Source organism: Schistocerca serialis, chromosome 4 (genome assembly GCF_023864345.2).
Source record: "Schistocerca serialis cubense isolate TAMUIC-IGC-003099 chromosome 4, iqSchSeri2.2, whole genome shotgun sequence".
Taxonomy (NCBI): Eukaryota; Metazoa; Arthropoda; class Insecta; order Orthoptera; family Acrididae; genus Schistocerca; species Schistocerca serialis.
Window position 1 is genome coordinate 59,139,381 of NC_064641.1, and position 109,467 is coordinate 59,248,847.

The 109,467-nt window shown below is 39.7% G+C and overlaps 1 protein-coding gene across 1 annotated transcript; it reads left to right on the forward strand.

The window, feature by feature from the left end:
- Positions 1-28,623: 28,623 nt before the first annotated feature.
- Positions 28,624-104,297, forward strand: LOC126473650 (lipase maturation factor 2-like). Its single transcript, XM_050100873.1, has 12 exons — positions 28,624-28,868; positions 47,897-48,077; positions 48,365-48,466; positions 48,990-49,198; positions 58,479-58,657; positions 72,021-72,141; positions 72,312-72,443; positions 72,526-72,731; positions 80,726-80,966; positions 88,512-88,728; positions 94,410-94,684; positions 102,621-104,297. Exons 1-11 carry the CDS (start codon positions 28,775-28,777, stop codon positions 94,678-94,680), a joined length of 1,953 nt encoding a protein of 650 aa, XP_049956830.1. The 5' UTR covers positions 28,624-28,774; the 3' UTR covers positions 94,681-94,684; positions 102,621-104,297.
- The last annotated feature ends 5,170 nt before the right edge of the window (positions 104,298-109,467 follow it).

A 109,467-nucleotide genomic window follows, 5' to 3' on the forward strand; every position in this document is an offset into this window, starting at 1 on the left:
CCAGTCCCAAACATGCTCAATGGGGGACAGATCCGGAGATCTTGCTGGCCAGGGTAGTTGACTTACACCTTCTAGAGCACGTTGGGTGGCACGGGATACATGCGGACGTGCATTGTCCTGTTGGAACAGCAAGTTCCCTTGCCGGTCTAGGAATGGTAGAACGATGGGTTCGATGACGGTTTGGATGTACCGTGCACTATTCAGTGTCCCCTCGACGATCACCAGTGGTGTACGGCCAGTGTAGGAGATCGCTCCCCACACCATGATGCCGGGTGTTGGCCCTGTGTGCCTCGGTCGTATGCAGTCCTGATTGTGGCGCTCACCTGCACGGCGCCAAACACGCATACGACCATCATTGGCACCAAGGCAGAAGCGACTCTCATCGCTGAAGACGACACGTCTCCATTCGTCCCTCCATTCACGCCTGTCGCGACACCACTGGAGGCGGGCTGCACGATGTTGGGGCGTGAGCGGAAGACGGCCTAACGGTGTGCGGGACCGTAGCCCAGCTTCATGGAGACGGTTGCGAATGGTCCTCGCCGATACCCCAGGAGCAACAGTGTCCCTAATTTGCTGGGAAGTGGCGGTGCGGTCCCCTACGGCACTGCGTAGGATCCTACGGTCTTGGCGTGCATCCGTGCGTCGCTGCGGTCCGGTCCCAGGTCGACGGGCACGTGCACCTTCCGCCGACCACTGGCGACAACATCGTTGTACTGTGGAGACCTCACGCCCCACGTGTTGAGCAATTCGGCGGTACGTCCACCCGGCCTCCCGCATGCCCACTATACGCCCTCGCTCAAAGTCCGTCAACTGCACATACGGTTCACGTCCACGCTGTCGCGGCATGCTACCAGTGTTAAAGACTGCGATGGAGCTCCGTATGCCACGGCAAACTGGCTGACACTGACGGCGGCGGTGCACAAATGCTGCGCAGCTAGCGCCATTCGACGGCCAACACCGCGGTTCCTGGTGTGTCCGCTGTGCCGTGCGTGTGATCATTGCTTGTACAGCCCTCTCGCAGTGTCCGGAGCAAGTATGGTGGGTCTGACACACCGGTGTCAATGTGTTCTTTTTTCCATTTCCAGGAGTGTATATATTAATTGGGTAAAAAGGATCCAAACTGTAATAATTGTATTTAGTATATAGGTTTAGATAGTACTAAGTGTTGGTTAAGATTATCCCCTATGGATGCACATGGCCTTTCCAATGAAAATTTACATGTATTGACTTTAGGTTTGCTAGCCTGCCACGCTAAGTGTTTTAGCGTGACAGTCGAGGGGGCGATGTAGCGGGGCTTTGAATTTCGCCGCGCTACACTCGTTCCCTCAGATAAAAAATATCCCGTCGCAGCGGTATGAGCGCTCGACGGCAGAGAAAATACTAAAATGGTAACACTTTTTTTTGTTTTCTATCCGTTTTTTGTTTTGTCTCTTGTTAGCCGAAGCTTAAGGCAGGCGTGATCGGATGCTGAAGTAAAAACTTAATGGCTAATCTTGATCTGATTGTAATGTGTAGACATTGTGGAAGTTATTAAGAAATTCGGTGGATGGAAGTAGCAAAGTGAATTAAATTGCATACAGTATCAAGATGATTTTAATTGGTATAAATTAGTGATCCCTGGACTATTGCAAGCTTCCAGAGCAGATTTTTTCACGCTGAAATGAAGGAGATTTTTGAAGACGTGGACGCCGCCCGAAAGAAGATAAGTTAATCTGGTGAAGGATGATCTCTCGTCTACGCCACTTCCCCTTGTCAGTTACATTCTGTTATTCTCTGTTTCTTTTCAATAACTTTTGTAGTGAAAATTGGTTTAACTTTTGCTCAAAAACGCCACAAGGACCACCCCAACAATAGCTTTTCCGAATAACGAAGTCCGATAGCTTTTCTGTAATACAAAGTCCGATTTGCTTTTCATTCTTTCCCTTTTTCACGGTCTCTCTTCTCCCATTTTTTTTAATAACCACTACAATAGTTCCTGTGAATTAATATGGGTGGAGGTTACACTCAACAACCGAGCTAGGTTAATAATTGGCTCCTTTTACCGACCTCCCGACTCAGCAGCATTAGTGGCAGAACAACTGAGAGAAAATTTGGAATACATTTCACATAAATTTTCTCAGCATGTTATAGTCTTAGGTGGAGATTTCAATTTACCAGATATAGACTGGGACACTCAGATGTTTAGGACGGGTGGCAGGGACAGAGCATCGAGTGACATTATACTGAGTGCACTATCCGAAAATTACCTCGAGCAATTAAACAGAGAACCGACTCGTGGAGATAAAATCTTGGACCTACTGATAACAAACAGACCCGAACTTTTCGACTCTGTATGTGCAGAACAGGGAATCAGTGATCATAAGGCCGTTGCAGCATCCCTGAATATGGAAGTTATCAGGAATATAAAAAAAGGGAGGAAGGTTTATCCGTTTAGCAAGAGTAATAGAAGGCAGATTTCAGACAACCTAACCGATCAAAACGAAAATTTCTGTTCCGACACTGACAATGTTGAGTGTTTATGGAAAAAGTTCAAGGCAATCGTAAAATGCGTTTTAGACAGGTACGTGCCGAGTAAAACTGTGAGGGACGGGAAAAACCCACCGTGGTACAACAACAAAGTTAGGAAACTACTGCGAAAGCAAAGAGAGCTTCACTCCAAGTTTAAACACAGCCAAAACCTCTCAGACAAACAGAAGCTAAACGATGTCAAAGTTAGCGTAAGGAGGGCTATGCGTGAAGCGTTCAGTGAATTCGAAAGTAAAATTCTATGTACCGACTTGACAGAAAATCCTCGGAAGTTCTGGTCTTACGTTAAATCAGTAAGTGGCTCGCAACAGCATATCCACACACTCCGGGATGATGATGGCATTGAAACAGAGGATGACACGCGTAAAGCTGAAATACTAAACACCTTTTTCCAAAGCTGTTTCACAGAGGAACACCGCACTGCAGTTCCTTCTCTAAATCCTCGCACAAACGAAAAAATGGCTGAGATCGAAATAAGTGTCCAAGGAATAGAAAAGCAACTGGAATCACTCAACAGAGGAAAGTCCACTGGACCTGACGGGATACCAATTCGATTCTACACAGAGTACGCGAAATAACTTGCCCCCTTCTAACAGCCGTGTACCGCAAGTCTCTAGAGGAACGGAAGGTTCCAAATGATTGGAAAAGAGCACAGGTAGTCCCCGTCTTCAAGAAGGGTCGTCGAGCAGATGCGCAAAACTATAGACCTGTATCTCTGACGTCGATCTGTTGTAGAATTTTAGAACATGTTTTTTGCTCGAGTATCATGTCGTTTTTGGAAACCCGGAATCTACTATGTAGGAATCAACATGGATTCCGGAAACAGCGATCGTGTGAGACCCAACTCGCTTTATTTGTTCATGAGACCCAGAAAATATTAGATACAGCTCCCAGGTAGATGCTATTTTTCTTGACTTCCGGAAGGCGTTCGATACAGTTCCGCACTGTCACCTGATAAACAAAGTAAGAGCCTACGGAATATCAGACCAGCTGTGTGGCTGGATTGAAGAGTTTTTAGCAAACGGAACACAGCATGTTGTTATCAATGGAGAGACGTCTACAGACGTTAAAGTAACCTCTGGCGTGCCACAGGGGCAAACACAACACAGAATGTTGTTATCAATGGCGAGACGTCTACAGACGTTAAAGTAACCTCTGGCGTGCCACAGGGGAGTGTTATGGGACCATTGCTTTTCACAATATATATAAATGACCTAGTAGATAGTGTCGGAAGTTCCACGCGGCTTTTCGCGGATGATGCTGTAGTATACAGAAAGTTGCAGCATTAGAAAATTATAGCGAAATGCAGGAAGATCTGCAGCGGATAGGCACTTGGTACAGGGAGTGGCAACTGACCCTCAACATAGACAAATGTAATGTATTGCGAATACATAGAAAGAAGGATCCTTTATTGTATGATCATATGATAGCGGAACAAACACTGGTAGCAGTTACTTCTGTAAAATATCTGGGAGTATGCGTGCGGAACGATTTGAAGTGGAATGATCCTATAAAATTAATTGTTGGTAAGGCAGGTACCAGGTTGAGATTCATTGGGAGAGTCCTTAGAAAATGTAGTCCATCAACAAAGGAAGTGGCTTACAAAACACTCGTTCGACCTATACTTGAGTATTGCTCATCAGTGTGGGATCCGTACCAGATCGGGTTGACGGAGGAGATAGAGAAGATCCAAAGAAGAGCGGCGCGTTTCGTCACAGGGTTATTTGGTAACCGTGATAGCGTTACAGAGATGTTTAGCAAACTCATGTGGCAGACTCTGCAAGAGAGGCGCTCTGCATCGCGATGTAGCTTGCTGTCCAGGTTTCGAGAAGGTGCGTTTCTGGTTGAGGTATCGAATATATTGCTTCCCCCTACTTATACCTCCCGAGGAGATCACGAATGTAAAATTAGAGAGATTCGAGCGCGCACGGAGGCTTTCAGACAGTCGTTCTTCCCGCGAACCATACGCGACTGGAACAGGAAAGGGAGGTAATGACAGTGGCACGTAAAGTGCCATCCGCCACACACCGTTGGGTGGCTTGCGAAGTATAAATGTAAATATAGAAGTTCTTTTGTTACGCCCAAGCCGTACCACACCCTCGGAAATCGCGATATGGAAATCTTGATATAGTCGGAATAAGAGAGCCATACATTTCTCGGAAACAAGAGTAGAAATGTCATTGCTTCATTCCCATCAGTCTAAGATGTCTTACATCCCAACCTGTCCACATCTCTGACGAAAAAAGTAGAACCAAAATTATATCTGAAGCCATACTCTACTTATTTCTTTACCATAAGTATATTAATTTGTGAGTGCGCGAGATGAAATAGTCACATTGCCATTGGCTAAATAGATTGTCTGTTACGCTAGCTGCAAGTGACTAACTAGATCCCATGTCCTTGCGCAGATTGAGTAACAAAAGAACATCGTACAGTGAAATCTCGATTTCACAGTTTCCGAAGCTGTCGCGCTGTATTTGGTGGATTTCGTATTAATACTTACTAATTGTGTAAATATGTAGTGTCTGTGCTACAGTGCATTAGAGATCTAACCAAGAGACGTTCTATTCTTCTTGGTTTGTTGTGCTACAGTGCCTGAAAGTCTGACACCTATATATAAATTTTACCTGTTCACCCATAATGGAGTTGCCCCTTCATATTAGAGCTGAACCGATTTGTTAATTGTTCATTCGTCTCGAGTAATGATCTGTGATAACTGAGTTGACATAAGTCTTTAAAGCCAGCGTTGTGTGTTGTAAAGTACAGCGTGTTTATACTTTTTGTTTGGCCTATGTTTTCCTTCCTTGCAAGAAACAGTGTATTGTCATTAAGAGAGTAGGATTCTGTAGCAGGGTTTTACTTTTCCAACTTTCATTAAGAAACTATTAGGACTCCCAACAATCCTGGACTCCAATGTAAAAAGTGAGGTGTAACGATTTACGAAACCGACCATTTTAATCACTGTACATACGTCTGGTATGCTAGAGGGTAGATATAGGGAGTAGTAGCGCGAGAGGAACTAGTCTGTGTGACATCTTGTACAGTCGTTCACTGTGTTGGAACATCTTAAACGTAGATAGGACTCTGGTTTACATGCAGACACAGTACACCATCTGCAATCGCATCACACGCGGCTTGTCGCTTATCTGATGAGCGTTCCTTACCTGGCATGTAAGTGAAACATTAAAATGTTATTCCTAGTGAGCTTTTTGATATGGTCTTATGATTACCTGACTTGATCTCAGGTGATGTGGAGAAACTTCTGCTCTCGACCTGCCGTGAAGAAAAAGCAGCATTATTGGCCTCAGGGGATGTGAATGTGAGCTGCCCTCAGGCTGCTGTGGAGAAAATTATCCTAGCAGCAAATCCGGCTAATATGTTGTCGGCCCGTGGTGTTGTTGATGACCAGTTCCAGGATGGGCCGATTGCGGGATTGAACCGCCTTCCCATCTAATGGGATCTGTCCCTTAACAGTGGGATGTATGTCCCTTCGTGAAGCAGCCGAACTGAATATAGCTCGAGGAGGCGCAGAACGAACTTAAGGTCCGATTCTTCACACTCGGTAGCGGCACGATGTGAGTTTCGGCAGCTTTTTTGTTTTATACCCTGCATTAAGTAACGCAGCGGTGAATGTTTCTCTGGCAATCATTTGATAGACTTAGCTGACACTGTCCTAATTACAAGTGTTTAATACTGAAATTCATGTTTCTTGACTGCATATTTGTAGCCTCTGGTTAGCTGTTTTCCATGCTTTGAAAATACAGGGTGTGCATTTTGAAGAGAAACTCTGAAAGTTTTTTTTTCTTTTTTTTTACGAACATTTGATATGCGAACCATGAGTGACCTGGTAGACGTCAATACGGTAATCGAATTCTTGCCATACCCGTCCCAGCATGGCATCGTCAACTGTGGCAGTCGCTTCCCATATTCTCTCCCGGAGCTCTGCTACATCACGTGGTAGAGGCGTTACATACACCAGATCTTTAATGTGTCCCCACAGAAAAAGTCACAAGGAGTGAGATCTGGTGATCGGGGAGGCCAGTGTTGAACTCCAACACACAGAAAGTGCGTTCCGCATCTGAACTCGCCATGTTTGCGACTAGCGCTGACTATAGGCAAGTTACCAAACTAGACTGTAGCAGTATACAAGAAAAAAAAACTTTCAGGATTTCTATTCAAAATGACATGTATGATATCTGTGCAGTGTTTGGTTTTTGTGCGATAAATAATAGAGTGTTCCCAGACTTTATGTACACCCTGTATATTGCCACACCTTTATCTGTGCATTGAAAGATTGCCACTTCAGTATAATTCTATGAAAATCTAGAACGCATGTGACTGCATGTTATCATATAAAAAACAATTTCCATCACTATAGCTTGTGAATATGACTGTCTTTGTGTTCTACGTGCATGAATAGACAGCTCGCAGCTCCCCATCATTGCACATGAAGTAATCTTCGATATTTCAGATACAAACTTGTGGCTTTTGTGACAAATCGTTTCTTATTCCTTTCTTTAAGTTAAGTGTTTCATCATTTTATTATTTAGTAGCATTATTATTGTAAGGTACCACATAAAGCACTCCTGAAATGTATGTTCATCTTGCAGTTATTAAACTACAGTGTTTATCGATCTCCCAGTTTCTCAATATGGGTCAGAGATAAGTCTCATCTTAGCTTCGCACATTATGAAATCATTTGCAGAAAGTTGTCGGTCATGGAAAGTGCTGCCTCCAGAGGAAGTTCCACATCTTTCCATTATCATACGTATTTCACATTTAACAATATTCATTAGGAAAAATCTAGGAACACGCCGATGATCTTGTATCTACAAACCATAATATTCATTCTTATGAAACATGTAGAATATAGGAAGTACATCATTAGTATGCACACACAGTACTAAAACAAAAGAACCATTGCATACAGTAAAACTGTAAAGTAAACTGATAACATCAAAAAATATTCAAAGATCCTTCAGCATATGAAACAGCTGTCCATGATTACTTGCTACAAAATCTTTGTAGTATATTATCATGTAACATAAAAAAATGAAAACTACTTTGTAATAATGAGAATGAAATGCAGAATTTTTTTCAGTATAAGGACTGATTAAATATATTGTTAAGTTGTGATACTGGCATTTTATGTCGTTTATATTTTTCAATTATTTATACATATTTCCTGTATTTTGTGGATATTTTGTTACTATTTGCATTTATTTCTGATTTTGTACTGACTATACGTGAAATGTAATTGTGAAAATACTGCAGAGTTTACTGATCCATGTTATGGTCAATAGAATTGTTACAATTAGATAAGAACAGCTGAAGGGAAGGCCATCTATGTTAAGGAGGCAAAAATGCACCAATCAAATAGTCGGAAGGGCAAATGGAACCACATCAATTGAAGACAGTCTGTAGTCAGACATGTAACGAATATATTTCGGATCAGGTGGAAGGCTAAAGTCTATACATGGATTTATTGCCTCAGACAGTCATCAGCTCCATTGATAAAGATATGGAATGTTTAGACAGTATCGAAGAAGAGGCATATGTGAACCATGTACATGTTGAAGCTAAAACCACATAGTACTAGATGACACTGACGCAGCACTTCCAATTAGCACCTTCAGGCGGTATACTGTTTTCTGTAGTACTGTAAATCACATGGTCCATTGTTTGTGGGTACTATCAAAATAGTTCCATCTGCATACACATACAGACTGTTATTCACACACACTACCTGTGATATATTCCTGGCACAAAGCCTAAAATTTACTTTAGTGGAGTAATTATAAAGCAAAAACTGTTTTTCTTTTCACAACAGTCTGTCAGAAATTTATATTATGTTGAAAAACAGTTACAACTTGTAATCACAGTTTTGTGTGAACCCTCAAAAGCAATTTGGAATCCACATTGTTTTGCATAGTGATTATGGTATGTTTCAGAGAAGAATAAACTTTTAGTCAAATTGCTAAAACTAACCACTAGTAGAATTATAAGCCAAAAAATTTAATAAATTAACAGCATACAAAATATACTGAATATTTTTAGGGGTGATATTAGGAGCAGATTCTATTAAGACTTTCAGTTTCTATGATTGTGCATTTTATACATACAGTGTGTGGCTCAGATGTATGTATAGAATTTAATATTATTCAGGAAAATTTTATCTTTAAATGTATGTATATTTTATCAAAGTATCCTATAACAAGTCTCTCCATCAGTTTACAATACTCATCTTGTAATTGTATATAATAATGCAGACTGGTTTTCCCAGAATCACACTACACATTTTATACAACATATAATGAATGTGGTGAAAAATACAACACAAGAGATGAACTCTCCCATTAGAGATAACATGTGGCTCCCCACCCTGGCACAAGTTCCCATTTATCTGTACTGCTTGTGTGTATAGTGTGCTTTTTGAACTTTCCTGTATTAACAGAACCTGTCATTGAAATAACATGCATGATATTTTAACACTTCCAGACCCTCTGGCTACGACTGTGTGCATTGACTTTTACTGTGTCTTAGCTGCAACGTAAATATTTTTTCCTGGTGGAAACCTGAGGTACACATTTGTGAATGTTCAGCTTTTCATCAAGCAAAATTGCTGCCAACTGTTGGGCATCACTTTGAAAATATCAGCAAGTCAATGTAGCAGTGTGCAGTAGTTCGTGACAACCAGAATACACAGATGTGGTTGGTTTGCTATATACCACTGTATAATTGAATATTGTTATTATTTAGCATGGTAAATGTTGAATGTTCATTTTACTATTTATTATGATAAAGAATATTTCATGATTAGTTATTTTAATCCACAAAATAAAGTCAAGTGTACAAAGTATATTTTGAAAATGGGTACATATTTTTGTACAAAACTTTTATCTAAAATCATTAGTCACCTAAGAGCATTACCACAGGAAGAAAAAAATTTCCTTCCTGCAAAAAAGATTCAGGTATGAAGGGGTTAATGTGATGCAGAGTGATCGATTTGTTATATTGGTACCAGCCAATATCCTGGTGGTTTCCAGTTACCCAGTCTTCTATCACACAGAAAAATGAACAAATCATCTAGAGCACAATTCCAAAACGATGTTATTCATATTTTGGAAAGTATTTGAAAACCACAAAATAATAAAGTAAAATCTTTACTAGATTCAAAATCATAATTTAACACAAATTCAGGAAAATGTTCACTAGTAAGTGTAGTAACACCAAATACGTGATTTGGCCCAATGTGAATCTTTCCAATTATTTTTTGTATAACCCCCTTTCCTACTTCATATTCACCTCTAGGAAGCAAGAATTTTCCTCCACATAGAAAGCAATATGTGTAACAAGTTTTGTTAAAATTGATACAGATGTTAGTTATGCTGTGTTAGTAACTATCTAAACTACGATTGTCCAGACACAGTCAAGCACATTATAAGTTTTCAAAAATATTTGTACATATATCTCCAAAACTTCTAGTGATTAACAAGTAATAAGATTTGTTTTAGCCACGCTTTCTGTGTCAGTTTTAAAATTGTTATTGTTATTTACTCAATTTGCATGCTGCCAGATGAGCATCTCAAAAATTAATAAATCTCAATTTACTTTGAATGATGTATGGAAGAAAAGTTACGTGTTGTTTCATAGTAAAACAATGGCCAATCCATTTCATATTACTCTTGCCCTTAATATACATAAATAATCTGATAACAATTGTAAAGGGTAGTGAGAAACTTATGTTTGCTGATGACACAAATGCGCTGATTTTGGAAAGTATTTGAAAACCACAAAATAATAAAATAAAATCTTTACTAGATTCAAAATCATAATTTAACACAAATTCAGGAAAATGTTCACTAGTAACTAGTAACTCAACCTTAGTAGACACAGCTGATACAAGTAAACAAGTCTACAAATGGTTAACAGCTAACAGTTTAAGCCTTAATCTCACAAAGAATTGTATTACACAGTTTTAAACATCAAAAATCATGTTACCACTGGAATCAATGGTCATACACTAAATGAACTCCTTGGGTTATAGTTGGAGAATGAATTAAAATGGAATCAACATATAGAAAAACTAATAAAGATCTTGTTCAATGTGTTATGCTCTTAGAAGCAACTCCCAAAGAGCTGACATAAGGACAAGATAGGTGACTTGTTTAACATATTTTCATTCCTTGTTGTCTTATGGAATTATATTCTGGGGTAGTGGAACTAAAGCAGATAGTGTTTATTCAGTAGAAATTACATTTAAAACATCTCGCAGAAGCCTTTTTATGAGTCTCAGATTTCTTACGTCCCTATACATTTATTTCTCCATGGTTTTTGTTGCTTATTGTAAAAATCGGTTTCAACTGAACTACGGTTAGTCCTAATATAATGTACAAGAATAATTTTCATTTGGACATCGCCTCCTTCTGGTTGCAGAGGGGAGCTACACATTATAGCGGTAGTATATTCAGTAAGCTCCCTTCTAACATAAAGAATTTGGGAATCCTAACCAGTTCAGATGAAAATTATAAACACTCCTCATTAGACACTCTGTGTACAAATTATTGAAATACATAGATTCTTAAATTGAAAATTTCTGTTAACTATGACAGAAGTAGCAGTGTTCATTGTAAACCTGCATGAAAAAGTAACATGTTGTAAATAAAATACCATTGTAATGAAGTAAATATTAAGGTGTAGTATTAATGGCAGATAAGCACCAACTATATAATGTAACTGAGTCAGGAGCTGTCTTCAAGGTGGCAGATCTCCTAATTTCCTTGATTAAATTTAGCTGACATAAATATGAATAGCATTAATCAGTACAGTGATGGTTTGTCACCATAGTAAACAAATTAAGTCTCTAATTTCTTTGTCTTTTATGTATACCCTGACTAGTTCCACGTCCAGAAAGTTGGATGGAGTCTATGGAAAGGTGGAGTCCATGGAACATGGTCAATGGATCAATGAATGGATGATTGACTGAGACAAGTCATACCGCTAAGTAGCAAATGGACCATGTAATGAAAACAAAAGAAAACTGGAGTTCATCTTACAAGTGTGTGTTACAGAAGGCAGCACTTCATTAGAGGTCACAAGTGTATTCATGTAATTTTAATCTTCCAATTGGAGTTAAACAACTATTTAATTTAATATACCTGAGGAAATAGCCCTTTTTCTCACAGTAGTGGCATTCTGCAAATTTAGTAGGTTAAATTTAGTTGGCATAAACAAAAACGGTAGTAAGTAATGCAGTAACAGTCTTGTTTATGCAGTGTACAGGTAAGTCTAAAACTGGTCGTCTAATATTAAATTATGTGTGGATCAGCAAAGTACTATAACATGACTCATCCCAACCGAGAAATGATCTCCTTTATAGGATCTATTGTACATGGTGAATAACGGATCAACTGAGTTATTGGATCACACAGTACAGAAAACTTGCTGTCTGGCCAGCTGATTCATGGTAGGTGTTGTTTACACTTAATAGCTGTAGTGTCACATAAGACTACAAAATTTTTAGCTGTGTGGGCTGTTTTTTAACACTGTAGTGCAGTAGACACTTTCTCACAGGGTTGATGGATCTGTTTATTATTATTTCACACATTTATCGATAATGACTCGAATGAAAATGAACATGGAATAATTTGCACATCTTTAACCCTTTCGCTACGGTGAACTTCTGCAGAAATCGGGAGCGAATGTGCCGCTCAGCCGGTAGACTGCTGCAGCAGTGGAGTGCCGCCCTTGCCGCCCAGCTGGTGGACTGCTGTAGCAGTTCCGCCTCGCAGCATATTTCTGCCCTTCACTACGCTCGACTTGTGTGGAAGTCTGACCTATGCACCATCTAGCGGCTTTGTCCAAAGTCTGTAGTTAACAAAAGTCACTGAAGTGACGTGTTGTCCACCTCAGTTTCTACCTGAAGTGATATACTGTAGAGGAAGCTCTTTCCCTCGTACTGGGTAGTGACTTTGAAGATGAAAGCAACTCATCGTCCCAATTCGACGATGAACATGAAACACCTATTGTAGCTGCTCCTGCATCAGGTAATCGTGCTACTCCAGGTGTTACATTGACATCCCCAGACTTGGATTTCTGCACAGATACGATACACAATATCAAAAACATGTGTGATTTGTATAAATATTTTCCAGAATAAATATATAGTATAAAGTCCAATAATTGCGATAACACTAAGAGTGTGAAAGCAGGACAGTAGCACCACAGGGAGCGCGAAAAAAAAAAAAATAATTCACTGTACAACGGGCATGCCAGGGTGGGACTGGCGATCGTCCACAGCACAAGACGCAACAGTCACGGCGCCGACGTGAAAGGTTAATCTGTCTGTTATTGTTATTGTTTCCCCCTGGTCAACTGTCTTTCCCTATAGCTGACTTCTATTTCTCTCAGAATTTCGAATATCTTGAACCATTTTACATCATCAATCACTTTTCCACGTTCGACAAGTCCTTAGACAGTGTTACCAAACACAGGGCTATTATCCCCAGAAGGATAAAACGAAAATTTCTGAGGGGGTAAATACAAAGTGCATTCGATGAAAATTTAGTTATCACTCTAAATTAATTTTTTAAAAATAATTATTACTATCAAAATTTCACTAGGCTTTCATACGCAGGGTGAATCACCTTAAACTTGCACTGCAAACATTGCAGAAATGGAAAGTGCTGTTGATGTCCAGTTTTCACAGAAAGGATTGGTAGTCATGGGCTCATATTGTTAGCCAACAAACAGAGTGTAATAATACTTAGAAAGTGATTTTTTGTGCAAACAACACTTTTTAAATGGAATGATACATACTGACATTAAAAAAAAAAACTAAAAGAGGGCAAATTAGAATTTTCGTGGTGGCTGCTGCAGGATCGTCAGCAGACCAATGTGCATGTTATGGTGGTTTATCTGGGCATGATTGGTAAATGTGGCTTCATCACTAACACAAGATTCATAATACATCTTGAGTATCCTATCATAATGCCAATATAGAGAAGTTAGCATGATTCTCATAACCATTTCCATGAAGCTATTGATGTAGAGAATTGTGGTGGGATGGAATCAATGTCGATGAAGAATGTGTAGGACACTTGCCTGACTCATGCCACTTACTCCTGTGATTGTGGGAAGCTGCGATCAACTGCAACTGCAACAGCAACAAGAACATTAACTTCCTCCTCTTCTGGTGTCACTTGTTTCCTTCGGCTGCATTTTCTAGGTGTCACACAACCACTTTCGCATAACTGCTTGAAAAGGTTGATAAATAATTGCCGAGATGGTTGACATCTGATGGGATATCTTGCAATATAGACCATACAAGAATGAACTGCATTCTTCCTACGCTCTGCATACACCCTGAGCATGTCGGCTTTTTCTGCATTGGTAAATCCCATTGTCCACCCACGACCTACCCCTTGGATTGTCATATATTAACTGACTAGAAAGTCGCAATGCACTCAAGAAACACATAAGCACACTGTAAGCAAGTATAACATCTTACCTAGCAATTACACAAGTTGAATGGCACAAACACATGTCGGTGTGCAACTTTTCAAAATAAAATATCTCGTAAATGTCTCGCTCTGGGATCGTGCAACAAACACCACTGATATTCTAATTTACCCTAATTTTAGTTTCTTAATGTCAATAGGTATTGTTCTATTTAAAAAGTGTATATTTACACTAAAAATTTCTAAATATTATTACTGTCTGTTTATTGGCTGAAAATACGAGCCCCTGACTATCAATCCATTCTGCGAAAACCGCATGTCATTAGTGCTTTTCATTTATGCAGTATCTGTGATGCAAGTTTTAGGTGAATCACCCTCTATAACACAGCATCATCATCATCATCATCATCACCATCACCACTACCACTACCACCACCACCACCAGCAGCAGCAGCAGCCATTCAATATCAACTGCTGGATAAAAGACTCCTCTAGATAATTACATGATATACATTCTTCGGTAATAGAAATCAGTGTTGCTGTCACACATCTTCTGCCTACCCTCTGTAAGTTTGTGTTCCCAGTCTCTTCTTATTTCTTGGAATCCACGAAAGAGATTCCTTTAGCCATCTACCATCCATTTTCCCTGACATGGTTCAGCCCACTTCCAGTTTCATGTCATCAGTCTCATAGTTTTCTCCCATCCTAATATGTTCCCTAACCCATTCATTCGATTTCTTGTCTTTCCTAGTAATTTAAAACACGCATGTCTTTTCTGTGATTGCCTTGTCTCTTGGTGCAAGACTTTTTAGTTGATGCCATTTAGGTGACTAGTGTGTCAATGAAAAAGAAATGCTAGGTTAACACGGTACCCATTCCCCTAGCAGAGAAAATCCCTGACACCACCTGGAATCGAACCCAGGCATTTCAGTTGGCATCTAGCCATGATGACACACAGCTACCTAAGCGAACATTACCCTTGTTACTGTGGTATTCATTACTGCAGTATCTGCAGCCTTAGAGAATTTCAGACACATCTCATCATCCCTCACTTTCCACACTGTTTCTTCTGGATGTTTATCTTAAACTTAATTTTATTCTTCCTCACTGCTAAATTGTGGTCTGTGTGTGTTTGTTCCCAGGTACACCTTAAATCCAATACCAGTATCTGATTTCAGAACCTCTCTCACTATGATGTAATCCACCTGGAATCTTCGTGTTTCTCCAGACTGTTCCAAAATATACTTCCTCCTCTTGAGATTCTTAGAAAGTATAGTCGCTATTACCATATGAAATTTATTGCGCAGTGCAGTTGGTGTCTCTCACCTCTCATTCCTATTACCAAGCCTGTATTATCCCATAACTCTTTCCTCTATTCCTTCCCATATAACTGTGTTCTAGTCTTCCATGATTATTAGATTTACATCTTCATTTACATACTGAACTGCCTGTTCAGTATCCTCATATTCTTTCTCTACATTATCTTCTGCTTGTGATGTCAGCACATATCCCTGAAGTATAGTAGTAGCCATGGTTTGCTGTCGATTCTCATGATTATATTGCTATCACTGAATTTTCACAGTAACTCGCTCTCTGCGCTACCTTCCTTTTCATAACGAATCCTACTCCTGTTTCACCATTTTTGCTGCTGTTGATCCCTACATTCGTCTGACCAGAAATCATTATCTTCTCCCCTACATTTGCATCTGCAGCAATACATTGCAAGCCACCAGACAGTGTGTGGCGTAAGGTTCTGATGATACCATTTACACACCCTTGATGTAGACCATGTTCCATTCACAAATGGCAAATGGGAAGAATGATTGTTGGTAAGCCACTCTACTTTCTCGTTGTGGTCATTTCCTGAGACATATGTGGAAGAACGTAACGTGTTGTCAGACTCTGCCCAGAAAATACCCTCTCTAAATTTCAATAGTAATTCCTCTGCGACATACGATACCTCTCTTGTAATGGCTGCCTCTGGAGTTAGTTGAGCACCACTGTAATGCTCTCACGCCAGCTAAATGATCCCGTGACAAAACGTGCCACTCTTCATTTGATCTTCTTTTCTGTAAGTCCTACTGGTTAAGGGTCCCAGACTGATTAACAATACTCAAGAATCGGTCAAACAAGTGCCTTCTATAATGGATGAATTACATTTTCTTAAGATTCTTCATCTTACTCTCAATCTCACATCTGATTTTCCTACTACTTGTGTTATGTGGTCATTCCATCTAAGATCGCTCTGGATGGTTACTCTATGTATTTTACAGTGGTTACTGTTTCCAGTACTTCGTCATCAATAGGGCAATTGTACAGTGGTGGATTATTTTTCCTACATATGCACAATATGTTACGTTTATTTACATTCAGGGTCAATTGCCAGTACCTGCACTATTCGCTTCACTTCACTTCACTGATTTCCACTATATCTAGCCTTTGCATTTCTATTTTCAGATTTTCTAGCTTCCCTTCAAATTCAAACTTCTGAAATTCCACACTCTGACTTGTTAAAAGCTATCTTTTCGTTGGTTACTCAATATTTTTATCATGATTACCTCACCCCTTGGAAGTTGTCTCTTGGATATTCGAAAGGGGGACTAATCCAGAATCTTTTGACAAAGGAGAAAATTTAATGACTTTTTTTAAATTCTAGGCCACATATCCTGAGGATACACATTAGGTGTCTTTAATGTAGTAGTTTAATTGCTTTCTGCATCCCCATGTCATTGATAATTATTTGGGTAATTCCTCACCCCAAGAGAAAGAGGTTGCCCTGAAATTCTGTCTACTCCTCTGCCCTCTTTGATAAGGCTGTTGGTAGAATGAGGATGACTCCTTGTAGTGAAAGTCTTTGGTTGCCACCGCTGTTTCACTGCTGACATTTTGCTAAATTTTTTGATAAGTTGATGCATTCTAGAATAGTATCTCATCTTAGCAGTAATAATATCCTCAGCAAATCACAGTTCGCACTTCAGAAGCATTGCTCTACTGCAAATATCATTTGCATATTCACTCACCAAATTTTACAACCATTAAATAACAAAATAGTGCTGGTTGGTATTTACACTGATCTTTCTAAAGCATCTGACTGTGGAATTACAGTATCCTCCTAGATAAACCGAAGCTTTATGGGATTGATGGTATAGTCAACAAGTGGGTAATGTCACATCTAACCAAAAGAATGCAGAAATTGTACTTAGTAATTTAACCAATGTAGTCCAGGGACATAAGTTTGACTGGGGAGATAGCATGTATGGGGTTTCCCAAGCTTCAGTCTTAAGTTACTGTTGTTCCTCAGATATGTAAATGATCTTCTGTGTAATGTACAACAAGCATAATTACTGTTTTTTGCAGCTGACACTATTACTGTAATCAATCCAAGTGTACATACAGTCACAGAAGAAAAGGTAAACAGTGCTGGTTTTCTTTAAATGGTCCCACCCTCAGTTTTTTTAAAAAAAAGTAACATATTCAGCTCTGCATGTCTAGGTACCACACCTAGTGCAACACATGCAGAGGAAACGATAAAGAGGTGCAAACTTCAAATTCTTAGGTGTCCGTAGTAATGAGAATTTAAATTGAAAAAAAAGCATATTTTGGAACTGCTGAAACACCTTAGATCAGCCACATTTGCACTTAGAATCATTTCAAACCTTAGGGAGATACAAATCAGTATTTTGATATATATTTCATGTTTTCATTCAATAATGTCATATGGAATAATTTTATTGGGTTACTCATCTTTAAGAAAGAAAGTCTTTGTTGCTCAAAAACGTGCTGCAATAATAATATGTGGTGTTCACCTGCGATCATCTTGCAGATATCTCTTTAAAGAGTTAGGCATTATGACTGCTACTTCACAGCGTCTTTATTCCCTCATGAAGTTAATTGCAAATAATCCTCTACAGTTCAAAAGAAACAATGATGTACTTAATTATAATACCAGAAGGAAAAATGGCATTCTCTACTTCACATTAAGGTTGTCTTTAGCACAAAAAGGGGTGCACAATATTGCAGCAAAAAAATTTCGATCACTTTCCCAGTGATATAAAATATCTGACAAAGACCAAAGTAAAATTCGAAAACAAACTGAAAAAGTTTCTCCTAGGTAATTCCTTCTATTCTATAGAGGAATTTCCATTATTGTTATGTGTTAAAGGTGGTGGGTAGAAATTACTAACTCACTTCTGCATATTTAAAAAAAAAGCTTGAAAATGTTCAGCATGTAGGTGTATTTGCACATTTATTAAGAACATTTTCTGTACAACATGAGCTGCACTAGAAATATTTTATTCACTAAATTGGTTTTTAGGCTTATAACCCATCATCAGTGGCATATTATGCACTTTTATCGCAATGAGATGCTTGTCAGTCAACACAACAGAATCTGAAATGTGTCCTATAACACAGTATACAGTTTTTCATGTATGTTATTCCTGTCAAATTCCATAAAATTACAATTTATCATGCAAAATGATCCATGAAACCAACTATTCAAAATTTAAGTTCTGGATGAGATTGAATTTGAGACAGAAGACGTTCTGATTACTAGTTAAAGATGATACAGCTAAATCCATGAACCCCTTTTAATGTAATTTATTAATCTAAAAGTAATGTAATGTAAACAATAAGAAACAGTACACTGATGTTTACTGAATAATATACTATTGTATCATACTATGTAGATTGATGTAAAGCAATCACTGTTGTAAGTTAAATATTATAAAATGGCTTCATGAGATAGCAGAAAACAGTGAAACATTGACATCTTGGGTTGTCGGGTGTTCTGCCGGATATCAGCGTCGTACTTGCACGATATTTCGGTCACGTGGCTCGTAACCTTCATCAGGTGCGACCTGAGCCTGCTCCTCGAGTGGACCTGGTCAAGTATTTATGCCTATGGCCTTCCCCCTCCACCAACGGCTGCAGGCGCTTCCTCTGTGGTCCGCGCCCATTCCCTGCGACCTGCTGGAGCGTTGCTGCTCCATTTTCCGTCCGCTGCGGTTCTAGGTGTTCCCTCTGCGGTCCGCGCCCACCAAACCCGCTCCTGGGGGTTTCATCTACGGTCTGGGGTACCAAGCGTTCCCCCTGCGGTCCGCGCCCGCTCACCACGACCTGTTGGAGCGTTGCCGCTCTGTTTTTCGTCCGCTGCGGCACTGGATGTTCCCTCTGCGGTCCGCGCCCACCAGTTCCACTTATGTGTGTTCCATCTTCGGTCTGGTGCGCCTGGCAGTCCGTCAGGGGCTCGTTTTCCATCTCCATGTCTCTGGTTCTTCTGTTTGTGTAGTGTTGCAGCTGGCCCCACTGCTCCTTTAACAATTCCAGAGCCGGATCCCAGGGTCTGCTTAGCTGGTACCCTGTGTCACGGTTCATAAGATCGTCAGCCATTTTAATTTCTATAGATTCTCTTATAACACTGTCCCAAAATCTGGGTGTTTGTGCTAGAATCTTGGTATCCTCATACTTCATGGCATGATCTAGTTCTAGACAGTGTTCAGCAATGGCTGACTTAGTCACCTGTCTTAATCTAGTGTGCCTCTGATGTTCTTTGCACCTGATCTCCACAGTTCTCGTCGTCTGGCCAATGTAGGACATGCCACATTGACAAGGTATATTGTAAATCCCTGGTTTTCGTAACCCCAGATCGTCTTTGACACTCCCCAACAGTCTCCCCCCCCCCCCCCCCCCAGAGCCGCAGCGGACGAAAAACAGAGCGGCAACGCTCCAACAGGTCGTGGTGAGCGGGCGCGGACCGCAGGGGGAACGCTTGGTACCCCAGACCGTAGATGAAACCCCCAGGAGCCGGTTTGGTGGGCGTGGACCGCAGAGGGAACACCTAGAACCGCAGCGGACGGAAAACGGAGAAGCAACGCTCCAGCAGGTCGCAGGGAATGGGTGCGGACCACAGAGGAAGCGCCTGCAGCCGTTGGTGGAGGGGGAAGGCCATAGGCATAAATACTGGACCAAGTCCACTCAAGGAGCAGTCTCAGGTCGCACCTGATGAAGGTTACGAGCTACGTGACCGAAATATCGTGCAAGTACGACGCTGATATCTGGTAGAACACCTGATAACCAAGATGTCATCAGATCGCCGGGAAAGCCTGAAGAGTTACAGTGAAACACTGTTATTATAAGTTTCTTTGTTTCAGCACATTGCTGCGTTTTGTTGAGTGGGAAAGTGTGACTATCACGATATCTGTTTCATGCATTCTGTAGTGTGAATGCATTTCTGCTCATAATTCTACGTCATATGAATGAAGAGTCAAATTGCAACCTCTTTGTTTAGTAGTTGGTCTAGATTTTTGACATATTCCATGGATCCCATAGTGATTGGTATCTGAGATTTGGAAACAAGTCAAGGATGCATATTTAATTTAATTTAAGTGCAAACAATGAAGTTTCATTAATTAGAGTATTACAGTACTAATTCTAAGTATATATTAACATAAAATACAAAATTTAAGAGTTTATGTGAAGATGTTCTCCAATGAGTAGAAAGAATTGCCAAATTAGAAGTTCTTTAATGTATTCTTACATTCCACTACATTACTTGCATGACTTTTAAGGTACTCTGCTGGGTTACAGTAAAAATCTGTACCCATATAACTTACTCGTTTTTGTACTAATGTTTACCCCTTGAAATGTTTGTAGAGGTTTTTTTGGTTCTAGTGTTATATTCATCTTTTCACAATAAGGAGTGAAGAGATAAATACTGATAATGATAAAGGGCATTAATATGTATATAAACTATAGTATTTGTCAAAATACTCATTCTTTTGAAGAGGTCTGCATGGGATGTTCTTGAATTAGCACCAACTAAAATACTTAATCAGCAACCTGTTGCATTATTTATGTATCCAGTCTATGAAAAATGGGGTATTTCCTAATAGATTAAAATATGCTGCAGTGATGCCAATACACAAAGGTGGTGAGAGCCATATAATAGCTATCAACCTATTTCTTTGCTGCTAGTTCTTTCAAAAATATTTGAAAATGTAGTGCATAACCTCACTAACACTAGTTTGGCTTTCATAAAAGAGCCATCCACAGGAAGGACAATATTCAGTCTCATGAAAGAAGTTCTAGATGAACTGTATTACATGAAGTGTAGAAGGAACCCTGTAGGGATTTTCTATGATCTAACTAAAGCTTTTGACTGTGTAAAACATAACATATTAGTACAAAAATACTCAAACTATGGCATCAAAGACCAATCACTAGCTTGGCTAGAATCCTACATGACAGGCGCAGGGGAAACAATAAAATCAGAGTGAGGAACTAGTAACTATGGTGTTCCCCAAGCCTCAATTCTTGGACCACTGATCTTCTTAGTGTGTATTAGTGACCTACAAGCGTTAGTAAATAACAGTGCAAATATGGTAATGTTTGCTAATGATACTAGTATCTTGATGAACATGAAATCTTAAATGTAGAGTACAGCTGTAACAATAACACAACAAGTACACGAATGCCAGAATGAAATTTTCTCTTGACAGTGTAGTGCGCACTGATATGAAACCTCCCAGTAGTTTAAAACTGTGTGCCGGACCAAGACTCGAACTGAAGACCTGTGCCTTTCATGGGCAAGTGCTCTACTGACTAATCTACCCAAGCACAAATCACAACCTATCCTCACACCTTTACTTCCGCTCATTTGATAGCACATTTGCCCGTGAAAGTCAAATTTCTCAAGTTTTAGTCCCAGTCTGGCACACAGTTTTAATCTGCTAGGAAGTTTTAAGTGTACAAATGGCTTGCAGCAAATAGTCTATCATTAAATCCGGAAAACAAATTTAATGCATTTTCAGACAGCAAATAACAAGCTTCAAGTCCCTGAAACAGATATCAATGGACAGAAAATAAATGAAAGTTCACATATAAGATTTCTGGTAATACAAATGGATAATAAATTGGGATGGAATGAACGTATTGATTAGCTGCTCAAGAAACTAAGCTCAGCATGTTTTGCATTAAGAACTATTTTGCCCTATGTTGACAGGGAACCAGTAATTTTATCATGTTTCACATATTTCGAACTTCTGATCTCACATGTTATAATATTGTTGGGAGATGCTGCATTAGTACGAAAAGTTTTCAACATACAGAAACAAGTTGTGCTCTCAATGGCCCTTTTAACAATATTCCAGATTATTTTAATATTATTATCAGAGATGTTAATCTCAGACATAATGCACAGACTTCTGGACTTCTTAACAACTTTTCTTAATACAGTATGTGGTATTTCCAATCGGACATCCTGGGGACACCTATTCAACACATCTGAGATATTGACACTCACAAGTCAGTACATCTACTTTTTGATGATATTTGTATTCAACAAAAAACATCTTTTCCAAACTAACTATGATATTCACAATCATAACACAAGACAGAGGAAAAGCCTTCACAAAGATGCAGCTAATCTCAATATAGCACGAAAAGAAGTTATCCAGGCTTGAATAAGAATTTACAATAAGCTTCCAAACAAGGACATTGACAACCTTCTTGTATTCAAGAGGAAACCGAAACAGCTCCTCATAAAACAGACTACATATGTTTTGAATGAATTTCTAGAGCTATAAGATTTGTATAAGATGTATTTATGTTATAAATGATGTAATGTGTATGGCAATGTATGTAATATTACACAAAACATTATAAAAGCTACGACACTGTATTAAGAAAAGTTATTAAAAAGTCCATAAGCATATGCATTATGTCTGAGTTTAGCACCTTTGATAATACCGGGTGATCAAAAAGTCAGTATAAATTTGAAAACTGAATAAATCACGGAATAATGTAGATAGAGAGGTGTAAATTGATACACATGCTTGGAATGACATGGGGTTTTATTAGAACCAAAATAATACAAAAGTTCAAAAAATGTCCGACAGATGGCGCTTCATGTCATCAGAATAGCAATAATTAGCATAACAAACTAAGACAAATCAAAGATGATGTTCTTTGCAGGAAATGCTCAATATGTTCACCATCATTAGTCAACAATGGCTGTAGTCAAGGAATAAGGTTGTGAACAGCACTGTAAAGCATGTCTGGAGTTATGGTGGGGCATTGGCGTCGGATATTGTCTTGTCCCTGGAGATGACGGTCGATCACGATACACTTGCGACTTCAGGTAACCCCAAAGCCAATAATCGAACGGACTGAGGACTGGGCACCTGGGAGGCCAAGCATGACGAAAGTGGCGGCTGAGCACACAGTCACCACCAAACGATGCGCACAAGAGATCTTTCACGCGTCTAGCAATATGGGGTGAAGCGCCACCCTGCATAAACATTGTACGTTACAACAGGTGTTTATCAGCCAGGCTGGGGATGATGCGATTCTGTAACATATCGGCGTACCTCTCACCCACGGTAGCAGTTACAAAACCAGAATCACGCATTTCCTCGAAGAAAAAAGGCCCGATAATGGTAGATGTGGTAAATCCAACCCATACCGTGACTTTCTCGTCGTGCAATGGAGTTTCCACAACAGTTCTAGGATTTTCGGTAGCCCAAATTCTGCAGTTGTGAGCGTTGACAGACACTCTGAGCGTGAAATGAGCTTCGTCGATCCGCAACACGTTACTCAACCAATCGTCATCTTCCGCCATCTTTTGAAACGCCCACACCACAAATGCCCTCCGCTTCACTAAATCGCCAGGTAACAGTTCATGATGCCGATGGATTTTGTACGGATAGCATCGGAGGGTATGACTCAGTGCCAACCAAACAGTAGTGTGTGGAATGCTGATACGACGTGCGACTGCATGAGCGCTGATTTCCCCGTGCATAGACGAACCCGCTACAGTCTCCATTTCTTCCTGAACTGTCTCAGCAGCATTGCGCCTTGTGCTAGGTCGGCCACTACAGGGTCTATCGTCTAAACAAACTGTGGCTTCGAACTTTGAAATCATTCTCGCCACAGCTGCATTTGTCAACGGACCTTTACCCGTTCGACCCCCCTTCCTATGGCGATAGGATCGTAACGCTGAACTAGCACATTCCCCATTCTGATAATACAGCTTCACTAAAAGGGCCTTTTCAGGTAACGTCAACATGCTGCGACTGCTGGCGCATCTGATTCTCTCTCTCTCATTAGAGCTCCTTTTATACACAATTGTCATGTGCAGTCACCGACGTTTTGCTGTCCTGTGCCATCTGTCGGACGTTTTGTGACCTCTGTTTTTTTTTCTAATAAAACCCCATGTCATTCCAAGCATGTGTGTCAATTTGTACCTCTCTGTCTACATTATTCCGCGATTTATTCAGTTTTCAAATTTATGCTGACTTTTTGATCACCCAGTAATATTAAAATAATTTGAAATATTGTTGAAAGAGCAACTGAGAGCATAGGAAGACTGTATTTCCATCAAATTCTATGTAAGGTTCGTTAACAAAAATTTAGAAGTAGAAAACATTTTTAATAATCATGTTTAAGTGTTGTAGAGGAATTATAATACAGCTGTTCATTATAATATGCAAGGTAGTAAATGGAAAGGCAATACCTATCCAAATTGATAAAATTGAAATCCAACCCACCTTCTCTACCGAAATTAGGAAAATAATAAATTCACTCAAAAGTATAAGCTCACATGGAATTGATGGCACTTCCAACAGAGTACTAATAGCTTGTTCCTAACAGATAAGTAGAATTCTGCTATTGTTAAACCATTACATAAAAAAAGGATAGGTCTGATGCTAACAATTACTGCTCAATCTCACTTTTGACAGCTTTATCCAAAATTCTTGAAAAAGTAATATATTCAAGAGTGGCATCGCATTATTTTGTAAAAATGAAGTACTAACAAAACGTCAAGTTGGTTTTCAGAATGGCTTTTCAACAGAAAATGCTATATATGCTTTCACTGTTCAAATATTAAACGCTCTGAACAATTAGAGATCATCCATTGGGATATTTTGTGATCTCTCAAAGGCTTTTGACTGTGCGAATCATGAAATTCTTCTAGATGAGCTTAAGTGTTATGGTGTGAGTGGAACAGTGTACAAATTGTTTGACTCATATTTGACTCAAAGAATGCAAAAGGTTGAAATAAACAGTAAAGATAGCGTACATAAATCAGCAGAGTCCTCTAACTGGGGAGGCATAAAGAATGGTGTTCCACAGGGCTCAGTCTTGGGTCCCTTATTATTCTTAATATATACTAATGACTTGCCACTTTATATTCATGAAGAGGCAAACCTAATTCTCCTTTCTGACGATACAAGTATAGGAATCACACCTAACAAACACGAATCAGTTGAGGAAATTGCAAATAATGACTTTCAGAAAATTATGAAGCGGTTCTCTGCAATTGGAGTGTTGAGATATCGACAGTCACAAGTCAGTATATCTACTCATTGATGATATTTGTAATCTACAAATTCACTAAATTTTGAGAAAACACAGTACATACAATTCTGTACAGTAAATGGTATAACACCATTGATAACTATAGATCTTGAACAGAAGTCTGTTGCTAAGGCAGAATCTTCAGAGTTTTTGGGGATGTGCATTGGAGAGAAATTGAAATGGAAGAAACATTTGATGATATGCTGAAGTGGTCAGATTCAGCTACTTATACTATTTTTGCAAATTTTGATGATAAATGTATCAGTAAACTAGACTACTATGCCTGTTTTCATTCGCTGTTTTCTTATGGCATTATATTTTGGGGTAATTCATTACTGAGAGAAAAAGTATTCATTGTACAAAAGCATGTATTCAGAATAATTGCTAGAGCCCACCCAAGATGGCCTTGCAGACATTTATTTAAGGAACTCAGAACATTCACAGTACCTTCGAAATAAGTATACTCACTTAACGAAATTTGTTATTAATAACCCATCCCAATTAACAAATAATAACAAAGTGCATAGTTACAATTCTAGAAGAAGGAGTGACCTTCGCTACTGACAACGCCCGAGATTTAAAAACAAATTAAAAGAATTTCTGAATGACATTTCTACTCAATAGATGAATTTTTAGATATGAAGAGGTAACTGTAAAAAAAATTATATGTGTAAAGAAAACATGTTAAATTGACATGTACCACATCTTTACAAAATGTCGTATCCTGATCTGTGGAACGAGTGTTAAGGTAATGTACTGTAATGTTAACTCTTTTCTTTTTTTAAACCTTGAATGTAATAACATATACCTTGCATTTTCATTGTTTGTGCTATTGTTTGTTTTTCTTCTATTTTTACCCACTTAATACTGTTTTCATTGATTTGTCCTATATTACAGTACAATCTTTGTACAAAATGTAATATTATGGGACCAAATACAAATCAGTCAATTAGACTTATGACATGCTTCTAGATTCTGAAAATACTATCCTTGTAACTTGAATTTTCCCAGGAAATGGTTCCATAACCTTTAATGACTGGAAATATTCAGAATAAATTAGTTTCATTTTAAAATCTCCTACAGAAGGAATCATGGACACTGAAGGCAAAGTTGAATCAGGATACTTCATAATTCTAGGTAGTGATTTTTTCCAATTTTTCAGTCTATAGTTCAAAAAACTTAACTCTTTCTACTTCTTGTATTTCAGTGCTCAAGAAACTAATTTTGAAGGTAATGTAGTTCTGTTAGAAGTACTAAACCGTTTACCCAGAGTCTTCTCAAAATTAAATGATTATCAATTAACCTTCAACCATCTGTTAATGGTCTCAAATACTTCAGTAGCTGCCATTTCAGGGAGGGTAATGGTACTATTTTTCATTCCTACTATTGCACCATCTACAAAATGAACAGAATTTGTGTCATCTGAAGCTGTAACTGGGAGATCATTTATGTATATCAGAAAAAACACAGTACCCAAAATCGGATCTTGTGGTACTTATTTCTGATTGCTTCAAATCCTAAGTACCGTACCTATAGTTATGTGATTGACATGGAACTGAAGCACATTGCTTTCTGTCTTTATGGTAAGATAAAAACAATGAATCTTCTGTCCCTGACATGGAACCAAAATACATTGCTTTCTGTCAATATGATAAGATAAAAGCAATGAGTACTCTGTGACTAATATTCTGTATAATATTTTTGTTAATATTTGCACTAAATGAAATTTGTAATATAATACATCTTATGCAAATCCTATAGCTCTATAAGCTCTTTTAAATTACATGCAATATGATTTATGAGGAACTGTTTTAGTTTCCTCTTAAATACATAATGGTTGCCCTTGTTTTGCATTTGGATATCGTGCTTCACATAGTCAAATTCTTTACCCAAGTCACAAAATATTCCCAGTGGTAGTAATTTCTGATTTATTGATTAGAATATATCATCTGCCAAGGTAAATGTAGCCTGTCCAATTGAGAATCATTTTTTAAATCCAAACAGTTTGCTACTGAGAATATTTTTCTGTGCTAAGTGTGCTTAAAGACAAGATTACATTATCTGCTCCAAAAGTTTTGAAAATACTTGTAGTAATGAAGCTGGTAAGTAATCCTTTACTAAAATTTTAAATCAATTTTTGTTAAGTTGCTTGATAACAGCATGTTTTAGCATCTGTTAAGCGCTGTTGTGAAAAGTTTCATTGCACAAGTAATTCAACAATTTATTAGGTTCATTATTTTACTGGTACTGATGTCTTGATAGTCACTTGAACATTTATTTTCAAGAGAGTTGATAACGTCAAAAATTTATTTTATAGTTGTACAATGAAGCTGAAATTTGTCAGACTAGCATTGAAAGATTTTATTAGGAAGTGTAAACTCTCTGCTAAGGAAGGTTTCAAACCTGAATTATCTCCTACTGATAGAAGAAAGGTTCTGCCATTTTAGGGCCATCTCTGATCAGTTCATTATCTACCTCTACGAAACTTTCTTAATTTTCATTAATAAAGGATCTGTCGAGAAGTAGCATTAGTCTAATATTGTCAGACATGAAGTAAATATGCATTACATGTTCATCATAGCATCCAATGAAGGTGACAAAGGCCTTTGTAAATGGCTTATTCGGTCGCGCACCTAGCCGAGTTTTTCGATGCTACGATAAATCTCCTCCTCATAGAGATGTCTGCTGTTTCTAGTTTCTCCTGTTTGGAGTCAATAAATGCATGACCGAAGTGATGGGGTATTGGATCATGCTAAGCATTGTAGTTCCACATGGAAAAAAAAATTGTCTCTGTGAAATATCTATCCAGACTTCTGTATCGAACTGGCAACTGCACCATTCCTGAGCATTAGTGGCTTTGTCATTCGTTTTTTGATGCGGAATTTGAAATCAAATGAGACCTGCCTATCAAGTGATTTTGTAGGCTGTCTAAGGCAAGATGAAAGTAGTTAACATTTGCACTAAATCAAGTATCCTGTTGTTTCATGCATGGCGTTCCGTGAATACAGCTTATGAAATACACAATATTTCCGTTTTCTGTCCACCACGACTGACTACCGGCGATTGAATAGTCGCTAGTATAATGTATTTTGTACACGTCACAGTACAGTTGCTTTCAAATCACTTATTGCTGACCAAAACACTTACCAACTTAATGCAGGTTCATTTTAAGTAATGCTGCTGGCCTTTTCATCGTCTTATTTGCGTGTGGTTTGTGTTTGCGCATTTGGTCAGAAGACAGGCAGTCACCCGCAAGACGAGAAAAGGTTGGTGTCACTGCTTACTCTTAGCGTGGGTCAGCTAGAGGCGGGTGCAAGGCGGGCGTGGGTACTGGGTAGTGAGTGTAGAATGTGAATAGTGCTTTGGCGCAGGTGACGTTTTAAGGACTGTTGTGCGTGTGTTTGTGTTTATAGTAAATTCCAGTTAGAACCATGGCGAATATTCGCTATACAAGAAATCTTTTTCTGCGTGGAATGAGTGTCGTGTATTTATTCGCATTCGCTTCATTGTATGTTCAGATTCCAGGTAAGAATCAGCATATTATGTTTCATGTTTTGGCAGTATTTGATATCAACAGTGTATTAGCTTTTAACTTATACAACATGCATATTACATTCGTGTCTGATACAGTTGGAAGTTGTCACGTCTACCTTAGGCAAAATATTTTGAGTGAATAAATTGTTATTCGTGTTAATTTCCGTTGCATTTATTACCCTAAAAAGTTTAAAGCCGCTTGAGTTGATAGAGGTTCGTTGTAGCATATTTATGAAAAATCTGAATCGTTGTTATTGCGGAGCGGTGTTTGTAGGGGGGGGGTTACATTTTTTTTTTATTTTTTTTATTTTTCTGGGCAGACTGTAAACTGTACCGAAGTCTATGAAAACTTCACGGGTTCCGATACGTCTTCCTCGCTAACTACTTAACCAAGAAACATCTTCGTTGTGCAGATTAACAACGTGTAATTGCAGTGACATGTTTCTTCGACGCTTATTTAATTTGGAAGATAGACACGCTAAAATGAGTGAGCAGAGGCAGCGTTTGTTTAGAAATGGGTATGCTTATTACGTATAGCCTAGTCATGGGTGGGTTTTTAAGGAAAATTGAGCTGCAGCTTGCCCATTTACCTTCATAAGGCACTTGTGCCATTGAACGACAGCCGACTTGGATTGAATATGTTACATTCCATTGCAACCGCTTCAGTCGGAATATCTGTTTAGTACTGTGACGGAGTATCGACATTAGGTAATGATATGGGCCTTTTGTACTATATTCCTATCGATGCCTCTTGTAGGCACTTGTTAAATCTACAGGCTCACACTTTTCTGCTAGACTGTCAAGAAACTGGAAGACGTGAGGGAAATAAAATTGGAAACGTTTGTCTACTAATGAGGTCTTGACAACTTTACGTCCCTCCCTCCCCCCCCCCCCCCCCCCCCGGTCCTCTCGCTCTGTCATTAAAAACTAAAAAACTGGTGATGTAATTCATTACTGTGACTTGGAATTTTGTCTTGATAATAGCAGCCCCATTTGGTTTATAAAGTGCTGAATACTGAAATAATTAAAATATGCGTTGTGGGGGGGGGGGGTGTGGTAATAGTGCCAAACTTATAGCGATAGCTGTTAACTAAGAATTTAGAGATCATATTTCAACACACTCTTAGTTGTCTTTCCATGTGAAGTCTTCATTGCACAGTATGTCAGTCTATAGCTTTACTCTCATTGTCATATTTTCTATTTACAGCTGTTTAGATACATAACATTAAGGTGTGAAAGCTGTTGTGTGTTTAAAATATTCTTCTGTCTGATAGCTGGTAGCGGGGATGAGTTATTTTGACACTCAGTATGTTGACATTCTCTCTTGTTGCTTTTCCTTGTCAATAAAAAAGAAAGTTCAGTGAGTAGCTGAAAAGTTGTTGTAATTGAACAATATATGGCAACAGTATTGTGATTCTTCCTTATGTTTTGGTTTTCAGCTTGGTTTAAACTGACACGTTTGATCTGTTAAATATGAATTTACTCAAGTTAGATTGAACCTGGTACTCCCTGATTACGAAAGCGATATATAATAGTTGATTGATCTGAAGGCATAAAATGTGGTTTCATTTGTCCATATCGTTGCCAGCCACTTGTCTGAAAAGTCCAACTCTACTTAAGTTAGGTCATTTGCTCACAGAGAATGAAGTGTAGTTCCATGGCAGAGTAACTCTTTCTTTTATACATGTTTTATTATGTTTTTTAGTTTTTATGCAACAATTAGATGACATAACATTTACAATTTTAGAGACTTGCAGCATTGTGATTTTATATTGATCCAGAGTCTCTTATTTGTAAACAAGTTTTTCATGTGACAGGATAAAGGCATCTGGTTAATGGCTGTTTAGTAAGTTTAGGATTAAATAAATTGTTGAATACTTTGCAAATACAAGGGTTGGAACTTAAATAGTGGGAACTGTTCATTCACAACTGTTACAAAAGAATTACATGTTTGCACCTGTTACTGTAAGCTAATTCAAAGTAGTCACCAGCGTTGTATAGAACCTGTTGCCAGCTATGTGGAAGGTGTAGTACACCGTTAGCAGAGCCTGTTCTGTTGATGGCGCGAATGGAGTGGTCTACTGTGTGTCGAATCTCCGGAACAGTTCTGAAGCGAATGCCACGGAGTGGCTCCTTTTTCTTCAGAATCAAATCAAAGTCACAAGGACTTAAGACTGGGGAGTATGGTGAATGGTACAGTACTTCCCAGTCCCATTGACCGAACAGAACCCCAGCTTGCTCTGTATGCGCCCGTGCATTGTCATGCAAAATATGGGTGGGTTGCACAGAAACTGTCGCTGTTTCTTTCGCAAAGCTAGTAGCAGGTGATGCTCCAAAAATGAGCAGTAATACTGTGCATTGACAGTCTGCTGTGCCCAACGTGCCACTGTTCAGTATGGCAATGCCAATTTCCCAAATGCCTCTTGAAGACCTTGAGGACACTGTCGTGCTGTACAACCTCTGGCACATTCAATCTCGATCCAACTCCATTGTTCCTGTTTCGAAAACAGTGACACCGTTACATTAGACCGCTCGCTCACAAGTGACTCTGTTTCCCTCGATTGTGATCACGCTGGTGACATGGGACGGGTGAGTCCATTTGCTCTGAGCTATAAGGTAGGTATGTCAGCAACGTGTGCTGTCAGTGACAGTAGTTGATTCAAATGCATAGTGTCTCCACAGCAGTGTTGCTACTATTTAAGTTCCAACCTACATAGGCCTATCTGATTTCTGAAAGAAGCTTGAATTTAACCAGTAGTTGGCCTAGGAATAGTGCTGTGCAGAAATTTAGTGCCAAAATCATCCGAGCAGCCTGCCAACACACACCTGTTGAAAAAGATATTGTGTATCCTTAATGTACCTATTAAGCAGAAATACTGATTGCATGTTTCAAAACAGTTTCCCTTTTGGGGAAAAAATACATATAATCAGTGTATGACAACTATGGAAATAGAAATTGACAATCGAAACATGAGATTGTAAAAAAATTACTTCGTGCTGTAGAAGTTTCTATTCTTACTGTGTGTGTGTTGAATATCTATTGTGTCCTCTGCAATAACATAGCTATTCTTGGTAATCATTTAATAGCAAAGTCTTTTCAGCTGTTTTATTTTAGAATTTTATTGCCTGTATACTCAGATCATCTTGCTGTCTTTTCCTGAAGTATGGCCTTCAGTAATACAACAACTATTTGGTATAATGTTTTCTGTGTCTAAGCCTTGATGTTAGCATTGGAAACAAAATAATAAATTTTCAGAACCCAGTAGGAATAATGCTAGAGTAATTGGATCATAGAACTCCTTGTCCTGTTCCAGCTGAAAGCAGCGCATACACAGTGGACCAATTCCAATGTAGTTATCCATTTGTTATTAAGGCATTGACGTTAATAAATTTTTTCTTTGGTCCACATTCAGAACACCGCACATGCCTCTCCCCGACCCACCCCCATCTCCCGCTACCCCAGATGCCCCCACCACCACCCCCAATCTAAGTAGGGGCTGTAATGTTGATAATTTAAGGCGTGCTTCATGACCCTAAGTGACTTTTCCCCCATCACTACAGTGTATCTGGCAAATCCATGGAACATATAACTAAGTAACCGTGAATAATGTATGAGGAATACTAAAGGGTCCCAATTCTGAGTTTCATAATACATAGGCCTAGTCTTTTTTTTATTATCTTTAATTGGTTAGCTATCACTTGTCCCTTGGCTGTCCAGAAGAAATGCTGTACCAACCAATGTTTTGTACAGATAAAGTGCCCAGCATGACAGTGCACCCCTTATAGACTCTAACCCTTTTGCAGTGCACATGCTTAAGAAGAGCTCTGCAAGAGACTTATTTCAGTTACACAGTCAGATGTAAGAAATGCCTATCAAGAGAGAGACTCCAGAACATTCTAATCTTATGTAAAATTACCTGATTAATTGAAAACTTCCATTTGATCACCTATTGGTCAGTATCATGATAAAAATGAGAAACAAAAGCTGGTTCAGAATTCTGAATTACGCTTTTAAAAATACATTTATACTGGATGATTATGCTGTGCTTTGATGTTTCACCGCTGAACTTTCAGGATGTGATTTTGAATTAACAGCAGGGAGGTAACAACAATAATAATAGTAATAACAACAATGTTCACCCTAATATGGAATGATTTGTAAAATTAACCCCTTTCCTAATAAGTGCGAGTCAAGGATTTCTAATTCATCTACTAGTTCAGTGTAAAGGTGCCTTACCAGAGCCCAAGAGGTCGGACAACCAGCTAGCCGACCCATTCGACAGTTTGTGGACGCTGGTGACTGCTTGATGAACCCTAACTGCCTGCACTGAAGGAGTGTAGGCAGGTATCAGTCGTGGCAAGCAGGTAGAAGTTCGCTGGTCGAACTGAAAGGTCTGGACCATGGACCTGAAAGTGAGTAAACTGCCCATACACAAGCAAGCAGGTCAGGGCGGATGCACTCCGTGAGCAGCCCAGCAGATCAGTCTGGCTGTGTTTGGGACTCGTAGGTCAATGACCACAGGTACTTTCCCTTGCAGGCAAGGTCAAAGGGCAGGCATACAAAATAATAGATAAATGTGCCAAATGTATGCCTGTAGGCTAATGAATATATTCTGAACTTGCGTGTGATATTTGCAAAAAAAGAGAGAGAGAGAGAGAGAGAGAGAGAGAGAGAGAGAGAGATGAGAAGGGGGGGGGGGGAGGGGGGGGGAGAGCGAGAGCGCATTTCCTCAAAACTTAGTATTTGAGGATGAACTGTTGATGGTACAGATATTACTGCAAGATTAATTCTCATAACCGCTATCTTTATTGTAATGGGTGTGGGTATTGATCTGTATTAGGACCTGATTTTGTGTAACACCATTTGAGTATTAGTAAAGATATTCTTGATTCAAAAAAGTTAGGTAGTTTCATGTTTCACAGATCATATGTATGATAAATTGTAATGATGTAGAATGAGTCATTTTATATTTAATTTTAAAAATACTTTTTAAATATGGCCACATGCTGATCACTTACTAGTGTGTTGATTATTTACAACAATCCTCTTGAGGGAATAAATACACGATGAAGCAGTAGTCAGAATGCCCAACGTCTTAAACAAGTTTCTACAAGGTGATCTTGGGTGAGCACACACACACTTTTTTTATTTTTTTATATATAAAGCAATGAAGACTTTATTTCTTGGAGAACTTGGAGATGAGTTACCACAGAACAGTATGCCGTATGATAGTACTTTACGGATACCTGAGAATTGTGAAGTTTCCACCCTGTTTACTCTTCGTCACTATGTGTTAACCATATCATTAGTGTAGTGTGTAGATGTACAGAACTGAATATGTTGTGTGGTTTTTATTATTATTTTAACTTGATGAGACCATCCATAGAAAACCAGTCAATGGCACTCTAAGAACATTGTTTGCCATTGCTTTATTTGTGCTTGGATTGATTACAATACTAGGTTCACTTGCAAAAAGCTTGTTGTATGCGGACCATAAATTGAGACTTTGGGTAATGCGTATGTGATTTTTTTCCCATGGCAGAAAAATCTCCTCTGATTATGCTTGTTGAATTACTAAGTATAATTTTATAAATACTTTTGGTTAGATATGATATTATAATTTTGTTGGCTATGACATCAGTTCCACGAAACCTCAGTTTATCTAGGTGAATATTGTGATTCGCTAAGTACAGTGCCTTAGTTAGGTGACAGAAAACACCAACCAGTGCTACTCAGTTTGTTTCTACACCATGAGTAACTTAAAGTGCATATTCTGCTGTGTGTCTTAAACCGAAGCATGTGGTGATACTATAGTGCATCTAGGTCTGTTTATTGCCTTTGTAATATCCTCTTTTAGTCAGTCCCAAATATCTTAATCCCAATTTCCCCCCCCCCCCCCCCCCCCCAAATCAGAATCCAGAAACTATCATGTTACTTTATGTCAGCAGTGAATTACAAACTTTCAAGCATCAGCCATCCATGCTAGTGACAAAGTATCATCAAATTGGGTACAGACATCGCGACAGCTCAATAGCTGTACCAACTCACTCGCTTTGGTTTCCCTGGAAAAATGTTTCATACTCGCTAACATTACAAATGTCAGCAATGCAAACTTTCTCACAAATAAGCATAACCAACTTGGTTGTAGATGTACATGGTCTCTCTACATTTAGTCTGTCAGAAAGTGCACAGAAACCAGCATGCAGAGCATCATCTGGGTTAAAACTACTAGCCCCAGACAGCATTCATTTGTAACTCTGCTCGATTATTCAAACACGTGTTATGAAAACATCATGGAACCTCTGACTTCTTGTAGGTGAAGCAGTATCCATTATGATGTACTGTTTTTTTTAAATGGAAATATACTGTCAGATCTTGTTAAGATTTCAAAGTGGTACATAAATTAGCAACTTTTCTAATTGTTTAGAAGTGTAAATTTGTGCCCTTCTCAGAATAAAAAATGGTGGTATTATGTGACTACAATTGATGACTGTCAGTGATTACATTTACTCAATCACCATACATAGGTAAAGCAGGTTGCAGACCTAGGTTCATTGTAAGAAAATGGGAAAAGGCAACCAGTGGAGGCAGTTCACAAAACACTTGCGTGACACATCTTAGAATATAGCTCAGGCGTGTGGGAGAGACATACCTAATAACTCTTAGCAGAGGATTTTGAACTTACACAGCAATATGTTCACAAGGTGTTTCATCCCCCCCCCCCCCCCCCCCCCCATGGAGGAGAGTCATTGAGATCCTGAAAAATAAGAACTGGCACATGCTTGATGAATTGATGAATATCTAAAACTATTCCTGAAAAGCCAAGTTTCAAGAATCAGTATAAAGTGAGAACCGAAGGATATATGACAATTCCCTAAGTATCGCTCCTGTGGTACTGCAAGACAATGTACTCTGCAATTCACACACAATTAAGTGCCTGGGGGGGGGGGGTCATCAAACTGCCTTTTATCTGCTTCTCGACCATTCCTCTCTCAAACTGTATAGGGGGGGGGGGGGGGGGGACTTAAATATTTCCATTTGAGCTCTGATTTGTCTTATTTTATTATGATGATTATTTCTTCTTGTGTTCCAGAAGAGGACAGACAAGTGTAATGTAGGCGGTCTATTATATTTTCTTGTAAGTGTTCTGTCAATAAATCACAGTCTTTGGTTTGCTTTCCCCACAACAATATCTAAATGATCGTTGGAATTTAAGTTATTCGTAGTTGTAATCCCTAAGTATGTGGGTGAGTTTACAGCCTTTAGATTTGTGTGATTTATCGTGTAACTGAAATTTAGCAGATTCGTCTTGGTGCTCATGTGGATGACTTGACACTTTTCATGATTTAGAGTCAGTTGCCACTTTTTGTACCATACGGATATCTTGTCTACATCATTTTACAATTTGTTTTGATCATCTGATGACTTTACATGATGGTAAATGACAGCGTTACCTGCAAACAATCGAGACGACTACTCATATTGTCTCCTAAATGTGCTTGTTGAACAGGAACAACAGGGGGCCTATACCCTTTCCTTGGGGAACAGCAGGCATTACTTCCATTTTACTTGATGAATTTCCATCAATTATTACAGACAGTGACGTTTCCGACAGGAAATCGTGAATCCAGTCTGACAACTGAGACAATACTCCAGAGGCATGCAATTTAATTAGAAGTCACATGTGAGGATTAATGTCAAAAGCCGGCTGGAAATCCAAAAACATGGAATCAGTTTGACGTCCCCTGTCAATAGGACTCATTGCGTCATGAGATTAAAGAGCTAGTTGTGTTTCACAAGAACAATATTTTCTGAATGCGCATTGGCTGTTTATCAGTAAATCATTTTCTCCAAGGTGATTCATAACCTTTATTGTGAGTATGTTCAATCTCTATTGTGAGTATTCTGAGTTCTGAACACAGGGTAACAGAGCCTTTGCAGTGCTACTTCCATTTCTGTGCTGCGAGTCTAACTTTTGACTGTCGTAGTCCTCCCCTCAGGGACTTGGCCTTTAATGGTTGGGTACAGGTTTGGTGAAACAGGCATGCCCATACTGTAGGCCAGAGAGCACCACTACCCTCCATTACTGTAAATTCTGGGCATGCTTCAGTGACCATCCTTGGGAATGATAATGGAGTGTTGTATCTTGGAGATGGGATCTTAGCTCAATTGTGTGGCTTATAAAGATGGTTTAACTCTCTGCAAAAGAAATCCCCTCAGTCTCAAGGTATGCTACACGCTGACAGGGTAGGTGACTGTAGAGACAAAAATGTTGCAAGCTGAATTTGAGGAAACTGCCACACTCTTGTTTAAGGAACTTACTAAGACAAGTAAGGCTCTGCCTGGGTAAATATTTATTTCTCTCATGCATTGTGGGAACAAAATGATTCTTACATTTCAAACTCAGACTCCCTATGGAAAATATGGACTGTTGTGGAGTAGTAACAGCCAACCAAGGCCAGACCTGAGATAATACACTATTAGATTTATGGTGAAGTAACAGGGTACAAGTGTGCTAATATTCATTTATAATAGTTTAGGGAGAGTAGGGATTCTTTGAAAAAAATCTCTCCTTTCTACATTCATAAAGCTTTGGAAACAGGGAGTCAACAACTTTGAAATACCACTCTAATGGTCAAAACAGCTACGACGCAACGAGATCCAATAATTTTTAGGATCCAAAAAATTAGGTGAATATCCCAATGTAGTCCAAACACACAATGCCTTTAATATAGCAAGGGATTAGTCCCCTGCCATGATATATTGGAAATTAATCTGAAACAATGAAAGAATGTTATTATGTTGGCATCGCAGAGATAAAGAACATTGAGTAAAGTAAGTCAGTAACTAGGAAAAAAAAAAAAAAAAACTGGCATTCATTTAAATGCAGAGTATCTTCATGTACCAGAATATATCCAAAGTTGCAGTTATTTTCCTCAAAAGTTAGAACCTATCTACCAGACTGTATGACATGTTGTAAGTCCCAAACGTTTGGACATACAACTCCTGATTGTAACAGTGACTTCATGTGTGGGAGGTGTATATCAAAGGCACAAGAGATGCAGAACCCTGTACATCTCCTCCAAAGTGCGGTAATTGTTCAGTGAATCATCCCATGTGAAACAGACTGTTGCAATTTCCAGAATTTGTTGTTAAAAAACCATTCATCAAAAGTAACACCTCAATCCAAACTCAAACATCAGAGTTGTACACAAATAGATGTTCTTGCAGCTGCACTTGCAAAAGGGCAGTTTCCTCTGAACCCCCAAATGCTCTGAAACAAACAGGTCTTCCAAACACAGACATTCACCATCAGGAAGCTGACAAGTCAATATGTATATCACAGAATTCAAGTCCCCCTGCGGGTCTGGGGTCTAGAATAGGCCCAAGGCCTGCCTGTCATAAGAGGCGACTAAAAGGAGTTTCCGCCTTTGTGTGATGGTCACTTGTAGGGTTTGACTTCCATTTTTCAAAATTTTCCCGAAGAGCGAGCCAATTGGGGAAGGGCGCCTTACATGGTGCATCGTGTCCATTGTGCATTGAGATTTTTAGGCCACTTTCTCATCATCGCATTGCAGTCCCATTCATTCTCCATCTCTTTGGCGAGGACACCTTCCTCGGTGCATTTTCCACTATGCAGTGTGATTTTCTGTGCCGACAATGACCATGGACTTCTTTGCACCTCATATCCAGGACAGTAGCTAGTCCGTTGTGGGGTGCCGCCATGTACCCTGTTGGTTGTAACCCCCTGACAACACAGGGATCACTCTGCTGATTCCTGCACCATTAACTCACCACGTATGCCAAGGAGTAGATGCCTGTCACCCTGGGGCATCGAGACTCCCGTCAATGGCCATCCTGCCAGGTGGCCTTTGCTGCAGCTAGGTGACACCCATGGGGTAGGCCCCTGGTCTGAGTGGGTGCCATGAGGGCGGATGACACGCTATGAAGTGTAGTACGTCATCTCCTGCTGGTGATCTGCCGCCAGAAGTCTCTAAGCGGGAAAAGTCTAACTTTAATGCTAAGAAATATGACCCCAAGTCGTTCCCATCCCTGACCACATCATGGGAGAAATGCCAGGCTAAGGATGGCACTAAAGCTTATTTGCCCCAGTACCTATTATGTACGAGAGTTGATGGGGAATCTTTCATGTCCAGGATGCCTCAGTTTTTTGTGGAGCATTTGGAGGACAAGTTTGGGGAGGTGGAGGACTTGTCCAAAATGTACTCTGGGTCAGTTTTGATATAAAAAGCATCCTCTGCCTAGTCATGGGCATTACTCACTTGCGGCAATTTGGGCGATGTTTCTGTTACCATCACACCTCATAAAAGCTTAAATATGGTCCAGGGTATTGCCTTCCACAGGGACCTTCTTTTGCAGTCTGACGTCGAGCTGCACGCCAACTTAGAGCGACGAAGAGTTCATTTCATCCGGCGTGTCCATCGTGGTCCAAGGGATTACCAGGTTGCCACCAGTGCATTCATCTTGCCTTCGAGGGTGACACATTGCCCGAGACAGTCAAGGTGATGGCCTACTGCTGTGACGTCAAGCCATATATCCCTTCCCCGATGTGGTGCTTTAAGTGCTAGAAGTTCGGCCATATGTCTTCCAGCTGTACTTCCAGCCCCACCTGTCGAGATTGTGGACGTCCATCACATCCCAATACTCCATGTGCCCCGCCTCCCATCTGTGTCAGTTGCGGAGAGCATCATTCACTTTGCTCGCCAGACTGCAGTATTTTACAGAAAGAGAGGAAAATTGTGGAATATAAGACCCTGGACCAACTGACCTACACTGAGGCTAAGAGGACATTTGAGCGCCTACATCCTGTGGCTATGACCTCCTCATATGCCGCCGCTATGAGAACAATTGTCGCCTCATCAGTTCCTCGAATTCCTGTCGCCTCTCAGAACTGGGAGACTACATCTGCCCCCTTGATGGTAGGGGGCACTTCCCTCCCTGCTGCTCCCGCACCACCTACTTCGGGAGCAACACCTCCAACCATTAGGGATTTCAGCCCCCACTTCTGAGCTAAAGGAGCATAAGGCTTCTTCGGCTCCTTTCTAGGAAGGGGTCCCTTGGGTCACTCCCTTCCCAGGTTTCTGCTAATGGGAAAGATGACACCCGCCAGTGGCTGAAGAGCCCAAAAGCTGCTGGTTGTAGGGCTTCACGCACAACCTCAGTCCTGGAGACTGATTCAGTGAAGTCCCCCCAGCCAGAAAAACCCAAGGAACAGCGCGAGAAATCAAAAAAGAAGACCCCTAAGAACAAGGAAATTGCGGTGGCACCCACTCCGCTGCTACCTACAAGATCTGCGTCTGAGGATGAGGTGGAGATTTTGGCGTCCGCTGAGGTCCTGGATCTTGCCGGACCCTCAGACACCATGGAAATAGACTGCTCAGGCAAAAAGTCGGTGGCAGCAGGTGACTTGGCACTGCGGACCCGTGCCCTCCATGGCTATAAGGGATATTACAGGAACCATAGCGACTATAATCGAGTGTTTATGTCCTAATGTCCTAAACTCAGTGTGTAGTGAAACTGTGTCTCTTCTTGAAGCTGTGGATGTCAGAATAAGGACGACATAGGAAATAGCTGTCTGCAATGTTTATCTTCCTCCGGATGGTGCAGTACCCCTAAATATTTTAGCTGCACTGGTTGATCAACTCCCTAAACCTTTCCTACTTATGGGAGATTTTAACACCCATAACCCCTTGTGGGGTGGCAGAGGTGTCGAAACTTTACTGTCTCAGTTCGACCTCTGCCTCTTAAATACTGGGACCGCCACACATTTCATTGTGACTCATGGTAGACACTTGGCCATTGATTTATCAATTTGCAGCCCAGGACTTCTCCCATCTATCCACTGGAGAGCACATGATGATCTGTGTGGTAGTGACCACTTCCCCATCTTCCTGTCACTACCCATGCGTCAGGCTCGCGTACACCTGCCCAGATGGGTTTTAAACAAGGCGGACTGGGGAACTTTCACCTCTGATGTCATTGTTGACTCTCCCTCACATACCATCGAAGTGATGGTTGAGCAGATGACTACCACAATCGTTTCTGTGGCAGAAAACGCGGTCCATCGCTCTTTAGGGTATGCCCAGTGAAAGACAGTCCCTTGGTGGTCACCAGAAGTCGCTGAAGCAATTACAGAGAATCGGCAAGCTTTAAGGTGTCATAAGCGACACCCTTCCCTAGAACATCTGATAGCCTTTATGCGGCTCCGTGCCCGTGTACGTCAGCTTATAAAATGATGGAAACAGGGAGCGTTGGGAGATGTTACGTGTCAACCATTGAGTGCCATACATCACCTTCCCAAGTCTGGATGAAGATCAGACGTCTTTTAGGGTACCAGACCCCAACAGGTGTCCCTGGTGTTACCATCAGTGGCGTGCTATGTACCGATGCAAAGGCAATTGCCGAGCACTTTGCTGAGCACTGTGCTTGAGCCTCTGTATCAGAGAACTACCCTCCCAGCCTTTTTCACCCTCAAATGGCAGATGGAAAGAAAAGTCCTCTTGTCCACTACACACCACAGTGAACCCTATAAGCCCCATTTACGGAGTGGGAGCTCCTCAGCGCACTTGCACATTGCCCTGACACAGTTCCTGGGCCGGATCGGATCCACAGTCAGATGATTAAGCATCTCTTGTCTGACTACAAGCGCCATCTCCACGTCATCTTCAACCGGAACTGGTGCGATGGCATTTTTACATCACAATGGCAGGAGAGTACCATTGATCTGATGCTCAAACCTGGTAGAAACCCACTTGATGAGGATAGCTATCGACCCATCAGCCTCACCAACGTTGTTTGTAAGCTGCTGGAAAGTATGGTGTCAGCGGTTGGGTTGGGTCCTTGAGTCATGTGGCCTACTGGCTCCATGTCAGAGTGGCTTTCCCCAGGGGCGCTCTGCCACTGGTAATCTTGTGTCCCTAGAGTCTGCCACCTGAATAGCCTTTTCCAGACACCAACACCTTGTTGCCATCTAGATTGAGCTACACAAATCGTATGACACCACCTGGCGACATCGTATCCTTGCCACATTACACAGGTGGGCTCTCAGAGGCCCGCTCCTGATTTTTATCCAGAATTTCCTGCCACTCCATACTTTCTGTGTCCAAGTTGGTGCCTTCCATAGCAACCCCCCCCCCCTCACCCCACCCCCCTGTATCCAGGAGAATGGTGTCCTGCATTGCTCTGTATTGAGTGTCTCACTGTCTTTAGTAGCCATTAATGGTCTAGCAGCAGCTGTAGGGCCATCTGTCTTACCCTCTCTTTATGCAGATGACTTCTGCATTTCATACTGCTCCACCAGTACTGGTGTTGCTGAGTGGTGCCTACATGGAGCCATCCACAAGATTGGTCCTTGACAGTGAAACGTGTCTTCAAAGATAAGATGATCAGAGGATCTCTAGTGTCCACTATTATTACTCACCTTCCAGTGGAGCGACTATTCTTGAACCCCTGCAAGCCATAAAGTAGTTAGGAATCAGGCAAACAAGCTTTTAGTAAAGAACAATATAGGAAATACCAGAGTTATCCCAGAGTATTCGAGTAAGCATCCAGCGTGGTTGATAAAATAAGACAAAATAAATTTTAAGTTACTTGCTTAGAGAAAGTCGAATAAGGCACTGTTGGGCACTGTAATTAACCATTGTTTTTAACAGATGGTTCCAAGCAAGGGGACATGGTGGCTTGTTCCACAGTTTACCCTCATAGCATCCTAAAGATTCACCTTCAACAGGATTCATTATCTTCAGGATGGAGTTGTGTACAGTCTTGATGGCTCTCAAGCAGACACAATGTGCCTATATGAAAATGTTCCTGACAGACTCTTGACTCCCAAAACAGCCTAAAAAGCATTCAGAGAATGTATCCAGGAGAGAACCTTCTCCAGAACATCCAGAATATCCTGTTCTCTCTACAGGATCAAGGTAAAGGGTTGTCATTCTGTTGGGTTCCAGGACACATCAGAATTGGCAGTAATGAGAATTCATACAAGGCATGATGGAATTCAGCAACATCATGTGAAGTCCCCATATGCTAGTTATGACACTGGTGAGGGCCGTGTAGGGTATGTGGAAACCAAACTGGCTGGAAATTGGACGATTTAAAACAGACTACCTGACTGTGTCTTACTTCTGTCTAATCACATGGTTGAAACAATATCATATTAATTCTTCTTCATTTAGGGCATTACCATTTGACTCACAGCTTCATCCTTCATCACAAAGAGCCGCCAAAAGTCACACACATGGTGCCACTAGAAAATGTGCTATTTTTTAACTGAATGCTGTTTGTATGCTAACCTTAGGCCATTAAATCATTTGGCTCCAGAAATGCTCTTGGGTTTAAGTGATGATTGTAAGAGTGTAGCACTGGTTTTAAAATTTTGTGATAAATTGGGACTCATCCCCAACTTGTTGAGGAGCAGTGTTTAATGATTGAGTGGCTACATAACTGTTTTTCATATTAGTGATCTGCCAGCCACTTGTACCTGAACAAAGGTTTCGTGTTTTTATCTTAATAATCCTCATTTTGTTGAATGATTCACCTGTAAACCCTTATTCTGCCTTCAGTGTCTCATTGAAGAAAGTTTGGTTGGCTTGCTGTAAAGCTGGTGTTATCGGAAGTATTTCGATGATGTGCACCACAAAATAATTACTGTGGCTTCCTACGATTGTTCGTCGTTGTAGACAATACAATGACCAGTTTCAGTTGTCACATAGTACATTGTACAGAGGCAGGAACTTTCAAAATCCTACAAAACATTGACTGTGGCAGTGTAATCACAGTACACTTTCATACATAAAGTCTAACGGAACAGCATCACCACAATAGTTTTAGTTTATACAGTTTTTTAACAAATAAAGTTTCCACATAAACATCACACAAATGCACAGATGTTCATGGTATCAGCAAAATTATGTGACTATAATAAATGTTACCCACTGAGTGACTCAGAGAAGTGAAATATAGTACATGTTACTACAAAGATGCTAATCATAGGAATATGTGCTGTATATTTGCATGGGGATGTTAGTCATTTATGAGCTCACCCAGCACTGAAGATTTTAGGGTAGCAATGGCCTCATAAAAACTAGCATATGAACATTTTAGTGTTTTGTAAACTACATAATGGTTTGAAAAACTGCTAGGTTAGGTTTTAGTAGTTGGACTGAGCTATATGTTTACACAAAAATTTGTTTTAAGATTTAGTGTGTCTACACTGCAAATAAGTACGGCAGCCGTATTTAGATTTGTCATCATTTCCGACAATTGATGCATATTTTTAATTAGTAAAGGGTGTCATTCGGTCCAGAAAAATTAGAAGCACAAAAGTGTAGTGTCAAACGTAATGTAACAGGCATAAAAGGCAATAGAAATTTTGTGTGTTTCCTGAATTTTGATTAGATTTATATCTACATTTAATTACGTTTAGGAAAACTGAAATAGTTCTCTTTAAAGAGTTGATTGAAGGTTGTCAGATACGTGGTGTCATTTTGACCAGAATTAATGGTTAAATCATTTAAATATCTCCTTTACGTACAACAGTTTCAATTATTCCTTCTTATAGGGTATCCAGAAAGATTAAGTGTAAAATTTCAATCAGTGGGTCAAAAATTTCATAGGAATAATAAATTGGTATGAAACATAGTATGAATAGTGTTTTGGCAGATTTAGGCCCACAGTGCTCATACCTGATGTATGTAACTAACTTAAAAAAAAAATTATCAACAAGATTGCACCAAGAGTAGATGGAAAGATTCCATCTTGTTCTTTTTCAGTTTCATGAAGCAATAGTTTATAAGATACGTAGTGCTTGATTTGTGACATTACGTGCGAGTACACCATACCAATACCTCTCTCTCTCTCTCTCTCTCTCTCTCTCTCTCTCTCTCTCTCTCTCTCTCTCTCTTTTTTCCCCACGGATAAGGCACTGAAGGCACCCATGATTTTATTTATGTGTGAAGACGTGATAGTGTGTGGGGTTTCATGCACACAGTCATTCATGTTTTTTAATTCTTTGTCTTAATATACTCATGAAAATAATTATTGTAATGTTATAAAAGGTATCCTTGTATGCATTTTAGGCTCAGCACACACTGTCAAAACCACATCACAGTTACATTACCTGTTTGGTGCCTACATATAATACATTAATACTTAACAAGGGCACATTTAACCAAGTCATTGAATGCCCGAAAACACCACCGCCACCACCCACTTTTCTCATAAATGGTAACACTGATGCAGTATGAAGTGGAATGATTTCATGAAATCTGTCATGGACATCACTGCTGAAGGACACCAGTTTATGGTCTATATTCTGGGAAAATGTGACACACCTGCTACGCAACAACATACAAGACTTTTTATGAGCACCCAACGAGGTGGTGCAGTAGTAAGAGATGTCAAAACAAAAGAATGAAGGCAATTTCCTTTTTACTACTTGGAGAAACTGCAATCTGAAGCAATTGTATGGAAGCATTTTTATTGTCAATTTGAACTACAAAAATATGTATTATTAATACGTCTTCTTGTTATGAGTTCTTATAATGTTCTTGAATCTCATATGCTTATAACTGTATTGAATGAATTTTCTTTGTCACATCCTACACAATGCAATTGCCTTTCCTATGAATGCTACTGAGAAAAATCATTAACTGTTACAGTTCTAGATAATCATCTTCCTGTTTGACAAATCCAAGCATCTTAGATTGACCATCAGGCACTTCCTTTCAACAAATTATGTAACTGTTATTGTTGAGATTCATCCAGGTTTTTCTAAATATTATGAGGTGGTCTGGACCAGAAGTTTGGTTCAGTAATGATTAAAATTACTCTTCAGAACTAACAAAAAGTGTTACATAGATGAACAAAGTGAAACAGGTTAAGATCGAACATTTTTCGAGAGTTGTGCAGCTTCCATTTAACAGACGAAGTGTTTTTTGCTATTACATAAAGAAGTGCCTGGGTTTGGTCTATTACTTCCCAATTTCCATTATTTGGTTGGCAAGCAAGCTGTGGTGTGGTCAGGTCAGCTGAAGATAGTGGACTTAAAGGATGCAAGAACTGTTCCTTGCTTTAAAAAGTAACCATTATTACCAGTCTGCTAACTTTTCCATCACATCTGATTATCTGCTAATATCAATTTAAACATAATGCACAGAGAAAACTAAACATGTTCAAAACTGCTTCCGTATTGCATGACTTGTCTGATAGGAAAGATGCTCATGGCTGTTTACTTTTTCTTCAGTCTCACTTTTATATGTTATCCACTTGAGGGGAAAAAATTTCATTAATGAATAGAGATGTGTAACTAGTCTAATGTTGCAGTGTGTAGTGCATTGAAGTATGAGTTGGAAATTTCAGTAAGCACAATGTGGCAGCTACTGCTTTTTTAGCTATGTCTTTGAAATCTGTAACCGAAGTCTCCTATAAATAACATTAAGCCATTAATTCCTCTTGCACACGTTACTTTCACTGTAACAGCTCGAACATTTCAGTTGTGAAATGTTCTAACATGGTTTATTGTGCTGATGGTGCTTGCATTTCCGTTATATACTTCACTGAAATGTCAAAGAAACCGGTGTAGGCATGCGTATTCAAATACAGAGATATGTAAACAGGCAGAATACGGTGCTGTGGTCAGCAACACCTATCTAAGACAACAAGTGTCTGACGCATTTGTTTGTTGGGTTACTACTGCTACAATGGCAGGTTATCAAGATTTAAGTGAGTTTGAACATGGTGTTATAGTCGGTGCATGAGCAATGGGACACAGCATCTCAGAGGTAGCAATGAAGTGGGGATTTTTCCATACAACCAGTTCAGGAGTGTACCATGAATATCAGTAATCCAGTAAAGCATCAAATCTCTGGCACTGCTGCAGCAGGAAAAAGATCCTGCAAGAATGGGACCAACGACGACTGAAGAGAATCGTTCTGTGTGACAGAAGTGCAACCCTTTAGCAGATTGCTGCAGATTTCAATGCTGGGCTATCAACAAGTGTCAGCATGCCAACCATTCAACAAAACATCATTGATATGAGCTTTCGGAGCCGAAGGTCCACTCGTGTGCGCTTGATGACTGCACATCACAAAGCTTTACGCCTCACCTGAGCCCATCAGCACCGACAAGGAACTGTTGATGACTGGAAAAATGTTGCCTGGTCGGACGAGTCTCATTTCAAATTGTATCAAGTGGATAGATGTGTACTGGTATGGAGACATCTTCATGAATCCATGGACCCTGCATGTCAGCAGGGGACTGTTCAAGCTTGTGGAGGCTCTGTAATGGGGTGAGGGTGGGATATGTCTAGATAAAACTCTTAACAGTTGACACATACGTAAGCATCCTGTCTGATCGTCTGCATCAATTATGTCCATTGTGCATTCTGATGGACTTGGGCAATTCCAGATGGGCAATGGGACACCCCATATGTCCAGAATTGCTACAGTGTGGCTCCAGGAACACTCTCCAGAGTTCAAAACCTTCTCTTGGCCACCAAACTCCCCAGACATGAACATTATCGAGCTTATCTGGGATGCCTTGCAACATGCTGCTCACAAGAAATCTCCACCCCCTTGTACTCTTACAGATTTATGGACAGCCCTGCAGGATTAATGTCGTCAATTCCCTCCAGCACTGCTTCAGACATTGCTAGAGTCCATGCCACGTCTGTTGCGACACTTCTGCGTGCTCGCAAGGGCCCTACATAATATTAAGCAGGCGTACCAGTTTATTTGGCACTTCATTGTAGTTTAATTTGTTCTAGCAATTGCTTTTTGAAATTTGCTTGAATTGAGACATAAGTACCACATAACTAATACACAGTATAAATTTGTAATGCTCCTTGGACACTATAAATTTCTCTTATTATTATGTAGTTCCAAACAGATCTTTGATTTGTAAGTGCAGGTAGTAGGAGTGTTAACATTTGTTGAGCCATTAAACACATGAAAATGTTTTTATATTTGCTTAAAGCTGTTTCTCTTTTTATTTTTAGGTCTTTATGGAAAGAATGGGTTGCTACCTGCAGAAAACCAGTTGGACAGCAAGGCATCAGCATTGGCTGCACGCATACATACAAAACCGACTTTACTGTGGCTTGCACCTTATGTTGGACTAGATACGGAGTACATGATGGATGTACTTACAATTTTTGGGATATTCCTGGCGTTTACTGGGTAATGTCCGTTTCACTGAAAACAATTGAAGGAAATGATAGTGTGGTTCCTTCGAAAATGCCACTGCTTATTTCTATCCAGCCTTGACCTAGCTGAGTTTGTACTTCCCCCCTAATGACCTCATCATCAAGTAATCAGTAAACTCGAATCTTCCCTTCGTTTTGTACTTTAGTGCTGTGTCCAGAGCTACTACCCTGATAATTGTGTCAGCTATATAACAGAAATTGATATTAATATACTTCCAAAAATTTGGCATATCTTGAATTGAAATCTACTTTTGTTTCCAGGTTTGTTTCCCAGAAATTCTGTACAGCTCCAACATTCGCTGCATTATGGTCACTATATTATTCCTTGTACCAAGTGGGACAGACTTTTATGTGGTTTCAGTGGTATGTACTAACAAATCTTACAGTATTATAGAGAATTTTCATTTTATGAATTGTGTTTCTCTTGTTCTTCTGAATTATTGTGTAAAATAATCAGTCTAATAGAACAGAACACAAGGAACTGATGAAATTTTTAGGGTATTGACTTAGCTGTAAGAAATGTCTGAAAACATCCTTGAGTGTGAGTAGGTGAGCATGGGTGAGAGTAGATAAGCAAGCAAGTAAGTGAAATCTGCTTTTAATCAATGTCTTGACTTATGTACATTACCAGCTATGAAATCAGAAATGAAGAATTATTACCATGTTATTTCTTTGAAAGGAAATACACACAGTCAGAAAGAACAAATAATTTTTAATGAATAATTATATTTTTTCAGTAAATTAAATTAAATCTCGAGAATGATGTCACTGAATTATAATTTAAATTTTAACTGTGTGTTACATTCCAGACTTATTTCATGTAAATTCTCTTCCAGCTAAGCAAATATTTGAGTCATGCACGACTCTAGTGGTAGACATTTTGCAGGGACATCTTGTTACTGGAAGCTGGTTTCCTCAGCATTCTAGTTGCGCCATTGAGGTACCGTCCCATCTCACGTCGCCGATCAACTCCAATCCAGGCACCCAGTGATACCATAGCATTCTGGTTGGTTAAATGGCTGCTCTTCCGCCTTATGTTTCAATCTGGTGTTGTGAAGCTCACAAGTGGTTGCCCTACATGGTGGGGACTCACAGGTAAAATTGATAACCAGGTTGTACTTGCTAATTTAGAAATAGTTGCAACATAATAGTGATATTGCCCATAATTTGTGATGAAGCAGAGAACAGGGACACAGTATGGATGAGTTAATACTCACATTTTATGTTATTTGAATAACTGAGGAACAGTGTAAGTTGTTCATACAACCAAAGGAATAAGGAGGAGGTGTAGAAGAGTCATAAAGCTGTATCCCACTTTCCATGTGTGAGCATTTCCTTTTCTCCTTTAATGTCAGAAAAGAAGTCGTAGATTTTGTGTGAAATGGTTGGAGAAATAGTATGTATCAATTTGCACTACAGAGATGTTGTTTGTAGTTGTTCAGTCTCCTATAGCAGTGATTTAGAGTTAGTGCTGCCTCAAGTGAAGTTCATGCATTAACACTATTTTTGCGTTACCAAAACTACTTCAACTGCTGTCATTCATTTTGAACTTAGTACTGAATATGTACAAAATGTGATAAGTGGAGGCAGTGGTGGCTAGTGCTCATGTGCTAATGTGCTACAGCACACTGTCAATATCACACTTAAATAATGCCATTTCTCTTCAAATGCAAGCCAGAAAACACATTAAAAGTACACCATTTTTCCTTTAGTGCAAGCTGGTATGCAAATAAAATGGACAAAAACATTTTGTAGTGCTTTCTACACGATGACTAAAAATCAGTGTTGAGTACTGAGATGGTGGTCAGTTGCAGTATGATCAACTCGCAGAAGGGCCATAGCTGTCTGTTTTCAACTCCACATGCTCTGATGTGATGTTGTCGCTTCTGGCACTGAGTTCTAGATTCCTCATGGGACCAGGGCAGTATTTTTCTTTAAAGTGCTTGTAAAATATTGTGCGCGAGAAAAGTTTTAGGGATTTTTGAAGAACAGTTGACGTGTAGGTCCAGTGGTGCAGTGGTCAAGCACACCAACTGGCAGTTCACCTTCTCGAGTTTGATTCCCACTGCTACCATTTTATTATTATTATTATTATTATTATTCCTTGCAATGTTAAACATTTAAGTAGTTCAGTTTACATATGTAAAATTAATATATTGAGTTTATTTGCAATTACTACCCTTGTAAGTCAAAAGGCTATTGGTGGTAATAAAAAAAGTGAATGTACAAGGAAATTTAGTACGAAAATGTATGAAAAGAGTTGCATCTGTGGGTGTAATGTTCACAGTGCACTTTTTTGTTTTCTGCATTTATTATTTGGGAACAGTATGCTTGGGGGGGGGGGGGGTGAAATGTCTAAGACATATATATTCATAGAAAAAAACTCTTGAGGGAAATCACAAACATGTGAACATTGTACTTAATCTTAGTGCATTAGGAAAAGCTAATATTGCAACAATGTTAACTCGTGCCTACCGTGATGACATAGTGAAACACTAGAAGTTTACTTTTGTAATATTGTCGCAGATTGGTAAAACTTTGCGCTAACTGCCATTGTGTGGAGGAGTTATGATTCTGCTCAGTGGTGCTTGTCCTCGCTCTTCTTTTTGGGCACAAACTATTACTGGCAAGGATGGAACTTTTTTAACTAGTCATATAGTAGCTCAGAATTGTCCACTAGTAGTTCTTATTTTTTATGTACCTGTATGCTTTACAGTACAAAAGCAATGGCAGATGAAAATGACAGGCAGAGTCAGTCCGGTACAGCAGTGACACAAATTTTCTCTGCATTATGTTGAGAACGTACAGAACAGGAATTATTACAATAAGCAAAAATGGTTCCATCTCTAATTCAGATCTATTCCAAGAAAACACAAAAAGCTTTTCGGCACACAAAAAAACAGACTTACATAGGCCTGTACCTCCTCCGGCTAATGTCACCCTCTTACTTCTAAAATTTTCTGCTAGCAATAGATTTGTGTTCATGGCAATGTCACAGTCTACAAAAGACATTTGTTCACTATTGCTATATCCTTATCTTTCATGTGTTGGTTTTCTACTTTTTATTGTTTAGTTTAAGCCTTTATCTTATATTGTAATTGATAAAGGACATCTGGAAGGGACAGACACTTCACATGGTTAGTTTAGATTTCCTAGTTTGTCAACCAGTTTTTTAATTATTTGAAAAAAATAGTACAGTTAATTTAATGGGCAGTATGCGTATTGTTTCTGCTTGGATAGTGTGTAGCTCACGTGTAGAACCAATATTGGTTTGTGGGTCTAATTTATCACTCACACATTGTTATAAGCTGATGAGCTTACTTTTTGCATCATCAAACCATTATCACAACCCCATCGCAAGATGAGCACATGCATTGGGAGCATGGGTTCCTGAGCCTTTCTTCATACTCATGCTAAAATTCTTCTGCCCCTCTTCTCTGAGTATCCTTCTCCTCTGACTCCTAAACCATTGTGGAAAGATTCCTATTTTGGCTACTCTTCCATCTATTTAGCATGCATCTTATCTCCGTTATTGGCTAATCTAGGTACAGTCCTCACATGGTAACCAACCTGTCATGTGGTGAGGTGGGGGGGGGGGGGGGGAGGAGGAGGAGGAGGAGGAGGAGGTTGGAGGAGGTCATCAAACACCTACACAGTACACAGCTGTAGTTCACTGACCACACATGGATCACATTTTTGGCCACTTTCCATGTATGCCTAAGACATTGTTGATGAAAGTCCGAGCATACGGCTTAGATTTCCAGATATTTGACTGGCTTGAAGACTCTTTTAAGGAATAGAAGTATGTGGTCCTTGATGCCAAGTGTTCATCAGAGACAAGGGTATCATCAGGAGTGCCCCAGAGGAGTGTGATACGACCACTTTTATTCTCTTTGCACATAAATGACCTGATGGATAGGGTGAGCAGCAATTTGTAGCTGTTAGCTGATGATACTGTGGTGTATATTTGATCTAAGTGTAGAAAAATGTAAGTTAATGCTGATGAGTAGGAGAAACAGCCTTGTAACATATTCAAATACAGTATTAGTAGGGTGCAGGCTTGACACAGTCACTTGGATTAAATATCTAGGTGCAGTGTTGCAGAGAGAGAGAGGAAATGGAATGAGCATGTCAGGTTGGAAGTTGGGAGGCAAATGCTCAACTTCATTTTGTTCGGAGAATTTTGAAAAAGTGTGCTCATCCAAGGAGAAGATGGTATATAGAATGCTAGTACAGCCCATTCTTGAGTACTGTTAGTGTTTGCAATCCCCATCAGGTGTGATTAAAGGAACACACAGAAGCAGTTCAGAGGCTGGCTGCTAGATTTGTTACTAGTAGATTTGATCAGCACAAAAGTATTATGGGGATGCTTCATGAACTCAAATGAGTCCCTGTAGGGAAGATGATGCTCTTTCTGCAAGGCACTTTTGTGCAAATGTAGAGGACCAGTGTTTGAGACTTACTGCAGAATAATTGTACTGCTGCCAATGTACATTTTACAGAAGGACCATGAAGAGAATATGTGAAAATTAGGGCTCATGCGGGCACTTTTAGATGGCCGATTTTCCGTCACTGTTTGCTAGTGGAACAGGAGAGGAAATTACTACTAGTGTTACTAGGTATCCTCTGCCATGCACCGTATGGTGGTTGGAAGAGTATATGTGTAGTTGTAGAAGTATTCATTAGCTGTATCTGGAACATGGGCACTGTGAAAAGGCTATCTGTGCGACATAGCTGTAGTGGGATGGCGCCCGTAGGAAGAGTGCTTGGTTGTAGTGGATTACAGCAGGCAGACAACATGCAATGGAGAAACTCAAACTGCCCCAAGCTGGTAATCATATACCTCCAACAGTCTGACTTGAACTATCAGATAGTTGCAATGCTTAGAGATACAATCCTAGGACATTTCCTCCCTTAGATTCACCACGGGAGGAATATGGATTTACGAAGCTAGGAAAGAAATACGCCCCTCCAATATTTTGTATGTTTCTGAATGAATGGCAAATTCTCCTCGGATAAAAAAATCGTTGCTCTTTGTAGAATGAATTGAAGATAAGGCACAATGAAGTTGCTTCAGCAAATAAAATAAGCAGCAGTTCAATATTAATCAAAAATCAGTCTCTCCCAAACATGGACCCTGCTCTCATGTAAAAAGCTTGGTGCTTTACACATTATAATTACACCCTATAAGGACCCCTACATAGTGTAGGACAGAACTTTTCATCATGATCTTAAATTTAGAAACGAGCGAAGAATTGTAGGTTAACTTAGACATGGAGTCTACTTCCTCCATTGTGTCCTGTGAGGTGCAGAGAATGACAGGACAGACACTGGAGCATTCATTCAGGCATTTGCAGTCAATGCACTCCCAGAGAAAGTAAAAAATGAAAAGAAAGAGCTATATCTATCACTGTAATGTCAAACTATATACACACCCTCCTCTACACTGGTTTAAATTTGCAGGCTTAAGACAAGTCATTGCACTGCATGAGTGATCTAAACTGTGGAGACTGTGCTCAGCCATTAGTCGAGAACACTCCATGAGGATAATCTCTTTGTGTTAATTGTTGGGAAGGGAATTCTCCCTGCTCGCCATCTTGCCATGTTTTTCCAAAAATATTGCATAATGCAAGATATAAAACCTTTTACTAACATACTTTGAGGGTCATAAGATATAAGTAAAAGTAAAGCATTCATCAATCTGAAGATTGTTTTGAACATCATTGTACTTTTCTGGGCATGGTCCTGTTGAAGGTAGTATGCTGTCGCCTTTCTGCAACCTCTGAAATGACTTACTCAGCCAGTTGTAGGGGGACCTTCATAGCAACTTGAACATTTTTCGTATCAGTGAGCATTGCCATAGGTGAAAGAAGTGAAAGATAAAAATAGTAGGATTGACCACTGAACAAATCTGAGAACTTTGGATCTGTAGTCTGGCACTTTATCACTCCACTGAGCCACTCTCGGAAGATATGTGAACACTTAAATTCTGTACAGATGATGACAATTTTCATGTATGTAGGTACCAGGATGCCTAACATCAACAGTTAAGGGGTCATTAGTTCACCTCCAGGAACCCATCCAAGCATTTCCCAACTGCAACTGCAATTTCAGAAGGAAAAAAAAAGAAAGCAAGAAAAGAAGAAACAGAAAGGAAGACCATTCCAATACAATATCCCTAATGACCCTGGATCCCCAATCACCACCTACAGAAATTATGGAAGTTGACAGTAATCCCCTACAATAGAAGATACTGGTCACATTGAATCGTGAACTAAATTCTCACTTCTTTCACACCCTCCCCCCTTCCTCTTAAAACACTGGCTGTGATTAACCAATGGAACTTCTATGGCTGCTTCAGCCACCTCATTGAACTTGCACAGTCCATTCAGATTGGTATACCCCTACATGAAACCTGGTCCCCAACAGGCTAATATCTTACTCACTTAAAAAGCTTATTATAGTCCCTTTTTGACTGTTGATCAAAGAACCTGTATCCCAAGCTCTCTCATCCATTTACTGTGAGTTATAGCTCTCATGACATATGACAGCGCTTCCACACATAGGCACATAGAGGCGGAGCAATAGGGAAATGTGGAGGGGATGAGGTTTGCCTAAGTGTGGCTGCAGTGAGTGGACAAACAAAGGACGTGTTGCAAAACTGTGTGGGTAACAAGAACAATCAGATTCATTTGTGTGCTGTACATCCTACTGTCCAGGACATGTGCATAGTTTTTCTATGACGAGGTTGCAAAATTGCTACAATATGTCGATCAAAGTATGTGTACGAAAGAGCTTTTTTCGATTATTAACCATAAAAAAGTCACTATTACACGGCAGCCTGAGTGCGAAAATCTGTGAAATTGACTGCATCTGTCTATATGCAGAGAGTCTGTACCAGATAAAAATTGTTATGCCTTCAATGTACCAAAAATTAATAAATAATACTGAAAGTTTCCTTTATTTGTGATCTACATTGTTGAGAAATATAAAACTAAGTCGTATGCAGTGTGACCAGCAACTGCTGTGCCATCTAAATACTGCGTGTTCACAGCCTTCCCTCATTCCCCTTGTACCGCTCGGACAGTATGGTGTGATGGTAGGGGAAGAATGCAGCAAGACCGTGCACTATGGCATGCGAGCCAGGGCACAGTTCGTGATCTGAATTCTTGATCATCCCTGGGCTACACCCTCTTACTTAAAGGTGACAGTGAACAAAGCTCACTGCCACAGGAATGTAGTGTCTTTACTGCAGGACTAGCAGTCATTATGCGAGCTCTTAGGTGCATCCACAACTGCTCACATGAGTCTTTTTTTCTAATTTTCCTTGATTCTGGGCCGCTCATAAGTCCTAATTCACTATTGATCCCGACATCCACTGGTACTACCTGTAAAAGACATTCTCTCTGAGCTCCAAAACACCAGAAGGCCAATTGTGTTTCGTTGGACCACTAGTCACTTCAGAATCCCAGAAAATGAACTCAGATCAGCTACCGAAAAAAGTGTTTTCCATTTTCTCTCTTATTTATTAGTCACAGTTTACTTTTGTATTTTTCAGTCATCATTGTCTTTTACCATCCTTGTTTAATCTGTAAAAATCTTTATGTAACATAGCAAAAAACAAAAGTAAGTTCACATGGCCTGACTATTTGAAGCTTACCCACTGCATGCTTCTTATGTCCTTGGAGCTCATCAGCAGCTTGGAGCTCATCAGCAGCTTGGCAAATCAACTGCCAGCCTGGTGATAATCTGAGTTCTAAGAGAATGAAATTGTTCACTGGCTGTGGTTGAAGCTTTTGAGAGTACGCACATTTGTTTTACAGATGGTAGATTTTGCTTGGTAATCATGCCATAAAACTAGAAAAAAAAGTGTGATACCAAAGATAAAGCCATTCATCTTGTAGTCAATGTGCAGGATAAACTGACCATTGACTTTGTTAGTCAGTGAACTAACATGAATTAGAAGTTGATGTTATTTGATTGCTGGTATGTAAAGAGGTATATTTTTAACTAAATGTGTGGGAGGGCAGTTACGAATTGTGCAGGAGTACTGCCACGTGGTTGAAACAAAGGTGTTTTTTATTTTAATAAGGTGGTGTCCTTTTAAACCCGCAGACATGCGTCTGCAGATATGCAGGGAACCAGAGATGTCGATTGGCAGCAGAGTTGTAAGATACATGCATGAAATTAGATCTATGGCTGCACGGTCGATATCAGTGTATCACTGAAAGCTGCACCATTGCGACGTCTTTGTGAGTTCATTACAGAAAATGCCAGATTTCATGATTTGTTCTGTTATCTCTCTTAATTAAATTGCTTGCCAATGAATTTTAGTTGCTTCTTTCCCCACTGAGTCCAAGAAAGATAAAATTGAGGCTTAAATTTGAATATTATTGTACACCATAGTGCCGAGTGTCAATACGGTGCTCTGCTACCACCAATTCATTATATTGTAAGGGCCAGGTGTACCTGCGGTACTCTGTGTATCTCACATGGACTGAACGTGTTGTCTGTCTGATCTATGAAAAGCCACACTCAAGGGGGTCTTGTAAACTGCAGGCTTCCGAAGCACCAAATCATCCTAAGAGACCCCAGGAGTGCTGCTGTCTTTGGTGGAGGGCAAAAAATCACTTTCACTTTGTGTTTGCTGAGGATCCGTCCTATTTTTGATGATAGTCTTCCCATGTGCAGCCATAATTTCATGCATATGTTGTACCTTTTTGCCACCGCTCAACGTCCCTGGCACCTTGTGTATCTGTGGCCGCATGCGCAGAGGCGCAGTTTGCGGGTTTAAAAGGACGGAGCAAGTGCTCGAGTGTGTCACACGGCTCATTCTGAAGATGACTGGATGGTATACTGCCGAAATACCAGAAGAAGTAGTGAAATTCATGTGGCTGTACATCCAAAATTTTATGGAACAGTCATTGCGCTGCAAAACTATGAAGATGCACAGCATATTAAAGATCCTGACGTGTGGGATATGAGCATTGGTGTGAGCGTGGGTTTAAACGTCACTTTTTTAGGTTTCTCACGAGTAACTTGAAACCTGCAGCATCTAGTGAAAATGTTTCGCAGTACAAAATTATACTACATTAAGTAGCCTACAAAAAAGGTCTTTTCATTTTTTTTATGTAGGACTAATACCCTCCACCTTCAAGGGATGGAAAAATAACAAATTATTAAAAAAAATTATTCTAATGGTATGATTATTATCTTTAAACAAAGTGGGTTAAAAACAAAAAAAGTGTGTACCATATAGAAGTGCAGCATAGCTGTCCATAAAAAGGGATAAATGTGTTTTGATGGTGTAACAGTGTGAAGAGAAGAGATGTGTGGGGTAGATGCACGAGGGAATGTGGGTCGCTGGATTGTGTTCGTAGGTCTGCAAACTGAAGAGTGAGCAGGGGATTCTGAACTGTCTTCCCGTGCCCCAGCCCCGCTCCCTGCCGTGGCTCCTCCCAGCCCTGGCCCCCTCGCTACCTGTCAGCCCCGGCTCCTCTTTTCTCTGCCTCTCTCCGCCCCTGCCACCCCTATGCCCCCGCCTCCTCCTCTCTCTCTCACTTCTCTCTCTTCCTCCTCCCCATTGTACTCCCTTCTCTCACTCCTCTTCTTCCTCCTCCCCATATTAATCCCTTCTCCGACCACCCCTCCCCTTGTCCTTTCTCTGCCCTAATCTTCCGCCCTGGGCCTCCATGCCTACGTGAAATTTGTCCTTTTGTAGGCATAATCATTTCAGTTTTGCATTTTTTTTAGTTTTCATCAACCTTTTTGCACTGACCTCAGTTTCTCTTTCCTTCTGTTTAATGTATAATACGGCACTCTGTTGTTTCTAAATTCTATACTCATTGTTTCTCAGTTTTATACTATTCTTATTTCTCCTGTGCCTATTCATTTTTTACGCACTCATTTCTTTGATTTGCTCTAATTCTTGGGCCTTGTGGAATAATTACTTTTGTCTTGCTACGCTTTGATACCCAGATAAAAATATGTGGCATGGTGGTAATCACTCTTATAATGCATTAGTGGAGTTCTTCTGTTCCCTTCCTGACAGTCCTTTCCTTCACTCTAGAATTCAATATATCCTTGTTTTCGTGCAGATTAACCCACTTTATCTTGTTTTGTAGGATTTGATTGTTCCCATAATCGAAGTGCAATTAATACTCTGAGTAGTCTCCCACTCAGGAGTTTGTTAACTTAACAGATGGATGGTCTGACCATTACTTACTTTCAGGAGGCACAGTTCTGTTTAGGGTTGGGTTTCCTGAAGGTATATACTGATTGGTGTCTTGTTAACTTAACAAATGTAGTTAACTTTTTTTTCCTTTTTCCTTGTATTGCATGATAATTGGTATGTAGTTGCATAATGTTGTTTCAGCACTCACTGTGCATTTTGAATCACAGTGCATACCCACTCCCTTGGCTTGGTATGCACACCACCTTCCAAGATGGTTCCTGAAACTGACTTGTGTTGGAGCTAATATTGCTGAGATACCTTTACCACTCTTGTTCTTCGTTCCTGTTCGATCAGTAAGGGTTGTAGCATTCTATATACAGGTGTGTACCATTAATTATTTTATAATTTTGTAAGTTGTATTTTGTTTGTTTGTTTGTGTGTGTGTGTGTGTGTGTGTGTGTGTGTGTGTGTGTGTGGGCGCGCGCGCGCGTGCAGGAAGTTGTTTTGAGATACTGTGATTTGTTCTGTCGGGTTTATAGTGCCATAAGCTGTTACTGACTGTAAGACAGTGCAGATTAGATACTTTCAATTTGTTCTGAGTCTTCTGAAGTTAATTGAGCAATTGAACACACAGCAATGTTTGAGTTGTTTGCTGCTATAATAATTAAGATAAAAGTGATTATAAACATAACGTCCTTTTATGATGTGGGTTATATCTCATGGTAACAAAATAAAACTTGCTGTTCTTATTAAGGAAAATTCTCGACAGTTGCATTTACACTGATCAACCAGAATATTGTGACTATCCATCTATTGGCTGCTATGGCCACCTTTGGCACAAATAACAGTGGTGACCTGTCATGGCGTGGCAGCAGTAACACTTTGGTAAGTTGCTATAGGAGTTGGCACTACATCTGCACACGAAAGTCACTTAATTCCCATAAATTCTGGGGAGAGGGAGCGACAAGCTCTGAAGCCAGATTCAGTCACATCCCAGATGTGTTCGATCAGGTTCAGATCCGGTGGGCTGGGAGACCAGCACATCAATTGGAACTCACCACTGTGTTCCTCGAACCACTCCATCATATTCCTACCATTGTCACGTGATGCATTATCTTGTTGAAAAATTCTGCTGCTGTCAGAAAACATGATCGCCATGAAGGGGTGTGCATGGTCTTAAACCAGTGTACGATACTCCTTGGCTGTCGTGGTGCCTTGTATGAGCTCCATTGGACCAAAGGTTGCTCACGTGAATGTTTCCCAGAGCATAATGAAGCTGCCGCCAGCTAGTCTCTGTTCCCCTCTACAGATGTCAAGGACCTGTTCCCCTGGAAGGCGAGGGATTCGCGCTCTCCTATCAGCATGATGAAGGTATTGGGATTCATCATATCATGCAGCGCTCTGCTACTGCACCAATGTCCAGTGCCAATGGTAATGTGGCCATTTCAGTCATAATTAACATACCTGGCTCGTTAGTTGCAGAGGCCCATTGTTAGGAGTGTTCGGTGCACTGTGAGATCAGACACACTTTTACTCTGCCTAGCATTCTAGTCTAATGTTAGTTCTGTCCTGTTTTACCAGTCTGCCCAGCCTACAATGTCTAACATCTGTAATTTGTGGGTGGCTGCCCTACCCCACGATGTCTAGGTGTAGTTTCACCTTGGTTTTGCCACGTGTTGAAGACATTCACCAGAGCACTCCTTGAACATCCAAGAAGTTGTGCAGTTTTCGAAGTGCTTATGCCGAGCCTCTGGGCGTCACAATCTGCCTCGTCAAACTCAAGATACATTGCATGCCTTCCCTGTTCTACACAAGGACACCCTCCTGCGGGCCTGGGGGTTAGAATAGGCCCGAGGTATTCCTGCCTGTTGTAAGAGGCGACTAAAAGGAGTCTCACACCTTTCGACCTTTGCGATGGTCCCCTATAGGATTTTACCGCCATTTCTCAAAATTTTCCCGAAGATCGAGCCAGTTGGGGAAGGATGCCTTAGGTGGTGCATCGTGTCCATTGTGCATTGAGATCTTTAGCCCACTTTCTCGTCGTCACACTGCAGTTCAGCTCATTCTCTGTCTCTTGGGTGAGCTCATCTGGGTGCATTTTTCACCATGCACTATGCAGTGTCACTTTTTCACCGACAGTGACCATTGACTTCTTTGCACCTCATATCCAGCATGGTAGCCCGTGCGTTGTGGTGGGGCTGCCATATCCCCTGTTGGTTGTAGCACCCTGACAACACAGGGATTGCTTTGCTGATGCCTGTGCCATCAACTCCCCACGTATGCCAAGGAGTAGATGCCCATCATCCTGGGGCATTGGGACTCCCAGCAATGGCCAACCTGCCCGGTGGCCTTTCCTGCAGCTGGGTGGCGCCCCTGGTCAGAGTGGCTGGCATCAGGGCGGATGACACATGAAGTAGTGTACCACATCATCACTTACTGGTGATCAAACACCAGCAGTCTCTAAGCGTTCCAAGTGTCAGTACAATGCAAGGAAGTGTGACCCTAAATCATTCCCCTCCCTGGCCACACAATGGGAGGAACACCAGGCTAAGGATGGCAGCGAACCTTACTCACTCTGATACCTCGTATGTACGAGAACTGATGGGGACTCCTTTGTTTTGATGAAGCCACTTTTTTTTTTGTAGAGCATTTAGAGGACAAGTCTGGGGAGGTGGAGGGCTTGTTCAAAATGTGACCTGGGTCAGTCTTGATAAGAACAGCATCCTCTGCCCAGTCACGGACTTTAATTGCTTATAACAAGTTGGGAGATGATTCTGTTACCATCCCGCAACAGAAGAGCTTAAATATTGTCCAAGGTATTACCTTCCACAGAGACCTTCTTTTGCAATCTGACGACGAGCTGCACACCAGTTTAGAGCGGCGAGGTGTACATTTCATGCAGGGCATCCATTGGGGTCTGAGGGATAATCAGGTTGCCATCGATGCCTTCATCTTAGCCTTTGAGGGCGATGCCTTACCTGAGAAGGTCAAGGTGATGGTCTACCACTGTGATGTCAAGCCCTATATTCCTCCCATGATGCAGTGCTTTAAGTGCTAAAAGTTCGGCCATATGTCTTCCCACCGTACTTCCAGCCCCATCTGTCGAGATTGTGGATGTCCATCACATCCCAATACTCTATGTGCCCCGCCTCCCATCTGTGTCAGCTGCGGAGAGCATCATTCACCTTGCTCACCAGACTGCAGGATTTTACAGAAAGAGAGGACAATCATGGAATACAAGACCCTGGCCAACTGACCTGCACTGAGTCTAAGAGAAAATATGTTCGCCTACATCCTGTGGTTATGACTTCCTCATACGCCGCCGCTACGAGAACAGTTGTAGCCCCATCAGTTCCGTGAATTTCAGTCGGCTCTCAGTGCCAGAAGGATAAACCTGCCCCCTTGGTGGTGGTGGTGGTGGTGGTGGTGGTGGTGGTGGTGGTGGTGGTCACTCCCCCCCCCCCCCTTACCCTGTTGCTCCCGCACCACCTACCTTGGGTGCACTCCCCCCCACCCCCAACCATCGGGGACACCAGTCCCCATTTCTGAGCTGGAAAAGCGAAAGTCTTCTTCGGCTCTCCTCGTCAGGTAGGGGTCCTTTGGGTCACTCCCTTCCCAGGTTTCTGCTAATGGGAAATATGACGTCCACCAGTGGCTGAAGTGCCCAAAAGCAGCTGGTTGTAGCGCTTCACGATCATCCTCAAAGACTGAATCAGTGAAGCCTTCCTTGCCCGAGAAACCCAAGGAGCAGTGAGAAAAGTCCAAAAAGAAGACCCCTAAGACTGAGGAAATTGCGGTGGCACCCACACCACTGCTACCTACAAGCTCTGCATCTTGGGATAAGGTGAGGATTCTGGCATCCGCTGAGGACCTAGATCTCGCCAGACCTTCAGGCACAATGGATATAGACTGCTCAGGGAATAAGTCGGTGGCAGCAGTTGAACCCAAGGTGTAAACTGCCTCATTGAATGTTCCATGCCTTCCCAGTCTCACAATGACGTCATCCTTCAGTGGGATTGTGGCCGTTTTGTCCACTGCCTGACTGAGCTACGGCAACTGTTAAACTTTATACCTGCTTTCTGCATTGCCCTCCAGGAAACCTGGTACCTGGCATTGGGGACCCGTGCCCTCCATGGCTATAAGGGATATTACAGGGACAATAGCAACTATAATCAAGTGTCAGATGGAGTTTGCATTTATGTCCTAAACTCAGTATGTAGTGAAACTGTGCCCCTTCAAACCCCTCTTGAAGCTGTGGCTGTCAGAATGACGACACAGGAAATAACTGTCTGCAATGTATATCGTCCTCCTGATGGTGCATTACCCTTGAATGTATTAGATGCGCTTACTGATGAACTCCCAAAACCTTTCCTACTTTTGGGAGATTTTAACACCCATAACCCCTTGTGGGGTGGCACCGTGCTTACTGGCTGAGGCAGAGATGTCGAAACTTTACTGTATCAGTTCGACCTCTGCCTCTTAAATACTGGGACCGCCACACTTCATTGTGGCTCATTGTAGTTACTCGGCCACTGATTTATCAATTTGCAGCCCAGGTCTTCTCCCATCTATCCACTGGAGAACACATGACGACCTGTGTGGTAGTGACCACTTCCCCATCTTCCTGTCACTGCTCCAGCGTCGGGCCCACGTACGCCTGCCCAGATGGACTTTAAACAAGGTGGACTAGGAACCTTTCACCTCTGCTGTCACCATTGACTCTTCCTCATGTGGTAACATTGATGTGATGGTTGAGCAGGTGACTACCACAGTTGTTTCTGTGGCGGAAAACGCGATCCGTCACTCTGTAGGTTGCCCCCAGCGAAAGGCGGAAGTTGCTGAGACAATTAAGGAGCGTCGGTGAGCTCTACAGCAGCATAAGTGGCACCTTTCCCTGGAGCATCTCATAGCCTTTAAGTGACCCCTTGCCCGCGTTCGCCAACTTATCAAAAGATGGAAGCACAAGTGTTGGGAGAGATACGTCTCGACCATTGGGTGCCATACATCAACTTCTCACCAACAGGTGTCCCTGGCATTAACATAAATGGCGTGTTATCTACCAACGCAAACACGATTGCTGTCCACTCTGCTGTGGTGCGATGGCATCTTTTCATCATTTCGGTGCTTAAACCTGGTAAAAACCCACTTGATGTGGATAGCTATCGACCCATCAGCCTCGCCAACGTTGTTTGTAAGCTGCTGGAATGTATGGTGTGTGGGCGGTTGGGTTGGGTCCTCAAGTCACGTCGCCTACTGGCTCCAAGTCACGGCGGCTTCCGGCAGGGGCACTCTACCACTGATAATCTTGTGTCCCTCGAGTCTGCCATCCGAACAGCCTTTTTCAATCGCCAACACCTTGTTGCCATCTAGTTTGATCTACACAAATCCTGTGACACCACCTGGCGACATTGTATTCTTGCCACATAACACAGGTGGGGTCTCAGAGGCCCGCTCTCAATTTATATTCAATATTTCCTGTCACTTTGTACTTTCTGTGTCCAAGTTGGTGCCTCCCGTAGTTCCCCCAATATCCAGGAGTGTGGGGTCCCGCAGGGCTCCGTATTGAGTGTATCTCTATTTTTAGTGACCATTAATGGTCTAGCAGCAGCTGTAGGGCCCATCGGTCTCAACCTCTCTGTATGCAGATGGCTTCTGCATTTCATACTGTTCCACCAGTACTGGTGTTTCTGAGCGGCATCTACAGTGAGCCCTCCACAAGGTGCAGTCAAGGGCTCTAGCCCACGGTTTCCAGTTTTCGGCTACAAAGCCGTGTATTATGCACTTCTGTCAGCGTCGTACCATTCATCCGAAACCAGAACTTTACCTCAAGGACGATCTACTCACTGTAGTGGAGGCATCGATTCTTAGGACTTGTTTTCGACACCGCGTGACTTGGCTTCCTTACCTTCGTCAATTTAAGGGGAAGTGTTGGCAGCACCTCTGTGCCCTCTGCTGCATGAGCAACACTAACTGGGGTGCAGATCCCTCTACTCTGCTGCAGCTCTACAGAGCCCTTGTTCAATCCTGCCTTGACTATGGGAGTGTGGTTTATGGTTCGGTGGCACCCTTAGCATTGCATTTAGTCGACCCAGTGCATCACTGTGGCGTTTGCCTAGCGACAGGAGTTTTTAGGATGAGCCCACTGACCAACATCTTGGTTGGGGTCGGAGTCCCTCCATTGCAGGCTAGGCGTGCGCAATTGCTCTACAGTTACATTCCACACATTCGTAGTTCTGCGCATCTGAATTACAGTCTCCTTTTCCCGCCCAAGGCAGTTCATCTCCTTCATCGGCAACCCTTCTCTCTGAACTGGAGTCCTTGCCTTTACCACCTATACTTGAGGTTCATTCATGGACACCTCCATGGTGTACACCTAGGCCGCAGCTTTGCGTGGAACTTTCACATGGCGCTAAGGACTTGGTTAACCCTGCGACTCTCTGCTGTCGCTTCCTCTCGATTCTTGACATGTACCGGGGCAATGAAGTGGTTTACACTGAGGGCTCGATGGCTGATGGTCACGTTGGCTTTGCCTGTGTCCATGGAGGACACACAGAACAGCACTCCTTACCAGATGGCTGCAGTGTTTTCAGTGCCAAGCTGGCGGCCATATCTCGTGCTCTTGAGCCCATCCGCTCATGCCCAGTTGACTCATTTCTCCTGTGTACTGACTCCTCATACAGTGTACAAGCTGTGGACCAGTGCTACCCTCGTCATTCTTTGGCAGCGACCATCCAGGCGCCTCTCGCAGGGACTCTGTGGTTCTCTGTCGGCTCCCCATTGACCATACGTAGCTGATGCATGGTTGCCTTCTCCTCCGTCGCAAGGACCCACCTCGGTGTCACTGTGGCTCACGAATGACGGTCGTCCATCTCTTGCTGGACTGTCCACTTTTAGCCGCTCTGTGACAGACCTTTAACTTTCCCAGCAACCAAACTTGGTTGTTGGGCGACAATGCCTAAATAGCAGCTTTAGTTTTACGTTTTATTCGTTGTGTGTCCTCCACCCTAGTGCTTTCAGGGTGGAGGCTTTAATGTATTGCAGAGTGGCTGGTTTTTCCTTTGTATCCTCATGGTCAGCAAGCCATGGTAATCTGCTTTCTTTTTTTAACCTATTCTACCTGTTTTTTGCGTCTTTGTGGTTTTCTTGTCCCCTTTTGTCCATTCAAGTGTTTGTTGCCCTTTAGTCATTGTTGTGGTTTTTCCTTTCATTTTAGTGTTGTCTCATTCTCACACTTGTGGCACTGTTTCCTTCGGAAAAAGGGACTGATGACCTCGTAGTTTGGTCCCTTCCCCCCTCTTTTAAACCAACCAACACACAGACAGCATGCTCACTGAAAGTACATGCACTGTGTGTGTCTGGCGAGCACTCATGTCTCACGAGACAATGCTGCTGTCACCTGAACAGGTTTATATCGATAGTATGTCTATGGTCAGTGTTCTAGCTTATCAGTGTATGGTCTTGGAAGGGGATTTAGTGAAGCTGTTGAAATCTGTGAAATCATACATCCCATCTTTATGAGAACATTAGTGTTTCAGTAGAGCTAATGACTGGTGCATTTAATTAGATAATACTCAGTGAAAGTAATTACAATTAAGTTGAGACTTAATAAAGTAATCACAAAAGTGGCAAAAATTACACCTAATAGAAAGATGGAGAGTGACTCTTTTGTAATGGAAATTAAAATTAATTGCAGTGACAGATTCAGTCAGTCAGCATCTATACACATAAACTGAAACTACTTATGTTCTTTGTGTATACAGTGTGTTTCAGGCAGAATATTAAATATTTTAGGTGGGGATAGTACAGACTACCTCGAATAAAACATTACATATATCATGTCCAACTTTCGTTGCTTACAGAGATGCAAATGACTACAGAGAAATTTCATGTGTCTTGTTGATATGTCAATTGCTGTGGGTGTTTATTTATTGATAGTAATTTTTGTATGCAATTAAAGTTGTGAAATTATGCTTGAGTGGTGTAATTGAATTTTTCGACTGTGATTGTGATTTTGATTTGTTAGCCAATTATACTGCATCATTAAAGCATGCTGCACATATTTACAAATGCTGAGTATGCTGATATGACATTTGTGTCCGTGTTTTGTAATGAAACACTGCTGCATCTTTAGGTAATAGGATAGATGATTTCCTAACCACAGAGTACCAGATTCAAGAGCGCTTACTAAAGTTTTCACTAAACTTCAAGAATCCAGTGCAGCACTCAGTGGTCAGATTGCGGTCTGAGTATGCAAATGAACAGTGAGGATGAAGCAAAAGTATTATTCAGTTGCTGGAATGTACTCCTTGGAAAGGCACATACAGAATTTTTACACATACTGGTGTTCCAAAAACATAAAAATTCAGACATTATGTACGTATTGTCCTTCCTTATTGTTTGCAATGAGTTCAACTCCTTCAAGAAGAAGAAAAAAGGTAGATGATTGGAGTTTTGTCATCAGCTAATAGCAAATAGCCGAGTAATCCCATTGATACTGTTTATTGGTGGGGCCTCATCATTCGTGATTGCATTAGTCACACTCTTTAACTCACATACATGGTGTGACATTGTGGGTACTATACTCCACAATCGATTAAAATAAAATCCTAATAACTCTGAGAAACAAACATTAAAACTTCAAGGAAATTACATAAAATTACTAGGTTACAAAACAACAGACATTCTCTTTTTCATCCATCATCTAGCTCCAGAGATATTTTACCATACTACTTGTGCTGTATATTTAGTCACACAGAACTCCTGTTTTATAGAGCTACTGAAGTCAAGTAGTTCTGCCTGCCTTTGTGTGAAACGGTCCTGGTGCCATTTCATGCTGGTCTTTGTCAGACATAAGAGTTCTTGAAGGCATGTGTGTGTATGTGGCAGTTGACATCACCAATGCTGTTTGTGAAGTAGTAATTGAGGCCTCTAGTGTAAAAGTTGATGTAGTCTGGTCTGACTGCAGTTTTCAACTGACAGGGTAGTTGTCAATGTACCGCCTCTTTTGATGGCGATAGGTATACCAGTTTAACCCTTTTGATGGACTATTTGTTCGGCTTGGCTTTACCAAGAGCGTCATTGCATGTGCATCTCTTTCTGAAACCAGATAGGGTCCTTTGTAGAGCAGTTGTTAGGGTGCTCCAACATCACCCAAGCAGAGCATTGGCTATTGCGTATGACCTGGCACTGTTGAAGGCTGAAAGCTCGAGTTGCAGTTCCTCACTGAAGCACCAAGGAGCCAGGGTCCTCTGTATGGTAGCCCTGTTGTGTGGAGGAAAAAAATCCGAAGGCAGCGGTAAGGTTTCATCATACACTGTTTCTGCACTTGATGTACGAAGGTCAGATTTGAATGCTGTGCATGGCCCCAGTAACTCCAGCAGTAAAGCAGTCAGCCAGGAAGACCTGTGGCACATAAACGCTGACTTAAATGTCCTGTGCCAGTATTCCACCGTGCTGTTGCTGGTTGGATGATAGCTGGTGGAATGATACTGAACAAACTGGCATAGTGTGCTTAGCTCATTGAACAAAGCTGACTCACACTAACAGTCCTGGTCTTTCTCACATACTTTGAGCACCTGGACCATGATATCCTGTGTTTCTGGTTTCTGCCGCAATGTCCGTGACAGGAGAAGCCTTGACCCATTGGGTAGACCTGTTGATAGCTGTGAGAATATATTTTAATCCTTGCGCTGGTGATAGTGGCCCCATGAGTTCTATGTACATATGAGAAAAACGACCTGTCTGCTCCTCAAAAGAACCAAGCAGTTTATGAACAGGACGTCCTACTTTGGCCCCTTGACAAGGTGAGCACGTTTTTTAACCCATAAGCGGCAATCTCGTGAAAACAGTGAATTGACAGGCTTCAACTTGCATTTATAAATCCTTGATTACTTCATAGACTGCAGAAGTTCCCAAAAGTAGGCAATCTAGTTTTTCTGTGCCTCAGACAACTTCCAAGAAGAAAAATCGAGCAACTTTCGTGATCCGTTTATCTTTTGTTGTAGCATCGCCTTATTGCAGTCTACTAGTGTCAACGACCACTGCTAGTGCTGCTGAAGGTATGGGACGAAGCAGAAGTACTGCTTCTCCCACAAATGATTTAACTTTATAAATGCTACTAACATCTCCAGGGTTCTTACAACAGCTCGCTGTCCCCTCGAATGTCTGCCTGAAAGCACTGCTGAGAGTGGTGCCTATCCCTCAGCTGCCTGTGTTAGATGATGTCTGTGAAAAATGACGATTCCCAAGAACCAGCATAACTGTTTATATGTTTCTGGGGTTATTCAATGTCCCAGAAAATTCTCTACTTCTTTGCGAAGGGCACAATTGTCTCTGTTAATCTGCAAACCACATCCAGCAAGTCTTCCAAAAATAGACTGTAAGTGGTTTTTGTGGTTATAAGTGAAAGTAAAAAAAATTAACACATCATCCAGATGTGCAAAATAGAAGTTAAAAGCTGGGTAAGCAGATGGCTGATTACTTTTGCTTGCCAGTTACATGAAGTGTGCATGGTACCTGCACAGTTTCCCCTGTTAGCTACTGTCAACTCATGCTCTGCGTCATCTTTCTGGTTGTGTGCCAATGGACCTGTTTGGAACTGCGTGAATTTGCTGCTTGAGAGCATTGAAGTTGCATCGTAGCACACTCAGCTAGTGGGGTTTGTTGATCTTTACCCTCGTTGTTTGTGTCTGTATTCCCCATGTTGTGACGTCCAATTTGTGAAACTTCTCTCATGTCCAAGAGTACTAGCACGTGGTAAAGTTGATCTGCAACTAAGTAGCTGCAAGTCAAGAGAAGAGTTGGTGACAGAAATTTTGCTGCACTCTTGACCATGGAAGGTAACTGGCTCATCCAAACTTGCCTTAGCATAGAGTCAGAAACCTCAGGTGCAAGAACCAGTGATCGTAGGTGTTGCCAAAAGACCAAAGGAATTTTGTCTTCTATTGTTTCTCTTTACAGCACTTGCTGAATGTGAATGACTGTTGGTTTGCACACTCATTGATTTTGATGTGTGTATATTTCCTTTCCAAGAGTATTGTGCACTAGGTCTGCTAGTGACAGTAATTTTTGCGAGTCCAATGTTCTCACAGTGATGAATTGAATGGTATTGTCCGTGGTTCTGTAGGCTTCAAACGAGAGATCAGGAAGTTGGGACCAAAGGTGTGGCATCGGCAGCATATACAGTGGCGCAACAAATTTACTGTGCAATGTGGAAGGCACAATGCAGCCCATTGGCGAAATGTCTGTAACTTGCTCAGTCGTTAACCTTGGTTGTGGAACATGCTCCTGATATGCGTTCTGAGAGTATAGAGTCTGCCCCTTCAGGCGAACTTATTTCACTCATAATTGATTTATCTTCTGTCATAGTCGGGGTCACCACTTGTGGGTACCATCCTATCTAGTTTATTAAAGGATTTCATAACTTAATTTTATTTGCTACTATCACTTCCAAAGTCTCAATAATTGTGAGAAACACACATTAAAACTTCAAGGAAATTACATAAAATTACTAGGTTACTAAACAACAGTGAAGATCCTCTTTTTCATGTGTCATGTAGGTTCAGAGATAGTCTACCATACTACTTGTTCTCCTGCTCACCTTGCCACAATGTACACACACATGCCTTTGTGGAGAAATATTTTCAAGAACCCTTCTCTGTAAATCTAAATCTACATCTAGACTTTGCAAACCAGAACGAAGTGTATGGTATGGGGTATGTGCCATTGTACTAGTTGTTAGGGTTTCTTCTTGTTCCTTTCTCGTATGGAGCACTGAAAGAATGATTGTTTGAATGTGTCTGTGCTTACTGTAATTATTCTAATCTTATTCTCACAATCTCTATGTGAGTGATATGTTGGGGGTTGTCGTACATTTCTAGGGTCATCATTTAAAGCTTGTTCTTGAAACTCTATGTACACTTTCTCAGGGTAGTTATGCTTATCTTCAAGAAACTGCCAGTTAAGTTCCTTCAGCATCTTTGTGACACTCTCTCACGGATCAAACAGACCTGTGACTATTCGTGCTCTGTATACATTAAAAATCCCCCGTGAGTCCTATTTGATAAAAGTCCCACACACATTAGTAGTATTCTAGTACAGGTCACACAAGTAATTTGTAAGCAGTCTCCTTCATAGACTGATTGCACTTCCCTAGTGTTCTGCCAATAAACCGAAGTTTACAACCTGCTTTATTCATGACTGAACCTATGTGATCATTCTACTTCATATTGTTAGTGTTACAGTCTGATTTTGTATGAGTTGGCCGATTGCCATAGTGACTCATTGATATTATAGTCGTAGGGTACTTTGTTTTCTCATTTTGTGAAGTGTGAAATTTGTGGTGTGTCAAGTTAGGCAATCAGTTAATTGTTCATAGTGTCCCACTATCTAGACTTTCTTGAAAATCTGCTTCCAGCATTATGGGAAGAGGTTCCTTTAGCCGCAGGGATGGTTATGTGCTTCTAGAATGCTCATTTTAGTTATTGGGCAACCTAACGTTCCTTGAAAGATAAATCTGAATTATTTCTTTATATTGCCTGTTGTTAGGAATATTAGATTTCCTTTGTAATCCTGTCTACAAAGCTCCACAGAATCTCCAGGTGCATCAGCAGAACTTATAAACAGAGTTAATTTATGGTCGGAGGGAATCCACAATGTGCAATTCGGGCCCAATTGGTGAAGCTGGGCAACTTTCGTAGTGGAGGTGTGAAATAGCATTGACCGTGCTGCAGGCTCGTCCACAGCATCAAACTTCATATAGAATCCGTACCATCTGAAAATTGACTTTGTGTATAATAAAATGAGTAGATGATGTAATTGAAATGAGTCTCACCAGTGATCTCATGAGGACTACTTCAAATTTTATCACTCTTTATCTCCACAATTCAATGTTGAACGCATTCCATACGTGTACACAATCCAATTAAACATTCATGGAGTAACCCACATGCACAGAGCATCTAGTATATTTACAATAGATACACAATAATAGGTCGACTACTGTCAGCCAATACACATAACTACCACAGTTAACAAATCCTCACACACGTGCTGTATGGTCATTTCCTATAAGAAAAGGGGATACTAAAAATCAACAGATATGGTCCGGTTTCTTTGTCACCAAGGATGTAAGACCTCCCCATTTAGATTTTCGTTGGTGAGGATAGTTGAAAGGCAAAGTCGAAAAAGAAAAATGCAAACCTACAACAAATTGATTGTTCAGATTACGAATAGCGCTACACTCATAAAAGAAAACCAAAGCACCCTCAGAAAAGCTGCAAGAGGCCTATCAAGAGAATTTGAAACGGCATTGAAGTCAGATGTGGAGTGTAGGAAAATCTACTTTACACTTATTCATTTGTCTTTCTTTAAGAACTTCTGAGAGTATTTGCTTGGTTTACATTCCAACTGCTGTGTGTCTGTAACCAATAAAAATTGAAAAATTATATCAGATGTTTTATTCAAATCAGTCTGTACTACCTCTTCCTAATATATTTACTGTTCTTCCCAAAACATCTAGTGCTATTCAGTTTTACTAGTACTTATGAAACTAAATTATAGCTGTATATTTTGGTCATGTTGTATCTTTTACAGCATTATAAAATACTAAGTTTTATATGTATCTTGAAATAACACCCCTTGTGACTGACGTTAACAAGATGCCATTACATTTGCTTATGCAAGTAAACAGATCATAATTACTTTCTCCATGATCATGTAATTAATTCTGCATCTATATTTCAGCTCTTCCTGCAAGTCTGCATAATACTTACCGGAAATTACAACTTCTTCAATTTGTTGACCATTGTACTATGCTTATCACTATTAGATGATGACTACTTCCTCAAGAAAAAACCACAGAAGGGTATAGTAAATATGCTAAATATTAGCAAGATACTGTAAAATCTGTTACCTTTTTTGCGTTGTTCAATTAAGAGTGACTACTTAATCAGTTATTGTACTTAATGATCTTTCTTACATGTGATCTTTAACAAAATTTTCTTAAATTCCTGTTTTATAAAACAAATGCTACAGGTGCCTCCAATTTCTGGCCCGGGTTATTCAGTAAAGCAGTAACACTTGTAGTGTATGCAGCATTGTTGTATGGCACTGTTGTTTGGTACTCCTTAAGAATCACACCAAAGAATACTATTGAATCTGACATTGGTGAGTACTTCATTTACTGTTCTTTTTGTCACTTGTGTAATTCAGATTCAGTGCTAAACCTTCTTTTCTCCACAATTTACAGCATTCACCAGACAGCAGTTTGATCAAGCATTATCCAAAGCAGTTCCCTTAACTATATATGTGGGACTGGCATCACTTGGACTAGTCATTGTTGAAGCCGTGTCTACAGCACTAGTTGAATCACAAACATTTGCTCGACGTGCTGTAACTGTACTTACAACTCTCCTATATGCTGCTGCTGCACTTTTCATTTTTGCCATCAGCACTGTAAGTACACAAATTGCTATTTTTAAACTGTATCTAAAAAGAAAGATGATGAAACTTACCAAACAAAAGCGCTGGCAGGTCGATAGACACACAAACAAACACAAACATACACACAAAATTCTAGCTTTCGCAACCAATGGTTGCCTCGTCAGGAAAGAGGGAAGGAGAAGGAAAGACAAAAGGATATGGGTTTTAAGGGAGAGGGTAAGGAGTCATTCCAATCCCGGGAGCGGAAAGACTTACCTTAGGGGGAAAAAAGGGAAAAAAGGACAGGTATACACTCGCGCACACACACACACATATCCATCCACACATACACAGACACAAGCAGAAATGTCTGCTTGTGTCTGTGTATGTGTGGATGGATATGTGTGTGTGTGCGCGAGTGTATACCTGTCCTTTTTTCCCTTTTTTCCCCCTAAGGTAAGTCTTTCCGCTCCCGGGATTGGAATGACTCCTTACCCTCTCCCTTAAAACCCATATCCTTTTGTCTTTCCTTCTCCTTCCCTCTTTCCTGACGAGGCAACCATTGGTTGCGAAAGCTAGAATTTTGTGTGTATGTTTGTGTTTGTTTGTGTGTCTATCGACCTGCCAGCGCTTTTGTTTGGTAAGTTTCATCATCTTTCTTTTTAGATATATTTTTCCCACGTGGAATGTTTCCCTCTATTATATTCATATTTTTAAACTGTGTTTGTTAAGGTATTCATCGGAAGATCATTCTTCCAGTGTTATTTGTAACATGTAGAAACATAAATTGGATTAACATCTTAGCTCTTGAATAATTTTTATTAACATTTGAGAGGCATTTTGTTGCTGAAAGTTGAGAAAGACATGATTGATAGTATAAGTACTTCTGTCTTCTTACTGTTACTTGACCAGTTGTGAGATTTCAAGATAAAGCCAGGTCTAGCTAACTGTGGTATAACTGAGTTGGTGTCATTTCATTCATCTGTTACTAATACTTGGAATAGCGTTCTCATTAATTCAGGTTTGTGATATGCAGATATTCTGCCATCATCTGATGAAATTTGAATTGTAAAAGTGAGTGAAAAGTGTTCAAAATGCCAGAATTATGCTTTTGTGAATGCTGTGAGACCAATGGACGTCGCAGGCGTTTCAGTAACTTCATAAAAACTCAGTGTGTTGCTGTTGCCACATCTAATTAAAATATTAATAAAACACGTATTACTGAGCTTGAAAGTAACGTGTACACACAACACAATGCTCCATAGCCAGTTAAGTAAAGAATAGTACATACGTCATGTGTTTCTGAAGTCTAGAATAAAACATGGAAACATGGTGGGGACAAAGCGTGTCAATTTGCCGATGCCCAAATGTTTGCGTGCAGTGGAGTTGATTTAGAAGTGTGATGCACAAAAAAAAAGGAAATATTATACCTAGCAGTGTCAATAAAAGTTGCCAATTGGTGGTTGTCCATACATCTATACTAATAATAAAACTCTAAAGCTGTCTTCTCTATCTGCTTGCCTTTCTGAATATGCTAATCTCCAAAATGACTAGAAGATTTTTTTGTGGAGTTTCCACAGGTAACTTTACGATAACTTGGCTTAATTTCATCAAAATAGGAACATGGCAGAAAGGTATCATAATTTAAAGTTTTATCTAAAATTGCCTGCTCAGCTTAGTAGTTCAGATCATGGTGAAGAACCAATAAATGGCGCTGTTACTTTTGTAGCTCACCAAGAAAGTAATAGATGGCACTCTTAGTTTTTTAGCTCAGTGAGAGATGTATTATGAGGAGTTTACGTCAGTGACAGAATTACGTACCACAAACTTGCTTTTATGAATACAGACTAACAGTAAATTTGCGTAACTAGTATATGAGGATTTATTGATTTTTCTTTGTGTATAAAAACTTAATGACATTTCTTTGCGGCTTTCAATAAGTTTAATTTATATCATTTGCTAGGGAAAATGAATTCATAAAGTTTACTGTTTGGTTTGGCTGTCTACTCATTACATTTGGATTTCAATCATTTATAAATAAAAATGCCTAGAAATGTGTTCCTGACTACACCACAATGAGTAAAAGACTGAGGACTGCATGGTTTCAAGAATCAGTTGAAGATCGTGAGCTGAGACTTGCTATGGCTCAAGAACATCAGGCTTGTAATTATTTTTGGAAACTCCTTCCAAACGCACATTGTCACATTGGTCGAAATTGTCAAGTGTTAAAAAGAAAAAATTCTGAAAGTTATAAGCAGCTGATTCATTGGTGGCCAGTAATTTCAGAAATAAAAATTATATGAGACAGCTTGTGTGACAACTGAAGTTCATCAGGATATGAGTCGACATCAGTGATAGAGCTAATAGACAACTGTACACCACCACACTGATTGTGATCAAAATTGGAAGAGGCACTCTTTTGTAGAACAGGAGTAAAAGTATTATAAGTGTGATTCATAAAAACATGCCTTTCATGGTGCTAAGTGGGAGAAAATTTCTGTTTCAGCATTAATGAGCCTGTTGTCGTAATACTGCCAATGAGTTTCTCTAATATTGCTGTGCTATTTAGAGAAAGCACAACTTATAAGGGAAGAACGTGGTTAATGTTTTCTGCTGTAAAAATGCATTCACCCTGGAACCATTAGAAGTTACCCCTAACATTGAGGATGGGGTTTAGGAAAGAAGGTTGGAATGTTGTATTCAATTAAGTTTCAAAAGTGGAGGCTTTTCAGTATTGTTGTGCCTATTTTGAAATGTTTTTGTCAAATAGAAAGACGAATTGCGAAAACACAGTTACAGTGGGAGCACGGGAACACAAATATGTTAGGCTCTATAATCGTGAATGGATATGCTTCCAGTTTATATACTGAATAAAACTAGTAAATATTTTCTCTTTGTTCTCTTATTGAATGATGGCAAAATTTTGAAAAAGGGTGAGAAAAAAATTGAGTATCTGTTAACACAATGTAAGAGAGAGATATACAGGGTGCCTAGAAAGTAGCTTGGTATTGAGAAACGCGAATAAATACTGTGATTATAACACTATTTTTTAAAAATTAATATCGTGCATACATTGTTACACAAGAATGAGAATGTATTCTTTGAACCAAAGTCGGTACCTGTGTCATCAACCAGTCATCTCAAATGACTGTGTATGGAACCCACATTCCTCTGGAGGAAGACACACGGGATATTGCTGATAACATCCCGAACCCATGCTTCCAGTTCTTCCAATGTGTGAGGTTTCGTCAGGTATATACTACATTATTCCCAGCCCCATGAAAGAAGCCATAAAGTGTCAGGCCTGGACTTCTTGCAGGCCACTCATGAAGTCAGTCTCTCTTCCCATCCATTGTCCAGGAAACTTCTCATCCAACCACGAATGCGCTACATTTGCAAAGTGAGGCAATATGCCACACTTTACATTATTTAGGGTCAATTGCCAATTTTTGCACCATACAGGTTGTTATTGTCTTCAGTCCTGAGACTGGTTTGATGCAGCTCTCCATGCTACTCTATCCTGCGCAAGCTTCATCATCTCCCAGTACTTACTGCAACCTACATCCTACTGAATCTGCTTAGTGTATTCATCTCTTCTTGTCAAGTTGTGCCACAAACTCCTCTTCTCCCCAATTCTATTCAATACCTCCTCATTATTTATGTGATCTGCCCATCTAATCTTCAGCATTCTTCTGTAGCACCACATTTCAAAAGCTTCTATTCTCTTCTTGTCCAAACTATTATCGTCCATGTTTCCCTTCCATACATGGCTACACTCCATACGTATACTTTCAGAAACGACTTCCTGACACTTAAATATATACTCGATGTTAACAAATTTCTCTTCAGAAACGCTTTCCTTGCCATTGCCAGTCTACATTTTATATCCTCTCTACTTCGACCATCATCAGTTATTTTGCTTCCCAAATACCATACAGGTATCTTATCTAAATCACTTTGCAATTGGTTTTGATCTTCTGATGACTTTACTAGATGACAAATGACAGTATCATCTACAAACAACCTAAGACGGCTGCCTCAGATTGTCCCCTAAATCAATAAATATAACGAACAGCAGAGGGCATATAACACTACCTTGGGGAATGCCAGAAATCACTTCTGTTTTACTCAGTGACTTTTCATCAACTCATTGACTTTCCATCAGTTAGCATGACTTTTCATCAACTCAGTGACTTTCCATCAGTTAGCACAAACTGTGACCTGTGTGACTGGAAATCACAAATCCGGTCATATAACTCAGATGATATTTTTATTTTATTTATTTATTTATTGTTCCGTGGGACCACAGTAAGGAGAAGTCTCCATGGTCATGGAATGAGTCAATACATGAAATTATAACACGATTGTAGAAACAGATAAAATGAAATATAAGAAACATATTCAGGCGACAAGTCGTAAGTTTAAATAAAGAAAATCAACAATGTAACACTGGAATTTGCTTAATTTTTTAGCTCTTCCAGGAGCTCCTCGACAGAATAGGAGGAGTGAGCCATGAGGAAACTCTTCAGTTTCGACTTAAGTGTTTGGGCTACTGCTAAGATTTTTGAGTTCTTGTGGTAGCTTACTGAAAATGGATGCAGCAGAATACTGCACTCCTTTCTGCACAAGAGTCAAGGAAGTGCATTCCACATGCAGATTTGATTTCTGCCTAGTTTTAACTGAGTGAAAGCTGCTAACTCTTGGGAATAAGCTTATATTGCTAACAACAAACGACATTAAAGAAAATATGTACTGTGAGGGCAATTCAGTTACCAGCCGCTTGTGAGGTATGGCATTAAAAGCCTTCTGGAAATCTGGAAATACAGAATCAATTTTAAATCCTTTGTCGATAGCACTCAACACTTCGCGATTAAAGAGCAACTTGTGTTTCGCAAGAACAATGTTTTCTAAATCTGTGTTGGCTATGTATTAACAGACCATTCTCTTCGAGGTAATTCATAGTGTTCGAACACAATATATATTCCAAAATGCTGCTGCATATTAATGTTAATGATGTGGGCTTGTAATTTAGTGGACCACTTCTATTGCCTTTCTTGAATGTTGCTTTGACCTGTGCAACTTTCCAGTCTGTGGATACAGATCTTTCATCGAGCAAGTGTTTGTATATGATTGTTAAGTACAGAGCAACTGCATCAGCATACTCTGAAAGGGATTTAAGCGGTGTACAGTCTGGACCAGAAGACTTGCTTTTATTAAGTGATTTAAGTTTCCCTTTTATTAAGTGATTTAAGTTGCTTCACTATTGTGAGGGCATCTATGTCATAAAAATAACATCTTCGTTGCTATCCCAAGCAGTTACTATTGACCAAACATAATTTTCAAGTATCTGCATGTTGCCTTCTGCGTTAATTGTGCTGCACAGGATAAATTGCTTAAAAGCATTTGTGGCACTTTTGTACGATGCTGCATCTTCTCCACCATAACGCTAAGTTTCTGTTCTGGCCAATAATGGCAATTGTGTCTACTGATAAAACCTTCAACATAGAATATGGCCTCATCACTGCAGAGGACGTTACTGACAAGGCAACCTCCCCACCGCACCCCCCTCAGATTTAGTTATAAGTTGGCACAATGGATAGGCCTTGAAAAACTGAACACAGATCAAGCGAGAAAACAGGAAGAAGTTGTGTGGAACTATGAAAAAAATAAGTAAAATATACAAACTGAGTAGTCCATGCGCAAGATAGGCAACATCAAGGATAGTATAAGCTCAGGAGTGCCGTGGTCTTGTGGTTAGCGTGAGCAGCTGCAGAATGAGAGGTCCTTGGTTCAAGTCTTCCCTCGAGTGAGAAGTTTACTTTCTTTATTTTCGCAAAGTTATGATCTGTCCCTTCATTCATTGACATCTCTGTTCACTGTAATAAGTTTAGTGTCTGTGTTTTGCGACCACACTGCAAAACCGTGCAATTAGTAGTGGAAACGACGTGCCTCTCCAATGGGAACCGAAAACATTTGATCGCAAGGTCATAGGTCAACCGATTCCTCCACAGGAAAACACGTCTGATATGTTCTATACGACACTGGTGACGGCATGTGCGTCACATGACAGGCATATGTTGTCGACCCACCTAACTTGTACACTTGGCGAATGGGTAAAAAGATTCTTCTACCTTGCCCGATTTAGGTTGTCTTGTGGATGTCACAATCACTCCCAAAAAAGTGATGAAAACATAAGGGTTTGTCACATAAACTGCAACAAATGAATGCAACAGTTTCACGGTCGTACAGTTTTCCCTGTGCTCTGTCAAAACATATGTTTTTAACGTTTTCAAATTTTTCCGTGTGTAGACCGTCAAATCTTACTTATGTCCAAGCAAATCTGAACATGTCCTGGAATTTTGGAGAGCGAAGTTGATTATGTGTGAGTGCCTGAACTTTGATAATTGTCTGAAAATAAAAAATTAAACTTTTCACTCGAGGGAAGACTTGAACCAAGGACCTCTCATTCCGCAGCTGCTCACGCTAACCACGGGACCAAGGCGCTCCTGAGCTCAGATTATCCTTGATGTGGCTTATGTTGCGCATGGACTACTCAGTTTGTATATTTTGCTCATTTTTTTCATAGTTCCACACAACTTCTTCCTGTTTTCTCGATTGATCTGTGTTCAGTTTTTCAAGGCCTATCCACTGTTCCAACTTATAACTAAATCTGAGGGAGGTGCGATGGGGAGATTCCCTTGCGAGGCCAATCTTCATGCCAACTCGATATATATTCCCCAAACTCCATTCTGCAATCAGTCTTCCTGTATCAGCTGTTGCACTTGATGACGTGCAACATTCAATAATTCATTCTTTATGCAAGATGTGACATACCACATGTCATGCTTGGTCGAGGGGGAAGGAGGAGGAAGGAGAGGGAATGATGTAGCTAGAACAAAACCAAGAATGGAACACAAGTCTGGCCTGGCAATCAGATGTTTGCGGCTGTGTTTGTACCAGTATGGCAATACGACCTCCAAACCAGCTGACGCATGCCTGCATTGTGACTGCAGAAATCTTAACATTATTTAATGACCTTTGTGTGTGCACTATTTCCAATATGATTCTGTCAATGGCAAAACTTTTACAGCCATTTTATAACACCTTGTTACTTTCCAGACAGCCTTCAGTAAACAACACAGTTATGCTATGAAACACAGTTGCAAAATTACTTGTCATTCATGTTATCCAGTTTATGATTTACAAGATTGAAATGATGACTACTTTTTACTCCACAGGATAAAATGTAGTTAAAATTCTATGCTGGTGTATTCTTCAAAATAATTGGGCCAGTGTCTCACGTTCTTAAGTTTTCATTCAAACAATTCTATAATCTCATCATCACTGTCTGATTATCTGTCAAACTTACTATACAGATAATCTCTATAACCCAGCCTGAAATTGCTGGATAGACAATACTGAGATTAGGTGTTATTCTGCACTCATAAAGCATGTTTCCTGCATTATTCAGAGACCTAGGTTAACTGGCAGTTATGCAGAGTTTTTACAATTGGCCCTGCAATAGGTACATCTCAGTGGATACAATTTCTAGGGACACTTGAAATCTTCCTGTGGATAACTACACATGACCATTGGTTGCTTGTAGTATTTTCTTTCGAGGCCATTTCAGATAAGTATGTATCAGTTCTGGTAGTTGCTGCCTGCACATCTCTGGTAGAAGCTAGATAATAGAAATACTTGTTGTGTTATGGGCTAAAATTTTACAGTTTAATTAAGCATATTATACTAAGTGAGGTAGCACAGTGGTTGGGACACTGGACTCTTTTAGCCAAAGTGTGGCTGAAATTCCTCTCCAGTCATCCAGAATCACATTTCTCACAGTTTCTATTAATCAATAAAGGCAGATATTGGGATTGTGTCTTTCAGAAAGGAAAAAGGCCTACGTCTTTCCCCAGCGGTGATCTATCTGAGCTTGTGTTCCATTTATAATGACCTCATTGTCAATGAGATACTAAATCCCAATCTTTCTTCCTTATGTATTGTTATTTTATTTGTTTATTTTTCAGATTCCTTATTCAACTCTGCATCCCTCTGGCAACAGCACCGTTCTGCCAGCAGTCCGCACATGGGAGTCTCGCATTAACCATCTGCATGTGACAAATGCATATGGTCTCTTCCGTCGAATGACCGGTGTTGGAGGTCGACCTGAAGTGATTATTGAGGGCAGCAATCATATTGATGGTCCTTGGCAGGAATATAATTTCCTTTATAAAGCCGGAAATGTGAATGCAACACCACCCTTTGTGGGTATGTATTTTTGTATGAGATTTCTTTGCAGTGTCTCAATATTACTTTAATAGCTTTTATAATTATTTGTGAGTGGATAGTACTTTCAGGTAACAAATATGTTCCAAGAATGATGGGTGCGCAAAGGGTAACAACTGTTAAATGATGGACACGTAATTATGTGGTGTGGAAATTAAAGTTGTCCAGTCATGTATCGAGATGGCTACAAAAGCAATGTCACTGCTGATATGTTTCTTCACTCTTATCAAACATAATCAATTTCTCTCTGTGATTGCCTCATTGATAATGGCAAGTACTTTTAACTTGCATTATTGTTTTCTGTTTGGTAAGAATCGGATATTTTGTATCATAAAGGCCATGTGTAGAAACTTCTCAAGGTTTTTTTATGGTCTTCCACTTTTCAACACCAAAAAATGCAATTGACACTGCTTTTTTTAGAGTCCAGTAATAGTAATTATTTGAGGAATAAATGATTTGATTTGATTTTGACAGGAAGCTAAAACAGCTTAGGTCTAACCCACCACTGCCCGCACCGAAACAGAGTTTAATGTGCGGTATCACTCCCTGTGTATCTAGTGAAGCTGAAATAGTGCAAGGAGTCCCTTTACCAGTGAGTGTGTGTGTGTGTGTGTGTGTGTGTGTGTGGGTGTGGTTTTTTGTTTTTTTTTTTTTTTTGTTTTTTTTTTAGGCACAATTTCTTTAGGTCTAGTTGTTCCGAAGATTCTATATCTTTTGCTCTCCAATGCCATGGATTCAAATATTAGGTGTGGTGCAGTTTCTTCACGCTCATCACAGATCCTACATTCAAGGTCTTCTTCTGTTATACCCATTGTGTGTAGGTGTTTTTTGAAGTTCCCATGGCTGGTCATCAGTCCAGTCGTGAGTTTGATCTCTTTCCTGTTCAATCTCAAGATTACAGAGATTCTTTTAAAACATGGCTTGGGATTGTTACCTTACCATCTTTTTGTTTACGGACCTTGGTCCAATATTCTACATGCTGTTTCGTGAGCCAGTTCCGTAGTTCTAGTTTGATCATAGCCTTGGTGATTGTCAGGACAGGTTCCAGTCCAGTAAATGGAGCCGTTGCCCCCATCCTGGCCAATCTGTCGGCTTGTTCATTGCCACTGATCCCTGAGTGGCCAGGGACCCACACTAGGTTTGCCCTATTGCTTCCCCCTAGCTCCGTCAGAGCCCTGTGGGATTCTGCAACAATCTTTGATCTTGTTGCAGGAGCTGCCAATGATTTCAGGGCTGCCTGAATAGATGTAGATGCTAAGTTCATTGTTGCACCTATGCATATTCTCCTCCACACATGCCCCTGATTGCAGTAATTTCATCTTGGAATATAGAGGCCAATTTTCCTAGAGACATGATGCCCTCCAGTCTTGGCTGAACCCTGTGCACCTCTGCCCCAACGCCTTGGTCTGATTTCTGTCCATCAGTGAACCAAACGATGTCCTCCGTATGATGTCAAACTGTTTTTTCCCACTGCTCCCTGCTTCCAATTATTATATTGTAAGGCTTGTTGAAGCAGTTGGGAGTAATTATATAGTCAGCAGGCATTTCCCCAGCCATTCCTATGTTTACCTCACTCACTATGTTTGTGTGTAAGTCTGGATGTCCCGATGAGATCCAGTTTTTGCCAGTTTTAAGTCTGTATGCCCCATCTGCTGCCTCCATCTTGATCCAAAGGTGTAGTGGATTCATGTCCAGCATGGCTTCTATCCCAGCAGTTGGTATGCTGCTAATTCCGCCTGTTATGGCTAAGCAGGTCAGTCTCTGCACCTTAGCAAGCTCCTTAGCTGCAACCCGCTGTTCTACCTTCTTCCACCACACTACAGCCCCGTAGGAAATCCCAGGCCTAACCACTGTTGTGTATATCCTGTGCATACCTCTTGGGGCTTAGGCCCCAGTTTTTACCACAAGCCCTTCACTAGAATACTTTTTACCTTGGGGCAGATTCTCTTAATGTGAAGGGTGCACATTAGTTTCTCATATAAGTTTGTTGAAAATGTGAGGAATTAGATTTTTTTTTCAGCAAATGTTAATAGTGTCCATAAAGAAAAGTGTGACAAAAATGATGCGAAATTAAAGAGTATGAAAGATGTCTCGAATGAAAGTGAGAAAAATACTGTGCCAAATTCAGACTTCTTTCTTCCAAGCTGCATTATGACTACTAGGGCCTGCCATGTTATTACTTTATGCAGGCCATAGTGTTCAACATATACCTCTTAGCCAGTATCCATGGCCGCCACCACCACACAGCAAACTGTGCTACACAGTTGAGGCCATGGGCATTGTTGCCCATGCAGGCTGTCCATGGAGGTGGGGCTGCATGGGCTCTTTTGTTTGTACTTTGATGTTATCTTTTATTTACTTACAGCAATTACATATACTTTAAAAGAAAAATGCAGCAATTTGACAGTAGGAAATCGTAAATTTATGGTATAATTTAAGAAGAGAATAAAAGAAGACAGGAAAAGAATATATATGCATGTATCTTCACCAAAACCACGTGGGGAAGGGGACGTGGTATTCAACTTGAAGTCCAGCGTCCACATGTTGTGCTACCTATTTTAGTAATTATCCACACTGAACATCGCTCATCAGGAAAACTCAATTTGTTCATTCCATGCGGATGCAAACTATGTCGGTGTCATTTGTTAGCGCTGTGCGAGTTGATGTTTGTTAGGTTACATAACAACTACTACTATTGGACTAGTTAGTAAACAATATCGTGCCTCAATGTAATCTAATTAAATTATATACTTTTCCTACATAGCTGTAGAAGAAGTAACAAGCCACCACTAACCTAATATTAATCTTGTTAAAACATTTTTGTAGAATAAAACTAGAAATTTTTTTAAGTAGTGGACCTATTCATTTTGTTTAATTGCATAATGTTCCGTTGTGTTCTGTTTTATTTTGCTTGCTTACTTTATATAACATTTAGATTACATTCATATTATTACATTTACAATGATGTGGTCACTTACGTAACTACTTAACAATATTAGTTTTGAGTTTAACGAAGATTCTAGGACAGTGTCTATCCACAGTCTATTACTTCTACTTTTAATTAGATTCATTCATAGCAAGATATAAATTGCAGTGTTTAGTAAATGTTCATATGAATAGTTGTGCATGTTTTACATGTTTATGTTATGTATTTTTTGTGTGCCTATGTTATGTACGTGTTGTCACTATCACTCATATTGTCATCAGTACTGGAGCTGCTCGAGCTATCTGTGTTGGCCTGTCTTGTCTTCTGCACCTTCTGTATTGTTGAGTCTGTCTGTGTACATCATGTTCTGCTTTTGAGATTATGTTGTGGCTGTGTTCAACTGTGTCCATGTATCTGGGTTCCTCAACGAATTGTATAGTGTTGTTTCCATTGTGTGTTCTATGTCATTATGTCTATGCCTGTATCGAATGCATTTCAAAAGGAAGTGTTCTGGGGAACCAATTTCCCCACACGTTCTATGATTGCTTTCTGAAAGCAACTTATGTTGCAAGTGCATGGGATATAGGCCATGTCCAGTTGGCTATCACTCTCGTCTCACTCTTTTTTTCCCAGTGTTCGTACATCAGTTTTTTAGTTGGCGGCTATCTTCTATGTGCTGTCCAACAAAGTGTTATTACACTGGATGGTGATGTAGCAAAAAAATGTAAAACTGTACAGAAATTTTGGAAACAGTCTCGTAAAGAATGGCCATGTTTGGTAAAATCAGATAAATCAGACCAACATGTGTCTTGTGTGGTGTGTTCACGAAACATTTCTATAAAGCATGCTGTTCATGATGATTGCCATCCTCATGTTCTGTCTAAAGTACATGTGGACCTAACAAACCTTAAGTCTTCAAATGCATCATTGTCATTATTTGGAATAAAACCTGATGAGGAATACTCTTGTCACCAATGCTGAAATGCTTCTTAGTTCATTCGTTGTTGAACATGGCATGCACAATTTCTTGTGCAGATCACACGTCACAGTTGTTCAGAAAAAGTTTCCTGATTCACAGATTACTAAAAAACATAGTTGTGGAAGAACTAAAACAACTGCAGCTATAAATTCTTTGCCATCTAGTACACATAACAATGTAGGAGAATACTTACAAGAAAACCCCTTTGCTCTTGCAACTGATGATAGCACAGACAGTAAAGATGTGAAACTGTATCCAATTGCTGTTACTTACTCTTTGTGTTAAACTGGGAAAGATATGCACCACAATACTATTCTTGCTAGAATAGAGTTTAAATACTGGCGAAGGAATTTTTAATTTCCCGAGTGATGAACTGCTAAGAAAAGGAATTCCCTAGAAAAATTGCAATTTATTTGTGTCTGGTAATGCAAATACAATGGTGGGATATATAAAAGGAGTTGCTGCTGTTTTGAAGAAAGTTCAGCCACACATAAGAATTCAGTCTTGTTCCTGTCACCTGCTTCATTTAGCTGCACAAAAAGGTGCTGCAGAAAACCTACAATATTTTGATGCTGAAGAATTTGTAATAGATATTTTCTACTTTCTCTAAGAGAGTTACGAAAAAAGTCTACTTTTAAACTTTGTCAAAATATATAAGGCACTAAACCCCATAAAATACTGAAGTATGTTTGTACAAACTGGCTCTGTCTGCTCCAGTCAACAGAAAGAATAACAGAACAGCAGGAGCCTATTGTAATCTTTTCGATGAGGAAGCTTCAAAAAGTTGAAACAACTTTCACACATCTAAAGTGCGCCCTATTCTAAATAATCCTGTAACCATGCTATATCTTCTTTTCTTTAGTAATATACTTTTGTTATTTACCAAAGCAAATGTATTCGTTCAGAAAGAAAAGCCAGTAATTCAGACTTTGTAGCATCCTAAATAACTTATTTATAGATTTAATTGTGAGATTTATCCATCCTTCTGCAGTACCTACTTCTGGTAGTATAGTGGAATTGAAATTTCAAAAATAAATAAATAAATAAATATCACAAAAGGCATGAAGGTATTGTCATTGGTGTGGACACTAGAAGCTGCATTCGTCATTCCTAGCATGAAAAATCTGTAATTAGAAAATTTTATGAAGATGTCAGAAGATTTTTCATCAACTCATGTAGTTACGTCAAAGAAAAACTCCACTACATGATGACTTCTTAAAAAACTTTGAAGTTATATACATTGGATCTAGGAAAAGAAAATCTTTACCATCACTTGTAAAGCTGAGTTAATTCTTGATGTTGAGAGAGAGAGAGAGAGAGAGAGAGAGAGAGAGAGAGAGAGAGAGAGAGAGAGTTGGCATTTTTAAGATACCAGTTCGATGACTTTGGAATGGTGGAAGAAGAGAGAGCTGATACTGCTCAATACAAAAATCTGCTATGTATGATGCATTGGGCATTAAAAAGTATCTGTTTCTGAGCAAGCTTATGCTTGCATTGTTGCTTATTCATCATAGTAATGCTGCCTATGAGAGAGTTTTTAGTACTGTTAGGAAAAACAGTACTGAATTTCAATCTAGTAGGAATACAGGAACCTTGAGTGCTTTGGTCATCAGTAAAATGAATCATTATCTTCAGTAAGAGCATCTTACCAAAATAATTTTCAAAGGATCTTATATGGGCTGCAAAGAGTGCAACAAGATTATCACTCCAAAGAAAGGCAGATTCAGGAAGAAGTAGTAGTGGATGAGAAAGACTCATAAATATTTTTGTGTAAAACACTGAAGACAGGCCTCTCATTTCATGATGTAAATGGATTTTGTTTACATGTTTTACTTTCCTTTCAATTAATAATTTGAGAGATATATATGTATTGATCCTGCAGTATTTGAAAATTACAGAAAAGTTTCTAAACTACCTTCATGTTTACTAAACTAATTTTTAGCTTTTCCCATTTAACCTAATTTTTTCATTTACAGTTGTTTTAGTTGCTAGAAAAGTTCTTTATTTAGGGCCAGAAAGTGTCTGAAATAAAGTGTTTAAAGAACTAAATCACAATTCTAGTTTTTAAAATTTTCGCCTAAATTGGTCAAGGCAAATGCTTGGATGGTTCCTTTGAAGGGGCATGGCCGATTTCCTTCCCACAATCTGAGTGTTGACACTGTCTCTTAATGCCCTCGATGTTAATGGGATGTTAAACTCTTAAGCACCACCATCCACCCCACACCCCCAAAATTTCCGAGGTAGAACCCATGAACCCGCTTGGGAGCTATGTGAGTGCTATTTCCAGGTTGTTTATTTACCAATTACTTACTTTTGCAACCCCATTTGCTTTTGCAAGTAAGTTGCTGTCTCAGTTTAAGCTCTGGAAAGTCAAATAAATGTGGATACTTCGACATTCGAGCAAACTTAGAAATAATCACAAACAAACAAGTTTTTTAACTGTCTTCAAACTGGCTTCGGTGAATAGGAACCTGTAGGAAAGCTAATATTAATGAAATTGAGCTACTGTGTTCATTCATAGTAGAGAGGATGACCCATCATGAAGTTCTGATATTTACTGTATTAACTACTACAAAACATTCCTGGTAATCCACTTTTTTATTATTTTTAAGGTGCAACATTTGAATTAGTTATTTTGTAGTTTAAAAATGTACAAAGAAGCATCTTATTATTTGCCAAAAAACTGTCAGTTTTGTTATTATACTTTACAGCTCCTATTGATTTATTAGTATGTACGTTACATTTGTGTCAATATATAGATAACGAGACTTTCCTAGATACAGTCAAAGATGAGGAAGAATAGAGGAAATGGATTGCTTGAAGAGATATATAGCATTCAAAAATACATTGAGGAGAAGGGAATTCAGTGGGCTGGCAATATGGCAATTAGCGCATAGACCTGTGATGGACGGACTGTGATAAAAAAACATGCCTACTTGGCTGACTGAAAATACAGTTTTGGAATGAGGTTGGGAAAGAAGTTGAACACGTGAGGCGTATAGAGTGGGAAAAAAAGACTGAACCAATTACAGAGGCAACTTGTACAGCCAGCTTACGGATTTTTAGGGCTGGTAGTTGCTTGGTGGTGGTGGTGGTGACAATTATTATATTGATAATTCAGAAATGAAATACATTATTAGAGTAAATGTTGGAGGATCATTTTGAAAAGAAAATTATCCTTTCTAATATTTCTGGTATTTTCATTTCTGGACACACATTCACATGCTTTACTCTGGTGGATATAAAGAAATTGTGAAAATGCCATGGCTGCCTCCTACATTTCACATGCTTTACTCTGGTGGATATAAAGAAATGGCGAAAATGCCATGACTACAATGGATTTTTTCCTTAATAATTACTGCATATTAAACCAATCATTTGAGCACAAATTTTCCCCATCCTTTTACTTGTTCAGCAATAGCAGTGATCAAAATTTAATAGTAATGAACTGAAATTGTTATATTCTAAAACAGCTGATGGATGATTGCTTTTTTATACTAGGCACTGTTCATGGTGTTGGGGGAAAAAGACATAACCAGTGTTTGTATGACCTTTCGTTCTTGCTATGGTCTTCTTTCTCTCTTTCATTTCTTGATTTTTTTTTCTCTTCTTCTCTCCATAGCTCCTCATCAACCACGTGTGGACTGGCAGATGTGGTTTGCTGCTCTTGGTACATATCACCAGAATCCCTGGCTTATGAGCCTGGCGTATCGACTGCTCAATGGACAACCCGAAGTTCTGCAGCTCTTGGATACCTCAAGAAATCCTTTCCCCAACAAACCGCCCAAGTACATTAGGGCCACCTTGTACCACTACCACTACACACCATGGACACAAAGGTCAGTGTAATGGTTCAGCATTGAAAGACAGTTGTAACTGTAATTACAACACTGACAGTAAAAGTGACACAGACAAGCAATCTTTGCAATGAAACATGTCGAAAATAAACTCTTCAGATCTTTTGAATGAGAAATTGTCGTTGGAAGCTACTTCTGTGGTAACTGTGCAGTGGTGCTATTTTCATACCAGTTATTTAATTAAAATCTAATGGTATTGTCTTTTCCTTCATATTAGAATTTGCTATGATTATCAGGTCTGGCTTTTATTTGTACACTCTTCATGAAAGTAAAGAAATAAGTTATATTGTCAATAGTTAATAATGAATTTCACCATATTGCAAGGAAATGTGGTGTAGTGAAAACAGTTATTTTCTTCGGTTATTTTTGAATGTCGTATGAACAATTCGAAACATTACAGAAACTCATTGAACCAAAAATCTTGCCTAAATTCAGTTGTGCATAGTTACGATCTAGTCTAAAGATAGAAAGGGCAAATATAATAGGACATCTGAGGATTTTATTGAATACTGCTCCTGAATAATATTGCATTATTACTATGTACAGGCCTAGTTTTTGCATAGAAGTAACTATGATATTGAATTGTTCGCTCTAAGCTTTTGAAACATAGTGTTATATAAGTTGAACTGTGTTGTTCGTGGTGGTGTGTATTTTACAAGTATGCATTCTTTTATAAATACATGGGCTATTATTTAGACTTACACTTGTTTCCTGTTCAGTATGGCATGTATCATACAAAAAATACATTTGCATGTGCAAGATCATTTAATCTTTTGGTTTCTTCCATCATGTCTTATGCTTGTTCACCACAGCCTCCTTAGAAAATCACCCTGCCAGCAGCTTGTTACAGACAAGAACAGCTTAGCAGAGGTGCCCTCTTGCTGTTTAACTACGATGATGCCATAGCATGTAACATAGAGACCACTCCCTGTTTGAGTGGTCCTTAGTGATAGTGCATTTCCCACGGCTTCAGTCAAACTAAAGGTGTGTTGAAGTACTATACACAACTTTTGTAAAGTGGAAGAACAAATTAAAGTAAATAATTAAAAAGAAAGCACTAAAATTCTAAAACAAAATGAGGCATTATTAAAGAGGACCATTTTGAGGAAGGCAAAGTTGCTGAAAGAAATATGTATACAGTTATATTGGGAAGCCCCATTTCAAACACAATATTGTGTTCAAACAAATGCTCAAGATGGTGACTGATACGCCTGAGAGACTATGGTTTGTAGTTCTGAAATTAGATCATTTCAAATTGAGCCTTCAAGCCGGTGCCCAAGATTAGTCTATTTGGCAGTGTTTTATGTGATAGCAGGTCAGAAAATAAAAGATCAAGAAAAATAAAGGGAATTCTGAGATGGAAGAAATGAACATAAATTAAGGCCAGGTGGAGGCAGGTGGCAACAACTGAGTACCAATTCCCACCTGTGGATGCTAGTGTCCTATAATAAGCTGTTGTTGGTGAAGCCATTTATCTGGCCTTGGTGTTCCTCGTAGCAATCTCTCCAGTGGCATGAAGTGGCCCTGAACTGCCTCCAAATTGAGCACTGTTCCCTAATGCATAGCTTTTTACTCTGGCAAGAGCCCCCACCCCACCTCAATCAGTGATGGCGTGGCGTGCAAACTACTGCAACCAAATGCATTTTATATGGTGATAAGAAGGAAGATGTGGACCTTGCCGTTGGTGGGGAGGCTTGCGTGCCTTAACGACACAGATAGCCGTACCGTAGGTGCAACCACAATGGTACTGTAGGTGCAACCACAATGGAGGGGTATCTGTTGAGAGGCCAGACAAACGTGTGGTTCCTGAAGAGGGGCAGCAGCCTTTTCAGTAGTTGCAGGGGCAACAGTCTGGATGTTTGACTGATCTGGCCTTGTAACACTAACCGAAACGGCCTTGCTGTGCTGGTACTGCGAACGGCTGAAAGCAAGGGGAAACTACATCCGTAATTTTTCCCGAGGGCATGCAGCTTTACTGTATGGTTAAATGATGATGGCGTCCTCTTGGGTAAAATATTCTGGAGGTAAAATAGTCCCCTATTCGGATCTCCGGGTGGGGACTACTCAGGACGACGACGTTATCAGGAGAAAGAAAACTGGCGTTCTATGGATCGGAGCGTGGAATGTCAGATCCCTTAATCGGGCAGTTAGGTTAGAAAATTTTAGAAGGGAAATGGATAGGTTAAAGTTAGATATAGTGGGAATTAGCGAAGTTCGGTGGCAGGAGGACCAAGACTTTTTGTCAGGGGAATACAGGGTTATAAATACAAAATCAAGTAGCGGTAATGCAGGAGTAGGTTTAATAACGAATAAAAAAATAGGAGTGCGGGTAAGCTACTACAAACAGCATAGTGAACGCATTATTGTGGCCAAGATAGACACAAAGCCCATGCCTACTACAGTAGTACAAGTTTATATGCCAACTAGCTCTGCAGATGATGAAGAAATTGATGAAATGTATGATGAGATAAAAGAAATTATTCAGGTAGTGAAGGGAGACGAAAATTTAATAGTCATGGGTGACTGGAATTCGGTAGTAGGAAAAGGGAGAGAAGGAAACGTAGTAGATGAATATGGATTGGGGGTAAGAAATGAAAAGGAAGCCGCCTGGTAGAATTTTGCACAGAGCATAACTTCATCATAGCTAACACTTGGTTCAAGAATCATAAAAGAAGGTTGTATACATGGAAGAACCCTGGAGATACTAGAAGGTTTCAGATAGATTATATAATGGTAAGACAGAGATTTAGGAACCAGGTTTTAAATTGTAAGACATTTCCAGGGGCAGATGTGGACTCTGACCACAATCTATTGGTTATGAACTGTAGATTAAAACTGAAGAAACTGCAAAACGGTGAGAATTTAAGGAGATGGGACCTGGATAAACTGAAAGAACCAGAGGTTGTACAGAGTTTCAGGGAGAGCATAAGGGAACAATTGACAGGAATGGGGGAAAGAAATACGGTAGAAGAGGAATGGGTAGCTTTGAGGAATGAAATAGTGAAGGCAGCAGAGGATTGAGTAGGTAAAAAGACGAGGGCTAGTAGAAATCCTTGGGTAACAGAAGAGATACTGAATTTAATTGATGAAAGGAGGAAATACAAAAATGCAGTAAGTGAAGCAGGCAAAAAGAAATACAAACATCTCAAAAATGAGATCAACAGGAAGTGCAAAATGGCTAAGCAGGGATGGCTAGAGGACAAATGAAAGGATGTAGAGGCTTATCTCACGAGGGGTACGATAGATACTGCCTACAGGAAAATTAAAGAGACCTTTGGAGAAAAGAGAACCACTTGCATGAATATCAAGAGCTCAGATGGAAACCCAGTTCTAAGCAAAGAAGGGAAAGCAGAAAGGTGGAATGAGTATATAGAGGGTCTATACAGGGGTGATGTTCTTGAGGACAATATTATGGAAATGGAAGAGGATGTAGATGGAGATGAAATCGGAGATATGGTACTGCATGAAGAGTTTGACAGAGCACTGAAAGACCTAAGTCGAAACAAGGCCCCGGGAGTAGACAACATTCCATTAGAGCTACTGGCAGCCTTGGGAGAGCCAGTCATGACAAAACTCTACCATCTGGTGAGCAAGATGTATGAGACAGGCGAAATACCCTCAGACTTCAAGAAGAATGTAATAATTCCAATCCCAAAGAAAGCAGGTGCTGACAGATGTGAAAATTATCGAACTATCAGTTTAATAAGTCACAGCTGCAAAATACTAACACGAATTCTTTACAGACGAATGGAAAAACTCGTAGAAACTGACCTCGGGGAAGATCAGTTTGGATTCCGTAGAAATGTTGGAACACGTGAGGCAATACTGACCCTACGACTTATCTTAGAAGAAAGATTAAGGAAAGACAAACCTAAGTTTCTAGCATTTGTAGACTTAGAGAAAGCTTTTGGCAATGTTGACTGGAAATCTCTCTTTCAAATTCTGAAGGTGGCAGGGGTAAAATACAGGGAGCGAAAGGGTATTTACAATTTGTACAGAAACCAGAGGGCAGTTATAACAGTCGAGGGTCATGAAAGGGAAGCAGAGGTTGGGAATGGAGTGAGACAGGGTTGTAGCCTCTCCCCGATGTTATTCAAACTGTATATTGAGCAAGCAGTAAAGAAAACAAAAGAAAAGTTCAGAATAGGTATTAAAATCCATGGAGAAGAAATAAAAACTTTGAGGTTCGCCGATGACGTTCTAATTCTGTCAGAGACAGCAAAGGACTTGGAAGAGCAGTTGAACGGAATGGACAGTGTCTTGAAAGGAGGGTATAAGATGAACATCAACAAAAGCAAAACAAGGGTAATGGAATGTAGTTGAATTAAGTTGGGTGATGCTGAGGGAATTAGATTAGGAAATGAGACACTTAAAGTAGTAAAGGAGTTTTGCTATTTGGGGAGCAAAATAACTGATGATGGTCGAAGTAGAGAGGATATAAAATATAGACGCAATGGCAAAGAAAGCGTTTCTGAAGAAGAGAAATTTGTTAACATCAAGTATAGATTTAAGTGTCAGGAAGTCGTTTCTGAAAGTATTTGTATGGAGTGTAGCCATGTATGGAAGAGAAACATGGACAATAAATATTTTGGACAAGAAGAGAAAAGAATCTTTCGAAATGTGGTGCTACAGAAGAATGCTGAAGATTAGATGGGTAGATCACATAACTAATGAGGAGGTACTGAATAGAATTCGGGAGAAGAAGGGACCGGTTGGTATGACATGTTCTGAGGCATCAAGGGATCACAAATTTAGCATTGGAGGGCAAGCGTGGAGGGTAAAAATCGAAGAGGGAGACCAAGAGATGAATACACTAAGCAGATTCAGAAGGATGTAGGCTGCAGTAGGTACTGGGAGATGAAGCAGCTTCCACAGGATAGAGTAGCATGGAGAGCTGCATCAAGCCAGTCTCAGGATTGAAGACCATAACAACAAGAGGGCAGAAGCAAGTTTCGGTTGCGATCTACCCCCTGCACTTCGACCTTAACTTTTAGGCAGGAGATTTTAGTATGATTCAGAGTGGTTGGCTTATCCTCCCCCCCCCCCCCCCCCCCCCCCCCTAGTGATCTTTCAGTAATTAACTTTTAATTTTTCCGACACATCTTCCTTTTTTAGTCCTTAAGTTTTATGCCCGGAACAATACACAATTTTTGTGTTTCTCTGTGTGTGCACAATTTTTTTAAATTATTACATTTAATTGTAGTTGAAGTTTTGTAGTTATGTTACTCTATTTTACCACCACTCATTTCATAACCTTTTCATACTGGTGCTAAAGACTTTGCTGTCATGTACCCACATCACCCTGTCGTAGTTCTACCTGAAACGCTAAGTATGTGTTCCAGGAAGGAGTAAAAAAATTTAGTGCAAATTTGAAACATCTGCCAATAATGTTTGATATTTCGAATTCGCACAAAAAATTAATGACTGGAGGTGTTTGAAAAAAATTTGTGGCTTTAACAGAGTTGAATTTTGGCTGTCTTGAAGCAATTCTGCTGAAGTATACCATAATCATATGTCTCGTTTTTAACATCAGAAATTATTGTACTGTTTCCATTAACACCTTGAATTAATTGATGTTAAATATAAAGTGACTTGATTATTATGTTTAAAATAGGAAATATGACAGTATCCAGGCGCTAAAATACGTAATATTCCTCCTTCAGGTCAGCCTCAGCTTGGTGGACACGAGAACGGGTTGGTGAATATTTTCCCATTTTCTCCCGGGATCATCCTCCTCTTCTTGAATATCTGCGAAATGTGAAAATCTTGACAGACTCTCGCAAAGACCCTACTGTGATACCTTGGCTCAAAATGCTGTTGGACCGCTTAAGGAAATTGGCAACAGCAGTTGATCCTGCAATTCTTATGTGGTCACTCTTCACAGCTGGCTGTGCTATTGTTGCTGGATCTGCTAGTTCTGGTTCAAGAAAGTAAAAAGGTAAACAATATTTTTGGAATGTGTGTGAAATTGGAAAGGTTGTCACGCTACATGCCTGAAGACAAGGCACTGAAATTGACTGTTAAAAGAATGATGATTGGGAGGCTTTTTGACTGGAATGTTTGCTTTTGCGAAACCTTAAAACAGTTTTTTTCCCCTGATATGGTTTTTATTTATTTTTATTTTTTTCTTTTCTTTTTGGGCTCTGTTTGACCTTCCAACAAATGATTATTTGTTGAGAACCAGTAGCATTTTTGAGTGCTTCTTTGATTTAAGGAGCTCTCAACATTATTTTTCTTTTGCTACCAATTTAGTAATTACGAAATACGGAGATTTTTTTTTTACCTTTGGTGGCTCTTCATAGCCGTCGGACCCACGCTTCACATTGCTACAGATAGAACCAACAAGGTACTGTGCCTAGAAATAGGACTGAAAAGCACTATTCACATGTTAGGAGATTTCGGTGTGGTTGAAATAATTCACCTATAGTCAAAGCGTGGACACTATAAATGGGCAGTCATTCTTAAGCATAAACAAACTAGAATTATGACTGCCAGGGGGGATGGAGGCAATCGCTTCTGGTGTTATGGGGGCTCTAATTGAACTCTATAGTGGACGAGGATTAGACTTTTCACTCATTTCAAAATAGGAAAGGAAAACAATGAACAATACACAACACAAAATAGTTTAGTAACAGCTACCATGTTTTTGGTTGCACAGTTTGGCAGAGTTGTAAAGGAAGTGGTTAAGACCAGACATTTGTGTGTGTGTGTGTGTGTGTGTGTGTGTGTGTGTTACACACACATTCTAAAACATCCACCACTTAGTTTGCCATGTTACTGTCTGCATCCACTATGTTTACATGGGGCTTCTGAAACCAGATTTTGTAAACAAGTTTTCCAATTCCACTTCTGGTTGGTCATATAAACACTACAGTACTGACTCTGGAAATATTGTTCTAGTTGCCAGATAGATTTCAACTTCCTCAATTGATTTTCACTCACATGTAAATGTGTAACCGTCTTTTGAAATGTGCTAGGGTTATCAGGTTATGTCTTTTTGCTAAAACTTTTTGGCAAATATGGATGGATTGACTTTTTGTGATGTGAAAGAGAAATAGGAGTATTAGACTGAGTTTGAAGTTATCAACCTCTAATATTTAATTGAAGAGAATCAGCCATTGTGCTAACTAAAAAAAGAAACCAGAGCAGCTTATTTGCAGATGCAATATTTGACCAGTCTAGCAAAACCCTATCAACCCTTAACATGTAAACACAACACTCAAAAAAGATTTTTGAAATTCGATTTTTGTCTTCCAGAAGTTATCATTTGTAAATATAGTGAATACATCAACTTTTGTGGGCTTAAGGTAGCAGACAAGTTTAAGTGTTTCTTTCTTCTAAGATGCTAGGTTCTGTGGCTTAATCCTACCTTGCATTACCAGTCAGCCACCCATAATTGATATGGCAGCAGAGTATTGAGCACACTGATACGACATTGTGTTCATGCACTGTCTGTTTTGCAAACAAGTTCTTACACACATTATCTTTTGAAATTGGGGTTTGCCATATGATATGCAATACTGGTAATTGAAAATTCGGTACATTTTCAATATTTATATGCAGAAAATAAAGCTGTTTCAAACTATCTCTGATAAAATGTTCATCTGGATACATTTATCTCTGAAGTAGCATTTATTAGTGGATTTCTCATCTCCATATTTTGAGAGAGAATAACGTGTACACGCAGTAGGTATTGTGGGAAACAAGTGAATAGTAGATACTGTATCAAGATTAGCAACGTAAAACCATCAGAACTCTTGAAATTCCAGAGCGGAAAGTCCCACTGCTTCATGGTTAAAAATAATTTTCTTCACTCAAATTCATTTTTAAAATAAAAAAAAAAGTTACAGATTGGAAAGAGAGAATTTAATTTTTATATGAAGTTTGAAGCTGCTACTTGCTTACTCATTTTGAGAAGTTAATACATGGAATAGCATATTATTTTTTAGAGTCTTGTAACTTTTTGTTGGTATGTGTAACTGAAATGACATTTATGATAATGTAAGGAAAGTCACTACATTTTGTCATTGACTTTTCCGTACTGATGCCAGGGGAGAAAAAAATACTTTCAAGTCTCAGAGATTTGAGGATCAGTTAGATATTAAATAGGTGCTTGAGTGGGGTGTGCTTTGTGGGATGGGGGTCTGTGTGAAGGGGGAGATACATTTGGAAGATGATCAAGGAAATTAATAATATATTAGTACAGAGTATTTTGGATTCTGCCAACACTGTTGTGTTAGTCCAAGGCTTCTTAATAAATTCCAGCAGTTTGAGAGACAATTATGGCATCAAACAATGGTGAGGTGTAGCTCCATTTCCACAGTCATAAGGGAAAGAAAATTGGTGAGTTGGAGCAATGAACACCTGAAAAGTCTGTACTGTGAAAATCAAAGTATGTTAATCAGTTAGAAGTAAGTGTTTCTCTTTCTGATTTACTGGGCGGTTATAATTACACTTTCCCTATTTAACACATAACATGGAAAGTAATTACCATATGAGTACCAAAGTTGGTATCAATTAATGGCAAGGACATGGGGAAGAGAAATAATGGAGAATCAATTCAACTGGAACTCTTTTAATGTGCTACTATTGTACATAATACTGTTACACACCGGTACCATTACTGCTACCAAAGGGGCTCATTATGGCACCCATCAGTGTCCAGAAGAGTCTGAAAGCACAGAACTGCATTCAGCACAGCAGAATGAAGCATGTCTGTAGGTATGCTGGCTACCTCTCTTGATATGCTGCGCTGCAGATCAGCACTTGTGTGAATGTTACCCTGGTAAACCCTGTCCTTCAGGTAGCCCCACAACCAGAAATTACAAGGAGTGAGATCAGGTTATCGTTCTGGCCAAGCATTTGGAAATGATTGGCTGATAATTTGATTGTTTCCAAATGTGTCTTGGACAAGCAGGTGAATGTCATGAACAATGTAAGGTCGGGCCCCATCTTGCATGAAAAGTGTTGAGTTCAAAGTGCCTCTCTCCTGTAGGGCGAATATGACATGCTGGCGAAATATATCGTAGTAACGCTGACCAGTCACACTGCACATCTTTGGTCCTTGAGCACCAACCTGTTCAGAAAAGAATGGGCCTATGATAAACGTAGCCATGAAGCTACACCATACTGTGACACGTTCACCATACAGAGGAACTTTATGCACAATGACTGGAGGTGAAGGGGCCAGACAGCAACTACTTCAATCCTTTTGAGAAAGTGGTGAGTGAAGTCAACATGTCATTGTGCGTCCTGTGATGAAAGGTGCTTACGATATGGATCTCGTATGGATATCATTTGAGAATGGTTCGAAGTGGACCACAGGTCGTGCAACTGTCGTGATACAGCACATGCAGTGCCTGACAATCGAGATTGCACGCAGCGTTGTCTGCTATAGCAACAGCACATGCAGTGCCTGACAATCGAGATTGCACGCAGCGTTGTCTGCTATAGCAACAGCAATTTCATCAACCACCTGTGGTGCAACTGCTCATCGGCCTCTTCCCTTAGCGATGCCCAGTTCTCCAGTCGATTCGAACTTCACCAGCTCCGCACAACAGGTGGAGAAAGAGGACCCTTCCGTAATCCTTTAAGCCGGCAATATTCTTGAGGTGCAGATGCAGCATTACTGTTGTTTTGATAACAGAGCTTCACCACTAATGCCCTGCTCCTTTTGTTCAAGCTCATGTTGACACGTCAACAAGTGCACTGTGACTGGTCAGGTGTGTAAGACTATGAATCACAATGACTGATCACGACACCTGGTGTTCATGGTTGGAACTGGAATGTAGCACTGTGACACATGGAAATGATGCACCCCATACTCTGGACATTAATGCTGCCAAATTTGGTACTTGTACGGTAATTGTTTACCGTATTATTATAAGTTAAAAAGGAAAAGTTTACAAACAATCCTGTTGGATGAACATCCGCAACTGAGCATTATACCAGAGATTGAAAATATCACTTCAGTTGTAAATTTCTTTCATTATTACACAATCAGTTTCGGGCTCTTTTAAGATGGGCTTATAAGTGCCCAACACTGGTCCTGTAATAATAAAAGAAATTTACAACTGAAGCGGTATTTTCAACCTCTGAGGAAAAGTTTAATTATAACCACCCAGTACAGTAGAGCTTTCCTTTTAAAAAAAATCCAATTGAAATACATCAGTATCTCACACTTAATCTCATGACTTGTGTTGTGGTCTACTGCTTCAATTCAGATCTCCATCTTGAGATAACAATGTCATGCAAAAGGACAGGCATTTGTATTTGGCAGTGCCTCTTAATTCTATAACATGTCTGTTCCAAACTCAAATTTTTCTTCGGGCTCCAACACATTTTAAGTCCATCACTGATTAATTATTAGTGCTGCTACCAATGTAAACTGCAATTTGTAATGATTATGTGTGGAACACATGCAGAGTCTAAGTTATATATTTGCTAAATAAGTGACAGGGCTTAGGAAACACTGTGTTTGTGCCAAGTTTTGGTCTCTAGGGTACTTAACCTGCAATTCTGCCTTTGTGACCAGATGACTGTGAGCAACTGGCGGAATACTGAAAATGAAACTATTATTTGGAGTATTAGGTGTTCTCAGAAACACTCTAGGTGAAGAGTAATAGTCTTCTTGGGCTTCCAGTTGTCAAGTGGCTCAAATAACATAACCTTTCAACAAAGTTTGCTCTTCCCACCATTAAATGGTAACTTAACTAGCCACTGTGAGTTTAGAGGCACAAGTGCTGTATGTTCTACTGATTGTGGTGTCAAGCCATTGCCATATGAAATGGTTTTCACTTGGTGTCAAACGTTCACTTCCACCTTTCACTGAGGCATCTAAATCACCTGAATTTCATGACTGCACAACATTTACAATTTTTCTTCACCCCATAGTGATAATCCTTGGGTTATTGACATCCAGACTTGTGCTGCGTGTCCTGACTTGTTTAAGGAATAAGAAGAGATGCCACATTTTACACATCAAGAACTGTGTTGATTTAGACATCTATACCCTGCTTACCAGTTCAGCATGCATGTTGCATTCCTGTTGTCCAATGGCTCAGTGATGGAGAAGACTCTTGAAATAGATATGTATTTGACTCCGGTTTCAGGTCCCAAAAAAATTTAGGCATCACTGACGTCTGTGAAGCACTACGTGGTCAGAGAATTTAAGAATGTAACATTGTGTTAGCATTGAAAACAATTAGATCTGACTGACAGTATACACTGTTGAGCAGAGGCTATTGAACAGTATGATGTAGAACCTAGTGGCAGGTAGTGTTGTAGTGCAGAAAAAGTAGCAGTTTTAAGTCTACATTAATTGGCCATAATCAAAATTACACATTTCATCAATAAAGAGAAGTTTTAGAACAAATGTCAACTTCACATCAGATTTATGATCTCCGTTATGAAGGATATCCTGTTACCACAAGGGTCACATAGGTAGCAGAATGAGCACAGGAACAAACAGTGGAAAATCTGGGATGGAATACAACAAATGAAAAAAGAGAATACAAAGTGTGATTGGAAAGTTTTAAGAATGGGCTTGTGATAGTACAATGGTGGTACTTACTTGCTACTGTGATGAATATCCTTCAAAATAGTTACCTTCTGACTGAACACAGACTCCAACGGTGTTTCCACTGTTGGAAACATTCCTCGGAATTTTTTTCCTGACGTGTGTGGGACGCTCTCTGTATTTGCCTGGCTGTCTTCAATAGAGTCAAATCGCTTCCCTTTCAGTGAAAATTTCAGTTTAGGAAACAGGTAAAGTCCACAGGGGCCAAATCAGGGGAAAATGGCAGTTGTGGAAGCACAGGAATTTTTAATTTGGTCAAAAATTCAACGATGGAGAAGGCACGATGAGTCAGAGCATTGTCAAGGTGTAGCACCCAACTCCTGTCTTTCCACAATGCAGGCCTTTTCTTACGCACCTTTCACACAAACTCTGAAGGACACATTTATAGTATTCCTGGTTAATTGCCTGTCCTCCAGGGGTAAATTCATGATGCACAATACCAGTAGAATCAAGGGAGAAAAAATCACCAACATTGTCTTCACGTTCAACCGACTTAGCCGTGCTTTTTTTGGTCGTGGTGAACCCGGAGTCTTCCACTGTGAAGACTGCACTTTGGTTTCAGGATCATATCCATATACCCACAATTCATCACCTTTAATTACCCTATTTAACAAATTGGGTCATTTTTAGTCTGATTAATCATTTCTTGGCACACTTCAAGTCGGTATTGTCTCTGGTCTCTTGACAACACTATTGGAATGAGTTTTGTGGACACTCAGCGCATGTTCAGATCTTCAGTTAAAATTGACTGAACTGCATAGAATCTTAAATGAAGTTCATCAGCCATCTCCCTGATTGTAAGTCTATGATCAGAGCGCACTAAGTAGCGAACTTTCACAACATTTTCATTCGTTTTTGAGGTGGAAGGACGGCAGGACCGTGGTTCATCTCCAAATGATTCGCGACCATTTTTAAATCTGTTGAACCAGACAAAAACATTTGACTGGCTCATACAATTATCTCCAAAAGCTGTTTTTAATAGTTCATAAGTCTCCAGAGCTGATTTCCCAGTTTTTAAAAAAAATTCACACAACTTGTTGCTCTGTTTTTACATCCATTATCATGCTGACAGATTCCGGCAACAAGCCCTAACAGATCCGCACTCAACCAGCTGCCACAATGAACTGAATAAAGGAAACACAGTTTCCTGTCAGAGGGTGTTAAAGGACAAGGTAATGACCTACCCCCACCCTCCGTATACCTGCCCTCCAAACCAGTAAGCAGTAGCAGATCCATTCTTAAAACTTTCCAATCTCACCTCGTAGATTGCTACTTTTGACATAGATGTGGTATTGAGGAGCAGACACACATTGAAAGAAGATTGCTGAATTAACAGCTAATAATCAGGGATAATATCAAGCAATCTTGTTCCAGTGTGCTTGTCTTATCACTCAACACGTCCTCTATGTGGCGAGTAACAGTGTATCCTATTTCATAACGTAGAATGAACACACAAGATCTTTGTACCTGTGTTGTAGCCAAGGTATCAGCTATTGCAGAAAATACTATAGAAGATCTACAAATAACTATCCAAGGTAATTTCATGATTGTCAGATGGATGAATCTGAACTAGTTGTTGTTGAAGAACATCTTATTAACACCATGAGTTCCATGTCAAATATTTAATTGTGAAACTGGTATTTGGACATAGAACCCATTGTCAGTAACTTTTGGTACAGAGGACAAACATAGTCATATCATATCTACAACATAATAACGTCTGTATCAGATGCTACTCTGTGCCTAAATACTGGTCAGGCAATTAAATGATTTTATCTGTAGCTCATGATGTTAACAAGATAGTCTTTTCATAGAGGCAATAATGTGGCATAATTAATGAAATTATTCATGTTTGTTCCCTGAAATGTTGTTTCTCATTATGATTTAAACAGTATGTGTAGCAGCTTTTATTCTCACTGTGACATTGTTGGAACTATACAAATTATCTTAACATTTTTAACAAAATAATGATTATTCAGAACCTGCTTAGTGAAATTTTAGTGTACATGTGCTTCTGGAGAATAAAAGAGAGAACTCTATATGATTCACTAGGTCTTAAAAGTAACTGGACCAGAACAGATAGTGCGAAAAAGGTGCACTGAACCTATTTCAAACAAATGATATTAACAGGTGTTGTGGGAAGGTTATCTTTAAGGTATTTTGTAGAATTCTGTATTTGTTTGTTTAGAAATTAATATCCATATTTAACATAGTAGTTGTCAATCAGTATGCCATGATGCTATCTTCACTCTCCAGTATCAATTGTTCCTGCATTGATAACCTCTCTGTGTTCTAGGGTTTTGTGCTGCCGCTGCTGTTAGCCCTTTTGCAGTGAATACTGTTACTCTTCGTGGACTTTTTAGATCTGATTGTGGATTGCATTTATACTCTGTGTGACAAGTTGTTTTATTCTGTCTTTTGGACTTATGCTGCACTGTTTTGATTGTGTTTAAATTATGTCAGTTATTTCCACTGCAAGAAGAAAACTTTAATATTAAAAGAAATGTTTGGTTCCCTTTGAGCTTAAGGATTTAATTTTATATAATACCCAAATTTGCAGGTTAGTTTTAATCTTATTAAACAACAGAAATCTGTAATGAGTTGCAGATTTCATAGTGATATCAATATTAATGTAATAGAAAAGTCAGTCCTCCATTTAAAAGCCAAAAGAAGAAACAAGAAAATAGAAATAAATGTGTATTCAACAAATGATATTTGTGACGGTTTGTCAGAAGTAAGTAATAAAAGTATGTTTTCTTCTCACTTGAAGAATTTCCACCTCTTATGTCAGTTTCTCCTAGCTATCATATTGTTTTGTGCTTTCATTTATACGCTGAGTAGGCAGTAACCTATCTTAGTGCAGTTTCATGTTCTTACTGCACTTTTCTAAATGCCTCAATTCTGCTTTACTAGCAAATTAACCCCTATCTTTGTTGTATTGCCTCAGCTTGTATTACATTCTTCCTTAGTCATAGAAAAAAGTTTCATATTGAGTTACTTTGTGCATTTTCAAATCTTACATTCTGTTCTTTCTTCATCCTCACAATAGATTTACCTTATCTGCCATATTCATATGAGGTTTCTTGATATTTACAGTTGGGTACACTGTCTGAGGTATCTATGTATCAAATTTACATGGACTTTTTCATTTACCAGGAACAATAGGAATTATGTATCAGTAGAATGAGTAATCATATCAACAACAAAAAATATAAACTGTTCTTAGGCTTTTCAGAAAGTGAGATGTAGAGAATTTCGTATGTATTAAATGTTTGTTTTTTATTGTTGGAATTAGTTGTTCAGATTCATAATTTCAGAATATTTTATATTTTGTTTGTATTGTCATATATCGTGGTTTGATGTATAACAGACTGAATCACTGACGTCCTTAAAAGACAATTTATTATTTTCTAATGTTTTTACACCAATTTAATAGAATTGATAGGTTTTATGTATTTTTTTGATCACTTTTTCTTTTGTGTTGTGTGAGAGTTGCTGTATTATTTAGTTGTTGATCTGTAAGAAGTGCAGTCTAATCCATGACATATTTTTGCTAAACTCTCCAGAACAAGTAAAATTGTCTCCACTTTCCACTGAAAGCTGTAATAGCTCAAGGATACTCAGGAATGTAAGTCGTATGAGAACAAGTTTTAGATTGTTACCTTGCATTGTGTATCACAATACAATACTGGGATCATTTTTGAAGATTGTGAAATGCAATTGTGTAGCATAAAGTTAGTGAAAAATATGTAACTGAAACAAGACTTCTTTCTATGTTGTGACTTAATATTTTAGTGGAACTAAGTATTTTCTCTTTAGTTGATAGCAGCAGTTAAGTGCAAAGTTTTAAGTAATAAAATAAAAATGCAGTGAACATTTGTAAGAAGTACTTTAAAATAAGAAATTCAAGAATGGCAGATGTATATGTTCAAATGAGTGAATAAGTATAATAAATTTAAAGGCTCCTATCTCACTGCTTATGTATATATTTTTTTATGAAGATTTAATGATGATGCAATTTTTATTTTGATTTACTCTTTGTAATCTTTTATTCAGTGGTTCATTACACTTACAAAAAGTTACTCCCTTACTCTGTTACATGTGCCAACTGCAGAACTGGCAGTGTTGACATTAATAGAGTATCAGTGGGGCAACTCTGCCTGACAGAACGGCCTTTCTCATAAAATATTACTAAAAGATACTAATACGACAGACTGTTTCATATCACAACACTGTAAAACTCACAAAAAAGACAAAACATAATCAGGTTGGAAGTAGATTTCAATGGAAGTCATTCTCTACCGATGTCTCACTTTTTCATGCCTCTATAGATGATAAGCAAGTGCCACACATCAGTTATACAGCACACTGACAAAACAAAATCTTAGCCTCTTACCTGTCGGGTAAGACTTTATCATGAAGGTCTGACCTTCTATTCCTTCTGAATTATTTATAAACAAGATTGTAGGTTTGGAGCAACATACAGTGAATTTCATTTGGGTACATTCATTCACCTGACATAAAAAGCAAAAGTCTGTATTCAATGAAACATCAGCTACCAAAAGGCAAATGTGGGCCAGGGAATGGATATTGTAGCAAATATTGTTCATGCTACCGGTAATTTTGAAGGCCAAAATGTAAATTGGCACAATTTTGAAATTTGAAGAGTTGTGACATGCAGTCAGGCATGGCTCTTTTACATCATGGACGGTTAGTGCAAGCAGCACTAGTTTTATTGTATTAAACATTTTCGAGTGATACATGTGTCTAAATTTTAACTATGACCATAGTTACTAAAATACGTATTCAGTTTTCTTTTTGTAACTGTCTAAATACTTAACTCGGTTCTGTAGACGTATACTGGTTACTGAGCGTGCAAAATACACAGCCAAATAAGTCCTCCTCCTCCCCCCCCCCCCCCCCCCCCCCCCCCCTCTTAACATTTTATGTTAAGGTTGCCTGCTTATCTTGCTCAGAAGGTAGTTTGATACATTGCTGTTAATCGTTTCCTCCAGAAATTCAGCAAAAATTAGAGATGGATCTGGTACTAGCCTGTGACCTGATCTGCAGCCAATTTAAATAGTAGGTGCTGGCTTTAAGATACTTATTTTGATTGTTTGACCTTGTTTGTGAGTGAATAAATAAATAATGCAGGTATACCAAATTGTCAAGGCTACCAACAGTAAACAAAAACGAGAAATTTTGTTACAACTGCCATACTTTTATGTATCGCTGACAACAGGTAAATGGGTCTTATGAAATTACAAGGCTTGTAATTAATGTGACTGCAGCTGGAGTACGCCAGGACTTGTCACTTAAAACTTGCTGCAAGGAAAGATACACAGTTTTAAATATCAGCGAGGGTTTCTGCTGTGGCTCCGAACAGCAATCAACATGTTAAAACTTAAAATTCCATAATCTTTCATGGCTCACTGATTTTTAAATAGCTCCCAAACAAAAAAAAAAAATTCTAAAAGATAATCTTCTGCATTGGATTTCCAGATTGAACTGTTAGTCTGTTACTGAACACAACTGATTTATTGCCGATAGACATTATATACAGAAACGTGCAGGGGAAAACTATGAAGAGTGCATGATATCGAGCGTTACCGTTAGCCAAATAGTGCACAAGATTGTTTGATCTGTCTGTTGACAAGTTTCGTGAGGTGGAGAAATGTTTCTTCATGTGTGTTTGAACATACTCTCAACTTTGATTGTAACGTTCCTGTAATCTCAGCCAGTGGAGATAGTGGCACATTTCCTGACTACTCCATTAATAAACTTGTGAGGTTGCAGTTTTTACTTCAATCCCCCCTCCTATTAACACAACTTGGTAACAGTGCAGACTGATGAACCATGCTCATCCTCCTATAGAGTGGTTCCCATGATTACAGACCTGCATTGATGGTATCACTTCCCTGTACACCTGTATCACCGGTGTACAGGCACAGGCACTCAGAAATACAATGTCATTTACATATTCCGACCATGTTTGGGTCCATGTATGAGGGTGGTTTGAAAAGTTCTCGGAATCACCATGAGAGGTCAGCACTAGCGCAACAAGTTGTTCACGTGATATTCAATGGACTATTGCCTGTAAACATGTGCCATGTCAAGTGCTTTGGTGGTGACGTGCCTCTGTTGTTCCCACGTAGTGACATGCAAAGACAAAAAAAAAGAGAGATTCGAGCAGTGATTAAGTACTTCGTAAAGAAAGGTATGAAAGCAAAGGACATTCATGCTGAATTCGCAGTGGTCGTCCAAGATGTGTCACTCCAGAAATCATTGCAAAAGTGCACAAAATGGTCATGGAGGATCACTAATCTGAAGTACATGAAATTGCTCACACTTGCCAGATGTAATCTGAAAGGGTATATAACAGTAACTGAGGAATTAGAAATGAAAAAATTATCTGCAAGATGGGTGCTGCGACATCACTGGATCAGAAACATGCCATTGCCATGGAAAAATTACGTGAACTAAGGCATGAATTGCCACATCCACCTTATTCACCTGATATTGCTCTGTCAGACTTCCATCTCTTCCCAAAACTGAAAATTTTTCTTAGTGGATGAAGATTCACTTCAAACGAAGAATTGATAGCTGGAGTTGACAACTATTTTGCAGGCCTGAAGAACACTCATTTTCGAGATGGGATCAAGGCACTGGAACTTCATTGACTAAGTGCATTAATCTATGAGCAGTCTACATTGAAAAATAATAAGAATTTCTGTGATGTAAATACTTTTATTCTTTTCCATTCCAAGAACTTAATTTATTTGTGTATCAGTGTGTGTAATATTTGTAACAGTAATCGTATAACATTGTACTCTTTATTTACTGCAACACTATTGGAAAATGAAAGTTTGGGGGAAAACAGTTTCTAGATAATAGGCTGAAATTGAGTTTCAAATTCTCCTGCATATCACATACATACTTTTGTTTTTTCAAGTGTTTTACCAGGATCGTCAATAAACACCTTGTCACTTTATAGGACTGACATTGATTTGTTGAACTTCTAATTGAACAACATAATGTCTATAAGGCATTCGCTGCCCTTGCTGACGAACCATTAAACAGTACATCAATAATCCTTCAAAATTCCCTTCTGTTTGTCTACTGAAGAAATGAACTGAACAAGAGAAATGACACCTTGAAGAGTGCAAAGAATGGAGTGAGTGCTTCAGCATTTTGGATCAGTGAAAGCTAGGCACACTTTAAATTCCTATCCAAGTCTGATTACATTAAACAAATTTTCTATGATGGTTACTAGGTAAATGTTAAAATATTAAGCTGTATTGCAGAAACTGCACTGCAGTAAGGCAGTCAACATGTGATACTCTGTTAAGGTGCAATATTAATAATAATGAAACCTAAAGGCAACATGTTTTAATTTTTGCTGATTTACAGAGAGCATGAATGAACTTTTATTCTAACAGAAACATCAACTCAGTAAGTGTACACTAAGACACTGGTGAAACAGAAATCAGAAATGAAATTTTAAATGTTTTTGTACTCAGGTCACATTTTATAGGAAATGCTCTAAATCCCTGACTTGAACTTCACTACAAACTTAACACCGTGGAAGCACTGACAGCAGCAACTTAATCATAAGACTGTACAGTAAACAAACAGAACTTCAGAAAACTCGTCATCAATTGGCTGTCGTTTTGTCACAGCTCCACAACAGTACATTTCTGACATGGTTATTTGGAAAATTTTGTTTGGTTCAGCATTCCTTACCCTGCTCTGATCTTATCAGGTTGTTTTTTCTGATCATAATTTTATAAAAACTATATTGCAACATCTACTTTGTGATTTACTGTAATGTGAAGAGTGTGGTAAAACTAGTGTGGACCACAATGACATGCACACATACTTAGGCTTTCTTTTGTGGCATAGCATAGGTGTGAGAAACATATGATAAAGAAGGAAGACCTTCGACAGTATGGGACTCTTAAACAGAAAGCTGAATATGATATCAATGTTTGCACTGTAAATAAAAACTGACACTAGGTATACAAATGTGAAATAAAAATGAAATCTTCTGAAGACCTTCTGAGGGAATTGGGACAGAGAAAAGCAAACGGATGAAGAAAACTTGCAATAAAGCCCTAAAGATCACACATTGCTGATTGACCAGTGGTGTCATTTGTATGCTCTCCTCACTGTGTCCAACTTTCCAAATCTTAGAGCTCTGTTTATCATTTAAGTAGCTCTGCAACCGGCTTTCACCCCAGTCCATTCTTCCACAGATGAATTCAGGTGGTACCAGTAACTGAATCTGGGTCCTCCACATGACAAACATGCTGACCACTGGATTACAACACTGGAAAAATGAAGCAATATAAGCAGAGGAATGGCTTTGTTACTTGAGACTCCTCTTCACATTTTGTACTTTTTGCAGTTTTTGCATTTTTCTACTTACTTTTAGTTTTCAAAAGACAAATGTGCATTTTGCAATTGTGTATCCTTCAGCCCTGCTTAAGATTTTGTTTTAACTGTGTGCATTTGCTATTCATCTATTTTTTATCTTTCTTGTATTCATTTCTCCATCACTCTCCTCCCCCTGCCCTCCCTCCCCCATCAAAGTTTCATATCATTAGGTTAGGGTCCTTTAAGCAATGCTTAGCATTTTCTTTATTAAGACTAGGCTTTCTGCTTGCTGTTTCATTCATAATACCTACATATTTTTCCCCCGTCTCTCATCAAAAGTGAGTCCAGTCATAGAAAATGCTCTAGTTAGGTAATTTAATTTTTTCACATTCCACATGTTTGTAAGTTATATATTTCATATGGCACTTTTAACATTTTGGTAACATGATTTACAGTAACAATGGGGTGGATCTTTTATTGCCATATCCAATCTAACACACAAAATCTTAATATATATTAAACACTAATCACTTGGTGTATTTCTTGAAATTTGTACCTATCCTAATGCCTAACTGTGAATTTCCTATTCACTTAATCTCATTAACCAATACTTATTCCATCTTTAAGGATCAGGCACAGATCAGGGGTTAAGCAATATAATTTCCCCTGCTGCAAATATTTTATATTTTTCAGATTCTTACATATTTTCTTTGCATTCTGTTTATCTGTGCTTTTTAATTTCATTCTTAGCTCAGCTGGTTTGTAAG

Coding starts and splice junctions, on each gene's coding strand:
- LOC126473650 (XM_050100873.1), top strand. CDS start 28,775: ATGGCGAATATTCGCTATACAAGAAATCTTTTTCTGCGTGGAATGAGT. Junction 58,658..72,020: donor TTGTAGCATTCTATATACAG/GTGTGTACCATT, acceptor TCTATATTTCAG/CTCTTCCTGCAAGTCTGCAT. Junction 72,732..80,725: donor TCATTTTTGCCATCAGCACT/GTAAGTACACAA, acceptor TTTATTTTTCAG/ATTCCTTATTCAACTCTGCA.